The sequence below is a fragment of the Mixophyes fleayi genome, chromosome 2 (assembly GCF_038048845.1).
Source record: "Mixophyes fleayi isolate aMixFle1 chromosome 2, aMixFle1.hap1, whole genome shotgun sequence".
Lineage (NCBI taxonomy): Eukaryota > Metazoa > Chordata > Amphibia > Anura > Limnodynastidae > Mixophyes > Mixophyes fleayi.
This window is the reverse complement of record NC_134403.1, coordinates 188,869,148-189,012,422: the sequence shown is the minus strand read 5'-3', so window position 1 is coordinate 189,012,422 and position 143,275 is coordinate 188,869,148. Positions and strand designations below refer to the sequence as shown.

General features: G+C 41.3%; 2 protein-coding genes, 2 long non-coding RNA genes and 1 other non-coding gene across 8 annotated transcripts; 1 reads left to right on the top strand and 4 right to left on the bottom strand.

The window, feature by feature from the left end:
• Window positions 1-30,145: 30,145 nt before the first annotated feature.
• TAF15 (TATA-box binding protein associated factor 15) lies at window positions 30,146-60,945 on the bottom strand. Of its 3 annotated transcripts, none has more exons than XM_075195141.1 (16): window positions 60,795-60,945; window positions 58,373-58,415; window positions 56,386-56,437; window positions 52,810-52,903; window positions 52,534-52,633; window positions 43,368-43,564; window positions 43,101-43,218; window positions 37,147-37,181; window positions 34,568-34,600; window positions 34,376-34,482; window positions 33,397-33,526; window positions 33,105-33,203; window positions 32,509-32,611; window positions 32,119-32,204; window positions 31,244-31,337; window positions 30,146-30,441 (listed from the first exon to the last, which is right to left on the bottom strand). In XM_075195141.1, the coding sequence occupies exons 1-16, from the start codon at window positions 60,802-60,804 to the stop codon at window positions 30,402-30,404; spliced, it is 1,341 nt and encodes a 446-aa protein (XP_075051242.1). In that variant the 5' UTR covers window positions 60,805-60,945; the 3' UTR covers window positions 30,146-30,401. The 3 variants fall into 3 exon arrangements, with proteins under 3 accessions (XP_075051242.1, XP_075051244.1, XP_075051243.1); XM_075195143.1 differs by having other exon boundaries at window positions 37,147-37,178; XM_075195142.1 differs by having other exon boundaries at window positions 32,509-32,604; window positions 33,101-33,203; window positions 60,795-60,944.
• Window positions 60,946-67,745: 6,800 nt separating this feature from the next.
• On the top strand, window positions 67,746-72,199 carry RHBDD2 (rhomboid domain containing 2). Of its 2 annotated transcripts, XM_075195139.1 has the most exons (4): window positions 67,746-67,972; window positions 68,297-68,698; window positions 69,832-69,982; window positions 71,193-72,199. In XM_075195139.1, exons 1-4 carry the CDS (start codon window positions 67,780-67,782, stop codon window positions 71,497-71,499), a joined length of 1,053 nt encoding a protein of 350 aa, XP_075051240.1. In that variant the 5' UTR covers window positions 67,746-67,779; the 3' UTR covers window positions 71,500-72,199. The 2 variants fall into 2 exon arrangements, with proteins under 2 accessions (XP_075051240.1, XP_075051241.1); XM_075195140.1 differs by lacking the exon at window positions 68,297-68,698 and having other exon boundaries at window positions 69,820-69,982.
• Window positions 72,200-72,411: 212 nt separating this feature from the next.
• Window positions 72,412-79,975, bottom strand: LOC142138452 (uncharacterized). The gene is made up of 4 exons (XR_012688040.1): window positions 78,993-79,975; window positions 77,919-78,166; window positions 77,731-77,843; window positions 72,412-73,292 (listed from the first exon to the last, which is right to left on the bottom strand). It is a non-coding gene; the product is annotated as an uncharacterized LOC142138452 (long non-coding RNA).
• On the bottom strand, window positions 79,772-79,986 carry LOC142142048 (small nucleolar RNA U3). The gene has a single exon (XR_012688993.1). It is a non-coding gene; the product is annotated as a small nucleolar RNA U3 (small nucleolar RNA).
• Window positions 79,987-86,237: 6,251 nt separating this feature from the next.
• Window positions 86,238-91,711, bottom strand: LOC142140270 (uncharacterized). The gene is made up of 3 exons (XR_012688366.1): window positions 91,579-91,711; window positions 86,500-86,567; window positions 86,238-86,321 (listed from the first exon to the last, which is right to left on the bottom strand). It is a non-coding gene; the product is annotated as an uncharacterized LOC142140270 (long non-coding RNA).
• Window positions 91,712-143,275: the final 51,564 nt, after the last annotated feature.

The following is a 143,275-nucleotide window of genomic DNA, read 5'->3' as shown; positions in this document are numbered from 1 at the left end:
ACTTATTATTTTCCATATTTCATGTACCTATACATTTTCCAAACGGGTCCCAACATTCCAGGATCCATACAAGAATCCAGTACCAGGTTGTGAAAGCTGCAATAACAGGTAGGTGAGAATAACACCATTTTAATACACAATGGTGGGAATTCAATTGCCTGTGATGTGGAGCACGGACATTGAGCAGCACACATAGCGGGCAATTACAGTAGAAATCTCTGCCACAAAGTGTCTCACAGACGTTCCGGAGACACTTTGCGGCTACTTGAATTCCCCCCATAATGTCACATGTAAAGAGGCGCAGCCACAGCCCATGTTGACTACTCCCCCTTTTATTGCGCCACCGCTACGTAGTGGTGCACATCCCTTCTCCTGCTATGTGTGGAGGGGGGATCCCAGAAAGTTGCTGTACCGGGGCCTGAAATTCCTCTTGGCTTCCCTGGCCACGCCCTCCACACCAGGATCTCTCCACTGGGAGCTGCCAGAAGGGAGTTCCTAAAAGTTGGCAAGTATGTTTTATACAAGGCGGAAATATTAAAGTTTTTAACGTAAGTCAGTATCGATATCCTTAATATTAATAGTAAACAGGATAACCTGGGTGTGACCGCTGTTGGGAGGTACATAAACAAAAGTCTAACAAAAATGTGAAAACAATACATAAATAAATATTGCATATATGGAGTTTAATTAGGTATGTGAAAACAAACATGGGTAAGAATTATGGAAAATGTAAACATTTCTATTTCTCTCCCATAAAGCCCACTTATAAATAAAGTTTTCTCTGTGTTGAAGGTGAATTGCTTATTCACTGTATATTTATTTGTCAAATGAGTTGGTTTCATAATCAGCCAAACTCTTATCTGAGTTTCTGATATAAATAACTGGATCATCATCACCATTTATTTAGCGCCACTAATTCCGCAGTGCTGTACAGAGAACACAGTGCTGCCCTTTGAAATGATTAAATTACTTCTACCTACTAATTACCCTATATAATTAAACAAAGAAAACAAACAGTCTAAATAAGGTAGGAGAATGTGCTTTCATTTGTGTTTATACAGAAAATAAGAAATGATGAATTTTGCATTTAAACATCATTTTAGAATTTGTAGAAATTAAATAAACCTCTTCTAATATGTGACAAGATTTGATGTTTTATAATAAATATTCACTGTAACATGCTTATAGGAATATACAAGACAAGTGCAAGAATTAATTTCACGGTGCATTAGCAATTAGGAGTGTTAAGAATTATTTGTTTGCACTGCCAAAGTAAAATCGATACAATGCTGCCACCCAATGGTCAACATGATAACATTCTGAATCTTTGTCACTTGAAAGCAAAAAGAATGAGAACCTATGCTTTGCGCAGTGTGATGAAGGGGGGGGGGGGGGGGGAGGAAAGCAGCATGGCACAGTGTGATGAAGTGGGGGAAGGAAGCAGCATGGCAAAGTGTGATGAAGTGGGGGAAGGAAGCAGCATGGCACAGAGTGATAAAGTGGAGGAAGGAAGCAGCATGGCACAGAGTGATGAAGGGGGGGGGGGGGGGGGGGTGGCATGGTCAGTGTGATGAAGGGGGGCCAGGTGAAGGGAGGAAAGCAGCATGGAGGGTGCAGTGTGAAGTTGAAGGGGCACAATAATGTGTGTGTGTTGGCACAGGGGGCTTGTGGCAATGTAATGTGAGTGTGATGGCACAGGAGGCTTGTGGCAATGTAGTGTGTGTGATGGCACAAGGGGATTGTGAAAATGTAGTGTGTGATGGCACAGGGGCCTTGTGGCAATGTAGTGTGTGTGTGTGATGGCACAGCGGGCTTTTGGCAATGTAGTGTAGTGTATGCATGTGTGATGGCACAGGGGGCTTGTATCAATGTAGTGTGTAGTATGGAAAAGGGGGCTTGTGGCAATGTAGTGTGTGTGATGGCACAGGGGGCTTGTATCAATGTAGTGTGTGCTATGGAATATGGGTCTTGTGGCAATGTAGTGTGTGTGTGTGTGTGTGTGTGAGGTAGGTGGTGGCTAATTAATGGGGGCTATTTTGTTTATGGGGTGATGGTGGGGTAATTTAATTTAATCGTGGGGACTATTTATTTAAGATGGGGTGGTTTGGGGACTATTAATTGAATGTGGGTGTGAGTTTGGGAAGAATGAGGTCTATCATCATCATCAACATTTATTTATATAGTGCCAGCAGATTCCGTAGCACTTTACAATTGGGAACAAACATTCATAAGACAATATTGGGTAATACATACAGACAGAGAGGTAATAGAACCCTGCTCGCAAGCTTGCAATCTATAGGACAAACTGAACATGAATTATTTAATGGCAGTGATGGTTGCTAGAAATAGGTATATTTATTAAATGTAAATACTATTAATTTATTGCTGGGTCTGTCTGGAGGGACGAAAATAGGTTTGTTTATTAAATGAGAATACTATTACTTTAATGTTGGGGCTGGAGGAAGGTCTAATTATTAATTGTGGGTGCTATTGATTTAATGCCAGGGCTGGTTGGAATTTTCTAAATGTACCCTTTTTTTCAAATAGGACCTCCAACATTCCAGGATCCAGACAATCCGCAATTGAAGACACCAGCAGCCACAGGGTGGTGAAAGTGACATGAACAGGTAGGAGAAAGCAGGACAGTCTGTCAAATGTTCTAATTTTAGTGGGACAATCCCGATTTTTGGTGACTGTTCTGCCCAATCTAAGGGGCAGGCCAAGACTGTATTCTTTATATACACACTGCATTCTTTTTATACTACACTATGGTGCTAGCTGTCTTTCACGGGCTTTCCACACCCCCTCTAGTGGTTTGGTTAGACATGTCTAGTGGTTGACCACACCCCCTCTAGTGGGCATCTTCCATTGTATTGCCCCTGTGGGCCCTTCAGGTACAGGTTCAGACAGGATAAGCAGGTTTAGCCGAGAAGCTAAAAACCAGGCACAACATGATGACTTCAGGTACAGGTTCAGATAGGAGGAACGTCAGGCAAGCCAGGGTCAAAAGCTAGAAGATCCACAAACAATACTAGGGAGAGAACAGAAGCAAGGTCAAACGTAGCCAGAGTCTGGGTCACAAGACGAGGTGCAGGACGATGGAATAAGAAGTCAGATACCAAGGAATAAACAGGACCAGAACACAGAAGTTTCTCTGAAACCAGCAGCAAAGACAAAAGAACGACAAAAGAACTGCACCAGTCTTTTGGAACAGGCAGTCTTATAAAGACCAGACACAGGTGATTAACAGAGGAGTGAGATTAACTCCTGCAAGTAAGGAAAAAATGTCCGGTAATAACAGCAGCACATCTAGTAACACGCAGGTACTGCAGGCCTGATTCAGAATAAGGACAGAGTCCTAACAAAAACTACTAAAATACCTCAAATATGTACCTCACCCTAACTAATAAACACAAAAATCCTTTCTCCTCAAATATATAGTGGAGCGGTTCCCAAACTGTGCACCGCATCTCCCTGGGGTGCCGCAGCAATCTCACAGGGGTGCTGAGTAAGCAAGGAAACTACTTGTAGTTATCTTGGCTTAGTGGTGCCATAATTGAAAAAAATATGAGAGCTTAAAGGTGCCTCGAACTGAGAACATTTGGGATCCACTGATATAGAATATGAGCTGATATAAGTCTTCAGTAGCTCCCTGACTGATTAAAAATGTAATCACAACTTAATTAATCAGAGTTATTGTAAACCAAACAATTCACTGCATACATGTAGTGTTATAAAATCCAAGCCAATCTGACGCATGAATTCTTTAACAATACAAAGACAGGACATTATTTAATGGAACTTAATATGTCAAACAGTCACAATACTTTTTGAATATAAATTGTGATAAATTGACATATATAAATTAAAATGAACCACTATAATAATCTACCGTCGAAGGCTAAAAGTTATGGACAATTCATCAATGGAAGGCTATCAAAGAACTGAAAATTTCTAAAATCATTACAGCACTATTTAAACTTTATTCTTTCTTGCCTAATGATATCGCAGCAAGAGACGTGCTGGTATGCTAATCTGGTTTACAAGTTCTCTGTTGTTATCCAAAAACAGTTCTAGTAATGGATTCTATAAATGTTATAACTGTTTTCTGGAACACAGTATTCTGAAACCAAATTAATAACTTTACAATTATAAAATCATTAGGGAGTCAAAAGAGGAAAAGGACAGTTGGTGTAGGGGTAGTGGGGATGGGGTAGAGGCAGAGTAATGGAAAAGGGTGAGGATTTCATCTTAGAATGACCTTAATATGTTCAAATACTGTGGACAGCTAGGGCATTGGAAAACACATGTCCAAATAGATTGACAACCAAATATCCCTTCCCTGTACAACAACATTTTCAACCTCTATGACTTTCCTGAATCTAGTGACAGAGGTTTTTGACCTCTAGTCCTTCTTCTGCTAATCACCTATGAAGAGATTTACTGCACAAACTAGACTGTACCATTTTCTTTTCCATGGTTGGATTTATTTAGATGTACCTTTGTCTAGTGAACAGAAGGTACTGGTTGTTATGTTAGTCCAACCTGTTCCAGTTGAACAACAGTCAAGGGCGTGGCCTGAACGCCATTTGAAGTGGTCGCAGCTCATCTTGGCTTCAGAAACTTCCAGCCTGTTAAAGCTGTTTAGAGGGTTCCCCCTCCCCAGAACCATCCTAAAACACCAGCGGAGCTGCGATAAACCCATCAGGAGGGGAACGGTGGAAATTCGGCTGACCGTCTGGCCTAAATATTTTCTCACCAGACTCGGGCCTTGCAACCTCTGTGCTCATGTGCCGTGGGTCTGCGATTCACCTGCAACATCTCCTGGGACCCAGCTCTGTGGTATCCACATTCCTACATGCTGCTGTGGAAGAGGAAACCATTATATCTGTTGGGTGAGGCAGGTGCCGCAGCTGGTTAACATCTCGGCGCAGAATCGTCCATCTTTGGCCCCATGAGGAGTGGCTGGTTGCAGGCCTATTGTAGCTTATTAACCTGGAGAAGACTGGTTCCCATCCAGGTGGATGGTGAAACACTAGCAAACCTGGCCCGATCACTGAAAGACATATTCAGTTCAATGTTTATGGAGGACGGATCCCCAGTCTTGAGAGAGCATTCAAACCAGCCATAACTTTCTACTGAAGGGCACATTGACTATTCCAGCTAAACCACTTGATGATAGGTTTTTCCTCCTCTGGCAACACCAAGGGATCTACTCAGACTACCTCCAGCGAGGCCACGGCAAAATTATACTGTAGCTGGAGAGCTAACTACATGGGGCAAGTGATTGCATTACTCTATCCTACCTGCAGAAGGGGGGACCGAATCTCTTCCCACCTAGAATTGATATTTAAGCAACAAGTTAGAGATCTCCTATATGGTCCACTTTCTACATACACAAAGTCTCAAGGTGTCGCAAACACTAAGATGTTAATACTAAATATAGAAATAACCGCACCAAGTTTGTTAATAAAGTTGGCTATTACCATAAGAGTACCATATCTGACTGTGAAATGGGAGACCCACCCATGTTCTTGTGAACACATCACTAACATATCTTGCATTGTTCCTAATGTGACACTGGCTGTTTAGTTTCTCTCTACGTTAAACGCTAACGTTCCCAGAACCATTTTCTAAAACACCTAAACTCTTTGGCCTCACTTCTACGCTTCTTTGGCCCTGACACCACTATGGTGCCCAAAAGACACAAGGCCACTAAGTCGGCATCTACAGTTCAGTTTTACAAGTCGCAGTCCTCCCCTTCTGTGAGGGTTGTGCCTAAACATAAAAGCCCAGAAGATCCTGGTCCCAGAATCTCTTTGCTTCTCATGGCCCAGTCTTCATCTTCCTCACTTCTGACATAAATGGACCCAGACGGCCCAATTACCATCAAAACTATGCAACTAATGTTTGACTCATTTAAGGCCAAGCTGTTCTCTGAAATGCGCTCCTCTATACAAGAAGTCAAGGTACAAGTGACTGAATTAGGTAGGAGAACCTCTCACATTGAAGACAAGATGAAGGAGCTTATGGCGTCCCACAATGATCTCATCTCTTCACATAGGAAACTAGAGGCCCACGTTCAAGCTATGTCCAACAAGCTTGCGGATGTAGAAGATCGCTCCCAGCAAAATAATCTCAAGATACAGGGCATCCCTGAGTCTCTCTCTAATTCGGAGCTTCCCGACTTGCCATTGAACTTTTTAAAAAACTACTTTCTGAGGCCTGTGATCAGAACCTGCTACATGACCACATTCACAGACTACCAAGACCAAGATCGGGATTGAAGACAGCGCCTCGAGACACTTATGCGGGTCCACTTCTATGATGTCAAAGAAAGGAACCTACGAGCAGCTAGAACACCGGCGGCTGAAGAGGCTCTTCAAAATCTGCAACTTTTTCCAGATAATTCTCTGGCCACTGTGGCCAAACGGCGCTCCTTTCAATCCATTACCAAAGCACTGACCATCGGATCCAATATTGTTGGGGCTTCGTGGTGAAGCTTATTGTCCAGCATAACAACTCTATTCATGTGAATGCTTCAGTTGAAGATTGTATGCAACTTCTGCAATCCTGGGACATTCAAATATCAGCTACCTGGGCCCCGAGGTCACGAGTCCATAGGAATTGATAGCGTGTGGATGGAGATTAATAGATGAAAAACAGTCAACTGAAATACAGAAAGAATAATGCAGTTGTATCCAGGGCCACCATCAGGGGGGTACAAGGAGTACAGCAGTATGGGGCTCAACAGCAGAGTGGGTTTAGATGGAACCAGGGATGGGGGGGGGAAGTGACTGTAGAGAATAAGGGGGAAAGCAAATGTTGGATAGAGAATAATTTAAAAATGAAGGTGGGGTGAGAGAAGGTAGGAGGGGGGCCCTGTCTGTTACATTTGTACTGGGCCCCGCAATTTCTGGTGGAAGCCCTGGTTGTACCACATTGGTTTAGGCCACAATGTGCAACCAATTAAGATACTGTTGAATCCTCACAAACTACTACCAAAGGTCCCTCAGTATCCTTTGTCTGCCAGATTTCAGGAAGGTATTAGGCCTGTTATACAGCAACTTTTGGGACAAGGTATCAATATTCCTTCGGTATCGCCTTGTAACACCCTTATTCTTCCTTTAAAGAAACCAGGTAAAGATAATTATTTTCTTGTACAATACTTTAGAGCTGTTAATGTTAGGAACCCCTCCAGCCGATACAGCACAACCCGGTGTCTGCTCTGCCAATCTGGTGTTCACTGGAGCCCCTAGTGGTGGGGACAGACTTGGCCTCAGACTAACAGAGGGTCGTGAAGTGCGTACCGGCTGGGAAGAACCCAGGCTAGGGTCAAGGGCCGGCAGCAGACAGCGAATCTAATAGGCAAGCCAAGGTCAGAGGTCACAGGCACAGTAGCAAGGTCTAAGATACAGGCAAGAAAGGTCAGGGTCACGAGCAAACAGGCAGGGTCCAAATCCAAGCAAGGGGTCATACACTGGAAATCCAACAGAGTGTCCAAGGGACAGGGACAGGGACAAGGACAGGAACTAGGATCAAGCAGGTCAGCAGGACTGTGGCAGAAAATCTATAACCGGCAGTGAGGCTGCAGACCTCAAATACTGGTAGCCACCAATCAGAGCCTAGCTCTGCAAATGCCCACAGTAGGCACCAATCAATTGACCAAGCCCCCTTAGTTAATCAGCCAACAGGCTGCCTATTTGCGCGCATGCGCCCGGCTTGCAGCACTGCCGGGATGCAGCGCTACACAGGAAACGGAAATGATGTCCCGGTCGTCAAGGTGACGGCCGGGACGCCAGGGGGAGCCAGAAGCTAGCCGCGGCGGCTGTGAGTACCGCCGCGGCTCGTAACAGTTAACAAAGCTGTGTTACCTGCTTGTCATGTTATTTCAAACCCAGCAATTACTCTATCATGTAGAGCACTTAAATCTGCTTATTTCATGGTGGTTGACCTGTGCTCTGCTTTCTTTCTATACTTTTTCACTCGAACAGCCAATTCCTGTTTGCATTCCCTTACCAGTGGTGCCAGTATACATGGACCAGAGTGCGACAAGACTACATAAAAATATGACATTCTTTTCCAGCAGGTTCTGCCCTTTTTCACCATCTAGATGATTTATTATTAGTCTCATCATCTTTGAAAGCTAATTCTTTACATCTCTTTTCCTCTCTTGCTCAGAAGGGACACAAGGCCTATAGGAAAATAATCCAGCTCTGTTTATCTATAGTTTACAATTTAGGACATGATATTTCAGCAGGGAAATGCTCCCTCTACTCTTGAAAGAACAAAAGCCATCCTAAAGGTACCAAGGCCTACCACTATCTCCCATAAGAGAATATTTTTGGGTATGGCCATGTATTGGCGCCAGTGGATCCTGGGTTATGATTCGGGCTTTGACTCATATGAACACACAAGATGCTCTCTCCTGGGACATAAAAGCATCAGGATCTTTCACAACCACCAAACATTCAAAGTTTTTTGAACCTGGTCTGGGGTCTCCAGACTACCATAAACATTTCACACTTTACTGTCTTCAAAAAGAAGATAATTAATTAAGTTTACTTATACACTTCCATGCAGGGCCTAGGGTTGATATAATACACCAGAAGCTGGTATAAAGGAGAAGTCAGCACTTTGTTACCTGTGATGTCACAGTCAAGTACCACACTTGGCATGGAAGCAAACACCACCCATTTGCATACTACACTCTACTTCTCAATTCAGTTTTGCAGCTTGTAAGACAAACTTACCACTGATGCTATTGTTGTGGAATACTAAGCACCTTTTGTTATATTTACAACTAACTGAAAGTTATTCCCATATGGTAGTTGCTCTTATGTTTAAAACAACATCACAGCACCTATCTCATGTCAGACTTAGGTGAGCCATAAATTCAAAAAATATCTTTATGTTGCTCAACTTCTAGATGCATTAATAGAGCCTCCTAGTGTTGCGATCAGTGAATGAAATGCACACCTAAAAACACATGCTGATGTCTCCAACAGAAAAGCCTTTGCTGACTTCACCACCAAAATTGCAGCACTGTCTCATAGCATACAAAGATAATCCCCAATTTTCTGGAACAACCATTTTGCCACATCAGAGGACCTTGCTAAACTCCTGAGTTTGAAACAACTAAACTGAGGTCTTTAGGTTGTATATTGCAGCAGTATCAGACTGGGGCATGAAGGGCCTACCTGGGTACTGCAATGCTAGGGGCCTACCAGTGGGGGTGTGGCCAGCCATCATAGAGGTGAGACCAGACACTAGAGGGGTCAACCCACAGAGGACAGCTGGCACCATAATGTAGTATATAAAGAATGCAGTGTATATACACCAAAAATCGGGATCATCCCACTAGAACCAGCCTTGGATAACCTGTGGCACTCCAGGTGTTGTAAAATTAGAAGCCCCAGCATGCTTTGCCAATATATAGCAGCTTATTGCTGAAAGGGTATGCTGGGACTTGTAGTTTCACAACACCTGGAGTGACACAGGTTAGCCAAGCCTGCACTAGACTCAGAACATTTGAAAGACTGTCCTACAAGTTCTTGTCACTTTTACCACCTGTGGCTGCTGGTTTCTTTAGTTGCAGCTTGTCTGGATCCTGGAATGTTGGGGGCCCTATTTGGAAAACATATTGGGTACATTTAAAAAATTCCAACCAGCCCCGGCGTTAAATCAATAGCACCCACAATTAATACTTAGCCATTCCTCAAGCCCCAACATTAAAGTAATAGTATTACCATTTAATAAACCTATTTCCCTCCCTCCGGATAGCCCCTGCAATAAATTAATCACATTTTAAATAATTCATATTTACATTTAATAAATAGACCTCATGCCCCACACTGCCCCACATAAAATTAATGGCCCTCAAACCACCCCATCTTAAATTAATAGTTCCCACTATAAAATTTAATTGCCCCACCTTCACCCTACAAACAAAATAGAATCGATTATTTAGCCACAACCTACCACACCCACGTTACATTGCCACAAGCCCACTGTGCCATCACACACACATTACTGTGCCCCTTCACCACCATGCTGTGCCACCTTATGATCACACTGTGCCCTCCATGCTGCTTTTGCCCACTTCATCACCCTGTGCCATGCTGCTTTTTCTCCCCATCACCCTGTGCCATGCTGCTTTGGCTCCCCTTCACATTCTGCCATGCTGCTCTGGCCCCCCTTCACACACTGCCATCCTGTCTTTGCCCATTTTCACTCTCTGCCATGCCCACCCTTCACTCTGCTCCCCCCCTTGCTTCTGTTCTTTCACTTACCTTTTCTATCGGCTTCTTTTATTCCCGACTCCTCTCTGCGGCGCTCCTCACCGAAGGTCGGGCATGATGACGACTGCAGGACTTGGTGCTTAAATTTATACATCTCAATTCAATAATTTACAGGTGTGGCCAAATCGTTTTGCCCATATAGTGTATATTAGATGCACCCCTTGCTTAACAGCTATCAAACCATTCTTTTCTTCAAATGATTTACCAAATTTGTCTCCAAAAGTATCTTTTGTGATTTCAGTTTGAACAGTTCACAGCACTTGGTCGAAAAAGTTTCTGGCTAATCTAGGTACCATATCGCATAGCTCAAGCATGGACCTTTGCAATGAGTTTGTTTTTTTAAAAAATCATCAAAGTTTTTATTGAGATTTTCTTTTTAAAAAAAAAAGGGGGGTTAAGAGGGGTACAGAAAGAAAAAAAGGTGAAGGGGGATAGTCTATAGGGAATTCTGAGTGGGAAGTGCTCAAGATCTACCCACCGTGTTTAAGGAAAGATAGGAGTGACCAGTCTCCTATTTGTGTTAGAATACTGGTTTGTTGGTATTTTACCAAGTAAAGAATTAAGCCTTCTCTAGTTTTCCGAAATGTCAAACAGTTGTATGCTATATGTAGAATTTTTTGTTTTCAAATATACTGTATGTATGCATTATTTTGTGTAGTTTGTTCTTGAGTTGTTTAGGGATAATATTTGGGATAGTTCGAAATATATACATTAGTTTCGTCAAGAGCATTATTTTGAATGGCACTATGCGGCCAAACCAGGAGACCACATGGTTAATGCAGGATTTAGCGAAAAGAGTAAATTGGGAGATTGGTGGTAGGTGGTTAACCTCAAATATATTGTGAATGGATGGTGAAATTTATATAGCCAAAGAGATTAGAGAATCAGTTTTCCATGTATTATTGAATTTCTTTTGGAGTTTAGATAAACTAGTTTTAACAATGCTGATAGAGCTTCAAATTTGGTGGTGTTTAATTTGCAAAAGGAGGCTTGACTATAGTGATCTAACATATCATGTAGGGCTGACAATGAGGTCTCCAGGTTGGTTACAAATAATAACACCTCATTAGCAGAAAAGCACAGCTTATGTGACACTTCGTTGAATGTGATACCTAAAAATCTGACAGAGTATCTAATTTATTGGGCTAAGGGTTCAATTGACATTACAAAGATAAGTGGAAAGAGTGGGCAGCCTTAGTAACATTTGAAATGGCTCTGAAAGGAAGCAGTTACTAAAAACGCAAGCAACAGGTCCCTTATATAGAGCCAAGATTGATTTCAATATATCCTCTCCAAGCCAAATCTCTTTCATATAGTTTCAGTGGAGCTTGTCAAAGGCTTTATCTGTGTCAAGAGAGAGCAGTAGTACCTCAGTTTGCATTATAGCAAACAATTCAACCCTGTGTGAAATTTAGGCACTTGTCTACCTGACACAATCCCACCTGTTCTGATGTATTATTTGGGGGATAATAGGGCTCCACCGGCTGGCAAATAGCTTAGCAAAAATGTTATTATCAGTATTTAGTAGAACAATTGGCCTAGATTTTTTGCAGGGACTGATGTAAGTGACAATTATTTTCTGTACAGCACTGCGGAATTAGTGGTACTATATAAATAAATAAATAATTATGAAGATTAGCCCATAATCTGAGTGTCATAGAGACTGAACCTACCGCTATTCCAGATTTGTGGAATATGCCACTTTTTTTAAACAGTTTTCCATTTTCCTACCCATAGGATCTTTTAAAGGACCTCAAGCATCTAATGGGACAGGGTTCTTGATAAAAGGCTTGCTATAGCTGAATTCATTTTGGGCACAAGATTATATTTATCTCTTTCAGGATGAGAATGTATCTAAATAGTTAAGTATAAAAAAATTCTGGTTTACGTGATGGTCTTGAAAAAGAGCATCTTGAGAGACAACAGGGACATACATATCATCCATACCTAGGCTTGAAGGATAAATGGACAGTTATCTATGTTAAAGTTGGGAACCTCTTTATTTTCTCCCGAATCACCAACAGATATAGATTCGAACTCTACTAGAGAGCTAAACAATCCACAAGTAGACTGGAACGCTATGTTCTCAACATCCTCATCCACGTCTATCCCTATGCCTTTTTGTCCCATGTCCTTGAGCCAATTACTTCAATTGACATCATTATCTGGGTGAAAATATAACCTATTTCTCTTTCATCCACTCTAGGTGACACTGCAACCATGGGGTTGTATGAGGCGAGCATAAAGTTGGCATTTAACTAGTTAATTGATTAATGTAACTTGTGACAGAACTCGTCCCATTATTGTATGCTGCTCTGCAGCCATTTTTATTGCAATTAATTATTTTTATTTTATTTTCTTATTTATAACAGCTTATAACATAAGATGTCTGTGCAGCAATGCACATATATTATGCTGGGTATATGAACGGACTAGTCCCATCACCGGACCCCGCCCCTGCCTCTAACAGAGCAAGAACATCTCTGACAGTTTATAGGAGAGTGACAGTGGCTTAGCAAAGTCTTGCTGTCATTCACACTTGAAGACTGACACTGCCATCAGACAGAGCGCCGCGACTTAGCGATGCGGGCCGCTATCTTGGAGAAGGTGAAAAATTCACAGGATTATACAAAGTCCCCTGCTGGAGTTGAGGGGGGGACTTGGATCCAAAAAAATATCTGCACAAAATAGGAACATGGCGGTAAAAGGCTGTTTGCAAGCTTAATATCAGAAGCCAGTGCAAACAGCCATCATTATCAGGAGAGTTATGAAGGAGAAAACCCAGGAAAAATCGTCCATGAGTGTGGAACAGCATTGCCGATTGAGGATGCGGACCTGGGACCTGCTGGTTTTACATGTTCTCCTGCTGTCCGGAACCTTCCCAGGGTGTCCTTCCCTATTCGGGTTCAAGCTTCTTTAGGCCAGAATTAGAGAATATCATCTGTCAAGCCACGGGAGGTAAGACCACCTTTCTCCCGGTGAATGTTCCAAAACCTCAGGTCCCAAGGATTGGGTCAGTTCGCCAGCCCTTTCTGGGTAGTTCGTCTGCCAGGGGCCACTCTCAGAGGGAGAAATCCTCTTACTCAACAAGACATCCAGGGACTAAGATCTTGGATAAGCCTGCAGCCTAACGGGACCTCCACCGTCTTGCAGCTGCGGGGGTAGATGGACACCTGCTGTTGTTCAGTGACCAATGACCAGGGTCCTCCCAGGATCGGCGAATACTGGGGATCATGCAAAGAGGTTACATGATCGATCCTTTGGGTCGGGCACCTCTTCGCTTCTTTGCCACCTCTCTTCCATGCAATCCTGTGAAATGATCTACGATGCTTCAATCTGTCGCTTTGCTTCCTTCAGCAGGTGTCATCTGCCGGGTTCCCATAGGGCAATGGGGCAGGGAGTTCTACTCCAGCATTTTTCTGGTTCCCAAGTCAGGAGGTTCATTCCGTCCCATACTCAATATCAAGGTTCTCGACCTACACCTCCGGGTGGTCAAATTCCGCATGGAATTGCTTCGCTCTGTGAACAGAGTGGAGTCACTAGAGTTCTTGGCTTCCATCGATATTCATGGTGCCTACCACCCCATTCCCATCTGAGGGCCATAAGCCCCTTCTCAGGCTTGCAGTGGGAAACTTGCATTATCAGTTCCGTAAGCTTCCTTTTGGCCTCTCAACAGTGCCAAGGGTCTTTAAAAAAATCATGGCTATCATGGCTGCTCAGCTGTTCTCTTTGGGAGGGTGAGTATTGTCCCTTACCTAGACAACTTACTCATAAAGGCACTTTCAGATCAACTTCTGAGACAGCATCTGTCCCTCACCATCAGGGTACTGGAACAACATGGGTGGATTATCAATCTTCCAAAATCCCAATTGAGTCCCTGTCAGCGAATGATTTTCCTTGGTCTTATACTAGATACTAGGCATGAAAGATCTTTTATCCCAGAGGGCAAGGTGCACTCCCTCCAGAACACAGTGAGCAGGGTTCTGACCATCCATTGTCTTCCATGCTCCTTTGCATGTGGCTTCTGAGGCAAAACACTGCCTTACGAGAGGTTCCATTCCCACACTTTCCAGTAGGATGTCAAAAGCAAATGGGTCAGGCTCCCCTCTCCACTTGGAACCCCAGATGATCCAGTTATCACCAGAGGCAACTCTCTCTTCATTGGTGGTGGTTTCGACAGGATCACTTGATGATGGACAGCTTGTTAGCCACTTTGGTCATGGCCAGCATCTAGGGTGGGAGAACCGTGGTCCTTCACCATCGCCTTCAGTCGTTTGAAGAGTCCTCTCTACCGATAAATGTTTAGGAGTTAAAGGCCATGTTGCTGGCCCTTCAGGAGGCTCAGTCACTCTCCGAGGTCTCCAGTTCGCCTCCAGTCAGATAATGCCACAACCATGGCTTATGTAAACTGACAGGGTGGGACCAGGAGTGCCAGAGCGATGCAAGTGGCTGCTCAGATATGAACTTGGGCGGAACAGTTCGTCCCAACGATATTGAGATTTTTCATTCCCGACTACCTCAGCAGATATGCACTATTGCCTCAAGAGGGGTCTCTCTATCCGGAGATATTTCAGTCACTGGCCAAAGTGGGGTCCAACATAAACCTCATGGCATCTCGGCATAATTGTCAGGTGACCAGGGTCTGCTTGAGGACCTGGGATCCCTTGGAGGTTGCAGTGGACATCATGACCATACGGTGGGAGTTCCAGATAAGAGAACTGTTCTCTCCCAATGATCCCTTATGATCAAGCGGGAGAACGTCCAGTGATATTTGGTGGCTCCCGATTGGCTCTGTCGGGTCTGGTACGCAGATATCCTACACATGGCAGGAGGTCCGGGGTATCATCTGTCTCTTCGTGATGACCTTTTCTCGCTGGGTCTGTTACGGCACCAGGACCTGCCTCGACTGGCTTTAACAGTGTGTCTGTTGAGGCCAGTCTCTGGAGGTCCAAGGGGTTCTCCTCCAGAGTAGGACACCTTGTTGCATGCCAGGAAACCAGTTTGTGCCCGCATTTACCACTGGGTGTGGCATACTTACATCAGGTGGTGCGAGTGTTGGGTATGCCACACTTCTACATTTAGACTTTCCTGTTTCCTCACTTTTCTAAAGAACAGCTTAGGGCGGATCTTGACTTTGTTCCCAGGAAGTTCAGGTGTCTGGTTTGTTTGTTTTTTCGAAGATAGCTGACATGCCTGAGGTGGGGACTTTCCTGCAAGCAGCCCTGCATATCCAGTGCTTCAGAGACCTCCTTTTGAACCGTTGAGTTCTGCTTAGTTGCAGATTCTCACATGGAAGTTGACGTTTCTTCTGGCCATAGCTTCAGCGAGCTGGGTATCAGAGCTTGGGGCCCTTTCCTGACACTCAACCTACCTCATATTACACAATGATAGGGCTGTGTTATGTACAGTTCCATTTTTTCAGCCAATGGAGGATTTGGATTCTCACCTGAATCAGGAAATAGTGGTCCCAGTCTACCTGGAGGCAGCTGCCTCTTCGGGTCTTGACTCCATGGCATCCTTTAAAGTGGTTCCTGCTCTCCATATTTATGTTGGACAGACTGACTCCTTGTTTGATGCCCATAAATGGGGCTGACCAACTACAAAGCAGAACATCGCCAGGTGGATCACATTCACTATTAAGCAGGCCTATGAGAGTTCCAAACGGCTTGTGCCTTGTCATATTGCTGCCCATTCCACCCACTCTGTGGTGGCTTATTGGGCTGCACGTAACAGTGTCTCAGCGGTTCAACTCTGCTGGCGGCTACCTGGTTCTCTGTCCACACTTTTATTAAGTATTTTCAATTAAATGTCTTTGCTGCAGTGTTTTGCATGCCAGGCAATCAGAGCGATCCCTCCCTTAAGGGGCTGCTTTATAACATCCTCATGGTAGCAAGGTCCATTAGAGTGTATGGAAGAGAAAAGAAGATTTTGGTACTTATGTCAAATTTCTTTCTCTGGATCCATCTGGGGGACACTGCTTCCATGGGGTTGTATGAGGGCGATCAGAGGTGGCACTTAAATAGTTAACTAAAGGAACTGTTGCTGACTCCTCCCCTCTGCTAACATTGCCAGCCTCAGTATAATACAAACAAGCCCCAAGGAAGGGAACAAACAAGCAACATCCAGCAGAAGAGCAAAAGGGTGGGAACGCAGTGTAACCCAGATAGATCCACTGAAAAAGATTTGACATCGGTACCAAAATCTTCTTTTTTCAGCCATCCAATCTTTAGGGACACTGCTACCATGGGGACTTTCTAAAGTAGCCTCTAAGTGAGGGAATGCCCAGAAACCCTTGCGCTAAAAACATTGCAGCCAAAGGTAGTATCCAAGGAAGCAAAATATTGAAATGATAAAGCTGGTCAAGGTGTGAACCGAGGACCAGGTAGCAGCTCTGCACAGTTGATCAGCCAAACCACTGCGATAAGCAGCCCAAGAAGCCTCCACCGAGCATGTAGAGTGAGCAGTGAGTTTCTCCGCTACTGGTCTACTAGACCGCACATAGGACTGTCTAATCATAGATATAATCCAGCGGGAAATAGTCCGTTTGGATGCCGACCAGCCCCTTTTATGAGAGTCGTATAGAACAAAAAGAGTGTCAGTTTTGCGATAAGCCGAGGTCCTGTTAACGTAAATACTTAAGGCCCATCCAACAAGGGTGATAAGGAAGCCCCTGAGGAACCATCCCGAAATGCAGGAACAAAAATTTCTTGATTTATGTGGAAAGCTGATATAACCTTTGGTAAGAAAGAAGGCAGTGTTCTCAAGACCACCCTATCCTCATGGAAAATAGGGTAGGGGGCCCTACAAGATATAACCCCAAGTACTGACATTCTGCAAGCAGAAGCTATTGCCAGCAAAAATATAACCTTACACGTCAAAAATTGTAACTCCGCCAAATCTAGTGGCTCAAATGGTGGTTTTAGAAGAGCCTCTAAAACTAAATTGAGGTCCCAAGGGGCTAAAGGCGGAACATGAGAAGGCTGAACATGCAACACTTCCTGAATGAAAAGTCTGAACTTCCGGAAAAATGGCTAAACCTTAGATTTAGGATAGGCCGAAATGTACCATCCTGCTTTGGGATCAGGAACATATTTGAGTAAAACCACTGGCCTTTCTGCAACTCCGAAACCTTGCAAATAACCCCTGCTGAAAGAAGTGAATCAACAGCTTGAAGCAAAGTCTGTCATTTCAGAAGGTCGCGAAGCAGAGGAGTTGTGAAGAAACAAAGAGGAGTCGCGTCCAAGAGATCTATTATGTGTCCTCTGGATACGATCCACAAGATCCAGCTATCTCGGATAGAAATCGCCCACTGGTCTCTGAAGATTTGCAGACAGCCCCCTACTTACTCAGCCTCGAGGAGAGGGATCTTCTCGTCGTTTTGCTGAGGCTTTGTCTGGCACCTTGGAGGCTGGACTCCTCCTAGGGAAGGATCCTCTACCTCTTTGTGACTGACCTTGTGATGAAAAAGGTCCACCTCTAACTGAGGACTGACCTCTCCTTAACTGGTTGCCCCGAAAGTATTGCCAAAAGAAACTAAATCTAGGTGGTCTAACCTTAGGAGCATTCACGAGAAGGAAATTACTCTTACCTCCAGTGGATTGGGAAATCATAGTATCCAGTTCTGAACCAAATAAGACTGATCCGGAGTATGGCAAGGCCTCGAGATTTTTTTTTGTATTCCGCGTCTGCATCCCATGAGCGGAGCCACAGGGTCCTCCTAGCCATAGTCGTAGCAGAAATAGAAGGAGACTGAAGCTGCATTTTGGGCCGCTTCGTAAAGATAGCCTGAGGTTTCCTTCAAGTGAAGGGCCAAAAGGAAGAAAGGTATGAATCCTGTAAACCTGCTGCTAATTGATCAGCCCAGGTTTCCTTAGCCCTGTCTACCCATGCAGAAGAGAACATGGGTCTAAATGAAGAACCTGCAGCGTCAAATGCACTTTCATGGAAACTTTCAATTTTCCTACATATGGGGTCCTGTAGGACCGCCGAGTTGGGATCTTGTAACGGGATATGATGGGCTAGTCTAGCCACAGGTGTATCCACCTTGGGAAATTGTTCCCAGCGCAACACATCCTGTTCCTGCAACAGATAAAGGTTAAGAAAGGAAAAGTACATTTTCGGTCCGGAGTCTTCAAGACGGACTCCACAATCTCTGGTAGTTCAGAAGAGGGAAACCACACGGTCTTTGGCTTCTTTTGTTTAAAACCATGAACTGAACCTCTTTGTACCTCTGGTTCCACAAAATCCAAGACCTGACGTACCGCTAGCACTAGGTCTTGAACACCTTGGTTTCTGGTATTGTTCTCCCAGTCGCCCCACTGTATAAGGTCAGAATCATCTAGGAGTTCCCCCTCTTCCTCAGAGTATCCTTCAAAGGCAGATGCCAATAACAATGGTTGGTTCTGGGAGGTAGCAACTAAGGAGAAATTAAAAAGGGATTTAAAGAGTCCAGCATTTTCCAAAAGAGGAAGACCAAGCCAGTTCCCCTTGATTAGCCGGAGATGGAGTAACAGTCTGGGATGCCGCCGCCGCCACCCCCCCATCCATAGGCTTCTGTAACGGAAGTAACTACTACTTCAACAGAGGTAGACGGAGTGGCACCTGCTGCGGAATGAACAGGGGTTGCCTGTACTTCCACTTGACGGATAAGTTGAGTAATGAGGTAGATTGTGCTAGTGAAGATACCCACGCCGGCCCCTCTGCTGACCACAGGGATGGTCCCTGCACCTGCCCATTCCAGGCCCTGGCTTGACATGTTGAGAGCGCCTCCTGGTCTGTCTGCCCCACCTGGAGTTTCACAGGGCATTTGTAACATGTATATAATTTGACTTTGTCAAAATGTCAGAAAAGAAAAAATCTGCCAGACAAGGGAATAAACTAACTGTAGCATTCACTTCACATTTCTTCAAGATATGCCAGTTGGTTGGTATGACAAGAACAGCAGAAATGAAAGGGAGAAGAAGTCTGCAACAGGCCCGTTCTTTCTCCTCATAGAGCCTCATGTAGTTCCATTGATTGGCGGGAAAGTTTCGCTCCCAGATATCATATAGCAGGAGAAGGAACATATCTTGTCCCCCATCTAACAAGGCTCACTGGGGAAACTTGCTAGCCGCCATGCGGTACACACCTTTCACGACATCCACCTGCGGCTTGGCACATCATAGCTCAGCTAATCCGCAGTCTGACCTAGTCATGCACTACAATGGACCTGGTTACAATGGATCCAAGTTCCCCCTCGCCTAAGCAGGGAACTTGGCATCTCCCAACATGTCCTAAAACTCGTACACTGCGCGCTCTGCCTGTCGGCAGCGCTGATCTCTGAATTATTTAGTGATAAAGCTATTGCTACTATTACTCTAGTAGCAAACCTGTCAGCTTGTCTATTGTAGATCGTGGAGATCTTAATCCGTATCTCGACGGACCACTAACAGATAATAGTGCTGCCCGCGGCACCTATTATTTACTCATACATTCAAAACTCTTGTACAAAGAGAAACTAGAAAAAAAATAAAAAAAATAAATACTAACTAATGTGTTTAAGCACCGCAGCTAAATTAAAAAAAAGACCAACTCCTTGGGCACTTAAATGAAACGGAGGCTGGCAGGGCTTGCAGAGGGGAGGAGTCAGGTTCAGTTAGTTAACTATTTAAGTGCCAACTCCAATCGCCCTCATACAACCCAATGGTAGCAGTGTCCCCCAAACTGGATGACTGAGAAAAGGATTTTTATACGTATGACAAATCCGTTTATGTGATTCCATCTGGGGACACGGTGTTCTCTCCCTTTGGCTGTTTGGTCTTTGGTTGTTTTGACTCCCCTTCCTTGGAGCTTTATAATTACACTGAAGAGCTATAGGGGGACGCAGAAGAGAGGAGTTCTGTCAGCAAGTTACATTAAAAAATTTAACTAGTTAAGTGTCAACTCCATGCTCCCCTCATACAACACCATGGTAGCAGTGTCACCCAGATAGAATCAGATAAACCGGTTCATCTTACGTATAAAAATTCTTTTAAACTGCTCAGGTTGAGAATACCTAATTTCACATACTGTACTAAAAAATCCTATATAGTAAGCCATCACATGCTCCACACACATGCTGAATACTTAACTTTGCTGGTTTCCTTCCCTTGCAGAGGCTCTACATTAGAACAGCAAAACAACAACAACAAAAATTTTTTTTTGTAGAAAACACCCCTACTAGTGGTTGCCTGGGGGAGAGCTCCTGATCCATGTGTGCAGGTGAGCAGCTTCAATTTGCAGTCATTTTCTGCAATGAGCAGCTAGTAATAAATTTCATCCTATAATAACCGTACAGCCTGCAGGTAGCTCCAGGCATCCTGATGCAAACAGATCTAAGCAGTGTTGTGCTTGTCCAGTGTGATACCCCAGTCAAACCCAGGAGTGTCCAGAATGTATATTAAAGAAAATGCTATGTGTGGTATTGCCATGGCTCATATACATTGTTAAATGACTTGTGTTGCTTTAAGATTTACAGGGCAATAGCCATTATGTGTAGCTAGTGAGTGCTGATATTAGAGCTGGACAATGCTGCGGACTTTCCTTTACGAAAAAAATGTGAGGGACTTCAGGTGAACTGTGACCAGGGTTGCCAACTCAGAAATGAAAAACAAGCACAAAACAATTCTAAAATGCCCCAAAAAGCCCAAACTTACAAGGTCAGGGGTTTCATTATTAAATATTTCAACTGTGTCTTTGCCATGTAAATGAACAAAGAAGCCAGGTTCAAATAGGACTTTGCTTGTGAGATACAATGAACCTGTGTCCAGTCACCTATGTATTACCACTGTACCACTCAAATGAGAAAAGAGGATTTATGTACTTACGTTAAATACGTTTCTCTGATTCAGTCTGGGGGACACTGCTTACCATGGGGTTGTGGAGGGGAGCTTGGGAGTTGGCACCTAACTAATTAACTTTAGTACTGCTGACAAACCCCTCCCCTCTACAATCCCCCTGTCCAGTTAGTTTTAACAAGCCCAAGGATAAAAAGGGCAGTCACACAAGAGCACACAGAAGAACAACAGAAGGGAGGGATCGCAGTGTCCCCCAGACGGAATCAGAGAAATGGATTTAACGTAAGTACATAAATCCTCTCTCTCTTTCATCCGGTCTGGGGAACACTGCTTACCATGGGGACGATCTAAAGCAGCCCCCTAAGGGTGGGACTACTCTGAAAATCCCGCTCGTAAAGCACTACGAGCGAAATCTGCATCAGCTGATGCAAAGACATTAAACTGATAAAATTTTATAAAGGTGTGGACAGAGGACCAGGTGGCTGCCCTGCAAAGCTGGTCTGCAGAAGCTCCATTCCTTGCTGCCTACGAAGCCCCTACCGATCTGGTGGAATGGGCCGTAAGTCTCTCCGGCACAGAACGGTTAGCCTTTATATAAGCTTGCCTGTTGGTAGACATAATCCATCTAGCAATGGATTGTTTTGAGGCTGGCCAGCCTCTCTTATTAGCGTCAAAGGACAAACAGAGTCAGTCAGATATATAAAGCTCCAGGTCCAGATGGCATACACCCAAGGGTCCTTATGGAGTTAAACTCGGAAATAGCTAGACCGCTATTCTTAATTTTCAGAGATTCAATCTCATCAGGCTCAGTACCAAGGGATTGGCGAATAGCAGATGTGGTGCCGTTGTTTAAAAAGGGGACGAGATCACAACCAGCGAATTATAGACCTGTAAGCCTGACATAAATAGTGGGGAAACTACTGGAAGGTATTTTAAGGGACAGTATTCAGGATTACTTGGTACGCAATAAAATTATTAGTGGGAATCAACATGGATTTGTGAGGGATAGGTCATGTCAAACTAATCTAATTAGTTTCTACGAGGAAGTTAGTGGGAACTTAGACCAGGGCAGGACAGTAGATGTGGTCTACTTAGATTTTGCAAAGGCCTTTGATACAGTGCCACACAAGAGGTTGGTTTACAAAATAAGGGAACTGGGTCTAGAAATCAAAATTTGTACTTGGATCGAAAACTGGTTAGAGAATAGGGAACAGAGAGTTGTGATAAATGGAACTTTTTTTTTAATTGGTCAAAGGTCTTAAGTGGAGTACCTCAAGGTTCCGTGCTGGGACCACTACTTTTTAATATATTTATTAATGACCTTGGTGATGGTTTAGAGAGTAAAGTTTCTATTTTTGCAGATGACACTAAACTCTGTAAGGTAATAAAATCAGAGCAAGATGTAGCTTCTCTACAGAGGGACTTAAATAAACTGGAGGATTGGGCGGCTAAATGGAATATGAGGTTTAACACAGATAAATGTAAGGTTATGCATTCAGGGATCAAAAACAAGAACGCAATCTATAAATTAAATGGAATTAATTTGGGAGAATTTATAACGGAAAAGGATTTGGGAGTGCTCGTAGACAGCAGACTTAGCAATATTGCTCAATGTCAAGCAGCAGCTGCAAGGGCAAACAAAGTATTGGCATGCATAAAAAGGGGCATAGATGCAAGGGAAGACAGTGTAATTTTGCCACTGTATAAATCGTTGGTAAGACCTCATCTTGAATATGCAGTACAGTTCTGGGCACCACTCTATAAAAAAGATAATTTGGAACTAGAAAAGGTTCAGAGAAGGGCGACAAAATTGATAAATGGTATGGAGTCATTAAGTTATGAGGAAAGGTTAGCCAGTTTAGGCATGTTTACTTTAGAAAAGAGGCGTCTAAGGGGAGATATGATTACTATGTACAAATACATTAGGGGTCAATACAGAGAGCTTTCATGGGAACTTTTTACCCCAAGGACCATACACAGGACACGTGGTCATCCCCTAAGGTTAGAGGAGAGGAAATTTCACAACCAGCAAAGGAAGGGGTTCTTTACAGTAAGGGCAGTCAAGATATGGAATTCATTGCCAGGGAAGGTTGTGATGGCAGATTCAATAGATATGTTTAAGAAAGGGTTAGACAAATTTTTAGCGGAAAGGTGTATCCAGGGATACGACCGTTAATTTAAAATAAAGGATAGTAGTGGATATAGGGTAAAAATTGGATTGCAATATTGAGTCTGGGGGGATTTTCAAAATTGAAACAGATGGGCGGTTGCCTACTCTGGATTAATTTCAAATATAAGTGCAGGATCGCAGGAGATCCAAAATAGGTTGAACTTGATGGACTGGTGTCTTTTTTCAACCTCATCAACTATGTTACTATGTCTAATCTGGGAAGTTCTTTTATCATAAATGCGGAGAGCCCTAACCACATCTAACTTTTCCATCGATTGCTGATCCGCATGAAAAGTGGATGAGAAAACCGGAACTACCATTTCCTGGTTTAGATGAAAAGCCGAAACTACCTTTGGAACAAAAGGAAGGGTTCTTAACACCGCTCTGTCCTCGTGGAAAACCAAATAAGGTTCCCGACAGGACAGGGCTCCTAATTCAGAAACTCTACGAGCAGAAGCGATAGCCAAAAGGAAGAGGACCTTCCAGGTCAACCACTTTAAATCTGCCCTGCTCAATGGCTCGAAGGGAGGCCCCTTGAGCATGTCCAGAACCAAGTTGAGATCCCATGGAGCCATAGGAGGGACATAAGGAGGCTGTATATGCAGAACTCCCTGGAAAAAAGTCCTAATATCTGGCAAATCAGCTAATTTTGTATGAAAAAATACTGAAAGAGCTGAAACCTGAACCTTTAGGGAGCCTAATCTAAGGCCTGCTTCTAGGCCATCCTGAAGGAAAGCTAACAAGCGAGGGAGACGAAAGGAGGACGAGTGGCACGTCCTATTTTCGCACCAGCTAATGTAGGCCTTCCAAATCCGGTGATAGATGCGAGATGAAACTGGCTTCCTAGCTCGCATCATTGTTTGTATTACACTGGAAGAAAAACCTCTAGCCCTCCAGAGGCTGGCTTCAACAGCCATGCCGTTAAATTGAGCTGAGGTAAATTCTGGTGATGGCATGGACCTTGAAGAAGAAGGTTGTCTCGATACGGAAGGCGGAATCCTGGACCTTCCGCCATAGATATTATTTCTGCGAACCACACATGCCGTGGTCAGAAGGGAGCTACTAGAATTACTGGCAGAGAGCCCTGCCATACTCGTCTGAGGACGCGAGGAAGCATGGGGATCGGAGGAAACAAGTATCCCATCCTGAATTCCCATGACATCGTCATGACGTCCACTGCCACCGCTAAAGGATCTCTTATCCTTGCGCAGAACCTGTGAACCTTCCTGTTGTGTCTGGAGGCCATGAGGTCTGTCTGGAAGACCCCACCTGTGGACCAGAGATTGGAAGACTTCCGGGTGTAGTGACCACTCCCCTGGCATCATTTGGTTTCGACTTAGATAGTCCGCCTCCCAGTTTTCTATTCCTGGAATGAAAACTGCTGATATTGCCAGGACATATAGCTCTGCCCAAACCAATATTTGGGCTGCGATATCCATCGCTGCTGCGCTCCTGGTTCCTCCTTGTCTGTTGACATATGCCACGGCCGTGGCATTGTTGGACTGGATTCTGACCGGGTGGCCCTGAAGAAGGGACTGTGCTCCCCGGAGGGCCAAAAGAATGGCCTTCAATTCCAATACATTTATTGGGAGAGCAGACTCCTGAACCGACCACCGTCCCTGGAGCCGGAGGTGCAGGATTACCGCCCTCCAACCTTTCAAGCTGGCATCTGTCGTGGCGATAATCCACGACCATGGTGCGAAAGATCTGCCCACATTCAAGTGATCCTGGCACAGCCACCACTGAAGAGATATTCTCACCCTCTGAGATAGAGAGATCTTTTGAAGTTCCAGGTGTAGGTGTGATCCTGACCACTTCGACAATAGGTCCCACTGGAAACATCGAGAATGGGCTCGACCGAAGGGAATGGTCTCGAAGGAGGCCACAATCTTTCCGAGTAGCCTCATGCACAAGTGCATTGAGGGTTTGGGGGAAGACAGAACCTGAGTAGTTACCTTTTGAATAGAGGTGACCTTCTCTACTGGGAGAAATATTCTTTGCTTGCTGGTGTCCATAATGAGTCCCAGGAACACCATGTGCTGACACGGAACCAACTGGGACTTCCTTGAATTTATCAGCCATCCGTGGCCCCTTAGGACCGCCTGGGTGAGGGATAGGTGATAGCCTAGGCAACTCTCTGTGGAAGCCTTGATGAGTAGGTCGTCCAAATAAGGAACGACCTGAACTCCCTGCAGGTGAAGACATGCTGCCATTACCGACATAATCTTTGTGAAAACCCTTGGCGCTGTTGAGAGGCCAAAGGGGAGGGCCCGAAACTGATAATGACCTGATCCCACAGAAAATCTGAGAAGGGATTGATGGTGGATCCAAATGGGAATGTGGAGATATGCGTCCTTTATATCTATGGACGCTATGAACTGATCTTTCTCTAGGCCGTTTATTACAGACCGTAGAGATTCCATCCGAAATTTGTCCACCCTTAAGTGAACATTGAGGCCCTTTAGGTTGAGGATGGGATGAAAGGAGCCGTCCGGCTTCGAGACTAGGAACAGGTTGGAATAAAAACCTCTTCCCTTCTGGCAATCTGGAACCCTGCAGATGACCTTCTGAACCAGAAGAGAAGCTACACAATCCTGTATAGCCTGTCTTCTTAATGGATCTCGGGGAATGGGAGTCTGGAAGTAACGGCGTGGAGCCGGTCCCAGAAGGTCTATTTTGTACCCTTCTGAAATAATCCCCCGAATCCAAGGGTCTTGGGAAGACGCTGCCCACTGTTCGTAAAACAGAGACAGACGTCCCCACACTGGCGCCCCCTGCAATACAGGGTGGTCGTCAGGACGCAGGCTTCTCCTGGGTCTTAGGGGCCTGGCGCTTAGATGCAAACAAGGACCTCCCCCTGGTAGAGGAGCCTCGGGAATAGGATTGCCTGCCTCTAAAGGACTGTCCCCTATGGGAAGAAGCCCCACGAAAGGGCTGACAAAAAGAGCTGCCCCTCGGGGCGCGGCTCCTGTTAGCATATACTGGCAAGGAAGTGCTTTTGCCCCCCATTGCCTGAGAAATAAGGGTATCTAATTCCGGGCCGAACAAACCTGCTGCCGAAAAAGGAATAGTTTCAACGGACCTTTTTGATTCCGCATCACCTTCCCAGGATTTCAGCCAAAGCGTCCTCCTAGCTGAAATGAAGGCCGCCTGAATGGAAGAGGAAACCGCCGCTGAGTTCTGGGCCGCCTCATAGATACCCCGAAGTCTCCTTTAAGTGCAAGGCTAGGGGAAGGAATTCGGAGTCCTGTAAGGCCTCTGCCAGCTGGTCTGCCCATGCCTCCATGGCTCTAGCCACCCAGGCTGAGGCAAATGTGGGTCTGAAGGCGGAACCCGCAGCTGCAAATATGGATTTGAGCTGGGATTCAACCTTGCGGTCATTGGCGTCCGGAAGGGACGCTGAACCAGGGGCTGGAAGTAAAGTATGTTTTGCCAAGCGAGCAATAGGGATACCCACCTTGGGAATACTTTCCCAGCAAACCACTTCTTCCTGTAAGGGATACAGGGAAGAGAACCTCTTGGGAATAGAAAATCTTTTATCAGGTTGTTTCCAAGCCCCTTCAGCAATATCTCTAAGTTCTGCGGAAGGGGGAAAACAGCTGGCCTTCCTCTTGGCCTTTTTAAAGAGACTTCTGTCTCTGGGAGTAATATCTTCCGGCTCTGGGAGATCCAACGCCTGTCTGACCGCTAAAACCAAATCGTTAACAAATTGGCCTTTAGAAATTTCTCCCTGCTCTGAGGAATGACCCTGGTCAGTATCCGAATAAATTTCCCCTTCTTCCTCAGACTCCTCCTCAGAGTCTGAGAGGACCAAGAGGGGATTAACAGATCTAGGTCTCTTTCTTTTAGCAGGCAGGGTGTTAGAGGAGTCAAGCAACTGGGGTAAATGTCACTAGGTGTTTAGGCTGGGGCAAAACCAGGAGCTATTACCCAGGACTAATACGCCTAGAATGGCATTCATCCTAAAGCATTACCCATACCTGACACTCCTAAACTAAGACCCAGAGCTAACGCCTATCACTGAGCAGAAGCCATCACACAGCAATTAGGCTTCTAGACTGGGATGCAACCGGAAAAGGTGCACCTGTAATCAGGGAGCTGGGCAAGGAGCGCCCTTGTCCTCTGCAGAGATCTCACTCTCTGTTACAGTGATAATCCCAGCAGTATGGAAATGACAGCATAGGACAAATAACCCGGACATAAACACCTGGATGAGGTGTCTTTCCAGGGACAGCTGGTACAGTGCACACAGCTCCTGTGCTAGACTTGGATGATTTACTTGTCGTAGTTTTGTGCTGTCGTGTGGAACATATGGCTGTGCGCTGATTGGCCAGTTTGGCTGATAGAACGGTGCAACATTCCAAAGGGGTAGTGTTTCCTGGAGAAGCCGTCACAAAATTGTAAGAGGTATTCTGGATACCCGAGCTCGTTACATGTGTTTGCAAAGCCCAAACAACTTGGGAAAGAAACAAGCCCATTTCCGCTTGTTATAAGCGGAATTGGCAACTATGACCTCCCAGAAGGCTGTTGAGAGCTGATGACTGGGAAGGAAAGTTCTGGATCTATGAAGTAGATATTATGTTTGACCTCAGGTGACAGGCTAAGAGATAAGAAACCAAAGCCGAGTCTTTCCTTGCAGGGAGGGATAGCATCAATAAGTCAAGTGCTGACCATCTCTGACACAGGAAGGCTGAGATAAAGGGATTCACTGCCGACGCCCATATAAGGGACTTTAGAGGAAGATATATAGTGAGGTCTGTAAACCACTTGCCACAGATTTCAGCCCCTTGCTACACTCCCCACTGACAGATTTAGTGTACTACAGATTCACTGACTTTGTAAAGTGTGGATTATTCCCAGTGACAAGATATATCAGCCCTTTCTTCACACCTACCTGCAGCATCCCTGTATGTATAGTAATAAGGAGCACACATTTGACTATATAAAATCAGCCCTGCCTCCAGGACACAGGAGACTTCAAGTCTAGGAAACCTGTTCAGTGATAACTTATACTCGGCCACTATTTTACTATAGAAATAGCCTCTGGCTTTCATTTCAGAGACTCATTTAAACCAACAAGACATAAGAATCTAGAAAACTGTCAGTTTCTCAGGCTAATTATTGCAAAGAAAGTCTCCTGTTAAGTCTGCAGAACCTAAATCTCTTCAGAAAAGAAAACATCCAGACAGATAGTTAGAACATTTAATTGTCAGATGATTCTTGCTGCGCAAGGACTGAATTGTTCAAAATCTACAAATCTTAAATTGCATGTTTTTGGTGATCAATAGAACGCTCCCTCAAAAAAATCAAGCAAAAAGAAACTTTGCGATATTAAAAGCACTTTGTTTGTGTGGCACATCTAACAGGAACCCAATCCAAAGTATAAAGAATTTAAGTCCACCACCTCAATTATTCATAACTGGCTACAACATTAAGTTACTGTAAATTAAGAACAGCTCGTCAAGTGCACCACCGTTACAGAGAGGTATTAAACCATTTGATGGGGTATAACGGTCCAAGGTAATATTTACTGCGCAATAATTTTCCTGTGAGCACAGGTCATGGTTGCCTTGATAAACCTGTCTATATTGTGTTTATGAATCTGAATGCAATTTACATGCATACACAAATGTGATAATTGTACCAGTTAATGTTATACAATTATTCATGCTAAAGTATCTGGGTTCTTTTGATCGAAACATCTGTAATGTGAATTTTTATCAAATGATAGTTTAACAATAATATCTTATTAAGTATTTGTTATGTTATCTGAAAGTTCTCTAAGCTGACATCTGGGGCCTTCCCCCAGAATAAAGTGAAGTTCCTTGATAATACTGTTGTCACTTTTGTGCCGTGGATAACCCTCCTTACCTCTCTGATGTCACCAGAATACAAAGAATTGAACCCGTGAAGATCGCCGTGGCTTGCTAAGGTGCAGCTTACACTATCCTACATCACACTGCACCCAACAGGATAGCACACCAGTATGTTAAGGAAAATTTAGCATCTAATCACCAAGATAACATGTCATTGCACCACTACTAACAGCTATTACAGTCATTGGCCAGATGCTTCCCCAGCCCATTAAGTGACCGCAGAGTAACAGGTCAGGAAGTTGAAGTTCCTTCACATTCTATGCACACCACCAACAGCAATCACACTGTATATACCGTTGCACTACTTGCAGTGAGTGTTAAGTTAAAGTTAAAGAAATGAACAACTCGGGTTCTGGTAAATACCACTGAGTTTCCAGACCAGACGGGTAATCACAGTGGATTGGTGATTGTGGCTGGTTCCGCCTGACTGCTTATCAGAGTCATGACACACCTTGACAGTTTTTGAAAATGACAAGTTATATTTGAACAATTCAGTGCACAAAGTGTAGTATATTATAGGCAATGATGTACATATAGTTTGATAGGGTTGTATAGCATTTTAGCTGTGGTGCTACACAGTACCTGGTTATCAGACTGTCTAAAGCCAAATCTATTCATAAATATTTGTAAGTATTTTTTTGAAACAAACAAGTGGATGTTTGGGTTTTAAACCATGACGCATGCTTGTGAGTGGAGCATTGATTCAAAGGACTAGCATGTAAATAGCATTAGAGGTGCTTAATTACAAGGTTAATTTACAGTTCTATGGATAGAACGATCTTTTAACAAAGAAAAAAAAAAGTCTACGCTGGATGATGTCATTACTTTATAGGACTAGTCAAATGTTTTGACTTTTGCGTTCAGTATTTCGCCACTAGAATAATTGCACTGTGCTTTATCAGGTTCTATTGTAACATGACAGCATTTCAAGTTACTCAACAAAATGATCTGGGGAACAAAGATTCAGAAAAAATAAAACAAGTAAAAAGAAGGTTTTTTTTTATTGTATTACAAAAACACTTTTGGCAATATTCCATACTTCCATTTCCATCAGTCAAATTCAATAGGGGCAAAATTGAGTGAATTTGTGAATTTTCAGTTAGCTAAAATGAAAAACAAATATCCTCACATTTTTGGGACAGATCAAAACAAAAAGATAAATCAAGTAAGAATTCTGTAACTTAATTCTAAGCACACTGAGGCCCACATGTAAAGCAGAAGACAAGAGATGAATTTCAGGTTAGTAAGGCCTGTTGCGCTGATCATTTCTAAAGTCGTTCCTGGCATTTGGGAGGCAAAAAAAAAACAAAATTAGATATTTACTGTAAAAAAAGTGCATGCAAAGAATACCCAAGAACAGTTGATAAAATATGGCTTCAAGTTAAGCTTATACTATAATGTATAGTTAACTAAATATTCACCAGTCCACATGTTATGGACACTGGAGAGTTTTACTGGCAAAATGAACAGTTCTCATTACTAACCAGGGAGCCTTCTGGAGTCAGTCATGCAAGCAGACCCTGCTAAAGCCACACCCTATTTATCGCTGAACCAGTAAAGGGTAGCGGGAATGCAGTTTTGTTTTTTAAGAAAAATTCTGACATAGCGCTGCAAAGTTATAACAGAGAAATGTATGTATTAGCAATTAAGCGTCTTTTAGTGAGTAGATAAACCCTGTTTAACTTGCAACGGGGCTACAGGTATGTTAGGATATTTATAAATGGTACACACTGCTACTGGGCTCAATACAATAATCCATATCACCAAACAACTTCAAAGCCTTTATGACAATCCACTAAAAATCATTTAGATGTATTGGTAAATGTGGCTGAAGGATGATCTACCAATAGCCAGTGTGCATCTTCTGACCGCAGTATGAGTCACAGTAATGCTTGTAGGAACCCTGTTTCTCTGCCAGTGCTCAGAAATGTCGGATCTTGTCCAATTTGGCCAAACACAGAACTGAGAAAGCAGACTGACTCATACATGGCTGGCCTAAGTGTTACTGGGTAATTACTCTTACAAATTTCTAAAATAGGTTTTGAAGTAAAAAAAAGGTAACAGATATTGGAGAATGCTCACCTGCCACCCATCTTTCCTCCATAACCACCTCTGTCGCCACCCCTTCCACGTCCTCTAAATCCTCTGTCGCCCCCATATCCACCTCTTCCACGATCTGTAAAGGAGGAACAGTAGTAGTCAGATCTGGACAATGCCCTGGATATTTTATGCATGAGGCCTTGTCAACACTTTTATAGACAAAAATGCTTTAAAAAAAATTAATACAAAAAAACTCATCCATATGGAAAATGGAACAGCAGAAAGTCTAGGCAGTCACTTATGTCTTTAAAAGCAAGATGTCAGTGTTGTGCAGGACCAGCAAAAGTGTGTGTAAGGGGAGGGGGGGGGGGGGTCGCATACCTATCCCTGTTGAGTGTATGTGGTGATTGGTATTGCCCCACCCCAAGCCCTTTGTCCCCCTCCTCATGGTTCTCTCTATCCTCTCCTAACATGTCCATGTTATTTATAGTAGATGAGTTTGTGTCCCCCAGTACTGCAGTTCTCTCTTCTGTAACCTCTCACTCCACTTCCCACTCAGGTTCTCTCCTCTACCCCACGCGTCAGTTTTCTATCCCCTGCAGTTGTTCGTTTACTTTCATTATGTCTGCGATGCTTAAAGGGTGGAGCTGCAGCTCTACATTTTTATTTTGTATTTATAACAGTTCTGTGAAATAACTAATACAGGTGATGGCCTTAGGGCCAAACCAAGCCATTATTCCCCAGAGAGCTTCTAGAGCACAGGGCCATGTGTATACCCCCTAAAAAGCTAGTACTGGTGTTGTGGACCAAAGTATGTTCAATTGAACATTTCAATCTTCCTAAATGGTTCTCATTTACATACTGGGCAGTCTCTAGGCTTATGGCAGACAACAATAAAAAATGGATGACAAACAGACCCCCACTCTGTCTGGAATCTTCTGGCCTGGGTTCACTGCACTGGTTACAGGAATCTCTTCTGGCAAAGTTTACATTTCCACAGGACCTGTTAAAAAACCAAGAGTTTAAACTTCAAGCGAGAATTGACACTATATATATATATATATATGAACAAATAAAGGATATATCTGGCGCTGATCACCACAGCGTAGCTAACTTCCAATATTAAAATGGAAAATATATAAATATATAATATATGACAATTGAGTCCCGTATCTACAATATATATATATACACAATATATACACAATATATACACATATATATATACATACACATATACACACACACATACACATACATACACACACACACACACACACGTTTATTAAAAAAAACAAGAGACTTACGAATTTGGGCAGACCCAGTCTCCACCTTGTGGTCCACCACTGCCCCCTCTGAAAGAGCCACGGCTCCCACCAAAGCCGCCGCCGCCACCACCACCTCTATGACCTAGGAACAAAAATATTCGTATAACCAGTTACAGTTGATTTCAGAACAGACGCAAATAAAATGCATGTAAAAAAAAAAAAAAAAAAAAAAAAGAGGCACCAATAAAACATGCTCAAAAATAGAAATACACTTCAGAAAATGATTAGGAAGATCAGTTACACAGATATGTTAAAAATAAATGTAATAAAATGTGTAAGTGTATAATCACTTCAACAACATGCTGCTCAGTAACAATGTCCCTTTACAAACCAGGTAAACGTTTCATGTATGAGACAAAAAACAAAAGAAAAAAAAACAACAAAACATACAGATGGTCAGTGATCTTACACATAGGTGTAAGTCAACAGAATAAAAAATGAGCCAGTTTGTTTTTTTTACAACTGCCTGACAATGAAAACATCTATTCATGTTGAAGCAGAAAATACAGATTTAGACAGTAATAGAAAATTTGTTGGATAAACAAATTGATTTCAAGACCCTATCATATACTTACCACCACTGCCACGTCTTGGCGCGACATTACCTCCCTTCATGAATTCAGGCCTCCGAGTAGCAAAGGAGACTTTGATAATATTACCCATAAATTCTTTTCCTACAAACACAAAAGGTTCGATCATTTGTAATAAATCACAGAGTGGGCATGTATTATAATCCAGCTGGATATGTGCATACATTCATTTCCATCAAGCAATACAGAATGCAACTTTGTTTGTCAAGCAGAATGAAAAGCAGATTAAAAATACTTCAGAAATCCCCTTTATTTCCTCCAAGTGGGTAGATCTTACCATCAAACCATGTAATGGCTGCTTTGGCAGAAGGAGGATCATCAAAGGACACTGTAGCTTCGCCTTTAGATTTGCCAGTTTCTTTGTCTGTGTAAATATTTATCATTGGTTTGGCAGTCTTCTTGTTAATCTGCAAGACCATTTAATGAAGTGAAAAATTCACAAATAAAAGAAAATATGAACTGTATGACTTAAAAGTGACTACTGAAATTACATTTTACTTCTGAACAAATATCTGCAGAGGAATGATACTGCTGGACGTCTTGAGATGAAACTGCACATGTAAAAGGGCTGAAAACAGAAATGAGTACAGTGCTGCCTGACTAGTTAGCACACAGTAACATGTTGAACATCACTATTAGAACATGTCTTGCTGACCTCTTCCTATGACAGAAACAAGCGGTTTAAGTAATCTGAAACCACATGGCACGCGATAGGAGGTCTTATTATAAAGACCACTTACCACCGCGAATAGAGCAAAGATGAAAGAACAGAAAAATGTGACATTTTTGTACAGTGCAATAAGTATTTTTCACTGCAGAGGGTGCACGTTGTTTAGCCATTTTTTAACATACTACAAATGCCATTTATTTCCCACCACACACTGTAAAATTAAGATCCCCCTTTTAAATCTACCACACTGACATGGGACCCCCCCACTCTTTTGTTAGTTGCAGTATGGGGTCTAGTAAGAAAAACAGATTTGTGACATATGCTTACAAACTAAACTACTCCTACTGTAAATGTTACTAACACGCGCCTCTTTACACCATGAGAGTGCAGTTTCTGATTGGTTGATTGAAACCCACCTTCACTCAACCAGTTTCAAATGCTGTATGACATTGCTTTGCCATTTTTGTACTTAACCGGCAAAACATCTGGATAAATGGCAAAGGCTCAAGCTAGAGGGAAAAGGCCCATTAGAAAGACTTCACAGTAGGTGGTAGTGGAGCTTTAATAATTAGATTTTCTTTTTTACCTTTATTATACCGATCTGCTTGAAATAGTCTCCCACTTGGTCTGAATTTACATCCTCTCCAAGACCTTGCACAAATATGGTGTTATTGTCAGAATTGTCCTGATCATCTATTAAAAAAAAATACATTAGTTACTTCCAGAAGAGATAAAGCAGGATCCATTTACCTCTGATAAGTAGGCAAAACATCCTTACCGTGGTCGGGTTTGCTATCATAGTCTCTAGGTCCTGAAAAAGGACAAAACAAAATATTGGAAAGACTGAGTGTAAAGCAATAGTACCATATGTTAAGCTCAAATATAGGAAGAGGAAAAGCGCAAAAAAACATGCACATGTAAAATTAAAAGCAAAGTTCATCTGAAAACAAGCCAAAAGAAGTCCCCATTGTAGCTAAAAATCACCTGTATTTTTTTTTCTTACCAGTAACCATAAAAAAGTATTTGTGCACGTCATCTTTTAAATGTATTTTATTATGAAAAAACAAAACCCAAACACACTTAAAACTTTTTTTATTGAGCTTGAAAAAAACAAACAAACATAAAATTCTGATTACATGCATGCAAAACCCCCCAAACTATCCCTTTTACCAACATAGAAATACTTTAGCTTACCAGAATGCCAGTGTTTTCTAGATAATTTATTGAAACATGGATAACAGACTAAGAGGTAGATTTACTAAGCGCTTTGCTGTTTAAAATTCCAATTTTATTAAAGACAAAGCCTATCAGGATTATAAAGAGCCCCTTTTGCATAATTAATTTTGCAGAAGTGAATATCTTTCTAGGTGTTAACAGAAAATATGGACAAACACTGGACCAGTGGCACAATGGTTAGCACTGCTACCGTGCTGTGCTATGGCCATGTGTTCAGACAAAAGTAGTATCTGTGTGGCCCTTCTACATTCTTTATGTTCGTGTGCGTTTCCTCCCACAAGCCAAAAACATACTGTTAGGTCAACTGGATTCAAACACAAATTGCCCTAGATTTTGAGTGGGGGTACAGAATCTAGACTTTCACTAGGGCAGGAGCTGATCTAAATGTTCTCCATAAGGCACTGTGTAACAGGCCAGTGCTACATAAAATATTCTTAATTTGTATAATCAACTAAACATTTAACCATACCTGCCTGCCTTCCTCCCATGGGCAAAATATTAATCTATTTAAAGTCTATTTTACTGTCAGTGATGACACTGAACATCTCAAAAAGCTAAAAAAATTAAAAAAAAATATTCAGACAAATTTTAACTACATTTTTAATCAATTGCCGCTAACGTGCAAAAATGGTAATGACAAATTAAGTACAAAATCCCACTGTCCAGCAATTCTAGTTAGTGGACAAATTTCACCGCCTGACGCCCCCCAAAAGAAAAAAAAAAATATTCAATTTACTCAACCATTATAGGCAAAGACAGAATAGCAGTTTGTTTCCCAGAGCACTATTCTTCAGATACTTTCATTTATTTGTTTTGCGCTGGATAACAGCAAGCTGAATTTGCAAATACCAAAAAAATGCATATGAGAAACCACCAATTAGGACTCATTTTTCCACCTGTGCACTTTTTCAGCATCTCCTTAGTTGTGCTCAGATACAGTTCTTTTTACTTTAAAAAAAAAATAAAATGTATAGACGAGTTATTTTTCAATGTAGGGGCAAAATAGAATGCTGTTAGATAGAAAAGTCAAATGTGTACTAAATGAGTGTTGTTGGTGTTTACAGATGAGAAATGCATGCAAATGTTCACTGTATAGTCTACGGAGGCTGACTAAACTACAACAGATTTTTGATCCATACAAAAGCACTGTCCGTACACAAACCCTTTCGCAATCACTGATCAGATCTTGAATGCATGGAGAGGTCAGCACTTAAGAGTTTGTGTACTGAAAATTGTGTCTAATAATTTTTGAAAGGAGTCTGAAGCCACTAGATTACAAAAGCATGCACAATGTGTATATAACTTAGGATGCTGCAAATAGGGCTTCCAATTAGGTTTTGTATGGGCCCCAAAAAGACGACTGATCACAACCTACACCTTATGGGTGTTTCCACCAGACGTCGATTGAAAGGTAGATCGGATTGAGAAATGACATCTGATTACATGCAGTAGTTCTCCAACTATGCTCTGTTGGATTTGGACATTGAGCACAAGTGTTGGAGTGCAGGATCTTTTGGTTTTGGCCATAAAAGTGTGGTCAAAGAGGCAATAATGCAATGCATATGGGCACCTTTAAAGAAATGATAATTTTATTAAACTTTTTCTCTATTGTACTATGTGCTCAAGGTGTGAGTCACAAGGCCAATATGAAAATGGGGCACACACCAAAATATAATAGAGTATGATCACACAGAAAAAGACATTTCCCTAGTTACTTTTTCATGTAGTCTAGAATGTAACAATCCAGGTACTTTATAATAAAACAGGACCAACAAGTGTAAGGATAAGTTTATCACAGACAGTGAGCACAGCGATGCCTGCAGGGACATTCAACACCAGTCATTTAATAAAGTAAACACTTGTAAAAACAAAAAAAAACAAACAAAAAAAAACAACCCTATTTGATAACCATGAGCGACACATCTGCAATATCATACATTGCTTGCAGTAAATCTTCATAATCCTTACCCTGGAAGTAGTTAAAACATTGACACTGGCCCTTGAGATGTATCTTTGCACACAGATGTAATAGAGCATGTGTTACTGGCCTGAAACAAGCTGTGGAGTCCTGTTCAATGCGACAGGATTTTCATGGAAACGATATAGATTCTGGGCACTTACCACCAAAATTTTTGGAGCCACCTCGGTCGCCACTGCTGCGGAGGAAAAAGCGGAGACATGATTTTTTTTGCCCCCCTAGGGCTGTTGAACTCAGAAAAGCCAAGCAGGTGTCAAGACCAGTGTAGCTCCCCTTTAATTAACCACATGTATGGCAAGTGCCAAACTTTTATATTTTTTTTAAATGATGCACATCTAATCTTTACCCTCTTTCTTTCTTTCAAGGGCCTGCTCAGTCAAAATTACATTTTGTCAATGCCCCTCTCACCACATTAAGCAAAACCATGGATTTCCTATGCCAGATACTATAACAGCGCTGGATGCATCTTTCATTCAACCCATTGTCAATGTGTTGAGAGGATCTGATGCTACACTGGAAGGGGCAAATTGTCCCTAACCAGAGGTATCCCAGACATGGGATGCCAACAGTTCTGCCATTTGGGGGGAGAGGGTGCACTGACTAAGATTTAAACTTCAATAAACATTTACACACTAAATTGTATTAACAAGGTTGCCCATACACGGGGAGATCTGACACTTAGACCTTATTGCCCAGGACCATATCCAATGTGAATATAAATGTTTGGCCAAATAAGACATCTGGCCATTCAACACTCAGACAGATCCCATGAGGCACAAGTAGTGCAGGACACTACCGCAATAGATTGTAGTAATTTCCAACTAGTCCTGATCAACAACCGACAGATCAGACATTGATATGGAGTTATGCGCCTACATACGCTGTAATTTACTGCTAGCTAGGTCTCAAATTTGAATTGCGCCGTGTATGGACACCTTTAGTAATTTTATTTTTCTGCACAAACTGAACAGTTCTCTCACCAAGTTATCATATCCTCCAACAGTCAAACTCTCAAAAAATTATACTAAAAAAAAAAAAAAAAAAAAAAAAAAGTATAAAAATCCGTAGTCATCCTTGTTAGCAAAAATACTAACAAGCCCAGAAACTGTTTTAATTTAATAAAGATTGAGATACACACTTAGGACAATTATTTAAAGCTGCATTCCATAAAAAACGTTTATTACATAAATCACTTTAGTTTACCGTAAGATACATAATGCAAATCTGTTTTCCTTACCTTATTTGCAGCAAGCTGTTAAGCTAATGGTTACAGTTTGCCAGGTGCCATGATAAACAATGACATGTAGTAAACAGATGTTGGAACACCCTTGGTAGCATACTCGTTCACAGCCTAATACCCAGGGCAACTATCTTTCTCTGCCTTTTAGTACATGGAGCGACTATCTCTCCTTGGGAATGAGCTTGTGTGCTAAAATGTGAATTCATGCCACATAACTGTGCAACAATATAACTCTCCCAACACAGATTTGGAAAAAGGAAGACTGAAAAACATGAGCATATGGAATTGCAGCTTTAAACACACAGTTGCCTTCTATGATCCAAACAGTCTCACATAAAATAACTTACCAGCATACTACAATCTAATACAGATCCTATGGATTCAGAAATAAGTGTGCTTAAAAATGTAACTGTTCAACTTTACATAAACTTAAATAGAAGTCTCATTTTAATTAACCATCCCCTTCTGACAACTGAAGAAATTGAAAAGAGGGCCAGATTCAGACTAGGCTACAAGATCTGTCCGAGAGGCCTCTTGCCATATCATCAATAAGTTTCTGGCCCACAACGTTCAAAGTCCCAATGGATAACTACTGGCCCAGGGACGTTAAACATTGGTATTCAGTATTTGATAATGTGGCAAGACGCTTGGCAGACAGAGGCTGCCAACACCAAAATCAACTTCTCTGTCCAATTCCATCAGTAACCTAACAGCAGAGGAAGACTGTGCGGGACCCCAGAATTCCAGTAAGTGGGGCTAAGGTGAAATTACCCTTTAAACTTTTAAAGAGAATAATTAAATACTCTGCAGAATTCACAAATTTTTTTTTTATCTTTGACAGTAATTCATTAAAAAAAAGGTATTAATATAAAGAACACCAAGCAAAAACCACAAAGTTTTATGAACTCAAAATAGCTATCAACTATGCTTTTAAAGGTTAGGTTTAATATAAAAATTACAGTTTAAATTTACACTTCGCATCCTCTTAATCGTTCTGACTTTGATCTACAAAGTTACCCCCTTCAACTAGCAGAGCTGTGGGGTTCATAGGTCAGCTCCTTCAGTTGCATGATCCTCGAGCTCATATTTTGAATAAAACTGGTTGTGACATAGGTTGCAAACCAGATTGATTGAACATGCTGCATCAATGACCATTTTCAGTAGTTTACACTTAAATCCTAGGCTATGTGCAACTGGGATAGCAGTCTATCCTGAACTGTGGTGGTTCTGCAATTATAATAGTTGAAGAGCAATTGTTATACTTTTTTTCTAACCTTTATTTGTCTTTTGCTATGCTAGAGCAAACATTCTTGGTAGCAGTGCTGGACAGCCATGCTCTAACAATGACAGAGTTAAAGTGTGCAGAACTTAGTAATCTATAATTATAGAATGGCTGCACTACATGTCAACTCCTTATGAAAGGATCAGAACAAAGTATAGAAATTTCATTCCATATATAGAGGTGCAACTGACACCAGAATCTTCCTGCACTAGTGTCTCACATCACTACTTTGCTGTTTGGGACCAGCTTCTTCCTTCACCTGCTCCTTCTGTGAAGAGTCCGAAGATATCAGGGCAAAATAATATCTTAGCACATTCCAATAGAAGATAAAGTACTTTAATTTTTTAGTGCCTCTCAGTAATGTCCAGACCAAAGAAAAAAAAAAAATCTGTGTGCCTTCTCCTCACTTAGACCTAAATATAAAATTTGTATTACATAACAGAGAGGCCACCAAAAGAATGATTTCATGCCCCAATATCCGATTGGCTAGTCAAACATACCTTCAAAATGCTGCTACATCTGTCCCCTTAAATTAGTTATGTTCAAATTTTAGGTGAACTGGTGTATGTTTCAACAAACATTTAATGGGAACTTCAACAAAAGTTCAGGTAATCAAACAGTTCCCCAGAAAGCAGATATATATTATTTCACAAAAAAAAGTATGGAAAATTTCCCAAAGAGTCACTTTTGTATGTGAGGGGATTTTATATTTTATCTTTCAGTTTCTTTTTGGAAGCATACAAGCATGTGTAGGCTGCATGATAGTCTTCTGGTTCATGGTCATCTGGACCACAGGAATTATTAAAGGTAAAAATGTAATGAGAGCACAGGTATGCCTGAAACCTGAAGTGAGACAATATACGAACAGCCTGCATTTTTAGCAAAGTTGGCATAAACTTTATGGAATAGCATGCATGTACATATAAAGTAATTAATGGTCCACAAAGATCACAACAATTTTTTAGCACAAACTTACGGGTCACCTGGAATGTCCCTACGAGACTTGACATAAAACAGGCTACAACTGATGACTTGCAGAGGATGATTACCATCATCTAATCCCACAGTCCTCAAACACCTCAAAGAATCACTACAAATGTAATAAGGTTCGTAAAATCTACTATTCACAAGCATACAAGATTCAAGCATATCAGAACTGAAGAAATTTGAGGCAAAGATTTAATTGCGAGTGTGGGAAGGGATGGTTGTTATATTACCTTGCACATAGTAGGTTCCTATGAGAAATCCAATAGAAGGACACTGCACATTGGGGAATTGGGGATGTTACAGATGACATGTCCAGGTTATACAGAAATGTCATAGTGACAACTGGTGAGCCTTTACCTGTAGCCCCAGCTCTATGTCTCTCAATCACATTCTGTGATTGAGGGACATAGCAGAGAATAATGAAAGGGAGTGGCCAGCTTCCGCATCACGACCTCCACTGCACAACAGGGCAACCATGCAGCACATCCAGAGGAGATGGGGGAGTCCAGTGTGTTTCGCACCACGTGTTCTCCCTCCTCCTTCAGGCTCCAGACTAAAGCCATATGGTGAGGTCTGAGTGGTAAGTCAGTTGGTCTGAGGGCAGGTAGAGGCATTTTATGACAACGGGATGTACGAGTGGCATGTGGGGGCATTTCGGGATTATAAGTATTATATGGGGGAGGTGGTCATTTGAAGCAGTTTATTAATTACAGAAATATAGGCCAATATGTGGCCCCTTTGAAGGTTGGAGGGCTGCACATGCTGCCCTGGAAGTGTTTCAGGTTACCCATCACTAGTCTCGCTCAAGCCTCCTCCTGCGATAGGTACAATTAAGTAATGACCATTTTTCAGGTTAATAGAGCAACTTTAAGCTGCTCAACACACAGAAAAGTCCAAGTAGAAGTCTAGCCTGTATAATGGATACTACAGAGTGTGACTAATATAAAAGTTCTACATTAACTAAACAGAGTAGATGCTATGGTCTCTCTTGAACCAGTAGTCAAAATCACTTGTAAATATTAAGCACGCTCTGGTCCTCTTTGTTCTTTAATGTATTGGCAATATCATTCCCCATCAAGTGTAAACCAAGAAAAGCATAATAAATGACTAAACATAGCTAGGGCTGCTCCATTAGTGTTAGTACAGCACAACTCACTTCTCTGTCCAAATAATGATTCTAATAATTTTCAACAGATTCATAGAAGAGAATTGCTGTACAATTAAAAGGGGAAGGAAGACCTTTAACCTGCATGCTATAACCACTGAAGATGTACTGAACTTTTGTAGGAGACATCCGGGTAAAGCGCTCAGGACTTTACCTCTGAGTGTATAAACTGGATTACTTGCGCAGTAGAGTAAGTGCTGTTCTCCAAGTCATAGGGAGTTATTCTCCAATGTGACAAACAAAATGATTTTAATTTTAATCTTTTATATAAATATATATATTAAAATAAGAAAGTATAAATATATTAAAAACCTTTGATAGTATTATTCTAACAAAAGAAAAAACCTGTTGTCAGAATGTACAATATGAATAGGTGTAAGAAGTTAATTGTCGTCCAAGCAGAAATTCCACTATTAAGAAAAATGTTTTGCTCACTGATCGCAGCTAAATTATAACATTTACGTGTGTGCGTGCGTGTGTGTTAATATAGTTCCACAATTAAAAAAATGAGAACAGAAAACGTTCGAGGGTATTTGATGTTCTTAGATGAAATTGCTTTTGTCAAGTTATATGTTTGTAAAATGACTAAACATTGTGTGCTTTAGGAATTAAAAAGATATGCAATATAGCTTGCATACAGAACATTTTTTTTATATGTCAGAAGCTACATACTTCACACTTTAATACACTGGGGAAAAAATTTTACTTTTTATATTGTTAAAAATTGACAATTAAATATCAATTGCACTGATTTAAACAATCTTTTTGAGGAGCACATGCCGATGTTCATTAATACTAGAATGTCCTAGCTTAAGAAAAACACTAACAGATTATAAATATTTAAAGGCAATAAAATTTAAACTGGAAACTAAAATACAACCAGTTTTTTTTTTTTTTATTTATTTTTTTTACATTTTATAGTTCCCTTTCAGTAACATTAGAGGATATTGCCCACCATTTGGTGGAAAAGTATTAGGTTCACAAAGATCATGGAACAAGGGTGTCAAACAAAAGCCATATCATCACTATTAAAACCAAATGCATAATGCAGATTTGTACCAGCTACACTAAAACATGTAATATAGAATTTACCACTAATCACACTATTGCCACCCCCTCATTGGATAACACTCTAGTTATGCTACCTCTTACTGTCAAATCCTTGGTCACCACTCAGAACCGTCAAGTTGAGTGCAACAAGTCAAAATTATAACTGCTGAAAGAGCACACAACAATCTAAAATGTGCGACAACTAGGAGCCACATATCTCCATAAAATCATTAAATTCTTTGAGCTGTTCAAGATTGCTTAAATTATTTAAAACCTCTACATTATCATCAAATTAACCTATTAAGGCATTAGAGGTAATCACATTTCAATGAAAATATGAGAACACCATGATGTTAAAATAAGACCGACTCACCTCATGCCACCTTGCCTATCTGTGTCATAGCCACCTCGGCCTCTGCTACCTCCAAAACTCTGGGATCCACTAAAACCTCTATCACCACCATACTTGCCCGAATCCCGTCGACCATCATCTGTATAGAGGAATAGTAAAAGTTAGAGAATTATATCCCAAGTTAAAGTTGGCCAAGTCATTCTTAAAACACCTTAAAATAAAAACTTAAATTGTGAAATTCTGATTTAATGTTACCTACTACTAAATAAATGAGTGCTTGCACATTACCTTGAGGGGAGTGACTATAACCCTCTTTCCGTGAGGAGTAGGACTGCTGCTGTCCTCCAGATCCTGAATATTCAGATGATCCTAGAAGCGGTTGTTGCCCTGATCGTGGCTTCTGTCCGTATTCTTGCTGGTCAGAGGAATCAAGAGGTGGCTGATATGACTGGCCACTGTTATGCGATGGACCTCTGCTGCTGTATCTGGAAATGGAAAGGTTTTTTTATAGTAAAGATATGCAAAACTGAAACAGTATCAAAAGTTCTCCATTAATTAAACAGGTAAAAAGCTAAATAAAAGTTTATGTTTTGATTGCTGTTTTACTGAAATGATGACTTGTTTTATGTTTCATTAGGAAATTATACTGTATCTAGAGAAGAGTACTGCACACTTCTACAAAACATCATTGCTTGCCCTAGAAAGCACAGGGTAAAAATTTCAAAATGGATGTTAAATTAGAATAACCCATCACTTACACACTTACGAACAAATGCTTTTTGCATGGAGCTTTAAAATAAGGGGATTTCGTTCTGATAATATTCAGAATGAAAAATAGTAGTAAGGGTGGGAGTTGTTTCTAAATTAGTTGCATGCCAAAGTATTTTTATAAAAACAGAACATTTAAAATGATAAACTGTAAGAGGGGAAAGTGGAGTTAAGAGGGCCAAGCAGTTCATTTCATGCTTGGGTATCGGTGGTTTGTATATCTGTTACATTACTTTAGTAATATTAAAAAAATTATAACGAATAGGCAATAAAAATTATTTTGCGCATTTAATGTAGAGTATGAAACTGTTGACAACTTAGAAGTGCGCATCTTAAAGAGAACATGTCACTTAACATTGCTACTAGCAGTGTTTAGTTGACCAGAGTCCTTGCCACTATATCCTTGTAAATGCAAGGCCACATCCTCCATATATAGAGAACATGTCACGGATGTAGATAGGGAATTGCAAGATGATCTGGGTAACACCCAGGCAGTAAAGGCCTGTCTAAAAAGTAACCCTAATATTACAAAAACAAAACATCTAATCTACTTCCAGAATAGAGCAAACAAATACAGGTAGTTGAAGATAAAATATTCACTCTCCTGTGTTAAGGGTTTTCCAAGGAAAATCAGCCACTCATGAGCAATGCTTTGAAACATGTAGGCAGGACTACTGGGTGCCTGCCTACAGGAATCTGACCATTCACTACAGCAAGATTAATGAAGACAAGGTGGGTGATAGGGTGCTCTGGCTAGCTGAAGAACAATGAGGGGCTCCTAGAGTGCTGTAAACACAATACTTGTAAGACCTGCTGGAAGCAAAGACCTCATTAGGCACATCATGTTACATGTGCTGGATTCGACTGGTCCACTCATTAGGCAGGCCATGCTACATTATTTACGCAGGACCTGATCAGTTCCATAATGGGCGTGAATTTGCATGAGAGGCCATCTAGATACTCAAGCTGCTGCTGGTCTATGTGGTCAATAGTTTTAGAGGAAAAATGGGATTTTTATACTTACGTAAAATCCGTTTCTCCTAGTCCACTGGGGGACATGGGGGTATAGAGTAGGGACAGGGCGAACTGGCACTTTAATCTTCTGTTTAACTAAGACCCAGCTCCTCCCCCTCTATACCCCACCTTCTGTCCAGCCTCAGTTTATGTTTAACCAAGCCCACAGAAAGCAGAGATAGAGAGAAACAGGAAGAGAATAAAATTAGCAAACAACAACATTCTTTTACCAACAAGACTACATGTCAAACTGTAGGAGAAACTAGAGCGTTAAGGGTGGGTGCCCGGTGTCCCCCAATGGACTAAGAGAAACGGATTTTACGTAAGTATAAAAATCACATTTTCTCTGTCTTCCTTTGGGGGACACCGGGGACATCCCAAAGCTGCCCTACGGGAGGGAACGCTCAGAAGAAATGGCACAAAACACCTTTCTTCTAAAACTTGCATTCTTGGATGCAAACACATTAAACTTGTAAAAGTTAGTGAATGTGTAAGGCGGCCACGTGATAGTCTGTACACACAGCTGTTCTCTGGAAGCACCATAGCGGGCCACCCAGGAAGCACTTACAGACCCTGTAGAGTGCTTGCATAGATTATCTGGGACAGGCTCTCCAGCCTTACTATAAGCTTGACGAATAACAGCCGTAATCCACCTAGCAATAATTACTTTAGAAGCTAGCCATCCTCTTTTGCGAGCATGATAGAGACTCAAAAGATCATCAGTCTTGCGCATCTTCTGAGACCTCTGCACATAAATTCGAAAAACTCGAACATTGAGAAAACCAATAGAAATATCATTAAACTGAATACATAAAATCATTCAGGACCGGAATGACAATGTGTTGATTTAGATAAAAACCAGACACAACCTAAGGAAAGAGGTCTTGTTTTGAAGAACTGCCATGTTTTTATGAAAAACAAGAAGAGGAGACTTGTAAGATAAAGCAGCAAGCTCTGAAAACTGTGCGTGCCGTAGAAATGGGCAAAACTGTTTTCTAGGAAAGAAATTTGAATTCCACTGTATGCAAAGGTTCAAAAAGGCGGATGCCGTAAAGCATTCAACACCAAATTCAAATCCCATGGTGGTACCGGAAGAACATATGCAGGTTGTACATGAAGAACGCCATAAATGAAAATGTGCACATAAGGAATGACAGTAAGTTTTCCTTGAAAGAAGACAGAAAAAGCCGACACCTGACCTTAAAAAGAACTAAGGCGCAAACCTGCATCCAATCCCTCCTGCAAGAACCTAAGTAACCTGGCCAAGCAAAAACAAGAAGTAGGAAATCCCTTCTTTTTACACCAGTCAATACGTTTTCCAGACTCGATGAGAAATCTTTGCAGAGGCTGGTTTCCGAGCATAAAGTATGGTTTGCACCACAAGTTCGGAAACACTTTAGCGCTTAGGATCATAGCTTCAACAGTTTCAACTTTCTTTACCTTTCTTAACACCCTTGAAGCATGGCTACCGGTGGAAAAAGGTACACTAAGCAATACCTCCAAGGGACAGACATGGCATCTACTGCAACAGCCATAGGATCTCTTGCACGGGAGCAGAAGAGGAGAACCTTGTGGTTCATCCGAGATGCCACCATGTTGATATTCGGGTGACCCCACCATTCCAACTGACAAAACACCTTAGGATGAAGGGACAATTTCCGCATGGCCAAGGGACTTTTGGTACCGCTCTGATGATTGAGGTATGCAACTGATGTGGCATGGTCGGACAATCTTCACTAGCCTTCCCTGCAGCAAGTGTTGTGCGCTTATAAGAGCATGAAGACTGCTCACAGTTCAAAGACATTGATTGGAAGCTTGGATTCCTTTTGAGTACAAAAACCCTGAAACCGAGCATGAAGACATAAGGCCTCTAATGTCGAAGGCTGGCATCCTTTTTTATTAAAGTCCAATTTTAAATAAATTGCGTCCCCTGGTTAGAATCTGTTTATGTAACCACCAAAGAAGCAACTAACTGGTCTGCGAAGACAGGTGAAATACCTGGGCCGCCAGATTCAGATGGTATTTGTTGCATTGCAACAGAAGATCCAACTGGGACTGCCGTGCATGAAACTGAGCAAACTGGACCGCCTAGAAAGTCTATACCATGTTGCCAAAACCGCTTATGGCGAAATGTACCGAAGGCTACCTTGCCGCCAAACAAGATCTTATCCTGTTCTACAAGGCTAGAATCCTGTCTTGGTTGGCAAGAACACCCGTTTTGACGGATGTGAAATAAAAATACTCCAAAAAGTCCAAGTTGCTCCCATCTCAGCAAAAGATCTTTTTAAGTTGAGAATCCAACCGTGAAACTGTAGAGTCTGGATTACTACTTGGATATGTCGCCTACAGCACTTTTGGAGACCGTCATTAAAAGAAGATCGTCCAGACAAGGGATGATTGTAATCCTCTTGGACTTTAGCAGAGCAGCCACGACCAGCATGATGTCTGTGAAGATACGTGGGGTCGTGGCCAGACCAAAAGGGAAGAGCCTGAAATTGTTAGTGCTGTGACCGAACCGCAAACCTCAAAAGGAACTGATTACCCCTCTAGATAGGTACATGAATATAGGCATTTTTGATGTCTAGAATCCCCATGAATTTTCCTTGTTCCATGCCGTGAATGACCGAGCTCAAAGACTCGATCTTGAACCTGGGCACTGTGACATGGATGTTGAAAGATTTTCAGAGTCAGAATTGGTCTGAATAAACCCTTTGGTTTTAGTACGAGAAAAAGGTTGTAATAAAAACCCAAACCTCTTCGATAATCTTGCACCGGAATCATCACTCCGGAATAAAGGAGGGATAGAATTGTTTCTCTTAAAACCAGTCGCTTTCGTGGACAAGTGGGAAGCCCTATGGCAAAAACTGTCTGGAAGAAAGACCGAGCAGATCAATCTTGTATCCTCAATCCACTACACCCAAGCATCAGACATCAGTAGTAGACTGCAACCAGTGATCCCTGAACAAGAAAAGACAAGCTCACACCACTTGCGACAGCGGAGGAGCAAAATGTCCGTCATGCAGACTGCTTGTTTGCAGGTTTCGCTGCTGGACGTCAAGCAGACTAGGCCTGGCGCCCACGCAGCAAACCACCCCTAGTAGCGGATGACTGGCCTGTAGAAGATTGGCCTGAGGAATATTAACCCGGAAACCTTCCTGAGGACTGAAAGGACTGGAATTTGGATAATCTGTTTGGGAGCATTAACTGGGAGAAAAGTGCCCTTTCCATCTGTAGCTTGACTGATAATGGAATCAAGCTGAGGTCCAAACAAAAGACCCCCAGAAAACGGTATGGTCTCAAGAACCTTTTCAGACTCCCCAGCAGCCTTCAAGGACTTAAGGCAGAGAATACGACGAGTTGATACTGCAGAGGCAGAAATACGTGCACCAATCAGTCCCGCGTATGTAGCTGCCTCTCGTAAATAATCTATCGCCCTCTGAATTTGCTCCACTAATGGAAGCAGTTCAGAGGAAGGCCTGCCTGCCAACAAACATTGAAAACGGTGTTTTGACCAGCGTTCTACTGCTTTGTTAATCCACGCAGATGCCAAAGCAGGCCTGAAAGAGGCACATGCTGCCACGAAAATTAACTTAATGACTTCCTTAACCTAATGGTCTGTACCATCCCTAAGAGTGGCTATGTTAGGACAATGAATATTAGTTACCTTGGCTAACCTTGTAACTGCAGCATCCACACGTGGAAGCGTCTACCATTTAGCAAAAAAACTTTAAGAGGAAAAGGATAAACCGACTGCAGTCACCGAAATACATGGAACTTGCTATCTGGGGAAGTCCAAGGCTCTGACAACAAATCTTCCAATAAGGAAGAAGCCAGGAAAAAGAAATAAAAAAATTTTTTTTCGTGCAAAAAGAGGAGCCTGTGCAACATGACGAACCTCTTACTCATTACAGATTTCATTTTTTCTTTTTTTGCAACTTTTTATTGTATTTTATTTACCACTTTGTGCACCTATTATCTGGTATATATTTCCTCTTTTTTTTATATGGAGTTCATAATAAACCCTCCTGGTTACTAATAGAGAGCCTACTGTTGTTGCTTTTACTATATTACCCATTCTAGCTATTTCTACATTATCATTGCTATTCATAGCGCCGTGGGTCATCATTATGTTTTTAGGAACGTGAAGTACCTGACACACAACTTGTATTAATTCCTCCACTCTGGCGAATCGAATGAATCTCCTCCACAACCGAAGGAGCATCCATGTCAGAATTCACCGCTAAATTACCTTCATTCTGGGAACTAGTGTCAAATCTGGCCTATTTTCCTGAAGTTGTGGCGCCATCCTCCTACGCTTATGCGAGGAAGACGGTGCCGCAGATTGTAACATCCTCTCTAAGAGGAAGAAACCTAAACCAAACCCTGGACAGAGGATACAATTCCCTGTACCCAAGCAGGCTGTACAGACTCTGCCAGGGAGAAACAGTCAAACCTTGACTTAGCGAACTAGAACCCATGTCAGTTGCTACAGTGCAAGCAGAATCAGAAGATGGAGCGACCACAGTCTGTGACAGCACCAACTGAGCAAGTTCAGCCACTGTATTGGAGAGAGATCGAACCCAGGCATGTGTTGCCGTATGTAAAGCAGCAGCTGCATTACACGGTCTGCTCTTTGAAAGCCAGCAGGCTGCGCGTCTGACCTGATGGTAACTTAACGTGACAGACAGCCCAGGTGAAACTCAACATGGATGTAACACCAGCTTTACCACGCATGGGTTTTCCCCTTCTGACATGTTAACAGATGGGACAAAACACAAACAAAACAGTGTAATAAACAGTGTATCAAAACACAATATAAATAACAAGCAGCCCACAAAACTTAACAGAAAGTGAACCTGCAATACAACCAATAAAGCCCCACAGAGTAAAGGTAATAAACTTTTGAAAATAATCCCCAAACCTTTCTATCAGGATTCAGGACAGAAAAGGGGAGCTATAAAATGGCTGTTTATTCTAGTGTCTGCACACATAATAGTGAGAGACCACCATGGAGGAAGTGTAAGAGATTCCCCCAGGGCCAAGCACTGAATTGGTAACATTTAATAATTCAGTGCCTAGCAGAGCTCACTATGTTAGTGACCCTTGCCTGACCCTGTCTCCTGAGCTTAAAAAAAAAAAAAAAAAAAAGATTCTTTTTCATAGAATGACTGCTCCTAGTAAGAAGCAGCCTGCTCAGGGACACAATGCTATTTTCTACCCCTCGCTCTCAGCACTGTGCTGGGAGAGGGTTTCACTTACCTTCTGCCACCCCTCCTTACGCAGTGTCTGCAGTCTATCCGACCATTAGATCATGAGGACGGACAAGGCCTGCGGTGACCGTGCCCAGCTCCTAGGAGGGTATGAAAACGTTGGGAGAGGGAGGCTGGCAACAGAGGCACCTCTCACAGCACCTCCGGATCCCCCCTCCCCCCCTCCATACAGCACTTGCCGCACGCTGCATACTGTAGATTCCTGCCATAAAATAATAAAAGTATCAGAAGAGGGCTGCTGAGCAGCCTAGACACAGCCCTTTTGCCGGGCACTTAAACTAGACTGAGGCTGGACAGGAGGTGGGGTATAGAGGGGGTGGAGCTAGGGCTTAGTTAAACAGAAGTTTAAAGTGCCAGTTCACCCTGTCCCTACTCTATACCCCAATGTTCCCCCAAAGGAAGACAGAGAAACTGTACTGTGCGCTTTTCCTCCCAAGAGCCAAATGTACATTGATTACTTCAATACAGTGCCATTGAGGAATGAGTGAGGACCCCCTTTGGTACTACCTGCATATGTCCAGCATCGTAAATGCTGCTGGGGATGCAGCAATACCCATCCTCTTCTCAACCAAGGGTGTCTACTTGGCATCTGCTAAGAGTCAAGTATCAAGAAACGGGGTGCTACTTGACAGACATTTTTATTGATAACTTGTTTTTCACGGTTTAATGTACTTTTTAATCCTTGGCCCAGCCTAAGTATATACACCAGAGCATCGGTGTATTATGTGTATTTCATGTTAGGTACATTTTGCCCTTGCTATTACCTGCAATATTGTATGTATTAGAAATAGAAAGAATATTGCCATATTGTGTGAAACAGGACAGCAGAAGTCATTTTGCTTGTGTTCCCTAAAGTAATTACCATTTGTCTCATATGCCCATTGTTATGAGGTGTGTATACCTGGTTTGTAATCAAAAAAAGGTCTGGGTAATTTGACAAAGCTAGCTGGCAGCCCACTTTAGTTGGCTAGGTTAACAGGTAATCTGAGAAGTAATTAGGTTAGAACTTCTAGATGACATGCAATGTGCCTCCACAGTAATACACTGGCTTCCCAATACATTGGGAAATGTATTAACATGTATCAATATAAATGTTATTGTATCAAAATGTATCACACTCAGATTGTTTAATGTGACAGATACAATGTGTCAAATGTCTTGTTGTTTCACACAAGTGTGAAGGGTCATTCCTTGATGTTATATTGTTACCTCTTTGTTTAGTGTATTCAGCCAAATAGCTAATTGAGTTAAGCCATTCCATTGAATAATCAAAGCAAGAGACAGTATTTCTAACTGTTAAAGTATCCACTGATAAACCCCTGCTGAATGGGAGAAGACAGACATGTGACCCTACTCCTTGTGCATACAGCCAAGAATATAGGGAGAGCAGAATGCCGAGAGGTATTCTAGCTTGGAAAATCCTGGTGTACAAGATATCCGTGAAAAGGACTCTGGGCCCAGCATTGTGGTGCCGCTGGAGGAAACCCTACCATGACAGGGTCTCTGTGAGCCAGTAACCCAGACTGGGCGACACCCTAACGGTCTAGGTAGTGATAATATTGAAAGACAGATTATTACTTTGAAGCGCTGACTGCAAGAGGCTGCTGGAGGATACATGCTACCATTTTCCCTGTATCTTGTGAACGTCTTGTGGTGCTGTGCCGTCGTAATAAAGCCTTATTTTGGATATACTCTGGTCTCCCCGAGTGAGTTGAATCCCAGAGGGCAACTGCCATCCCAGCTAAGGGTGGTATCCTCACACCAAGTAAGCCAACACAGGGGGACAACAGAGGATATCACTTCAAGATATTGGAAAAAGGAGGATAAGCAGGGGTGTTATAGAGGAGTCTTTCCTTCTAGAGCCTCGACTCACAGGATTGGGATATAAACCACCAACTGTGTTCCTCTTCTAGAGGAAAAAGATAATTGCTAAAATGTCAATGCTACTTACCCAAGGGGACTATTTAACGAGCAGTAAAAGGATCTTTCTTCGCTATTTCATATTTAACAAAGGGTTAACGCCAGAGAAATCAGATGTTTCCAGCCTTAGCATATTTATTGGAGCTTACCAATGTCCTCATAGACCTCTGTGTGGACAGCAGTATTGGGCAGTTTATTAAGTGGCGTAAAGTAAAGTTTGTTGCAGCAAAGCAAGTCAATCTCAGGATGGTCTTACTAGTCTAACATGGGATCCAGCTGAAACATCTCTGGATTTATTGGATCTCTCCACTATGGTTTAAGCGCTATATGCATAAGCCAACACTAGCAGCACATGTGCATAGCACTCTTTCGCCCAGAGCAGCTCTGGCATGGTAGATAGTTGGGCGGTACAACATTCTGTATTGCTGCGTTTTTTTAATTTTATAACTTTTATATTTAGAAAGTGAAATAAAATTTCTTACCCTCCTCTAGATGATTCGGAACTCTGCTGTACATAGCCTCCATAAGATTGCTGGCTTTCATAGGGTGCTTGGCTCTGTCCATGAGGAGATTGCCCATAGCCTAAAACATTTTATGCTATAACAATCAGTATAATTTTATTTCTGCCATTATATGAAAGTTTGCTTTAGTTAATTTATTTTAAAAAACGGGTATAAAAAGATTGATATTGTAATTCCGGATATGGATCATTTTTGTTACAAACATACTTCAAATGAAAATAGGAAATGAAGACATACCTTCTGACTGACTCTGGCCATAGCCAGAACTGTAACTGCCATAGTTTTGACCATAGGCCGATGACTCTGGTGTCTGTCCACAGACAGAATAGTCCTAAAAACAAGTTAAGAATTCATTGACATTCAACTGCAACTCGCAAAACAAAAAAATGGCAATGTAGATAGATCCAAACTGATGTAAAGATGACTTTTTACATGGACACGGTTATAAAGTTGACATAAAATATACAGTGCTATATTTTATAGCCAAATCTATCATACATCGGACCTATATCACCTCAGTTATCAGATAGCAAAACTTGCAGTGGGACAGTTCGAAAGGTAAACACTAGCACCTGTGTGCATTGCTTCCCCTAACCAAACCATTCTGACATTTGCCCTGCGATTGTACTTTTCCAGAGCAGGGACTGCTTTTGTAGTGACCAGACTATATGATGCTGGACTATATCGCATCAATACCAGAATTTCCTTTATTTTAATGAGGGGTGTTAGGGAGTGTGCTTAAATTATTCAATCAAAATTTATATAACAGGTATTTGTCTATTTCTGACTTAACATCTTACCTTTTAAGGGATGAATAGACATCTTATGGACCAACTGTCTATTACACAGACAACAAGAATGGCAAAGTTGTTGTCCAGAGATGCAATTCATTATCTCTAAGACAGCTTTTCAGTGCAATACTAGTAATCGCTAAAAGGGGTACCACTCCTGCACTGACCAGCCTGGGATCTGGCTATAATATGCCATATGAGTGAGTAGGAGCCCAGGCTGGTTAAAATTTGTAGTGGTAGGGTCTACATTTAAATGTATGAACGCCTTTTATATAACCAGCACTAGCTATCCTGGACAGATTAAAAGCGGAATCAGCAATGCGGCGTCCCACCACTTCCATCATGATAACCAACTTCCAGACTAGGCTGCACATTGCTGGTGCAGTAAATTATTAGTTCTGCTCTGAACAGCAACAAGAGTCTGGTTAGTGAATGGGACTTTCAGAATGGCAGCTTTTCCAGCATGCAGTTCTACCATAATGGACAAGGAAACCATAAGACACTTGTCCATTAAAATATAAGTTAAAAAAATAAAAGACATCCACAACTTATACATTTAAAATCAACAAAATACATACAATGCACTTGCTGGTGAACAAAACAAAATCTTATGTTCTTGATTCAATGACTTATGCTTGTTACCATCCCAAGTAATGTAAACAGAGGCAATCTGAGGTTCTTCCGTTATTGTAAAACTACAAACTCCAGTGTGGCCAAATTGCTGAGGCTTTTAGTTTCAGCAAAAGCTAGCTACGTTTCGTCAAATCAAAAGCTAGGCAAATACATTTTGAGTAGTACAACTCTGTCATTCTTCAAAATGAGGATAGGCGAACTGCAAGATAGGGCAGGATACTCTTTGTATACCAAAGTAAAACCCATTTTCCAAGTAAGGAATTTGATATCTACTGTCTCAAGAAGCTCAAAGGGTGTGTATACTGCAATGCAGTAAGAACCAAATTACAATCCCATTGGTCGTTGGGAGGTACGTAAAGTGGCTGAATGTGTAGAACAGCTTGTAGATAGTCTAAGTTTCAGGAATGAGAGAATTTCTTTTGAAAGGACCTGGACCTTCAAAGAAGAGAACCTCAGACCATCCACTAGACCAGTGTTTCTTAACACGAGTCCTCACACCTCCCCAACAGCTCATGTTTTCTGGATTTCTTCTTTCTAGTCATGCACTAGTGAGTTAATCTATTTTGCTGGGTCAGTAATTATCCCACCTGCTTCCACAGGCAGAAATCCTCAAAACAGGAGCTGTTGGGGAGGTGTAAGGACTGTAGTTAACCCTACTCTAGACAATCCTGTAAAAATAACAAAATCTGAGCCAAATTAAAAGAAAGTGTGAACCTCTCTTTTCACACCATGAAATATATGCCTTCCACACCCTATAGTAATTCTTCAATGAAACTGACTTTACTCGTGGTCTGGATAACTTCCTCATAAACCTTTTACCCTACGGATCATGGTTTTAGGAGCCATGCCACTAAAGCCAGCTGAGCTACATCTTGCTGGTAAAATGGGCATTGGCTTAATAAATCTTTACTTAGAAGATTCCACAGTGGATCGTCTGTCATTCCTAAAATGTCTGTGTACCAAGACCTTCACAGCTTCGAGGAATACTGGAACCCGCTCTTTATTTTTTAGGACTCACGGTAGCATGGCAATCAGAGCAAAGACAATTCAGTTGAAAGTTCTGCGGAATCATCACAGCATCCATCAAATACACTTTCGGAACCCTGGTTCTCTCACAATATCTGTCCACCTTGTGATTAAGCCGTGATGCCATCATATCGCTCCACTATCTGATTGAACACATCTTTGTGGAGGGACCCCATTTTTGGATGGCATGCAGACACAGAAAGTCAGTCTCCCAATTTTTCACTCTTGGAACAAACACTGTTTAAGTGTATCTCCTATGGTACTTTGGGGGGGGGGGGGGGGGATTGAATGTTCGTTGGTACAAGAGATGCAGAAGGGGGAGGAGCTTCAAGCTCAGTGTAACATTGCAAACTTAGTGCCTGCTCTTGCATGAGGATGCTATACCCCAAAGACAGCAGTATGAGCATGGATGAAAGTGAAAGTGTTTTTTCTTCATTTTAGTAATAGGGTCTCTAAACAAATCCACAAACATGATATATTGTGTAAGAGCTGGAGATTTATTGTTGATGTGCAAGATGTGAGCACCTTTGTTAAACTCAAGATAGGATAACACAGGGCTCAACAAACCCCAGACACCAGGTCACCATAGGCCCTCACTCCTGCTTGCACTGCACTCTCAGGAGAAGACTCTGCGAAGGCAGCAGCAGAGAGCTATGTAAAGAACTCTGCTTTTACCAACACAGGCTTCTAACTGCCCCCCTAGAATGCCATGCACATACAAAATGTATCCTTGTTCAGAGGGGACCAGACCAATTCCTCTGCTCAAGCAGATGTGAGAGACAGGTGGACTCGGAGGGGAATGGAAATTACACTCAGAGTAAATGTGGAAGTACAGTGCAGCAGTGAGTGAGGGTGGGGGTGGGGGGGGGGGGGTTGAGGTTTAATTAATGTGCGACTAATAATAAAGGGTAAGGTCAATTCTCAGGCTTTTATGATGGAGGACTGGTATTCATAATGATGCAGGAAGGAGGGTATAATTATGACTGACGATATACGAGGTAATCATGATTGAATGAATGGGTGATAGTGGTAGGATGGAGGGGACATGTTGATTGGGTCACAGTGAGAAGAGGGAGATGGCAAAGGGACACAGGGTTTGAAAAGTGAGATGGAGCACACAGAATGGACTTTGGTGGGAACAGAGATGAAGGGGCTTGATGTGCAGATATATAGGGATAGAAAACACTTCTAGTGTGGGGACTGAAGGGTGTAATGTCTGTAAAATGTTAGCTGTGCGCAAAGAGGGTGTGTATGATCCGCTAGTTATTAGTGGAAACCATATTCATTTTTTATTTTATTTTTTTAAACTTAGCACCTACACTATTAGGCTGGTTCCTAAATTTAAAAACATTTGATTACCAACCTGTGCAGGTTGTCCAGCAATATGACCACCACGATTTCCGTATCCAGAATAACTAGAAAAAACAATAAGTCCATAATGTGGAAAACTTAACAGCATTCAATTTGTTTGCATTATAACAAGATGTACAAATCAGATGTTTTTCTGCTCTTGCAATTTCAGTAGTTTCTTTTTTGAAACAAAAAACGGTTCCATGATTCTTACAGTGTCTTAGTTTTGCATATTTTTTATTATTTATTTTCTTTTTTTTAGTATGTTCTTTACATTTAGATTTTTTTTTTTAAACTTAAACATTTTCAAACATATAAAACAGGAAAAACCTAACCACAAAAAAAGGGTATTCCGTCTTACTGAGACCAATTTATTGCCTTTTATATGCTCACCTGTAACTTCTAATATACTTTCTTTTTAGCCATGGATTTACATTAGTGAGTTATTTACATTGCCCTATGTTCTTTGCATTGGATACAACAGCAATGAGAGTGCAGTTTAGAGTCTTCTTTCAGGGCAAACAATATAAGCTGCCTGATCATATGAAGACAAGGCTAAAAAAAAAACAAAAAACAATGCACTTATAGTGCAACAGGGAATGTTCCAAACAGCCTAACCAATTATAACCATCATCATCAGGTATTTACATAGCACCACTAATTCCGCAGCGCTGTACAGAGAACTGACTTACATCAGCCCCATGAGAGCGAGACACACACACACACACACACACACACTAGGGTCAATTTCGATACATGCCAATCTACTAGTATGTTTTTGTACGGCAAACCAAAGTCCCTTTAAAATGATAAAATTTCATATAAAGAATTTGCAAAAGGCAACAGTTCACAAAAGAATACTACATTTTCTACACATGTGAGAAGGACCATGACTTTCCCATGTCAGCACCAGTTACCATAGAAACAGACGAATCCCCCAACATAGTTGTATATATTGCCCCACAACTAAACCATAATGTCTTGCATGGTCACAGTTATGTATAGACTTAAGCTGGGTACACACTACAGAAATTTCGACCAACTTTTTATGCCGAGCGATTTTACATGCGATCGATGTTCCGATCTCTCGGTCCATGGAGTGCATACACACTAGCCTTGTTTAGGATGATAAAGGAAAGAGCGGACGTCCCTTTAGCGATTTTTTACAGCCATGTTGTCGTGAGCAATGACTAATTTCGTACTCACTGTTGTGGATCGGTCTGAAGTTTATACACACTACACAGCGGAAACGAGATTGGAACGAAAATATTAAATGGTACGACCTACCAAATGAGGCGATAATCGTCCATTTGGGCAGACTTTCGACCATCGTGTCACTGCACACACTGACCCGACTTTTGAATGAGCGGTCGTATGTCGGCTGTTTGAGCGGATTATTGGACGAAAACAGTGTAGTGTATACCCAGCTTTAGATCAGAGCTTTTTTTTGTTTTTTACACAAGTGGATTTGAACACACTAATGTAATCATCATACAGATCACACGATAAACGACCATTTGGAAAGAGTGCAAGTGCCACAATCATGTCTTATTGTGCAAAAACACATTGCATCTGTTGATTTGGTTTAATAAATTTCCAAAAGATCACAATCAACGATGATACGTTGTCAGGCAAATGTAGAAATGTGTATGCACTCACTACCAGCAGTGTAGGCAGATATCAATAGAGTGTACAGAGTCACGATCTTTTCAGCAAATAGATCAGATATGCATCCATCATAACTTTGTGTAGGTGTGTACATATGAATCTGCATGATCATCAGGACTTTCAGTCGTTGGTAAAATAGTTTCAGAAATTTTAAAAGATTGCATTAGCTTCACAGTACTACTGAAGTAACAAATGTAAATATGACCTGCTCTACTTTCCACTGTCCATGTGTTTCACGTTATCAAACAAGCCTGATGACACATACACCCCCAACCCAAACAAAAAAAACAAAAAAACTTTAGAACTAATAAATGGTATAAAAAAAAAAATACCTTTCTTGATGTTGTCCTCCATAACCTCCATAATTACCAGGGTCTATAATAAACAGTAAAAAATAAAAATTAATTTAAGTAAACTGAGAATGTATAACGTTTTAAATCTTTAAGAAAAACATTATTAGTAAGAAAACTTGTGTGCAAAGAATTAGTGGAAAAAATAGTAGTTTTAAAATGTAAAAAATGACTTTTTTTTAGAAATATCATTCACTTTGTTCCTGTTCTGTAACAAGACCTATCACATAAAATAAAAAACTATTTACGAAAAATGTGGCAAAACATTTTTTTTTTTCACGGCAATGTCACAGTTGCCCTGAATTTGCTTTATAAATGCACACAAATACATACGTTATAAAGTGTTTACATTACTTTTTCAATATAGATCCTATATTGTTCACCATACTTGGCATCTAAAAAGGTTACTTAAGCCACTTTAAAAGGAGTAGTAAAAACAAAACAAAAACAAATGTGATTATGGAGTAGGCTGTATGGCCTACCTAAAATTAATCAGATCCAACATTATGGAGGCTCCATTTCAACAGGGATCCCAACAGCTGGGGGTAGGTGCTCCAGAAGAGATTTACATTATTTTGGGCAAGCCAAAATTGTGGGGGTTTTTTCTTTTTTTTTAAGGACACAAAAAGGTGGAGCAAGTGTCGTAAATCAAGAGGTTTAATTTAAATTACAATACATTTCTTTAGTCCAGAAAATGTGGGGCTCACTTTAATTTTAAAGGGAATCTAGCTCTAGAATTTGATTTACTATTTGTCAAATACTATTGTAGGACTCTACATAGTTTCTGTGATGGTGCCAAGGGTGCTTGCAGAGCACACATTTAGTATAAAGTGTTTTGGTTTCCCTCTTCCATAATCCCTCCTTTATCTCCTCCTAGTACCCTTCAATCAATAGGAAATAAATGCATATGCCAGGTTCAAATTAAACCAGTTATCAAGTGATGGTAGCTCTCATTGCACAGCTTTGTAGTACAGGGTCATAACCTGCTGTGCAATTGCAGTGGTCTCATACATACTACAGTGAAACCCTGGTCCTGGCACCTCAACATTTCAGGGACATTGGAGCATGGATCTGGTAACTAACAGCACAGGATATCATAGCACTGTACTATAATGTTGTGCATAAGAGCTCATATAGACAGGAATTAGTTTTAAAGGTTCCCAGCATATGCATTGTCACAGAGGGAGGGTACAAATAACAGGGATTCGTTTTTAGCTGCCATAACCAACCAGGATTTCTTTTAACTATGCTTACTAGTTGTAGAATACGTGAAGGACTGGCTACACGGCTAAGGTTAACATTAATACTAAAGGGGTCTCACAAACCAGGCTTTCAATGGCAGTCTACAGCTTCAGCAACATTCCCTGGAAATGTTTGATTATGTTCCCAATCACTTAAACGAACATGCAGTAGGCCATATTTCCTTAAAGAAGCAAACATTCAAAGACATGTCAGCTATAGGTCAATTAAGTGATTAACCAATTGCTTATATGTATGGAGATCAAACCGTTTTCCCATGGCCTTTTCAGCTTTCAAACATAATTTAAGAATAAAAATATTTTACATATTAAAATAGGATTGCTCTCCTGGACAAGATCTTCTGTTTAGACAACAACAGTCATGTAACATGTCTGTGGACTTCCCCATGGAGCCACTATTACTACCTGCAATTGCCACTGCAATTGCCACACTGTGGTCTTACGGTTTCATTGGCACAACTAGACCATGTAATGGATTCTGCTATCCAAATTGTAGGTGGCCTCAAACAAATGAATGTGGAAATGATGAGTGCTGATATGCTCTGAATTCTCAGAAATCATCAGCACTCATGTCATCAGGAATGTGGCATTGATCAATAAGTGTTTGAGGGCCTCATTTGTTAGTTTACATAAATTATAATTAAGGGATACTACACCTATTTTATCATAAAGATATCATCATGCCTGAAGAAAGGAGCATCTGAACCAACTGTATCATCAAAATGGTTAAGCGGTAGATCAAATGCTATTGTAGCTCAATACAACTTCATAGATATCCAATTCTAAATATAAAAACATTATAAATATCATAATAGTAGCTCATAATAAGGCAACCTCCTTCACGCGAGTCTCTACTTGCAGCCAGAGGTATGTATGTATGTACAATGTTATTAGACAGCCAGACCCATGTGATATGTACGTGCAGCAATGCCCAGGTTGGGCGAAGTGACTGGTAAACATACTGTTCTCCCCGTTCCCCACAGGGATGGCAGCCATTACTGAGCTGTGTAAGCTAGGTCTGGCAGCACGTCACCCTCTCCTTATCCTGCTGCGTCACCGGCCTCGCTGATCAGTAGGCCCCAGACCTACAGTGGGGGGGAAGGCGCCCGCTGTCTCACACGACAAGCCGGACACTGGCATCCTACCTGAGGACATGATGGCGGCGGCAGGGAGGACACTCGGGACCACAGGGAAACTATCACCACGCTTAAGGTCCAGACGTCACACTGGGCACGAGGGGAACGTACTAACGGCGCGAAAGGGTGCTTACGTCACCACGCGGGAGAGGGTCAGCGCTCTCACGCACGGGACGTCAGGAAGGAAACAAGTGACGTCAGTGCGTAAGACGTTGCTCATTACCCTGTCCTGTGACTGTCCTGTTGTATGAGTGTGTGGAGAGCTTGGACCGAGGCTGGATACCAGAAGCTGCCACTCCTTCATAGAGACACTCGTACCAAACACGACACTATCACACTGCACTTTAAATAGCTTTAATAAATCAGTTTATGATTTTTTATGGTTGCATATGCACATGTGAGCAGAGTTTCTATGCCATACTTTTCTGCTCCCTTTTGGTTGCAAATCTGCTCCTGAGCTGTGAATGGTCTGTTAAAAAATACAATATACGTTGTGCAAATCCCTGTGCAGTCCCATAAAAAAGTTAAGGAACGTAAAGCAAAATAAAGGAGTAACTTTATACCTTGGCAAAACCATGTTGCTTTGGGGGGGGGTCAATTCAAAATGGGACGGATTTATAGCATACTTGCCAACTCTCCCTGAATGCCCGGGAGACTTCCGGGAGAGCTGGCAATTCTCCCGGATCAAGTGGGCAGATTTGAAGCCTCCATGATGCGATTCAACGGGAATCACATTATTTTGGCCCGCCCCCCCATGTTAAAATGATGCATTTGTGGCATTACATCATGGGGCGGGGCCAAATTATGTGATTTGCGGAGCTCTGCCCCCTCACGCCCACCTCTACTTCGAGACTCCAGGAGGCCAGTCTTTAAAGGTTGGCAACTATGATTTATAGTTGGGATAGGGTATGTCCTAGATCAACTTTAAATTTCAGTGGAAACATAGAGCATACTTGCCAACTCTCCCGGAATGTCCAGGAGACTCACGAAATTTGGGTCGGACTACCGGGAGAGCTGGCAAATCTCCCGCTACGGGCACCCCAAAATGACGCGATTAGCGGTGAATCTCGTCATTTTTGCCCCGCCCCTACGACAAAGCAGCATTTTAGTTGTGGGGGCAGGGCCGAAATGATGCATTAGGCCGCACTCCACCCTCCAGTCACGCCCCTCTCCCGGAAAGAGTTATGAGAAAGTAGGCAAGTATGACATAGAGCTATCAAGTATTTGTGTGCTACATGAAAAAGCCGCCAGTATTTCCCCTATGTGCACAATAATAAACTAATTTGCAACCCTTGCATTGTAACATGGTTTTGTCCAAGAGCAAATTTACATGACACTTTCAGGCCTTTTGGGTTGCAGATTACCCATTACCCAAACTGTTAGTTTTCACCTGGTTATACTTTTCCTAGTTAAAGCATTTTGATCACCAGACCATTGTTTGCGCTCTGTGTTATGTACAAGCTTTACTGGGAATAACATTTGTTAGTGCACCCAAATTGTTGTTATATTTTTCTGGACAGATACAGTTTTCTTTTGGTAGTATACCACAATGAATATATTTTTTTCTAAGGAGAGAAGAAGGATTTACAGTTTCTTAGCGTACTTAGTACAACTTTAAAAAATTACCACCAAAATAAAGGATCATTTTAAGTTTATTGGTCAAAATAAAGAACCCATACTCACCATTGTTTTCTTACATGAATTGGGGGAGGGGGGGCTTGAGCATGTAAGGACACATGCCCAAAGTGTCTTGGAACCACTGCTAGTTGTTTACTAAAACATAACATAAAGATGCAGGGTACGTAATGGCAAACTGAAAAAGAGGTGTTAAAGAATATAACACTAAAAAATTGGCAGATGTCGCAGAGCTCTCCACCCTTTTGACTCAAGCTGCAATGTGAAATGCAGCCTCAGTTCGTCTCCTAAGGCACGGTGGTATGAGGCCTCTTCTGGTCCCTTGCTGTGTCTAGCAGAGATAATAACTTTAGCCAGCTAATTCTCCAGAGTAAAGAGCAGACTTAGCAATAGATGTAGGTGGGAGCTGTTGCTCGGTGACAATCCTGTTATCCTAGAACAAAGCAAGTTTGCAGGTCGTATAGATTCTGGCAAATTTGTATGTTGGTTGTGGAAAAGCTTTCCCTCCAGCATAAGGGGGTGTGCGGGCTACCACATACCTTGTGGTTACTCTAAGAAACTATCTTTTATAAATCAGATGATCTCTAGTAATATTTTACAAAAGTATGAACAAAGGACTTGCTTTGAAAGGTATGCCCTATGCCACTACCTTAGTAGTAGCTGAACCCCTCAGTGAGTGACCCCTGAAAGGGTTAGTATCGATACCAGCTCTCCTCAAAGTTACAACAATCCATCCTTAAATAGTGGAGGACCCCCCTTCAGATTACAGTAGAGATAGTCTAACAAGCAAGACACCACGTGCAGACTGGATTCTGTAGCATATTGGATCACATCCAATTCCACAATGGGCTGACTGAAAGGATGTTTTAGTGTGCCCTTTCATGATAACACATGGTATCATCCTGGAGCCTACATTAATCAAGGTCTGTAACATGAATGGGAACAGTTCTACACCACAACGCAAATGCTAATGCTAACAGAGAGGCTAATTGGTGTGATAGCTGATAAACATTAGAAACAATATTCACAGGGCCCAAAAAGATCAAGAAAGGATCAATGTACATGTGTTGTCCATGTCTTGAGGGGTAGCTCATGTGAAGCAGTTGAAGAATATCACTTATTCTCTGTTGTTGGGAACAACTATTGAAAGCGCACTTCCATATGATTAAGTTACATAAGCTGCCAACCCTGACTCGTATGTAGTGGCTAAGAAGTTAAGGGCTATATGTAGAAGGGATAAGATGTGAATAGTGTTAGTTTGAGATCGCTAATGGTCAAATTCTCCAATTATAGTGCAATATCTAGTCCTAGTATGGGGTATCAAGGAAGTTAAAGTCTTCGTGGGTGATGTTAATGCAAAATCAGTCAGCAACCAAGTAATGTTGCCATCCACATACAGTGAGGCAGGGTCTCTGACAAATGCAGAGTGCCCTGGATGCAGTCCTTGGAGAACTACGGGCAGCATGGTGGCTCAGTACTTAGCACCTCTGCCTCACAGCACTGGCGTCATGAGTTCTATTCCTGACCATGGCCTTATCTGTGTAGAGTTTGTATGTTCTCCCCGTGTTTGCACTTCTCAGAGCGCTATGTTGAGAGGCTTACTGCCTAACCAGCCTGTTAGGTGTCAAGCCTGCAGACGAACAAAGGGATAGGCATAGTGCACAAATAAAAGGGAAACATATGCATAAAAATGTTAGAAAACTATGCCTCAAACACAGTTAATACAATGGAGGTGCTCCAGAAATCCAGAATCTCAGTGTGAAAATTCACTGTCTTCTAAAAAGGGACTGAGAACCATGGTGGTAAAAAAGATTTGGAAATATTCTGATTTACTTGCTGGCCCAAAGATGGTGAGATATTCAGGATGTATATAGTATAAATGAGTCCCTTCTGGATAGCGGAGTGTAGCCAGAGTATTTCAAACAAAGTTGGGTCTCCAAAGACCTTATTGGGAGAAATGTGGAGAAATGATCTAATTTGGAGATATTCATAAAAGTTTGGGAAAGTCCTAGGGATATATTTACTAAACTGCAGGTTTGAAAAAGTGGAGATGTTGCCTATAGCAACCAATCAGATTCTAGCTGTCATTTTGTAGAATGTACTAAATAAATAACTAGAATCTGATTGGTTGCTATAGGCAACATCTCCACTTTTTCAAACCGGCAGTTTTGTAAATATATCCCCAATGTTTGTTGGAGGTGAGAGAAGCATTGAAATATGCCCAGTCCCGTAAGATCTACCACAAATTTAATTTCTGCTTCAGACCATCTCTAGATGTTACCTGTGGGAAACTTGGATTGTTACATAACAGGATTAGGGGAGAAACTGAGTCAGAGAGAATATTTAATAATACATACAGTCACATATTTTCATAAATAACTTGAGGGGAGAAGGTGGAGTTCCTGAGGTCTATTTATTCTGACAAGGTGCCAGAGGAGAGCTAAAGACACTAAGGGAGGGTATTCAATTGGTTGCGTTACTGTTAAAAGTAACGCGGCCTGCACATTATTACCGTTATTACGGTAGTTCTAACGCCAGCTTTTTACAGAAAGCCGGGATAAAACTACCGTAATAACGGTAATAGTTGTAGCGCGGCAGTACTTCGGGGGGAATTGAATTCCCCCCTAAGCCCAGGTAGGGCAGCGCACTGATACTGGTCAGCATTGCTGCCTTACAGTGCTGGGTAATGGGTTTCATTCTGACTAGGGCCCTATCTGTGTGGAGTTTGTATGTTCTCATGTTTACGAGAGTTTCCTCCAGGTGCTCCGGTTTCCTCCCACACTCCAAAGATATACTGCTTGACTAATTGGCTCCTGATGAAATTAATCCTAGTGTGTGTGGTAGGGAATATATTTTGTAAGCACCATGGGGGCAGGGGGTGATGTGAAAAAGTAAAAATTCTTTGTAAAGTGCTTTGTAATATGTAGGTGTTATACAAATAACTGTTAATAAATACTAATAAATGACGTAGTGAGACTTAATAGCTAGCTAGGAAACTTCATGTTGCTCTACAACTATATTCAATTTTACTCCCACATTCTTAAGTATATAAGTTAAAATCTTTTTTTTAAATGACAACATCTTGATTGATTCATAATGAGAAATTCAATCTCCCCACCGACACAACGCAGCGTTACACATATTACTGTCAATACAGTAATTTTTTGCCGCAAGCAAAAGGCTGGCGTTGAAATTACTGTACTAAAGGTAATTATATGCACTATTGCCATAAGGGGCATATTCAATTGTTGGCGTTACTGCCTAAAGTAACGCGGTGTGCGCACTATTACCGTCATTACAGTAATAGTGTGCGTAAATACCGTTATTACGGTACCTTTCACGCTGGATTTCAGCTCGCGGCTCAGGGAGCTGCGAGCTGAAATCCGGCTTATAACGGTATAACGGTAATACTTTTTCTGCAGCGGAAAACGCCAACAATTCAATATGCCCCTAATAGTGCTCAGGCCGCGCTACTTTTGACAGTGACGCAGACATTTGAATATTCCCCATAATAATAAGGTCAGTTGTTGATTCCCTCCCCATTGTGCCAGCATCAATACCGAATGCCGAGTGTTCCCTGTTGAACCGCCGAGCATCATGCTCTCCTTTTTTTCAGCAAGAATAACAACAATGGATGCCAAGAATTGTAGTCTTCACTGTGCACCGCCTATAGTGGGCAGTAGCCTGGCTTGCGCTCCAGAGTCTTCTACTCAGAGTTCACATCAGAATTGTTCGAGCTATCAGAAGCACAATATTTAGGGGGTGGGGGGGTGTATTTGCATGCCCCAACCCTCCCTCTACCGGTCACATACGCCTTTGCACTCTTCTATTGCCACATAAGCCTAAGCCTTCCCTGGCATCCTCAACCCTGCCTGATGAGGTGTCCAGCTCCCACCATTGTGTATGTGGCAAAGAAGTCTGCAGACAGCGGGTGATTGCCACTGATGAGGTCATTGGTGCGCTGGACAAATATCCTACATCATGGAGCTACAGCGTGTACTGCTGCTGTTTAGTGAAGTGCACCACTTTGACCTCTCCTCCACCTGACATCACAGCAGGGTTAGAGCTGATCAAGTGCCCTGTGGAGGAGAGGAGACCCACGCTGGGACACCCCCTCTCCCACACCACCTCAGTCCCAGTCCAGCCAGACCTGGGGGGGAACAAATTAGATAAATGGCCGTGGTCCCTCAGGGTAGATCAGACACTGCCATGGGACCGCTCCCCCCATTGTCTTTAGCCCTGAAGAGTCACCCAATCCTCCCCTATCCATAAATATAAATGAATGTGAAAGGCCTCTATTCTTCATATTGAAAGCGCTCCTGTGGTGTGGGCTGAGGTTGGGATAAGGGTAGTTTGGTGGTGATAAAATTATTCGGCAGATGATAGAGATATACATGGAGGGAGCCACCCCCTAAAAATGAACCTAGCCTGCACACCCTAAGAAAAGCTCCTGAAAAAAATATACAGTAGCAGTGTAACAATAAAGTGCCCTACGACTCCAAAACCAAACACATAGATAAAACAATTTTGTAAGGGTAAAGAAACCTTTAATATCCGAAAGTGCATGAAATCATCACAAACATTTAAGCCACTGTGGTACTAATTGCAGGTTATATAAAAAAAAACAAAAGAAAAAAACAGACTAACCAAGAAATATTATTTCTGAACTGTTTTTCATGGGGGAGCACCAGGGACAGGCTGGACTGGGAGGCAGGGGGGCATCTGTCCCCCCAGGCCGGTCCCATTGTGGACTACCTTGGGCTCGGTCACTGGGACACCTGCATTTTTTTCCCTTTAAAATGGGATGCTGAGTCCAGTCTTGCACCCCAGGCTGAAGTTTGCCTCCCTCCCCTTGAGAGCACTGTAATGGATGAGATATTGACGGTTTGAACTGCAACGCCCCTTAGTGGACAGCAATAGGTGACATATCTCTGTGTTCACATCTACGTTCCATAGTATATTTTTAATTAATTTTTTGCTATGCATTAAGCAAGATATACAACCATACAGTCCCAATTTTGGCCCCAAATAATAATAGGTTTAAGCTTTGTGCAGTGTATAATAACTTGCCTTCCTGATCATATGCATCAATCTGATATCCCTCAAGCTACATGTTAATGTTTATCAATGCACTTTTCTGCGTCTTTTTATGCCATCTTTAGTGGTAAATTTAATATTTCTATAGTAGGTGATTATGGCACGATTCACCTGTCTATAAGTAGCAGATTAACATTTTATGTACTGAAATGCTTTGCCGGAAAGTCGGAAAGAGACGTCGAACGCACATGGAACGCACATGGAACGCATATGGAACGCGGAAGCATACATTTAGGTTACAGGTAGTCTGGTCTCATAAACAATGGAGGAGGATCGAAAAGTTAATAGATCGTGGTGGAAAGTTCTTCTCTTCTGGTTGCCAGAATTAAAACTAACCCCCGGCTCTGCTCTTACATTATTATTGTCCTTGGCGTTATCTGGACCGGCAGTAACAAGGGGGGCAGATGTTGAAAGTAAACTTGATTTGGAGGCCGAAGTGCTGGAAAGCTTGTCAGGTATGGTTCTTCGTGTCAGCTATGATGATCAGTGCCCGATATGGAGATTAATGTAAGATATTGTTAGTAATAGAACAATATAAGGTATGGATATTCGCGTCATATATGGGGAAGGGCCGTGTCTGGTTTGGGGTTTATGTTTCAAGTATAGAGCAGTGCGAGGCATGGTGGTAATATGATATGATTGGCAAGTCTTTTTAACAGCATGGCAGGGATTGGCTAACGAAAATTGCATTCTAGTAGTTTACAGCATGACTAGGTACAGAGAACAGTGCCAATATTTGTAGCTCAATGATAGTAAACAATATTAAAATGTGTTTCCAGTCCACAGATTGATCACATATATTTATTTCAATGAGGATCTACCAACCCTGGTGTGCAGTTGCCTGATCATTTGGTATTTTGGCGGAGGTTTTGAAGAGAACGTTGGCACAGTGAAGTTCTGCTTCCTTACACCCCTATTTGCTGTAGGTAATGGCCTTATATATTTAGCTATCATTGCCACAGGCATCCCCCTGCAAGTGGATGGAAGAGTTCAAGGATTTACAGCAGTTGCTTTTTCTATGATCAGCGTCTTTACCATGTGTACCAGTCTGAGGCGCTTGATTTTCTGTGGGTGCATGGTGCCCACAAAGGTGATACCTCTGTTGTTTCTGGTGCTTGCACTTTTTATACCTCATGCTCCTCTCCTCAGCAATGTGTGTGGTGTCCTGATTGGTGTTATTTGTATCCTTTTTATAAGTACTTGATACTAAGGTTATTTGTCTTTTTATACATAGTGATAGCAGCACAAATGTGCTGTAACCATCCTACTTAACATTTGTTTTCATTAGTCTAATTTTTTTTGTGCTGACAAAATCTAACTGGTCTCTGCTGGGAATGGCACAGAGTTATTATCTCAGTACTGTGTATCTATTCTCCTCTACATAACCTTCCTGGGGATTTCAGTATCAACTTCATCCATGGCCTTATTATCCAATAATTTGACTGGGCCCTATTTATGCGTGCAAAGTTAATTCAGGGGGAGGTATTAACTAAAATCAATTGTAAAGTATTTGAAAATAGTTGTTTTCAAGAGTAAAAAGAAAACATGAAAGAAAAATGTAGTAAGGATTCATAATGTATTCCCATGGTAAAGGCTGATGATAATGGGGGGGGAATTCAATTGGCCGCATTATAAGTAAAAGTAACTCGTCCTGCGCATTATTACTGTTATTACGGTAATAATGCGCTTTATTACTGTTATTATGGTAGTTTCAACGCCGGCTTTTTGCTCACAGCTCCCTGAGTTGCGAGCAGAAAGCCGGGTTTAAACTACCATAATAACGGTAATAGTTTTAATGCCGCAGAAATTCGGGGGGAATTGAATTCCCCCCAATGAGTCATCCTTGGGCGCTTGAAACTAAGCAAATAGGAGTGACAAGGATTAGCCTGGCCTGGATGGATAATGGGCATTTCAAGCGTATTGAACAGTTTATCAGGCCCTGACTTTATCTAACCTCTCTCACCACTTAGGGGACCATGAAGTCTAAAACACCTTTATATAAGCGAACTGTTAATTACATTCAAAAATATATATTTATGTACAGTGCAAATAGCAATAAATGATCAGAACTGAAGATATTATATACAAGTTCTGAATGTTTTGGCTATATGTATTCCAGTACACTACAGGGTTCTTGTGTTTAAAAGATAATTCCACTTTTAGAATGTTTATAAAATTGACTCGCCTCTGTTTATTAGGTGATAACATTATTTTGAATACAATAAAAACAAGTTAATGTTAAACAAGAGTGCATGCCTGAGTTGTGATGTAAGAGCTGTATATACAGTTTTGGCTCCTTTAGCTTTGAACACAGATGGTTTGGGTGGCTGCTTTTTCCTGGATCCCTCAGAATCCTTGCTGTGTCGAATAGATGAAACGTTACCATTCAGAGTATTGAAGCGCATCCCGCTGTTGAAGTACATCCCTGCATCTTTGGCTGAGAGAAATGCTTCCCAAACCAGAAAGTAAGTGATCTTGGTGTACAGACGTCATCATTGATATGAAACTAACATTTATGTATCACTGTTTGGTAGAATGCACAGAACAATAATATAAGCTATCTTGGTTTTGTAAAATAGTCTGTGTTTTATGTAAAGTCTGTGACCTGCAAGACACTGGATGTATTAATTTGTTTTGTTATTTTATAAAGACACGTTTGACAGGAACCCCACATCACTGTTAGGGGATTCTGCTCCTTCCACTATTTAATTCTCAATACGTGACTGAGTCCATTTGTTTAGGTATCGCTCCCCACACAATGCCACAGCACCATTTGGGCCTACCCCTTACTAACCTAATCACACAAGTGGACAGGTCCCATATCAGCTCACTCATGTCGTGAAACATTGAATTATTAGCACTTCTGCTCAATAAAGTTTACTGTCTGCATTTTGTTAATGAACTTTCCAAATGCTGTCCTCTCAGAACCCAGCTTCCTTAGTACAGTGTCAGAATTTATTGAAGATTGCATAATGGCGAGAACAATGTGAGGAATATAATAAATTGAGGAAAAAATTGCTCAGGTCCAGCTTTTTAAAGGCTATACCAGTGGTTCCCAAACTGTGCGCATAGGCTCCCTGGGGTGCCATGGGGACCTCACAGGGGTGCCTCAGCCAGGGCCAGTGGTAAGCAAGGTGGGGGACTACTTGGTAATTATTTTGGCATAGGGGTGCCTTGAAAAATTTTTGGAGACACTAAGGGTGGCTTGAATGGAAAAAGTTTGGAATCCACTGGGCTATACCCTTTGACCTACACATGATCTACACATGCAGATGATTGTCATCGGCAGACTTGATTTATCACCCTGACAGATCAGTTTCAATCCAACAGTTTTATATTGATCTATTATCTGTTTCCATACACAATGAAATAGACCATTTGGTAAAAATGTAATAAATTAGCCTACCTAGTGTGTGAGTGTGACCAGTGTAAATTATTTTACAGTAAAACTCCAGGGGATAAATTTATCAAGCTAAAGGTTTGAAGAAGTGGAGATGTTGCCTGTAGCAACCAATCAGATTCTAGCTGTCATTTTGTAGAGTGTGCTAAATAAATGATAACTAGAATCTGATTGGTTGTTATAGGCAACATCTCCACTTTTTCAAACCCGCAGCTTGATAAATTCACCCCTAGGAAGCCTGTACATACTGAGTTTTATTTATTTCTGTCTTCAAGGATAAACCCACCCCCTGGATCTTACCCCACCCAGCAGTATTATACTCCGCCCCAAGACTTCCAGGACACCTACTCTCCATATCACCACTTGAAGCCAGCAGGAACGTGGCCTCCTGCTGATGTCTCCACCTATCCAATAGGAGCTGCTCCTGGAGTACATCACCATGACAATCATGTATGCTCAGGAGGACATGCACACAGTCACAATGATAATGGATTTTCTCCAAATAACTTTGAAGCCAGTTTGAAAAACAGCTTTGGAATCTCTCCTGCTCAATCAGAATTACTGCAAGTACAGACACAGTGAAATTATTGTCTTGCTTAGAGGTTGCAGAGTTTACCTGGGACAATGCGGTGATCTGTCATTGCTACATTCCTCTGTGTGTACAGATTTTAATATGGGATCAAGATGGTGGTCGTTTTTATGTGCCTTGCCCATTTCTGCCTAGTTTTTCCTGAAATGCAAACTTATAATTATCATTAATAATAGCCTGGTATCTTCTGATACTCTGGCCTCACTGTTGGCATTCTAACCAATATTACCTTCAATGGAATTATTTTACCAGAGGTAGTAATCAGAGTATTTGTCCATTGTATTTCTGTTATGTGCACAATATACAAAACAAAAGTGCCTGAACAATTGCGGTTTAGTCAGGTATTGTGTAGAATGACATGGTATAATAGTTAACTAGTTCCTGTGAGAAACCTTTATTTTTTTTTTAAGAACATTAAAGGGGTGTGATAACAGCTGAGCTTTGCATGACCCATTATTAAAGACACTGCTAATCGCACATTATTTTAGCACCGATTGACCTTGTATTTGTATTTACTTACTTGTCTCCTGACACCAAATATTTTCTCCAGTTCTCAGTGGATTACTTTTGTTTACTTGTGATGACTGTGTAAAAAATATTTTTTTAAGCTACATTTTAATGAAAAAAATCTTATTTTCAAAATGTGTATTTTGTACTATTCTTTATGTAGAATTAAAAAGTAAAAAATATGAACTTTATCATGGAAGATTTGTAATTTACTATGATTGGGTAACCTGTCTCCAGTGCATTTTTCGGAAAATACAAAGCAATTGGTTGAAATTTTTTTTTAACAAAGTAGCCTATGTTGTTTTATGCAGCACATCACTGTGGAATGTGATATTTTATCACTGAGGTTTCCAACACTTACCGACACAGTGAGCAGCCATTTTGTAAGGTGAATTCAGTGCAGGAATGCAGCCTATTGATTCATTAGAAACTAGTGACATCATTATTTTTGATTTTATTGAAATTATTCACATCATTAAGGCATTTCATATCCAGTATTCCAAAGGTTCCTAGTGAATAGTGTATGTAGCTGACAAGTACACTTTAAACCGCAAGTGATCTCATTTATCGCCTTAGCTACGGGATAAGCAAAATCATGGACAATAGGAAAAACATGTAATATATTTATGTACTGGTAACAATGCATCACATTTAGTATCAATAAAGTAATTCTATATTTAGAGTTTGCAACACTAATGTCAATATTTATTCACATAACTACCAGTTTATTTGCCTGGTTGCTTACACTCCAGTCAGACAGGGCAAAACACAACTCTGCACATCTCTAAAGACAATATAAAGAGTGTGGTGTATACACTGGAACAATTATAGAATGGAAATTGTAGTAGTGACTTTTATAGTAAAACACTTGTGCTCTCTGTTGCACCAGTGTCGCTAATTCTTACTGAGTGCACTCGGCACATTATTCCCATTAATCATCTCTGCTTAAGAACCAAGGTTGGTATTGAGAGTTTTTTTGGGGGTCCTTTCAGCTTAAAGTTGCTTGTTACAGCATCTAGCATTGGAAATGAAAACAGCCTATATTCCAGAATTGTTACTCACATCACGAATACTAGTATAACATTAGGTAAATATGCTGGATTATTATTAGTGTACAACATATGTGGAACTAATGTATGTATGATTTGATCCAGTCTACGGCTGGCCCAATGCTAGGGTAGCTGAGACAGGTACTGCTGTTCATCGGGTAAGTTGAAATGCCTTGAAGGTAAGCTGTGCTGTCCGTGTTCATGCACACCAAAGCATTCCCTGTGCCAATCTGTAAAACAAGAAAATGAAAAATGATCTTGGTTAAATCTATCTATCTAACTACCTATCCAACTATCTATTATTCACAAAGGCTTTAAAAGTGTTCAAATACTGGCCTGGATAACTTGTGGCTCTCCACGTGCTGTCACACTACAAGTCCCAGCATACCCTGCTACCTTTTGGCAGTCTATCGGCTAGTCAAGCATCATAATCATCATCATCATTTATTTATATAGCGCCAACATATTCTGTAGCGCTTTACAATTGGGAACAAACACAGTAAACTAATAAACAAACTGGGCATGATGAATCTTGTAGTTTCACGACACCTGGAGAGTCACATGTTGTCCAGGCCTGCAGTAGTATATAGCAATACAATTGTAAAAAGTAACAATGCAGAGAAATTTGAATTTACTAAGAGACAAAACTTTGTCTTTTTTGTGCTGCTAATTTATCATGCCCAGCCTCAGCTGGGCAATGAGTGACATGTGTCACTTGGTCTGTTTTAAAATGACTGGGGCAACACGGTGGCTTAGGCTAGGTACACACTGGAGACATACGACTGGAAGTCAGGTTAGTGTGTATAGTGACACGATGGTCGAAACTCGTTCCAAAGTGTCGATTGTCTGCTCATTTGGTTGTCCGTACTGTTTAATATTTTCTGACCGCTCATGTAGTGTGTATGCACTAATGATCACAATCTCCATAGAGTTTACAGAGTCGTGCTCTTTTCAGCCAATTGTAGTTATGAATGTCTAAATGACTAAATGTAGAGAGTGCTGTAGAAGGAATAATTCATTTGTTTGTTCTGAGACAGAATGTTTTGTTTCAGAGTCACAGAATCTAACAAAATTCTTTAGGACATGTGGATAACTATAACAAGGCGGTTTTAATCAGTGTGACAAGAATGAATGAATATTGTGAAGACTAGAGGACCAGATGTAGAGCTCAGATCTGAAGGTCAATCGTGTCCGTGTGTGTACATGAATTGCCAGACTGATCGGACTTTCAGTCGTAGGTACATCGTTTGAGATAACACATCGGTCGGAAAATTCTTCAGTGTGTGCCTAGCTTTAGTGGCTAACACTTCTGCCTCACAGCCCTGGGGCCATGAATTAAATTCCCAACCTATCTGTCTGGAGTTTGTATGTTCTCCCTGTGTTTGTATGGGTTTCCTCCCACACTCCATAACTAACATACTAGTATGTTAATTGGCTGCTATTAAATTGACCTGTGTGTGTGTATGTTAGGGAATTTAGACTGTATGCTCCAATGGGGCAGAGACAGCGCTGCGGAATTAGTGGCGCTATATAAATAGCAGATGATTATGACTATAATCGCCCCCAAATAAATCTCTACAACCATTAAGATTTATTTTAAGAGCTGACACTCTGTTTCAGCTATGGTAGCTTTTGAGGCCTAGAGAAACGTTTTCCATTAAAATAGTACAATACAGGAGATATGCTAGAAACTATTGGCCTAAAGTAACAGAGGAAGAGTTAATCTGATCTGTTACTTGATGACATTGATTCTATGTAGGGGTTGGGTGAATATCTGTCCCAAATTATGGACTCCTAGATCGGTGTTCATCTATCCTGTGACCTGTATCCGACTCTGTTAGCTGTCTGCCATTCTGACGCTGCATCACTGACCATTGTTCCTCTTTTGTATCTGGATTGTCTTGCACCTGGATATATTGTTGATGCATGCCGCCATGCTGGTGTTATATTCCAGCATAGAGGACTGTTCAATATAGCTATATTGGGATAAAATCACCCTCCAATGTTAAGACATCTTCTGTAGGTGAGTCCTTAGCCTGTAGAACAACAAGCGAACTCGGTATCAGAATTAAAAGCTTCCTGAGTCTCAATTTTCAAAGTATGCTTATTAACCTGTGTAGCATCAAGTAAACTGGTTTGTTTGTTTCTTAATTGATTATTTAGTTTTTTTTTGTTAAAGCATTGGAACTTTTATTTTTTTCAAATTTTTTTTTGCATTTTACTTTTTTAGATGACCTTTAAATATTTTTCATGCTCTAAAGTAGTGAACCTTTCAGTTATATGGGAATATGTATGCTCTAGTTAATAATGTGCAAAATAAAATGCTGTAAGTATTTGGGTACATTTTTGCTGTACAGTTGGTTAGCAATGGGAAACATAATTGGTACCAAAAACCTGATCTTAAATAGTAAATAAACTCCCTTTTGGTTGTAATTACATAATTTAATAATAATTTAATATGTAACAGCTCAATAAACATTCTGTATACATGATATTAGCATTTCACAGCTATTTAGAATAATAAATTCAAGGTAACAATTTGCTTAGTTGTAATCAGAGCCTATGATATATTGATCCATATATATTTGCAAAATATACTACATTTGCTATACTTTTAGGGGGCACATGAAAGAGCAAGGACATGAGATCAGATATAATTATCAAGATATAAATAATATGACAGGACAGTTGCAAAAACTGACTTTTGCTGCAGACATTTACTTTAATTTGGAATGTGTATTGGGGGGGTGCAACAGACTAACATTTAACTAGGCAGCTGTGAGTGTAGCAGTAAATTGTATCCTGCTTGTCACAGATGCAGAAGTCACCCGTGTAGGACGGCAAGTTTTAGCTGTGGGGGGAAAAGCCCCAGAAAGTTGCAGACCTGGATTTGTGGAAAAATCAGCCTAGGTGGAGTTTCAGTGGAGTAACAACTGCTGCTTGTTTCATCATTTTATCACATTGTTCTTGCTTGTTTAAGGAAATAGCAAGTTACTGCAACTGGTATGTAATAAGAAAATTGGCACTGCACTCTACTGTCACATGAATCACCCAATATCCAGAATACATAGTGTTTGCAAACACATCGGTATCGGAGGAAGGCATCATCCTTCGTCAGAGTCTTTATGTGAATTATTTTACTGCCTATATGGCATTGATAAGCTTTCATACTATTTTGCATCAGCTGGGAGCCTATATGTTTACATGTACAGTGTCTGACAGCATAAACACATCAATTACCCTTTTAATCAATGTTAATGGTGATGATGATGGTGATGATGTGCATGGGATTTGGTGGTGGATGGAGCTCAAATCTACTGTCCAAGTCGTATAATTGGATGAACGAAAGTATATTGGTTAATATTGTTTCATTGTGCGATTGCATTCAGTATGCCACGCTACACATGGCATAACGCAATCGCACAGTAAAATACGCACGCACACAATCGCACTACAACATTTAGTTATTTATATAATTCATATTCATATTGGTTCCGTTACACAGTAATTTATGAGCAGATAGTATTTAGTTTATTATCAGTTTATATATTATGATTATATGTACACCTCAGTGTTATTTAAGGTTCAGGTTATAGGAAATGTGTCATGTCTGATATCATTCTAATCCCCAATTCATCAGCAGCTGTCCGGTTCCATCGCCGAAGAGATCGCATATTGCATACTCTAGTTATTGATGTTAGGCAATATTTTGTCAGATTGATATCAGACTGTAAAATGCTAATGAACTAATTGTAACTGGAGCACATCCCCTGGAGAGATGACCCCCACCTTTGGATTCCTTAGTCTGAACTAGCCTATGACCTGTTTACCCTGGACCCACCCGAAGTCTGGACCTATAGAAGCAAGCCACGTGTTTTATATTGTTCACTCTGTAACACTGAATGTATATATAATCATAGCTGTGCTCCCAGTTTTCAGTCTACTCTGACCACAGTATTCTAAACAGATATACTGTTCACTGGGACCCGTGGAAGCGCATGCAAAGCGCAGCGGTATGTATGTATCTTTTGGTATTGGCTGTACTGTATTATAATATAATCATGTATTGAACTGTTAAACTTTGCATCTGCTAAAATAAATCACTTTGTGCGTTAGAAACACAATACAATCGCTTGGGCAATGCTTATTTGGAAACGATAAAATTACTTTACTACTACGAAGTTTGGTGATCAAGCAACTCACCAAATGTGACCTGGGGTGTATAGTGGCCGAAGCAGCCATTGCCAATGTCATCTGCAGACCTGGGAGGCAGTCAAACCATAGGGCACACCTGGCCAACCTGTGGCTCTCCAGGTGTTGTAACGTTGCATGCTGGGGCTTGTAGTTTCGCAACACCTGGATAGCCACAGGTTGGCTAGACTTGCCATAGGGTATTCCTCTCTCACCTGGCAGAGATCCAGCTTACATTTTAGGATCTCTTAGTACATAACTTGCTATGGATTATTGGGATGTATATAGTAGATTAGTTTAAGTTATTTCATACGGAAGAGGTAAAACATGGTTACAAGGAAGGATTTATCCACAAATATGGAAATTTGGAAACCTAGGCTCTGTGACCAGCCCTGATATGTTTTATTTCCTGTTGTTTTATTGACAACAGAATGATATACCGGAAATTAGCTTGCAGCTAAAATCACCACTGTTTACCTTTTTAAGCAGGTCAAGAGGAAGGGAGGGTTTGAGGTATATTAATCCATTCAATGATTCACTGAGGCAGCTCAGGCCAGAGGTCACAGTGCCAACCAAGCTCAATAACCCACCTGTGGGATAAACGCAAACAATGTTAATAAAGATAGATTAGATCACACAGTTTAAAGAAAGGCTGTATTATTTACCAGTTGACATGTTCCAAGTTGAGGCACTACACACACTTCCCATTTCTGGTTCCTCCATATTCTGTGAAAGGCAGATGGGCATAAGGGATGAGGTGAACCAGACTGGCATTGAGAGGCGAATTAAGGCAATGTTGTTGACTACAGGTGCAGCTGTGAAGTTGGGGTGTTGGATGATCTTGGCTACATTTCTAGTGCTGCTCCGAGAAGGATTGCCAGCTTCCAGGGTTACAGTAAGCAAGGAAAGATTCCTAAGAAAAGACACATTATATGTACCGTCACACCTTATTGTTTCTGACCCATATTATCTATAAACTGAACACACATCAAAGGAATGTGCATCAGCAGCTATTTATATAGCACCACTAATGAGAGAGAGATATATAAATTTGTTAGCAGCCAATTATGTTTTTTATTTTTTTGGAGTGTGGGAGGAAACCGGAGCACCTGGAGAAAACCCACGCAAACACAGGGAGAACATACAAACTCCCATGGTCGAGAATTGAACTCATGACCCCAGTGCTGTAAGGCAGAAGTGCTAACCACTTAGCCACCGTGCTGCTAATGACATCCAATACTGATTATGGCTCTCTTTTTTGATGTGTTTATGTTTTGATTTTGGTTTTTATATACTGTAATTGAGAAGGATCTCAAATGCTACATAGCGGAGACAAAACTAAACTCCCAGAAGCGTCTGCCAATGTAATCTCATAGGGGAGAAAAATCCTTTCATACACTCTAATTAGATTAATCATGTCCTAATGTATACCAATACATTTTACATTGCATTCAGAGTGACTGCTCCCCACTTTAATTTACCTTGTCCACAGTAGCAATGTATCAAGAATACACTATTTATTATTAGTAAGTGAATATAATAAATTAGATTTTTTTTTTTTTTTTCACGTAAATGTGTAAATATAAAGGGATAAATTATAAATAACCTTATCTGGTTCCATACCAAGCATGGATGTCAGAAAATCTGAGTTAATCCCTATACTGTAATCTATTGTACATAGGTCCCTTGTTCAGTATAGGTGAATATCAAGCATTTTTTTCTAGCAGATTTGTACTCACCTATTTTTAACACAGTCAGCTGAGCTCAGTACCCAGAAACCAGTTACTAAGCTTCCTGTGCATAGAGCTATCCGGTTTTCTTGCAGAATAACTTGCCAGGGCCAAGCCTGGTCTCCATTCAAAAACCCTGGACATGGTGTCACATCTGCAAAGTGAAAATAAGCAAGTGAAATATATATATATATATTTATTACCAAGCTGTTTAAAAAAATATTTTGAAGATATAGCAAAAATGATGCTTGAATAAGTGTTATTTCTGCAGCATGTTATATATAAAAATGATCCATCAGAATATTATTTTACAACTCTAGAAACACTAGACTGGGCCAAAGGGAGGACATTATGTAGTCAAAGTAACTGTAAAAGTGGGTAAGGTGTGATAGACACGAGTGTACATTTTGTGACAAATGGGGCTCTGGTATGTGGAAAAATTTTGGAACATTGCAGGATTACTTTGTTAATGTGTTTTCTGCAATTAAGGGTAATGTGCAGCCCATTTGTAGATGGAAGTATTACACATAGTGGGTCACAAATATATAAAATAAATATCAGTTTCCCATCAATAAGCTATGATATGGTGTTAGTAGTAACTATTTTGTATCTACATTTCCAAACCTAAAATCAAAATCAAACAATATGCTCTAAAGTTGTAGTTCATGTATGTGTAACATGCTCTATGTGTTTCCATGTATGTTATTTTATACAACATGATATGTAAGGTTTTATTTCCAACTTCAAAATTATTTTCTACTCCTCTGATTTTTACCAAACTAAAAAAAACCACTCAGCTTGTGTTCGCTTCCTCCTACTCTTCCGAAAAAGAGAGGAACGGTCATCAAAAGCAAATAGCAACTGCAATAAAGCAGCACTATAAGCTCACTTCGCGCTCAGAAGAAAACACTGAAGCTCTTCATCGTGGTTGGTGAGTCTGTACACTTTAGAGCACATTTCCGCAGTTATAAACTATAGAAATGATCCCTGAAAGTATAGTCTTAACAATTTACACCTCGTAAGAAAGACCAGACTATACACGTCCCTCTTTAATAGAGGGGAGACGAATTTAAGAATGTATTCTAACCTTGAGAACAATAATGGTAACATACAGACTACTAATAAGGCAATAACTCTAATTTAATGTTTGAAAAAATACTAAATTACTGAAGATTTAACGTGCTAACAAAATTATTTTTCATAATTTACATAAACCACGCCCCTCGGCCAATCAGAAAACAGTTTTCATTCCTCTGCTGTGGAAGTCATTGCTGGGTAATCGTCATGTTATTCTCGTCACAGTCAGAAAGATCACATCAGCAGAGGGCAACAGGAGATAGGGAACATGGAAATTATAGGAACTGAAAATAAACCCGTTACTCTGTGTAGCGTTATATGTTCTCTTTGTTTTTAGTGTGCTTTTATCTTAGACTCTCAATTTAATTGCATCCGTTGCCTGTATACATAATACAGTTGAAATTGCTCCCTGGGTTTGTAATGTTTGCGGATTTCATGAACTCAGAGATGCAAGTAGTATAGACCAGAGCTTGGTAGAAGCTGTATGGGTTATGGAACGTCAACTTGATGTATGTCTTACAGGGAATGTTAAGGTTTGCACCTGAAGAGTCACAGGTTCCTATTAAGCCTGGCTTACACTAACATATATTTTGTACTATGTGATGAATTTTCATATACATGATTTAGGTACAATATATTGCACAATACAATTTAAAATACAGATACAATAGTACTCACTTACAAAGTGAATAGTGCCAAAGGGTATTGCAAAAACTGCTGGTGGTGCCATCCACCTATATTTCCGTCAGGTGAGGAACACTACAGCGCTGGGCCATGTAGCAAGATTTGGGATGCAGTCCGCCCTCCTGTGGCCTCCTTGTGTTCTTCTAAGCATGTGTGTGGCCTATGCATGCGCAGTGACGCTCCATCTGGGTTTCACTGCATAGGCCAGGCCTGGCCAACCTGTCTCTCCAGGTATTGTGAAAGCTGGGGCTTGCTCTGATAGCAGAAAGCCAGTCGATAGCTTGCAGGGTATGCTGGGAATTGTAGTTTTACAATACCTGGAGAGCCACAGGTTGATAGGTTCTTAGATGACTATGGATGCGGGTAGTGGTGGAATTATAGCTATTGATGGGTGTGTCCCCTGCTCAATTTCGGGGTCTCATAGGCACTACTCCCCCAGCAAGGTGGTAGTTCCACCTCTAGTTTCCTCCAAAGCTCATGATTTACAAATAAAGATTATGGAGCTGAATTGGAGTAATTCGGCAATGAGGAAATTGCTGAGTCGCTTCTCGGTCTTTTGGCTAAGATCAAGTGCAGTTGTGGCAGAGCTGCACTTGGTCCTCTGGCCAGGGGCTGGGTAGGCAGCTTATGAAAGCCTGGGACAAATGTGCCTCCGGAGTGGCGACCCGGGGGTGCCATAAATCACTGGTCAAGGGACCTTAAAACACGTGATTATGTTGGCACCCATGCACTTTTGACCACTTTCTTTTTGAGCATCGCTATATTCTTTGCCCTGGCCTTATGGCTGGGCGAGAACATTTTTATAACCAGCCTAGCCAATAGGCTGGGGCCGTATCAACTCGGCACTATTTATTTTTTCTTCACATCTGTCACCTTCACTTTTATGTACACAGTTTCCGTTTTTTTTGGGTGCAGGTAGGCCCTTTTGGGCTCCTGTCACCAGAAAAAATAGGGGGTTGTTGTGCAGCCCTGAGGCTCCAGCCCACCTGAACACCCACATAGGTCCTTCCTTTCGGGGGTGGACTAGATGTCGAGCCCTGGGTGAAGCTTCAGTGGATCCCAGGGGCTAAAGGGGCCCCCCTAGCCTTGCGGCGAAGGGGGTCAGAAGACCCTTGCCCCCTAAGGGACATTTTGGTTCCAGGGGTCGGAGACCAGGGCCCTTTCTTTTTAAAGGAAGGGCCAAGTACTGCATCACTTTGTGCACTTTTTTATTGGTTTTGCACCTTTTTTGGGCACTTTGGGTTTCGAAAGCACGTTCCCAGGCTTTCAATAAAAAAATAAAACAATGAGGAAATTGCTGAGTAGGTACCTAGTTTTTGCCAAGCAGAGCAAAAACAAGACTATTAAAATGAGAGATACAAGTGGAGAGAGCAGTTTTAGGTGCATCCGTGGCTGAACAATGGGCTGTTTCCACTCTGCAAAACTTGAATTTTTCACCAGCTTAGAGCTGTCAGAGGTTTGGTTTTATCCTAAACTTTTATTGATCACATTTAGTGCATTACAGCAGGGATGTGCATTTTTGCATGCACTTTACACAATGTAAAAGAAATCTTCAAAAACACAAAAGTGAAACATGTAATAAAGACTGTGGTAATGTCCCCTAACTCTCATGATTAATTGAAAAAATCAATGTGGCTCACCCAAGCAGTATTTAGGATTAAAACATAAGTTTTATTTATCGAAAGAGAGGTTCTGAAGCTGTAGGAGGATTTTGATGTGATGTTTACACTTTTGCACACTGAGTAATTAAGGAGAGCAAAGCATAAAAAAATGAGTAACTTTGCACCTGGGCAAAACCATGTTGCATTGAACGGGGAGGTAAATTTAAAATGCGGGGACAGATTTATAGTTAGACTAGGGCATGTCGTAGATCTACTTTATATATCAACTTTCAGTGTAAAAATAAAGCTATCAAGTATTTGTGTGCTAGATGAAAAAACAGCCAGTATTTCACTTATGTGCAGAATAATAAACTAATTTGTACCCCTTGCATTGTAACATGGTTTGTCCCAGAGAACATTTTCATCTTTTTTTTGCATTTCTTTCCTTTATGACTCAGTGTGTCTTCAGACTTTTTTCACCTCACTGTACACAAAAGAGTAGGTGTACACCATTATGTGCGCTGGACAGACAATCTAGAGACCTGTGCACCAATCACCTGTGCAAGACCAACATGTTTTGTGCTTTGCATCCAGCCCAAATAGCAAATTAGATCTACTGTATTCATTTTTATTTCTCAGGATTTTTATGAAAGCCCCCAAAAAATATTTTACTTAAAATTAATAAAACATATCTTCTCCAAGCACAGTTGGTATGGACATAGCTAGACTATATACACACTGAAATTTTTGCCATTTGGTTGTGTGGCCAAGTGAACAGAACTTGTGGGCACTCATGTTAACCGCACATATGAGCCATCAGCAGTCAGTATTTTGAGGCCTACACATATCCCAATTGTCTGTGCATTACGAGTATTTCATTAGTAAAATTAATGGTTTCTAGATCAGATCACATGGTTATTTATTATTGTGGTTTGCCAATGCCCAGACACTATGAGATCACATCTGATTTTTTGTCTATCCTAATTGACATGACATCAATCTCAATAAGATATTGATTGTGCTTGCTAGTACTTCTGGGCCCACATATGCTGCGATTTGCGGCCAAATTTGTGAATAATTGCCAACTTGTCCAACCAAAGCCGCTGTAGTTAACAAAGCAAGATGTAAGAGAATATTTTGGGTACACCTTTATCCATTGATCATTCCTTACAATGTAAAAAAATTCTCAAGTCTGTCATATATTACTATATGGGAAATTTCACAGTGAGACAATGTTCTACTCCCAGTTTTCGTACCCCCATTTATTTACCAAAGGCAGTAACCTAAGCTTTTTTTTATAGTTTATTGAATTCTGCAATTATCTCATGTTGAAGAGTGTTGGTTTTCTTTTCTTGTACAAATATATACGATACTGTCCCATTACATTCTGTTACTTATTTATCCTCATTCCTGCTTGTTGTGTCCTGAAATACATAGGTCTTAGTTACTAGTCACCCTCATGTATTTGCAGGGTTAGGTGTCTATTTCTTGCTTAAAATCTTGCAATAGTGAGTCCTTGACTATACCAAGTATCACAGTGGGCTGCTATAAAATACATAGCCACACTAGAAATGTCTGATTTGATTTATTTTCAACATGTTTTTGTATGTTTGTCTATATTTCTCTCCCTTTACTGCTAGAAAGAGTTGAGCTTACTATTTGTGTTCTTGGAGGCTACGGACAGATGCTACCCTGATTTTTAACTCTCAATTGGTAATGAAGTTGCCGCAAGCATACCTCCCAATATTTATTCAGGTAAAATAAGCCCAATCCCCGATCTGTGCAAACCAAGTCCTCAAAAAACTCTTCAACCCACCCTACTATGCCCATTTTTTGGTGATGCCTTCCACACTTTCCCATAAAATCTCTCATCTTTCAGGGGTGACACTGCAAGCAGGATGGCATATGCACAAGGAGATAGATAGGCTGTTTTAATTGAGGTTGGCTGTGATATCACAGTCAAGTACCCACTACTCTGAGGATTAGTGTGGGCCATTTCAAAGGAGGGAGGGGCACTTCCCAGGACGACCCCAGAGCTAGCACTAGTCCTGAACCTGATGTACATAAATGTTAACACAACTATTGTGATTAATAACTGGGAGAACCTTTCAGTTTATTCCAGGACCAGACAATGCTGTCCTCTTTCACCTCTTCTTCATGTTTGTTGTATAGAGCACTTAGCTTTGTGAATCAGACATACTCCAAACAATCTGAGGGATGACTGCTGTGGGACTGGACAGACATGGGTGATGTCACTTTCTTCTGTGATGCCCAGCGTTCAGTGACAGCTCCTGTGCAAGGGGACACTGAAGTCCTTGCATGTCTGGACAGTTGCTATCAGTGCTGCCATCAGAAATTAGGAAAAAAAAAACGCAGATGGCCCTGTGACCCAGCCCAAGGTAGTCCACTATGGGACCGGCCTAGTGGGGCAGATACCACCCTGCCCCACAGCCCAACCAGCCCCTGTGTACGGGGCACATTTTTATAGTTAATTTTTCCCAACTGTATATGGTATTAGCATTTTACTTTGCTGTTAATGTAAGATTTTGCTCATCGGTTAAAAGGTCCACTTTAATATGCTAAGTAGATATGTTGACACTCATAACTAGACACTAATGGGACATCGTGACCTTGCCCCCCGATCAACCACTGGAAAGGGCAGATGACTACACCTACCACCTCAACCTCTGTATATCCAGCAATTCTTAGTTCCCTCTTTATTTTAGTTTTCAATTATTACTTTTTTAACCATGGAAAACAGGTAGCATGACTCAATTTTCATTTTTAATAAACAGTCTTTGAATTAGCTAGCCTTATTTAGGAAAGACCTGTAGCTTGATGCATCCTTCCAATCATAGTAACAAGTCCCTGGGTTGGTTCAGACAGGGTTGGTTACTTTATTAGAGGCCAAAATATGGAATATATTCCGGCATATGGAAATGATAAAAGTACTTGATATTAGGCAACAAAATAAAATTACTTACCAGATGTTGGTTGCTGCAGCCTCTCTGCTTCTTCCGGCAGCTGGAACATCAGTGTGAAGTCCATCACCTGACAGGGAGAGGATCACATGATCGCAGGGGCAGAGCAACCATTCCCCTGCGATTACATTCAGCTGCCTGGCTGTCACTGTGATAGCTAGGCTGATGGCAGCAGCGGGAATGCCGGGGACTGGAGGACACTGGGCCCCCTGGTAAGTCTGTGCCACCGGGCGCCCTGCTGAGCCTGGGCTCAATACAACAGTACCCCCTGTACCCCCCTTATGGCGGCCCTGGTCGCTATCACTGAACGCTGGTCAGCAGAGAAGAAAGTGACAACATCCATGTAGAACAAACACTTGGCCTGGCCAGGAACTTAAACGTAGGTACTGTGTGCCCAGTAAAACATTTTGTAGCGTTCTGTACTATATGGCCCATTTGCTATGTTTCTCCTTACACACTATGTCAACTTAAGCGAATAATTCAGCGCCCAAGTGAATTTTAATCAGGGCATTTCTGTTGACATGTTTATCAGTTCCCAAAGGTCTTCTCCACAGATGGGATGTTGTTTATATTTATTCATTTTGCAAGACTTTGATTAATGTAATAAATAAAGTACTGTGCAAGAATCTGGTAGTTCATTGTGAGGCAGAGGGGACGGATTACGTCCCTGAACAATTCCTGTTCAATGTTTAAAAAGGATCAGTTCATATATATTTACAAAAAAACAAAATATATGATGTACATAATGGCAGAATTATCCTCCTCATTGAAGATCTGGCAAGAGAGTCGTTGCTCATATTTATGTGTTTGTTTAGGAATAAAACAGAGCATTACCTCCTACCGCCACACTCTGCACATCTATCCATACAGTGACATTTCCCTTGCTTGCATTGTAACTTCTCAGGACTTGAGTCACATTATCAGCTTTTATTTTAGCCAATGTGGCACTGTCATTACAAAACAGCAACTGGAAATGCGCGACGACTGGATCAGGGCTGAAATAATAAACATAAAATATGTACATTATATACACAAATTAAACTACATCCAAATAAACAAGAATATTGCTAACATGTGGTAATGCATGCATCCAACATGGCTTCTTCATTCACTGTTACTCATGCACCTGGAAACCTTATAACATTGCAGGTTGATACATAATGTAAATTTTACCTTAGTGAAAATATTGATGCATTTCTATAGTTCGCTTTTAATAGACTATTATTAAACGTTTTAGTCAGCTGAAAGAAATATGAGAAAATAGATTAAAACTGAGAAAGTATTACTTTGTTCATATACAGTATGTGGAAACAATATTTGTTCATAAAGTGAAAGGTGACCAGTGAAGTCCATTAAAGTATAAACAAATACCATAGAAAAAAACTAAATGCAGAGATAATCAGATTGGCAAAGCCGTTATGACGGTATTCGGAGAATGGGGGAATGGTAGCAGGGTGATTTAAGAGTGAATGGCTGGAGAAATTAGCGTAAGGACTTATATACAGGTAAGGCAAATGAGATGAGTATTCACATGCAAATTTGTAGCTTTTCTTAAAAAAATACAAAATCCACATACACAAACAAAAAATGTGCATGCAAAACAAACTGAATGAAAATGAAATATTGTTTTACTGTCCATTGAAAATAGTAAGACTTGTTTAATAACCTGCCACAACTTGTACAAATATGCATTAACCCGTTAGTTTTCATTAGTCTATCTTGCAGAAATCTGGCTGGTTCAAATAAAGTCTTAAAACATATTATTTTGTATAATGTATATATATATAAATATATATATATATATATATATATATATATATATATATATATATATATATATATATATATAATGTATGTGAAGGTATCTCCATATACTTGTGATGTGTCAGGTTGACAAGGCATGCATTTTATTTTTCCTTATAACTCCATTAGATCAGTTACTTAACTTATCTCCTTAATAAGTGCAACATCATTAATTTACTCCATATTTTAATTTGTTTGAGATAAATGGATATGCATGGTCTTTTATAAAAGTTTTTTTAAAATCTCAACAGGCTCTCAACAGACTCTCAACAGTTATCCCCTATTGCCAGCACATATCAAATCATTGTAACCCAGATCCTAACTGACAAGACCTGATTCAGGATTCCTCTTGTTTTTGCTGCACTCATCTGCCATCAGGGGTTGTTGTAGGGACATCACTCATGACATCACTCTATGACATCACTTCATGACAGCACAAGATTTCCCTTTTCAATACAAATGCAGCATGTGTTCGGGGTCACACATTACAAAAGCATTCAGTGAAAGGAGTGAAAAGTGCTAGAGATACAGTAAGCATAAATTCTAGGTTCTTAATCTATGAAATGTCATCCAAACTATAAGTGATCACACTTGTTTGGGTGGGTCATCTTAATTCTCTGTTTGCAAACCTATACTTTATTAATTAAAATAATTATTAATCATAATATTTATATAAATTTGCATCAAGTGCCCCAATGTGCACGTGCAGTCAGAAGCCAGGGGGCTCGGACTCTTTCAGCATTGGCACCATTAGACTGGGCTATGACATATAAGGGTCTATTTACACAAAAGAGAAAAGACCTAAATATGTCTAAAATGGTAGTTTTCGCTAGATTTAGGGCTTTTCCCTATTTAAGAGGCCCTCCCTGCCAGTGATGGCTTTCACCGGCGATGGGCGAGTCTGTCACAGTCTTTGCTTGAGGAAGCCTATGTAACATGGACAGTGTCAGTACTTGTACTGCCATTGTCTTCATATCTCAGGATGGCGATAACCGGGATTACTGTAAGGAAATGCTTTATTAGTATAATATAGATAGAAAATCTTTAATATGACCAAATATTGATAAATAGGGGCCCTTATCTTTAGATCTCCCTCCCCAACTTACTTCCAGGGCTTCATCACTGTAGTATAGCACTGCCTCCAATTTGGACTACGCTCCAAGAGTTTGGAAGTCATCTCCCTGAGAAGCAGATTGGCAGCATTTGCGGCCATAGCTCACTGAGCTCCTGGTTCATTAGAATGATAGCCTTAGAACGGATGCCTTTTAAGTTTGTTAAATTTGTGTTAAATCTGTGTCAGGAATTGATGGCTTCTGCAGAACCAGACATGACAAGTACCTAGTTTGTATTGTCAAAGTTCTACCCACTTTTTAAAAATGGTACCTTTTTATTGTTCGATCATTGATTCATTTTGTAGTGTTCTGCTTTTCATTGTATAATTAGGAGCAGGATAGTCCTTGCAGCAAGCACTATAATTCTGCTTCAGTGCAGCACTGTATAAGTATTCTAAGCTTGTATGCTTGTAAAGCACCTGCTCTGTATCAGATGGCCAGGTTTATTTCTCTAGGCTGATCTCTTATTCTGTCATAAAGATTATGTCATATGAAAATTGTAATCCCCTATACATTTCCAAACTACGTGCACAAAAGATTTCGGTTTTACTATTCAGCAAGTTTCCAAGAACCCATATTCAGTACATGAAATTATAATTATGTGTAATCTATTTGGCATATATATTCTCTTAGAACACTGCCTTTTGTCAACAACAAATTTTACTATGAATTTATGAAAATGGAGGTTTATCATTAATTATAAAGTCACTCGCTTCTTTGCCCTGGCCTTCTGGCTGGGCCGGAAACTCTTTACTATGCCTGGCTGAGGTCATTTATTTATTTTTCTCCATGTTTGTCACTGTCAAATGTGTGTTTTTTTTCATGAATGGCGGGTGCGGCTGCTCTTATGGGTTCGCCAATCCCTAATATTTAGGGGAGAATGTGTGGCCTTCTAGTTCCTTCCTCCGTGGACCCCTGAGATCCTCCTCTTCCATGAGGGGGGCAGGGGCGTAGGAATGAAAATTTTCATGGGGGGGGCACTACTCTATATATATGAACTACTATAGGGACTGGACCCCTTTTTTCTTGCATTTGGTATCTTATTTTACAACAGTTGTAACAGTGACTGTAGATATACAAAGACTCCCAATCCTATGTTAATCCTATGTTAAATTTTGTCAGTGTTTCAGGGGTTGGTCAAAAATGTATTTATACATTATTAAATAAATATTATTATTAATATTGATTGTCAATTAGTACAATAGCTGTTAGAAAGATAAATCAATTCAATTATAAATCTTAAAATGTATTTTTTTTCATAGTCATTAACCTAGTTTTTATTTAGATTTCGTTGACAGTCTAATCACATTTGATTGGAAGTATATTTAAATCTATAGGCACTGCCTCACTGGTTATGGTATGTGCTATACATTTAAATTGCTACATCTCATGTTTGTTACTGGACGCACCACACGAAATTCAGGGTAAAAGTAAAATGAATAGTTGTTCATCATCAATACAGGTTGTTTATGAATGCAACACCTAAATTGTTTTAAGTAAACTAATCAATCAATCTGTATTAAATCTATACAAAGGCAATCTATAGTAAAGAACATTTGGTAGTTATACTAAGACAATCTATCATTTTAAAAAGTTTCACAAGTTTAGAACAGATACCATGACTTTAGAAATTAGCATGAAGGCTTTTGATGGGGTAAAACACAGTCTTTGCCCACCCAACAGAAACTGAACCCTCTGTCCCCCCTGGTTCCTACACCCCTGGAGGGGGGCAGACATTTTTGAGCCCTGGGTTTAGCGTTGGCTGATCCCAGGGAAAAGGGACCCCCCCAGCCTTGGGACAAATGGGGGACTGAAAACTCTATCCCCCAAAGGGACTTTTTGGTCATAGGGGTCGGGGATAGAGGGGCCCTTGCTCTTTTGAGGATTTTCGCATCCAATTTGTGCACTTTTTTGCATTTTTCACATTTATTTAGTGCACGGTTTGAGAGCCCTGTCCCGGGCTTTCAATGATAAAAAAATGAGGCATTTATATATTTATATTAATGGTTAAACAAAGCAATAATATGGATATAGGAAAAAAAATTCGCGGGGAGAGGGCTGAACTGTAATCTATTTACAATTTCAATAAATACTGAAAAAATTACTCCTAATAAAACTGACATAAACTTAGCAAAAAAGAAAAATATCTTATAAGAACTGGCAGAGATAACTGTAGTCTGCAGCTCCAATATGAAGGAGTATGTACTTTGGAAATTAATCTACACAATTGTAAAATTGTTATTAAACTTCTGCTGTGGCACAGTGTCCCTTTTATGTCCATATATTTAAAGGAAGATTAAACTGAAATGGAAGAAGCATTACTTGCATGCACACCAGGGAGTAAATGTATGAAGCTCCGATTTCTGCAGCCACCCGAAATCAGCAACTGTGCAGGGGAAATGTAAAGTGGCAATGGCCTGTAAAGGCAAACTTGCCTTTACAAGCCATGGCCGCTTTAAATTTCCCCTGCAAAGTCATCGATTTCCGGCGACTTGTAGAAATCGGAGCTTCATACATTTACTCCCTGGTGTCTTGATAGCCTATTGGAATGCAATAGGTGGAACAATAGCATCAAATAATTGGTAAGAAAGATGGATAGCTCTCAGTCACCAGCAAGAGTACATGTGAAACTGCGTAAAGATGGCGCTACACAGGCAGACCTGGCTGTTTCATCCAAGCACCAAGTGGTTGGATCTATTTCCAAACTGGCCAGATTCCATGGGGCATATTATTCAGAGATAATGACCATACATATGGTCAAATTGAGGTGATCATCTGATCTCATTTTCCATCAGTCCCGAACGATATCTGTTCGATCCTAGTCAGATATTTTTTTGGATCAGCTGTCATTTTAGACCCATACAGAGACTAATTTGATTCCTATCAGGTCTGAAACATTTCTGGTGGTACTGGGAGTCATTTATATATATATATTGTTATCATTCTGGCTGGAAGACAATGACAGACTGTATGTTTGATCATCAGCTGATATCACTGGTATTCTGGTCATTTGGTGGTCAGGCTAATGAAATTGAATTAAACATTTGTGGCCAGCTTAAGGCTCAAAGCTAGGTATTTGGGACAGTGTGAATATTATTTATTAGTATTCTACCACATAATACTGTGGTGTGTATACAGTGGTATGCCATACCGCCACTTCTCCGTCTGCCTTCATTGTAAAACTATCAAATTCCATTCACATACATTTTTCATACAGCTACTTCTAAATTTCCATATATCCCTTCTAGATCTCCACTTTGACCAATGTGTGTATGTGTGTGTCAAACTCTATACATTTTTGTTCATGGTGAATAAGCAGCTGAAATGTTAAACTTACCATAGCTTGTAGACGTTGACCAGCTGTCTGGAAGGCAACAGATGATGTGTCGTTGTATTGAGGTAGGTAAGTTTCATTGAACAGTTTGAAGGAACCCACAAACATTTTGCATTGCTCAATGGTAGCAGCTTGGTCAGTTGAACTTGCTGAATATTGTGTACTAGCCATCAATGCATTAACTGACTCCTGCGTGAAGTTCATGGTATTTCGGAAGCCATTTAAAATGACTGGAAACTCTGTCAGAATAAATAATGATTAATGCAAATGCAAAGGATGCAGCTTTACATTACCTGCTGCTAATATTGGGCCCAGTGGATTCCCTCTTTTGATTTGTCTTGTTTTGAATAAAGGTTCAATAATTTCCAGATCAAGCAAGAATAATCTCCAAAGTGGATTTCCTGTTTCCATATGGTATTATATAATTTTGTAACATGATTTGACTAATATCCATAATTAACTGATTAACCAGCTGCTCCTCTTTTAAATCAGCAGTTACAATTTTTCAACTGTCACTGTGGTGATATTGCTCCTGAGCACACCCAATAGAGGTCTTGTATTCAGATGTTTACAAGCTGTCTAGGCCTGACTATTTGAGGAGGTATTGGGATAATTTAAACCTGGTTGACACAATACTACTGAGTACAAAGAATTTTTTTTTTTGCGTTGCAAGGGAAGGGCAAAGCCATACTTCACAAGCTGGCACACCCCAAATTCACCCAATCCTCCCATAGCACACTAATGACAGCCAACAATTGGGACTCTCCAAAAAAATTCAGGGCCATTGGAAGATATGTAAATTATATAGGCAAAATTTAAATTTTATCCAGATGAGGGCCTGAAACTAAGTTTACATTCTGTGCAGAAGTGGATGCACGAGCACTAAAGAGATGTACATTGAATTTACATTGATAAATTATACCCGCTGAGCAATTTGCACAATCTTTGCGGTTTTATTTTGTCCAAAATGAAGCAAAGGCAAACTTTTTTAATTTTCAGAACACATATGATAGCATCATAATAGCAATGGCAATCCCTAAACCTGGCTCCCAATATTGCCCTCTCTATACAGTTGGACAGTTGCTCCTGCGTCAATTGCCTTCTCCAATCAAGTCTCCTTTTCACCTCTAATCTCGAATTCACATCTCTACTAACTGTATTTATCCAAGTCTTATTTCCACCTCTAAATTCTTATTTTTTTCACATAATATTTGCTGGCATGTAGCTTACAGTATATGCAGCATATACATACAGGGGTGCCAAAAAAAGGGTGGGGGCAATCAAAGTTCTGGGGCCCTTGGTCTGCCTGTGAAGAGAGAGGAGTCACCAACCTGGTGTGATCCCACTCCCTTTGGTGGGTATGGAAGAGGCTCCAAGAACTTGCTGTACCAGAGACCGTAATTTCTCTTGCCAGCCCTGTATGCCTGATATATGCTTAGGTTTGTAGGTATTACAATAGATTACAATCCTTTATGTAGGATTGTAATATATTGTACCCTATTAATATATCCTACTTACCCAAGAAGATCCTAGCACACAAGACCAAACCAGCTATTGCCATAAGAAAAATGAATCCACTCAGATAATGGATGCAGCAGGAACAGCAGCCAGCACAGCAGCCACAGGACACCCTTCTGGACTGAAACAGTATAAGAGGATAATGAAATGTGTCCACACAAATTGTTATTATTTTTATTGTTGTTACTGTTATCATTAGTATCAGGGGGGTACAGGGATTACAACAGTATGGAGCCCCTCCAAACCTGGGCTCAAACAGCAGCAGTTGTAGGTAGCAGTTGCTCCTGAGATGTAATGGGTGGAGAGAGGCCTCCGCGCTGAATTAAGGGATACAGCAGTGGGCCCTGGTTGTAGACAGAATGTCCATCTCTACTCCCAACATGGTGGGGCCCCATGCTGCTGCCATTTCATCATCATCACCATCACCATTTATTTATATAGCGCCACTGATTCCGCAGAACTGAACAGAGAACTCACTCACATCAGTCCCTGTCCCATTGGAGCTTACAGTCTAAATTCCCTAACATCCACACACAGAGACAAAGATAGAGAGAGTGACTAGGGTCAATTTTGATAGCAGCCAATTAACCTATAAGTATGTTTCTTGAGTGTGGGAGGAAACCAGAGCACCCGGAGGAAACCCACGCAAACACGGGAGAACATACAAACTCCACACAGATAAGGCCATGGTCGGGAATTGAACTCATGACCCCAGTGCTGTGAGGCAGAAGTGCTAACCACTAAGCCACCGTGCTGCCATTTGCCATTTGCTCCAGCCCCAACTCCCCAGGTGCATATCTTCCCAGGAGAGGTGCCTGGCTCCTGGACAGAGAGTCACGACAAGGCAGAAAGGTTCCCTGCAGCATCTCTGATGTCATGTAATTAATTATGTCACAACACTTTCAATGGAGAGGAGGCAAAACGAGCCAGCAAGAAGAAGCAGAGAGATAAGTAAACTATTGATAGATACTGGGACAGGGGGTGGAACGAGGGTGATGGGAAATTTTGTGTAGAGGATAACTTAAAAATGGGAGTGGGGCAAGGAGGGGGGCCCTTGTTGTTACATTTGTGCTGGGCCCCGCAATTTCTGGTGGCAGCCCTGATTACTATTATACATTAATTGTCATTGTTCCACTTATGTCAGCAATATGGCTACATACAGAGGTGGAACTAGCGAGCTGTGGGCCCCTGTGCAGGGAGGTGGGGAGGAGGAAACCAGGGCCCCAAACCCTCTGCATCTGCCATGCAGCAGGCCCCATTATCTCCATGGGCCCGGGCACCTGCCGCACCAATGGTAGTTCTGCCTCTGGTTACATACATACTGGCATTTGCAATACATTTCAACTTAAAAAGCATATGCAGTAAACATTAAACAATAAACAGCATTATGTTTATGTACATGTTTATTATAAGTGTAGATGTGCTTTCAATCTGCATTATTTTAAACTTGTCTTTTTCAAGCCAAATGAGGGTAAAACTCATACAGTATATAAACACTTCTTAACCAAATCTTACTGCATTACAATATGCTTCCATTGACAGCACGTGTATTGAAATGGAATAAGAAGTAGGTAGCGCACTTGCTTAAAAAGGAATTTGCCATTGGATATATAATACCAGTGTGGACTTAGGGTAGCCTGGAAAGGGAGAGGAACTTGCGTTCCACAGCGGAGCATAGGGTGGTGGTGCGAGAAAAATTGGCAGAGTAAGGGACAATAAGAGACAAGAGTGGGTATGTGGCCAGCTCAGGAGAGAATATTGACGGGCATCCCATTTTGTTTGTAGTCATTCGGTTGGATATATGTAATGAGGCAATATAATTTAAGGAGGATGTTGGCGAGTTGGGAAAGGCTCACTTCAGCCCCACATTCCGGGCGGCTGCTTAAACAGATTGATGACAACCTCCAAAGAATGGGTTGGTCTCAGTTTGAGTAAGGTCACAGAGTAAGATCAGAAGTTGCATTTGGCGTTGTATTACACTGTCATTTATAAATACTGGACCCATCAAGGTGAACAGGGACAGAAACTGGGACTTGACTTTAAGCAACCGTAACTGTGCCGGTTTGGACAGAGCCAGATAAGGGGGGGCCTATTAGATCATCTGATGGTAGGTGATCTGCCTTCATAAGCATGATGGTGTCCACATCTGACGTGCTGTGGGGACCTCTATCAAGCAGTAACAACCTGCACAGGCTCAGTGCATTGACAGTAGCTGCACAGAGTGCAGGGAATGAAGGTGGCTCACCAAGTGACATCATTGAGCGAGGAGCTTGAGTGTGAAAGCACAGCCGAGGGTCCGTCTAACTGCTGTTACCTATCTAATAATGATATTCCAGTTAAGTTGTTTTCTGTGATGGACATTAGTTTACTTCCAAGCTATTTTAAGCTTTTCTTTTTTTTTTAAGAAGTAATTGAAGCATGAATCGTGTTAGTTTCATCAGATACAGTACATGCTTCAGGCCAAAAGTACCTCTTCTGTAGTTTATAATTTGGTGCTTATTGAGCTGAAAGTGGTGTATTAGGAGGAGCAATGAGGGTTGACTTCTATTATCCTTTTTTTTTTTTTTCTTCAAAACCTCATTAAGTCCTTAAGTCCTGTTTGTACTCTGCTGCTCCTTTCCCCAAATTTAAAATACATTTTAATGGCAGTTTTCATGTTGCTAAGCTTGTGGTTTGGATTGTAAAAACATACTGCAACAGGGGTGACAATTTTAAGACACGGTAATTTGTTAATTTGACTTCTTCTAGTTTGACCAGTGATAAGACTTCCATTTGGACATTTTATTAGGTACACCATGTTGAAACACATATAGGCAGAACTGCATTAAGAGGGGGACACAGGGTTCCTCTCTCTCACTGAACCCCTCTCCCCCACCAGTTGGATCATCTGTTAGTGGTGAACTGCATTGTCAGCATGATTGTGTCTGCAGTTGACATGCTGCGGACACCTCTGGCAAGCAGTGAGAACCTGAACAGGCTGCACAGAATGCAGGGAAAGAGAGGGATGATGCCGAGTGACACCATTGAGTGAGGAGAAAGACTTTTTTTTTTTTTTAAAACTCTTTATTTTTGACAACAATACAAATATTGCAAAATAATTGGGAAACAGGGAAGGGAGGGGGAGAAAATAAAAAGAAAAACACTTTCAAGAGTATACAATATGGTACAAAGTCTGAGAGTACAGGCAAATTTATCCTTTGCTGCGATCTTAATTGTACACTTTCTTTCCCTCAGTTCTCTAGAATCTCTTTTTGTTGTTGTTTTATTTTTATTTTATTTTTTGGTTAAAATATAGAAGGGGGAGAGAGGAGGAGAAAGAGAGAGAAAAAGAATGAAAAAGAGGGGAGGGAGAGAAGAAAAGGTAGAAAGATTCAATGGATTCCCCTAAAGGGGAGCGACCCGCGCAACCCACCTACAGGAGGCATCGTATCTCATAGGAGAAGCTAGTGAATAGGATAAGGAAAGAATTGGTGTCCACCTTCGTGGTGAACTGGAGGTAAGTTAGTAACAAAGAAAGACCAAATCTAGAGGGGGCGATGAAACAGGGGATTAAAAGAACGAAATGAGGAGGAGAGATAAGTTACTGGATGGCAGGCATAGGGGACTGGTGAAAGGAGTACCATGGATCCCAGGTTTTGTGAAAATTGCTGACTTTATCATGTAGAAGGCTTGTGATGTATTCCATCGAGGCTATGTACCATACTTGGGAGGTTATGCTTTGGAGGTTTGGAAGGCAGGATGACTTCCAATTCTTAGCTATTTGGAGGCGTGTTGCGGCACATATACTTTGTGCCAGCTTGTTGCTGAACTTATTAAGTGATTTGTCTCGAGAGCATAGTAGCATAACCAATGGGTCCGGGGAAACCACAACCTTCAGAATTTTAGAGATAAAGTCGGAAACCTGCGCCCATAGATTGGATGTAAAAGGGCAAGTCCACCAAATGTGATAAAACGATCCCACCCCGCCACATGATCTCCAGCATAAGTCTGACGTACCTGGGTAAATTTTGTGAAGTCTTGTAGGAACCAGGTACCATCTTGTGTAGACCTTAAATGTGTTTTCTTTGATCAACGTGTTAATGGATATCTTGGAGATCCTGGTTCTGAGCCGGGACCATCCCTCCTGATCCAGAGTTTTGCCAATGTCCCGTTCCCAAGCGGACTCGAAGAGTTCGATAGGACTGCTTTCTGGCTTTAGGTATATATGATATATCAGGGATATCAGTCCCTGAGCTCCAACTCGGTTGGTACAGCATCTCTCATAGGGCGTGGGGCTATGTAGTTTGGGCGATCTGCAATTTGACTGTATAAAGCTTTTTATTTGAATGTAAGCAAAAAAACAAGGACGACGGGAGTTTAGACTTTTCTCTCAGATCCGAGAAGGATTGGGGGGCATATGTCGCTGAAATATGGGTAAATTGAGTAATCCCCGCTTTTTGCCAGGATGGTGCATAGGATTTGGTGTTCCCGGGAGGGAAATCTGGATTGTGCCAGAGTGACGTGAGAGGAGAGGGATATGAGGTGAGTTTCCATCTCCTGTGTAGTTTATCCCATAGATCAAGTGTAAACTGTAAGGTGGGATGAGAATAGGAGAAAGCCTTTTTAATGATAAGCAAACAGTGATGCAGCCCAAAGGCCCTTTAGTGTTTTTGTCTAGCTCTTGTAGAAGTGAAGGTGGTTTGAGTGTAAAAATAGCACTCGTTTAAACAATGAGCAATCAGGGGGAACATGTCTTCTGTTATTCTGCCTCTGTGTGCAAATATTGCATTTATTAAAAATTGGATGACAACAGGACATGACTATTTATCTTCACACATTGGTAGGATGAAATCCTCAGTCATAACGTGTCTTGTGATAGATCTCTTTGGGGCGATAAACAAATCTCATCATAGGAGTGAGTCATGTGTTTAGGGTATATATGCAAATCACAAAATATGTATTTATCTGATAGGACTAAAACCTTTTTCGTCTCTTTAAGACATATTTATGGATATACAGAGAAGCAATAAATATCCATAGTGTGTTTACAGTGTCCGATCCATCATCAACATTTATTTATATAGCGCCAGCAGATTCCGTAGCGCTTTAACCCACTGGCTACCCAATGAGGTATCTGGTAGCCAGTGGATTGGGCACTGTAAACGTGGCCTTTGGATTTTGCATTATTTGGCATAAGCAGCCCGTGTGGCCAATTGGTTGCCTGGTATGCGCTTCCCCTTAAGGATAAAAATGCAAGCATTTTTAAAAAAGAAATATATATATTCTCTCAACTGCTTTGTGTCACATTGTCACTCACCAGACTGTGAGTGCTTCTTCCCGTGTGTTTAGGAACCGTGGCCGTCCACCATCCTGAGGGTCTGCGCATGTGCAGCCCTTTCAATACCTTAAGTACCTGTTCCTTTTAGTTAATTGGCTGATCAGGCAACACTCCCTATTTAAAGCACCTGCTGTCTATACCTCGTTGCCTGATCTTGGAGTCTCATTCCCCATGAGCCTCTGAAGGTGTTCCTGTGTTTCCTCGTGTATTCAGCCTAGCTGATTCCTGTGGTTTCCAGACCACTTCTACCCTCCTGTGGTTTCCAGACCGCTTCAACTCTCCTGTGGTTTCCAGACCACTTCAAACTCTCCTGTGTTTCATCGTGACTGCACTAGCTGATTCCTATCCGCTTCCTCCGTGCACTACAGTTATCAGCTCACTTCAAACTCTCCTGTGTTTCATCGTGACTGCACCAGCTGATTCCTGTCCGCTGCCTCCGTGCACTACAGTTACCAGTTCACTTCAACTCTCCTGTGTTTCATCGTGACTGTACTAGCTGATTCCTATCCGCTGCCTCCGTGCACTACAGTTACCAGTTCACTTCAACTCTCCTGTGTTTCATCGTGACTGTACTAGCTGATTCCTATCCGCTGCCTCCGTGCACTACAGTTACCAGTTCACTTCAACTCTCCTGTGTTTCATCGTGACTGTACTAGCTGATTCCTATCCGCTGCCTCCGTGCACTACAGTTACCAGCTTACTTCAACTCTCCCGTGTTTCATCGAGACTGCACCAGCTGATTCCTATCCGCTGCCTCCGTGCTCAACAGTTCCAGCTCACCTCAACTCTCCCGTGTTTCATCGTGACTGCACCTGCTGATTCCTATCCGCTACCTCAGTGTATCTGCAGTGTCCTGCTTATCGCTACCCTCCAGTACTCCTCGTGTCTGTAGCCAGCTGATCCGCTCTCCGTGCTTCTACAGTGTTCCTGCCTGTGTCAACTCGCCTGTCTGCATTGGATCAACGCTCCGCTGCTGTCTTCTCTGCCATACCACTTCTACTCTTGAGTGATCTCCAGGTGTCCAGTTCTATATACTACTGCTTCCTGAGTATTGTTTCCATCGTTGCTGGTCTACCTACCTGTGCGCTGCACCTACTTGGTTACCGCTTCCATTTGCCTGGGACTTCGTATCCTGCCGGCCTTCTGCCGCTCAGGTATCTCTGCACTCCTTTCTGACAGCCTGCTCTTCTGAACCACGGTATGCATATTTATCATTGACTGTGCTCGTGTATTGCATACCTTGCTGGACTGAGTTGTTCTTCTCTGGAGTTGCCTATCCACTGAGACTTTTGCCATCATTTGACTGTGTTACCTCGTAGTCTGGATAGGTCCTGTGACTTTGTATATTTGTGCAGTGCTGCTCAGTTATTATTACTTTGTGCATATCATCGTGGGATCAAGTTCAGTGTGCCCGTGTATACTCTGCATTACATTTATCTCCCCGTGCTCCTCCTCACATATATATTTCAGTGGTACAACTTGCTAGAGGCAGACCACTGATTTCTGTTTCCTGTGTCACCTGTTTCCAGTATCCTTCCACATAGCAGTGGTACAACTTGCTAACGCAGACCACTGAATTCCCGGATACCTCCACCTGGATTCCATTCCCTCACCTAGACAGCGGTACAACTTGCTATAAGCAGACCGCTGACTCTCATCACCTCCTCGTTACTGCTGGACAATCCTCCTCACTATAGCAGTGGTACAACTTGCTACCCGCAGACCACTGACTACCCTTACGTTTCCTTTGTCCATTCAGTTCCTCGTGTACTATTATCTATATATTACCAGTGCTGCTAGTCATAGACTTTCCACGAGCATTCTCTACCATCTGCTGTCTCCTGTTCCGTGATCACCCCGCTACCAGAGTACCATATTACCATCTATACTGCTCTGGTAAGTCCGTCATCTGGTGATCCCTGGGTAAAGACTCCTAGTGCCAGTGACAGTATGATCAGGCCATGACAGACCCAGATTCGGAACCGACAGCTAAAGAGATGCTGCAGCATCTGGTTACCGATGTGGAGCAACAGGATGCTCGCCAACAGCGGTTACTACAATGTTACCAGGCGTTAGCCTCCCAAGGAACATCTGGACAGAATATTACAGCTAATGTTGAAGCTCCTGTGCTTTCCTCCGTTTCCCCAGTGCCATCCCAGGTGTCTACGGCTTCCACGCTGCACCTGCCTACTCCGTCAAAGTATGATGGAGACCCCAAAACTTGTAGGGGTTTTCTCAACCAATGCTCAGTTCATTTTGAGCTCCAACCTCAAAATTTCTCTACTCATCGTTCCAGAGTGGCCTATCTTATTTCATTGTTTTCTGGACAAGCTCTGGCATGGGCTTCCCCTCTGTGGGAGAGGAACGATCCAGTATTACAGGATAGTGCCAAATTTATTTCTATGTTCCGAAGTGTATTCGATGAACCAGGTCGTGTAATCTCCGCTGCTTCCAGCATTCTCCGTTTACGTCAGGGTTCTCGTACAGTAGGCCAGTACGTCATTCAATTCAGAATATTAGCCTCTGAACTTCAGTGGAACACTGAAGCGTTAATTGCCGCCTTCTGGCAGGGGCTCTCCGATAAAATTAAAGATGCACTGACTACCCAAGAGCTACCTACGTCATTAGAAGATTTAATTTCCCTCTGCCATCGTGTAGACATGAGGTTTCGTGAAAGGGAGTCTGAAAAAACAACTTCAGTTAAAGCATCTCTTCGCTCAACCTCTCAACTGCATCCAGTTTCATCTCCTGTGATTCCCATGGAGATAGGACGTTCCAAATTAACTTCTGAGGAGAGTAACCGAAGAGTAAAGAATAGACTTTGTATCTATTGTGCTGATTCCACACATATGCTCAATTCATGCCCTAAGAAATCGGGAAATGCCAGGCCCTAACTAGTTCTGGAGAGGTGAAGTTAGGGTCCCTGGAGTCCTCTCCATGTTCTACGAAATTAAAAGTCTGCGCTTTTGATGTTACGATTTCTGTTGCTACCAAATCCTTTGAGTCTCAAGCACTTATTGATTCTGGAGCAGCGGGAAATTTAATTTCTAAATCCCTAGTGAATCAATGGTCCCTACCAGTGATTACTCTGAAGACACCGATTACTGTGACTGCTATCGACGGATCACGTCTTATCAATGGTCTCATCACCCAGAGTACGTCTCCAGTAACGCTTCAGATTGGTGTTCTACACCAAGAAGAAATTTCGTTTTTAATTCTTCCTGTTACTACAAGTCCGATTGTTTTAGGCCTTCCATGGCTTCAATGTCATTCTCCCCAGATTGACTGGCGCACTCCTCAAGTTACGTCTTGGGGAGCTGAATGTCATCATCGTTGTCTCTCCCGAGTCATTCCTCTTAAAATACAGCAATCTTCCATTTCACCTTCCTCACCGGGACTTCCTCCTCAGTATGCTTCATTTGCCGATGTTTTTGATAAAACTCAGTCTGAACGTCTTCCTCCTCATCGTTCATGGGATTGTCCGATCGATCTTCTACCTGGCAAGACTCTTCCCAGGGGTCGTGTGTATCCACTTTCGTTACCTGAAACTCAAGCTACATCTGAATACATCCAAGAGAATCTCCAGCGAGGATTAATTTGACCTTCCACTTCTCCCGCTGGAGCCGGGTTCTTCTTTGTAAAAAAGAAGGATGGATCACTACGCCCCTGCATAGATTTTCGTGGACTTAACGCTATTACTATTAAAAATCGATATCCCATTCCTCTGATTACTGAGTTATTTGACCGCATTAAGGGAGCTCGGATCTTTACCAAGTTGGATCTTCGTGGTGCCTATAATTTAATTAGAATCCGGTCCGGTGACGAATGGAAGACAGCTTTCAACACCAGAGATGGGCATTATGAATATTTAGTAATGCCTTTCGGGTTATGTAATGCCCCCGCTGTTTTCCAGGGCTTCATTAATGAGATCTTTCGGGACTTGTTATATGTATGTGTCGTTGTCTACCTGGACGACATATTGATTTTTTCACAGGACCTGCCGTCTTATCACCAACATGTGGCAGAAGTTCTTTCCAGACTCCGGAAAAATTCATTATTCTGCAAACTAGAAAAATGTTCATTCGAGTTGCCCCAGATTCCATTTTTGGGTTATATTGTCTCCGGAGTTGGCCTGCAAAAGGATCCAGAAAAGGTGAATGCTGTGTTACATTGGCCTCAGTGGCATTCAGCGTTTTTTAGGTTTTGCCAATTACTATAGACGCTTCATTCAACACTTCTCTTCAATTGCATCTCCTATCGTGGCCCTGACTCGTAAAGGGGCCAATACTAAGCAATGGTCATCTGAGGCTCTCCAAGCCTTTCAATTTCTTAAAGAGTCCTTCTCCTCTGCTCCCATTCTTCGACAGCCTGATGTGACGCTTCCCTTCTTCCTAGAAGTAGATGCCTCTAATGTTGGCTTAGGAGCCATTCTCTCCCAAAGATCGGAGCAACAAAAATTCCATCCTTGTGCCTTTTACTCTCGGGGTCTCCGGCCTGCGGAGAGGAATTACACCATCGGGGACAAGGAGTTGCTGGCTATTAAAGTAGCATTAGAGGAGTGGAGATACTTGTTGGAGGGAGCTCGTCATCCTGTGACAATTTTCACGGATCATAAGAACTTGTCATATCTACAGTCTGCCCAATGCTTGAATCCTCGTCAAGCAAGATAGTGTCTCTTTTCTTTTCTCGTTTTGAATTAATCATTACCTTCAAACCAGCTGCAAAGAACAAGAAAGCTGACGCTCTATCCCGAGCCTTTGTGACGTCCTCTGACGTTGAAGAGGTTTCCAACCACTCTATATTAGACCCCAAATGTATTTCGCTGGCTGCTTCTTCCACTAAAGTGCTACCATTTGGGAAGACCCTCGTGCCTCCTACTCTTAGGAGGAAAATCCTTTTGTGGTTCCACTCTTCTCGTTTTTCTGGACACGCTGATGAGCGCAAGACCTTTGAGATTCTCTCTCGAAGTTACTGGTGGCCTTCTATGAGGAGAGACGTCAAAGAGTTTGTAGCCGCTTGTGAATTGTGTTCTCAGTTTAAGACCTCCCGCAGAACTCCAGCGGGTTTGCTTCAACCACTACCCATTTTGTCCAAGCCCTGGACCCATATTAGTATGGACTTTGTTACTGATCTTCCTCCTAGTAAAAACTGTAATACTATTTGGGTAGTGGTGGACAGATTTTTGAAGATGGCGCATTTCGTCCCTTTGTCTGGTTTGCCTTCCTCTTCTACTCTGGCTGAGCATTTCGTCAAAGAAATCTTTCGTATTCACGGATGTCCTTCTGAGATTGTGTCAGATAGAGGAGTACAATTCGTTTCCAGATTCTAGCGGGCCCTTTGTAAGACCTTGGGCATACGATTAGCACTCTCATCTTCCTACCATCCTCAATCAAACGGACAAACTGAAAGGGTCAATCAAGATCTTGAGACCTTTATAAGGATGTTCTCATCAGCCAATCAAGACAACTGGGTAGAATTGCTTCCTTGGGCTGAATTCGCTCATAACAACATGTACCATGAGTCATCTTCCAAAACTCCATTCCTTGTGGTTTACGGTCACCATCCGTCTTTTCCGGAATTTCCTGCCCTCCCTCCCACCCAAGTTCCTGCTGTAGAGACTGTTTGTCAGACCTTCAAAAATATTTGGTCTCAGGTCAAAACCTGTTTAAAGAAGACATCTGCCAAATATAAGTCTTTTGCAGATAAAAAGAGGCGGGCTATTCCACCACTGAAAATTGGAGATCGTGTCTGGTTATCCACCAAAAATATTCGTTTGAAGGCCCCATCTATGAAATTCGCTCCTCGTTTTATTGGTCCGTATAGGATCATTCAAGTGATAAATCCAGTTTGTTTCAAACTTCTACTTCCTAAGAATCTTCGTATTTCCAACGCCCTCCATGTGTCCTTGCTCAAACCTCTCATCATCAACCGTTTCTCGATCCCTCCTTCAGCACCTCGGCCAGTTCAAGTTCATCAGGAGGAAGACTTTGAGATTACTCATATATTGGACGCAAAAATTTTGCGAGGAGTTCTTCGTTTCCTCGTTCATTGGAAGGGCTTTGGTCCTGAGGAGCGTTCATGGATCAAAGCTGAAGATCTCAACGCTCCAGCTCTTCTTAAGAAGTTTTATTCCAAATATCCGGACAAGCCCGGTTCCAGGTGTTCTGTGCCCACCTTTAAAAGGGGGGGTACTGTCACTCACCAGACTGTGAGTGCTTCTTCCCGTGTGTTTAGGAACCGTGGCCGTCCACCATCCTGAGGGTCTGCGCATGTGCAGCCCTTTCAATACCTTCAGTACCTGTTCCTTTTAGTTAATTGGCTGATCAGGCAACACTCCCTATTTAAAGCACCTGCTGTCTATACCTCGTTGCCTGATCTTGGAGTCTCATTCCCCATGAGCCTCTGAAGGTGTTCCTTTGTTTCCTCGTGTATTCAGCCTAGCTGATTCCTGTGGTTTCCAGACCACTTCTACCCTCCCGTGGTTTCCAGACCGCTTCAACTCTCCTGTGGTTTCTAGACCACTTCAAACTCTCCTGTGTTTCATCGTGACTGCACCAGCTGATTCCTATCCGCTGCCTCCGTGCACTACAGTTACCAGTTCACTTCAACTCTCCTGTGTTTCATCGTGACTGTACTAGCTGATTCCTATCCGCTGCCTCCGTGCACGACAGTTACCAGTTCACTTCAACTCTCCTGTGTTTTATCGTGACTGTACTAGCTGATTCCTATCCGCTGCCTCCGTACACTACAGTTACCAGCTTACTTCAACTCTCCCATGTTTCATCGAGACTGCACCAGCTGATTCCTATCCGCTGCCTCCGTGCTCAACAGTTCCAGCTCACCTCAACTCTCCCGTGTTTTATCGTGACTGCACCTGCTGATTCCTATCCGCTACCTCAGTGTATCTGCAGTGTCCTGCTTATCGCTACCCTCCAGTACTCCTCGTGTCTGTAGCCAGCTGATCCGCTCTCCGTGCTTCTACAGTGTTCCTGCCTGTGTCAACTCGCCTGTCTGCATTGGATCAACGCTCCGCTGCTGTCTTCTCTGCCATACCACTTCTACTCTTGAGTGATCTCCAGGTGTCCAGTTCTATATACTACTGCTTCCTGAGTATTGTTTCCATCGTTGCTGGTCTACCTACCTGTGCGCTGCACCTACTTGGTTACCGCTTCCATTTGCCTGGGACTTCGTATCCTGCCGGCCTTCTGCCGCTCAGGTATCTCTGCACTCCTTTCTGACAGCCTGCTCTTCTGAACCACGGTATGCATATTTATCATTGACTGTGCTCGTGTATTGCATACCTTGCTGGACTGAGTTGTTCTTCTCTGGAGTTGCCTATCCACTGAGACTTTTGCCATCATTTGACTGTGTTACCTCGTAGTCTGGATAGGTCCTGTGACTTTGTATATTTGTGCAGTGCTGCTCAGTTATTATTACTTAGTGCATATCATCGTGGGATCAAGTTCAGTGTGCCCGTGTATACTCTGCATTACATTTATCTCCCCGTGCTCCTCCTCACATATATATTTCAGTGGTACAACTTGCTAGAGGCAGACCACTGATTTCTGTTTCCTGTGTCACCTGTTTCCAGTATCCTTCCACATAGCAGTGGTACAACTTGCTAACGCAGACCACTGACTTCCCGGATACCTCCACCTGGATTCCATTCCCTCACCTAGACAGCGGTACAACTTGCTATAAGCAGACCGCTGACTCTCATCACCTCCTCGTTACTGCTGGACAATCCTCCTCACTATAGCAGTGGTACAACTTGCTGCCCGCAGACCACTGACTACCCTCACGTTTCCTTTGTCCATTCAGTTCCTCGTGTACTATTATCTATATATTACCAGTGCTGCTAGTCATAGACTTTCCACGAGCATTCTCTACCATCTGCTGTCTCCTGTTCCGTGATCACCCCGCTTCCAGAGTACCATATTACCATCTATACTGCTCTGGTAAGTCCGTCATCTGGTGATCCCTGGGTAAAGACTCCTAGTGCCCGTGACACACATCTATTGTTGATGGAGTGATTATAGATTGATTGCGGGACAGAGGGGCTGGTTTTGTGAACTAGTTCTATTTCTACTTTTGACAGCAGCCTGCATGGATTTAGGTATTTGACTGCTAAATTAAAGCACCACTTCTCCACCGATCTCATATCTCTTTGTTATGTTTCTATGTATGATTTGGTTTTTGTATAATTTTGCAGACTATCCGGCACAGCAGTTGTGTGGTGCCTTCTAAGTAAACAATGATGGTGATGATGATGATGATTATCATGATTCACTCACAATAAATAAATACAGCCCTTTATGGTACAGAATGCCAATCCCTTGGATTTGTGTCCAGAGGATGCACAAATGGGAGACATGTAAACTGTCTAGTCATGGGCAAACAGAAAAAGGTAACACTTAATCTGAATGCTGCCATGTTGCATATATTTTTGCATATTTATTTTATGATTATGGTGAATATTAACAGGTTTAGAAAATAAGCCACCATCATGAAAAACTCAAAAAAGACACAATATACATTATCACTTAACTGTATCTGTAGCATTTCATAAATTTAATCACCTTCTTCTGCAATAACTGCTGATCTCCATAATTTTCAACTGCTTCTGACATTAAAGCCATCAGTCCGCAGATTTCTAAGCACACCAGTGTTTTAGCCGATCAGAAATTCTTTACACCTAAAGATGGAAAAGATTGTCTTGAAATCAATCAGGAATTGAAAAATATTAGGCAATTTATTACTTGTCTAACCAGAAAGTGTGATATTTCTAAATAGCGACCAATAAAATCTGCTCCTATCATCTTACGATGCTAGTCCTTAGTCAGTCAGCAGGGTACAGGAGATAAACAATCTTTATTAATGTCAAGAACAACATTATAATGATGATAATATTGTCCTTTGGGTATGTTGGGATGGTCCATCTAGAGTATATGTGGCCAAAAGTTCGATGGTGATCTTCCGGTAGATGATGGCAATCTACAGGTAAGTCGCAGACTACACACTGTGGATCGGGGGAAATTTTGCACTTCTTGTTTTGTTTTGGGGTTTTTTGCTTATGTCACAGAAGTGTGGTTCCAGAAATTTGGCGCAGTGTGCAAGCCAATCAAAAGTGCCTTGGAGATTTGAGGTCAGAATCGAGTAAGAACGGAGGCTGTTTGTCTCCATATGGAGAGGAGTTCATTAATTGATTTTTGGCATATTTTGCATTTATGTATGTGTGTGTATAAAATAAAAAATAAATATGTTAGCTGTGTATTTCACTAGGTATGCGTATCTCATATTATATTTAAATATATAAATTGACTGCATTTACATGTATATTTTATTAAATATGTGCTAGCTAGCTTTAATATATGCATTAGCTGCATGTTTAAACATATGTATTAGCTGTGCACTAATCTATCAGAGAAGCCTTGTTAATAGCATGTTAACTTTGCAACAGTTGTGCTTGTACCATTTATTATTATTAAATATAGATACTAAATTGGACCTTTTTGCTGCCACATAGTTTGCTAGTGGAATCCTTTATTTTTCATTTCATTTTTAACGTTAGCACTTTGCTGCAGGAGCGTAACTAGAAATGTCTGAGCCCCATTGCAAAACTCTGATGGAATCTTATACGCACCATCATAAAGGCATACTGCCACAATGTCTGCTCCATCCTCAGTCAGTATCCAGTAAGGTACTAATTGCATTCTGGTATATTAGTCTGAGTTATATATTTTCATATATTCCTCATTGTATATCATATTATATACCTGCCTGGGTAAATACACAATGAAGTCGCATTAAGTTTAAACTTTAGGCACATTGTTCAGGACAGACCCCCCTGTGCTGCTCAGCCGTATAGTAGTCACATGGGGTCTGATTCATTAAGGATCTTAACTGAAGAAACTTCTTATTTCAGTCTCCTGGACAAAACCATGTTACAATGCATGGGGTGCAAATTAGTATTCTGTTTTGCACATAAGTTAAATACTGACTGTTTTTTCATGTAGCACACAAATACTTGATAGCTTATTTGTACACTGAAATTTAAAGTTGATATTTGTGTGCTACATGAAAAAACAGTCAGTATTTAACTTATGTGCAAAACAGAATGCTAATTTGCACCCCTTGCATTGTAACATGGTTTTGTCCAGGAGACTGAAATAAGAAGTTTCTTCAGTTAAGATCCTTAATGAATCAGGCCCATGGACTACTATGGCTATAGTTACACCCTTGCCTTGCTGGTTAGGTGGATTAAACAGCTTACCATTTCAGTATATATGGCTATCCGAATATGCTATGGCATACACAAATCCACAGCACTCATGTCACCAAAATATTCTGCTGTCAAAAATGAGTTATAATATGTGGACCCCAGTGGTGTTTCAGTTCCTTAAGAATGGATTTGCTGCGCAGACCTGTCAAAATTCTATGAAGAACATATGGAACAATGGAACGGGTGATGATGACAAGAAATTGGAAAAACGCTGTCTGCTTATGCTCTGGTGTATGTTAGGTAATCATAAGTCAAGTATCCTTGAAGATAGAGAGCTGTATTGCTGAGACAGAATACGTCTTTAAACTAAATTAATATAATGTACTTCTACAGGCTACGACTGGTCCAACAGGTATTAGTGTAATACCCGTCGACCCCATAGTCTGATGGATACCCTGTGGCTCGCTCTCTACAGTGAGGGGTCCCTGGTCTGGGCTATAGGGACCAGTACTGGCATGGCCTACTGCTGCCACTGGGATCAGTTCCCTGCACTGATTGACACATCTGCCTGTCTATCCTAAGACCCACCCTAAGGTCTCTGTATTAAATGTGGGGGTTAGTAATTTAATGACAGTGGGGGGAAGAAGACCTGTGTAATAAATGTGGTTGTTATTGATTAAATGCCTGTCTGGTTCGGGAGGGGGGGGGGGGGGGCTTTAGCTTGTTACTTTGTTTTCCTGTAGGTGAATAGTATCTACAGTATCTCTATTCCAAACAGGGTTCGATCATTACAGAATCTGGACAAACAGCAGCTTATTACACCAGCAGTAGCAGTGGGTAATGAAAGCTGCAAGGACAAATAGGAGATAACAGTTAGGTCTACCAGTTGTCCTGATTCTGATGAGGCAGTCCCATATACTCAGGGACGCTTCTCTTTCAATCTGTGCCTGCCAGCAAAACTTACCGGGCTGTGCTGTCTCGTGGAGAGGAGTGAGAGTGCTGCACTGCACTACACAGCAGCAGCTCACACTAAGGGCCTGATTTTGAGTTAGCAGCAAAGCAAAGAAAAGGAGCAACTTTGCACCTGGACAAACCATGTTACAATGCAAGGGGTACAAATTGACTTATTTTTGTGCACGCAAGGGAAATACTGGCTGTTGTTTCATGTAGCACACAAATACTTGATAGCTTTATTTTTACATGGAAATTAGAGTTGATCTATGACATGCGGTATTCCAACTATAAATCTGTCCTACATTTTAAATTTACCTCCCCCTCCAATGCAACATGCTTTTGCCCAGCTTTTGCAATGAAGTGCAAAGTGAAAAAAATTCTGTCCCTACATTTCTGCTACCCTAGACGTAGGCTTATGTGACGTTTCCACAAACTCATGTCAACCACAGGAATTATTCTTGCTATGTAAAATCTTTAGTACATATCACTGTTGTATGGGAGGGTAAGGGTTAAAAAGCAGTTAAAGTTGTGTCAATAGGCAAGAAGTTGAGAGGGCTTAAGAGAGTAGGTAGTTATATATTTGAGTTAATGTGAGGTCACTTCCTCTTGGCTCTGTGAATTTCCCACCCACCCACACCTTATTATGTTTAAGATGTGTTATGATATGTCAGGTCCTATCGGTGGCACAAGGGACGGTCGTTAAGCACTCTCATTCAAAGTGAGGCTTTAGCTGAAACATCACCCTTGCTGGAGTTCCCTGGCTCCACGCTTTCAGTTGGGTTTCAGTACTGAGCCAGGGAGAGAGTGGATTCTTTGTGACCTCATAGCACCAATGCTTTATTTGTTGTTTGGCTGGAGCTGATGGTTTGCTCGTGCCACCATTGCAGAGATAATTAAAGCTGTGACCTCTTTTGCCAAATATGTCTCCTGGTATTTATTTTATTATACGAGTTAAAGTTGGTTTTGAGTCATGTGCAGAGGGGAGTACATCAACTAATAGGTGGTTTAATAGCCGTTGTACTGTCTCTCTTCTCATTTTAAGTAGTTAGTCTGGTCTAGATGGGAAGATTCCAGGCATCTGTAATCCTATTTCACACACCACCCCTGATGCTTGTTTATGGAAATGAAATTTCAACACAAATTATTCATCTTTTAATGTAGTTTGAGACAGTACATTTTGTTCCTTGCTCAGCAGCAGTTATATAACTATTTTTTGTTATCTTTCCAGCTGTTACACTACTAAAGATACATGAGAAATGGTGAAAAGAATTTTATATTATTTATTATTATTATATTTCTGTACAGGCCCTTCCTTCATTGCATCTGTATAAAATTAATCAGCCTTAATTGAGCCCATAGTTAGACGTTTATCTTATGTATATAACAAGTGTTAATATTCCAATTTGTAAATTGTCTTCATTATGGCAATGAAGTGCAAAGTGAAAAAAATTCTGTCCCTACATTTCTGCTACCCTAGACGTAGGCTTATGTGACGTTTCCACAAACTCATGTCAACCACAGGAAGTATTCTTGCTATGTAAAATCTTTAATACATATCACTGTTTTAGATGAAATGGAATGTCAATTAAGCACCCAAGGAGGGATTTAACTACATGTTGAGATGTCCGAGTCGGAGTTACATGCATGTGTATATGGGTTGGACATAGGGAGTAATTAGGACTTAGAGATTGAGTTCTCCTCAGGTCCCCTCAAGTTTACTGTGACAGTCCCCTTGAGTGCTGCTGTCTAGGACTTGCTGTCTGACTTGTTCAAGTTCAAGCTATTCAAGATAGTCTTGACCTTGCCGTTAGTCAAATGGAGACAGAGTACTGATCTACACCAATAAGTGGTATTGCGCTGTATGCCATAACCTGAGATCTGAGATGGATCTGTGAGCTGAGTGGAGACTGAAAGTACTAGCAGGCAGGCAGAAACTGATTGTGCTCCAAGATCAACATTGTTGGGTTGACTTGAGAGACATAACAGGGACAGGTTGCCAGAGTAAAATGACAAGAGCCCAGGTAACTGTGAATTGTGTTGTTCATAAAACAGAAAAAGACCAAGGGCCTGATTCATTAAGGAACTTAAATTAAGAAGTTTCTTATTTAAGTCTCCTGGACAAAACCATGTTACAATGCAAGAGGTGAAAATTAGTTTTCTGCTTTGCATATAAGTTAAATACTGTTAGGCTGCTGGCCTGATCACCAAACCACAGAACTATATGACGGAGGTTTTCACCTTTAGCAGCCGCCTTTCCCTTAGAACTTGATGCGCTCACCGGTACTCAGATGCGTCCAAGACTTAGCTCCAGATGTAGTGTGGGTTGGTAATGCAGGACCACAGCAGCAGGCCAGGAGACTGGTAGAAAGCAGCGGGAGGTCAAAACGATAGCCAAGGTCAAGGGTCACAGGCAAGCAGGGTAGTCAATTAACACGTCAGAGGTCGGGGTCACAGGCTAGGTAGCAGGGTCCAAGGTACAGGCCAAAAGGGTCAGGGTCACGAGCAAACAGGCAGAGCCCAAAATCCAAGCAGGGGTCATACACAGGAAATCCAACAGAGTATCCACAGGACAGGAAATAGCAAACAGGAGCGGGTCAGCATGACTGGGTCAGACACGTTATAACCGGCAGGGAGGCTAAGCCCTCCCTGCCTTAAATGCCTGGATCCACCAATCAGGGGTTCATCCCTGAATCACACATAGGCCAGATATAATTATACATAAATCAGCCCACAGGCTGAAACTATTTGCGCACGCGCGCGCCCGGCCTCCTAAATTGCCGGGACGCGGCGCTACACAAGAAGCGTCCGACCGTTGCCTTAACAACGATCGGGTCCTGCCCGGAAGTGACGTCCCGGTCGTCAAGGTGACGGCTGGGACGCTAGAGGGCACTGGAAGCGAGCCACGGCGCTGTGAGTACCGCCGCGGCTCGTAACAAATACTGACTGTTTTTTCATGTAGCACACAAATACTTGATAGCTTATTTGTACACTGAAATTTAAAGTTGATATTTGTGTGCTACATGAAAAAATCAGTTATTATTTAACTTATGTGCAAAACAGAAAACTAATTTTCACCCCTTGCATTGTAACATGGTTTTGTCCAGGAGACTTAAATAAGAAACTTCTTAATTTAAGTTCCTTAATGAATCAGGCCCCAGGTGACAAAGTCAAGAGGGAGAGGGAGCTCTGAAATAAATATGTGAACCACTGTCTATGTTATTTATTATCTGTAACTAACTGAAGTGCAAGAGGAGTAAACAAAGGAGAGTGATTTAAAAAAAAAAAAAAAATGGTATTGTGCCCATTCTTTTAACAACAAGTACAATAGTACAGTACCACCTGTGTTATCACAACTAATGAACTAGTTACTAAACGTGCATGTTTAGGGACCCATATACACTTTAAAGCCCACAGAGCAGGCCTAGACAACTTGTGACTCTCCGGGCATTGTGAAACTACAAGTCCCAGTATACTATGCCAATTATCGCAGGCAAAGTATGATGGGGCTTGTAGATTCACAACACCTGGAGAGTCACAGGTTGTTCAAGCATCCGTAGAGCATGAAAGATCAGAAAAGGGGAAATCCAATTTGGTTCTTGTTGTTATGAATGTCAGAACTATCTCTAATGCCACTTTCATACTGCCGCCCCTGCAATATCCCGGGTTTTTGAAGCCGGGTTTTTGCAGGGGCTCGGAGCGTCCCAGCTCAGAAACACCATTCATACTGCACCTTGGACCCGGGAATTTCCCGGGTTGACCCCATTCATACTGCACAAGTCTGTGCCCTGGCAATTTGTGAGAGTCATCACCAGAGCAGTTTTCATTGGCTGAAAGCTGTAATATGAAGAATCTCTCTCTCTCTCTCTCTCCTATCTCTCTCCTCTCTCTCTCTCCTCTCTCTCTCCTCTCTCTCTCTCTCTTCCCCCCCCCCGGGTTGCACCATTCATAGTGCAGGCAACCCAGGAATTACCCCTCGATAAATCCCGGGTTTTTAGACCCGGGATTTTTCACTTGTACCATTCATACTGCACCAACACCCGGGTCGTTTGAGCTCCACCCAGGAAAAACCCGGGATTTTGGTGCAGTATGAATGGGGTATAAAAGGGCAATTGCACAGTTCTGCAGGTTAATTATTTTTTTTTAACAACCACTCTCACCTTTTCTACCCAATCCTTACTTTTCAGAGTGTATAAAAATTATTTTGTTTTAATAAAATAAACCCAATAAAGTATCATAAGTGCATATTAATTACTAGTAACCAGCATTGGACTGGCCCACCGGGATACCGTGGAGATCCCTGGTGGACCACAATGGCCCTGCCCCCTTTCCATAGGGGGCGGAGCCTGAATTCGATCACCAGGGCCCCCACAGAGGAAGACTTGTAGGAGCAGACTGTGCTGCTTAGTAATGCAGAGGAGTTTCCTGCTCATGCAGGTACTATTTTTGTAAAAAAAAATGATACTTTAAAAAAAAAAAAAAGTTCCCCAGCGGGTGGCACATTCGTGCACATCCGCAATTTTTGGGGTGGGGAGGGGGCTATGGGGTAGGAAGTGAGCTGACAGATGTCAGCAGCTCCCAGTCCCCGGACAGTGACATGATCACACTCTGTCCCAACAGCCGGCAGAGCAAAAAGGAGGAGGAGGAGCTCTAACACAGCACAGCTTAGGTAAGTATGTTGTGTCAGGGGTTCTTATGTTGTGTCTGAGACTTAGGCTGTGTCACGGGGGGGCTTCGTCTGTGTCTGGGGGGGACTTCGTCTGTGTCTGGGGGGGACTTAGGCTGTGTCTTGGGGGGACTTAGGCTGTGTCAGGGGGGACTTAGGGTATGCCAGGGGAGACAGGCTGTGTCTGGGGGCTTAGGCTGTGTCTGCAGGGGTTATGCTGTGTCTGTGGGGACTTAGGCTGTGTCGGGGGGTTATGCTGTGTTTGGGGGGTCTTATGTTTTGTCTGGGGGTCTTATGTTGTGTCTGAGGGGGACTTATGCTGTATCTGGAGGGTTAGGCTGTATCTGTGGGGGACTTAGACTGTGTCTGGGGGTACTTAGGCTGTGTCTGGGGGGGATTTAGGCTGTGTCCTGGGGGGGTTATGCTGTGTCTTGGGGGGACTACAAATTAAGAGGTGCTCAAAAACACACACACACACACACACACACACACACACACACACACACACGCACACACATATATATATATATATATATATATATATATATATATATATATATTTATTTATTTACTGAGGGTGGAGATTCCTGCTGTAATTGCCGGCAATGTGCACAGTGAAAATTCCAACCAGCCCCAGCATTACATCAAAATTAATACTTAGACCTTCCTCCAGACCCAATATTAAGGTAGTAGTATTCCCATTTAATAAATAAACCTATTTCCGTCCCTCCAGCCCCAGCAATAAATTAATAGTATTTACGTATAATAAATATACCTATTTCCCGCAACTGTCACTGCCATTAAATAATTCATATTCACATTTAAAAAATAGACCTCATGCTCCTCAAACTCAGCCCCGCATTCAATTAATAGTGCTCAAGCCATCCCATCTTAAATTAATAGTCACTTTAAAATTAAATTGCCCCACCATCACCCCACAAACAAAATAGCACCCATTAGTTAGCCACACCTACCACACACACATTACATTGCCACAAGCCCGCTGTGCCATCACACACACATTACTGTGCCTCCTTATGATCACACTGCACCTTGAATGCTGCTTTTGCTCCCCCCTTCTCCTTGCCCCCCTTTATCACACTGAGCCATGCTGCTTTTGCTCCCCCCCCTTCTCCGGGCACCCCTTCATCACCCTGTGCCATGCTGCTTTGGCCCCCCTTCACATTCTGCCATGCTGCTTTGGTCCCCCTTCACACTCTGCCATGCTGCTTTGGCCCCCCTTCATATGCTATGCTACTTTGGTCCCCCTTCACACTCTGCCATGCTGCTTTGACCCCCTTCACACTCTGCCATGCTACCTGTGCTCCCCCTTCACACTCTGCCATGCTGTCATTGCCCCTTTTCACTCTCTGCCATGTTGTCTTTGCCCTTTTTCACTCTCTGCCATGCTGTCTTTGCCCATTTTCACTCTCTGCTATGCTGCCTTTGCCCCTTTTCACTCTCTGCCATGCTGCCTTTGCCCCTTCTAACTCTCTGCCATGCTGCCCAGGGGCGAACACAGGATTTTTAAGGGGGGGTTTTCTCCCCCCCGAAAAAAAATTATGCGAGAGAGAGCTGCTGTGCATGCAGCCGCACATGCGCAGCAGCTCCATTTTGGCTATGCTGTACTGTACAGCAGCCGCGGCGCTGTCAAAGAAGCATCCGCGGCAGTGCTGTATTGTAGTACAATACATGCTGTACAGTACAGGGCAATGTTTAGTGCCCATTCGTTCGCAGAGGGGAGGGGTTTCTGGAGAACCAGAAACCCCCCCCTGCGTTCGCCCCTGCTGCCTTTGCCCCTTCTCACTCTCTGCCATGCTGCCTTTGCCCCTTCTCACTCTCTGCCTTGCTGACTTTGCCCCTTCACTCACTGCCATGCTGTCTGTGATCCCTCTTCTCACTCTCTGCCATGCTGCCTTTACTCCCCCTTGCTTTCGTTCTTTCACTTACCTTTTCTATCGCCTTCTTTCTTCTCTTCTTCTGTCTTCTTGCCGACTCCTCTCTGCGCCGCTCATCACTGAACGTCGGGCGTAATGACATCACGCCCGACACTCAGTGTGAACGGAGCACAGAGGAGTCGGGGAGCGCCACGGTCACGTGAGTATTTTATTTACTTTTAAAGTTACCCGCTCCCCCCACCAATGAAGAGGGGAGCGATCCCCCCCCCTCCAGACTGTACATTGTGTTGCTCCCCTGTATATGTATATGTTCTCTTTATTCCTGCTGTCGCCTGATCTGCCACACTCCCCCCTCCCTGCTGCTAATCTCCCCATCTGCTAAAACCCCTTCCCCCCTCCCTGCTACCTTTCACCCCATGCTGTCACTGGCCCCGCCAACACATTGCTACTCCGTCCTGCCATACATCTCTGCTGCTGTACCTCACCTGCCACCATTCTCCACTACCAGACAATGCACTGCTCTCCCTGCACAACTGTCATAGCTGCACTGGAGACATCAGAAAAGGGAAGATAGAAGGGAGAGCAAAAGAAAGAAGGAATAGATTGCATTAAATTTGACATAGGTAAGTGCATGTATATTATTTTTTCATATTGCTATTATTATAAACATATTTAAATTTTTTAGGATTCTGGTGCAAAATATTTTAAATATAGATAATATATAAAGTGGCATATAAAAGTTTTTTTTTCCTTTTGGTACTAATTATACAGACGCCACTGTATCTTGCCGGTGCTGTGCTGCTTCTTCCACTTGAGACACTGTTTTCAAATCTTCTGCTGCTTGGGTGATGCAATGACTTATTCACCTACATCAGGCCGGCTGCGGGGGATATGAAAAAAGCAGTTGAAGCGGAAGAAGGGGCACAGCGCTGAACAGCTACAGTGGTGTCCCTATAAATAAAGAGAACCACGCTCCCTCTAGTGGCTGGCCACACCCATCCTGCACAAAAAAATATTTTATGGCACCCTATATATAATTCCATTCCTCTGGTGGACCCTTCATACCCCATACTGACACATCTAGTAACCAGGAGTACCAAACTGCCATAAAAAGATTTGTTACAGCTTTGATTTTTTTTTCATGGTTAGGTCATTATTTCTCCCATCATAGATAATCAATCTTGGTATAGAAATGTGCTTGCAATATGTAGAAATTGAATCTTTAGGTGAACCAATAAGTGCCGGACTAGGGGCCTGATTCATTAAGGATCTCAAATGAAGAGGATACTCATTTCAGTCTCCTGGACAAAACCATGTTACAATGGAAGGGGTGCAAATAAGTGTTCTGTTTTGCACATAAGTTAAATACTGCCTGTTTTTTCATGTAACACACAAATATCAACTTTAAATTTCAGTGCACAAATAAGCTATCAAGTATTTGTGTGTTACATGAAAAAACAGGCAGTATTTAACTTATGTGCAAAACAGAACACTTATTTGCACCCCTTCCATTGTAACATGGTTTTGTCCAGGAGACTGAAATGAGTATCCTCTTCATTTGAGATCCTTAATGAATCAGGCCCTAGATTATTATTTTGATTCTAAGCTGCCTTTAAGTGGACACATGATTGTAACCTGTAGACAATCCTTGCCTCATGGATTAGGAACAAATTCAGCTAGAGGTTCAAGTTCCAATGCAAGAGGTGCAAATGCAATTAATTTTTGTTTTTCTGCATGCGGGTATAATACAGTCTGCTTTTGCACACATTTTTACACTGTGATTTAGACTTGAGCAACAGTAAGCACATCCCCCTTCCAACTCTGAATCTGTCTGCACATCTTGAATTTGCTCAACTTGGGTTTGTTCAGTTGCAAAATAGTATATGTTGGTATTAATAAACTATTCCTAGTGCACTGTGCCTAAAAATTGCCCCATCATTTCCCACACTGCCCACAGAGCTTCACTACTCTTTATATGGGTAAGTACATAGTGATCACAGTGTCCATATGGGAAAACTTTGGGTGACCATGTGTGTATGTTACAGTTACGGCATAGTATTAAGTATGAAATAGTAATTTATTTATTTTTTTTCTGGTGTTTGAAACTTTCTGGATAATCAGATTCGGAATAAAATATGCTATATCTGTAGAAATTATATTTTGTATGAAGACAGAAGTCCTGTAAATAAAATATAGAGCAGGTTCAAACACATTTTACAAATCCAGCAAGAATGTAATAATAAATTCTGTCTTGTCAATGTGACATATTATATTAAATGGATGGGAGGTGCCATAACTAATGAAAAGTATTATAGGACACGGCAATGAATTTTGCAGTCGTGCCACTATATCTTGTTTGTGACTGAATAGGATACAGAATATACTGTGTGAACAGGGTTTGCCTAGTGCTTCATTTGGGCATCAAACATTTTGTATCTACTGTAGAAGTTCCAATTATGCAAATCAAGCCTTAAAAACATTGTTAGGATCCATAAATCTTGCATATTTGGGAACATCCATCAGTTGTATATTGGTCAATACATTTACTTTTACAAATGAGAGAACAATCCCCCAATATATTTTCCTGGTTCCAGCTTCCAACTATAACCATAGACCAGGATTTGGCTTGTATAGGATCCATACTGTAATAGCAGAATTTGATAATACAATATGAGATATACATAATAAAGTTTTATTTTTATTGAAAGCGGTTGCCCACTTTTGGACAACCCCATTGAAGAAGGCTTGAGGAAAAAAGATTCTAAGGACCAATCAAAGTCTTCCATGTACAACAAATATGGGAAACCCCCGTTACCTAAAACTGGGAGTTGGATCGTGACACAGCCTGCTCATTTTCCCTGCTTAAAATACAAATACTATAAGTTGTCCATAGCTCTTTTACATAGCTTTATGGAAGCTAATTTAAACAAGATCTACTGAAGAGGTATGGACAGATCCTGCAGATTGTGAACAACAACACAATTTGGCTTTTGTTCAGTGGGGTGATTTGCAGAGGGGGGATGTTATATTAAGAAAGGATTTCCAAAACGTGCAAAAAACAATCATTTCTAGATATAGGACAAGGCTGCTGCCATAGCTGAACGATACATGTGCAGACCTTACACTGTAGTATTGCCAAGCACATATTCTACATTCTTACAATAACTGATCAATGAGTGACACTGTTCTGTGTTTGTCTGTAGATATTATCTAAGCAAAATCACAGCTCCCTTTATTTCTGTAAATGTAAACATGCTTAAATATTAAGGAACATTCATAGGAAAATAAAGTGAAATAAACACTATATATAAGGAAAGGCTATTACCCTTAATCCCTTAATTAATTAATGTCCATATTAAATTTCCCATTCAGGAGAAGTATTTGTATCACTGAGAAAAACATTTTTTTTTTCCCATTTACCCGAAAGAATGTTATATATTTTTGGATAAACAGGGTTTTCTTTTGGTAGAGTAATGAAGCAAATACATAAAGGGGAAAAACATTTCCATGATTTGGTTATTTTCTCACAAGCTCTGCAGAAGTTATAGATCCAGAAACAAAGGTCCAGAGTTCAATTTTAAAAGGTTTTTCGCTGTTTTCAATAATATCTTCCGTAACAGCCTTCGTTTGTAAACGTTTTGGTGGAAAAATGAAGAGGAAGGGCCAGGAGTGGAGATAAAATTAGGCGTATGTGGTTGGTGGTTCCACATGCCATTCATACACAATGCACCAGTGTCAGGAGATGAGAACATATTTAACTGTTATTTCCATTTTTTAGGTTTTGTGTACTATTTATTTATGTTTTTTTTATTACCTTTTTCACCATGGGTGCAGGTCTCTCTGGCACATATGACAGTGATCAATTATTAGCAGGCATGTCAAATAGGATTAGCATTTAATCACAATAAATATATTTTTGCTAAGGTCCCCTTTAGACCTAGATTGTGCCCATCCTTCCCTAATATTACTTACTATCTCTGGAGGCAGCTCTTGGTGGCATACACTAATGTCATCGGGTTTGCCTAGCAATTTTAATGCAGAAGTTCTGCTTCTCCATTGGTGACACAGCAGTCGTAATGAACATTGTCTTTTACTGCCCAGGACTAAAATCAAACAGTCACCAAATGCACTACTGGTACCAGCAGGGGACACTGACAGTTTCAAATAAATCAACTTGAGATTTTCTGTTTTTAGAACCGGAAAACACGAAGTGGGCAAGACCATGTTTTCCACACTGTTATATGTTTATAATATTGGTTCACGTTTAGGTAATGTGGGAATGTATAGCTGTCTTAATTGCTTTTCTAAGTTGTAATTACTTCTGAGATTTTTCTGTAAATTAAGACACGGCCAGTCCTGAGCCATTTTTAACCTATACTATATTCCTTTTAATATTGTATACATTTTTAATTATCTACTAAACGTCAGTGTGATTGATATATGCATCGTCAAGTTCTCCAGACCACAAAACCCCAACACATTCAATATTTTAAATAATTTCCATTTTGCAGCTGATCAGTGCAAGTAAGTACGTTACGTGTGGTACTGTCTAGTTCTGACTTTTGTGCACCATTATCATTATATGATTATTGAACTTAGTGATAATGTTTGTGTTTTAAATAATCCTTTCAATAAAGTTGAAGTCCATACTGCGTATATTAATGTATAGCAATGATTTTATTTAAGATGTAGAATAGGAGTAATTGAATTGTACAATTTGTCATTACTGATAACTATGGACAAACCTCTAAAATCTGGGGTAGAAATGACAGACGGTTGGCAACTGTATTGTCACTCACCGGACCGTGAGTGCCTCTGTGCTGGTGCGTGACTCACTAGCCTTCCTGCCGGCACCTATCCTGAACCGCGGCCGTCCGCCATCCTGATGGTCTGCGCATGCGCAGCTCCCAAGAACTCTTGTGACTGTTGCTTTTAATCCAAATTGGTTGATCAGCAACTCCCTATTTAAAGCACTTGTGTGCATTACCTCATTGCCTGATCTTGGAGTCTCATTCCCTGTGAGTCTCTGAAGGTGTCTCCTGTGTTCTACTAGTGTCTTCAGTTTCCTGCTGATTCCTGATCTACTCATCGCTGGTTTCCATACCCGCTACTATCTCCTGTGTACTACTAGTGTCTTCAGTTCCTGTGGATTCCCTGTGCTACTCATCGCTGGTTTCCATACCTGCTACAGTCTCCTATTTCCTGCCTGTGTCCTCAGCTGGACTCTGATTACCGGATCTACTCACCTGTGGTTTCTACACTCGTCTCTGCCGTCCAGCGTCTCTGCAGTTCCTGCATCTCCCTGTGGACAGACTGTTCTACTGAATAGCGGTATGCCTATCTGTTATTGACTTTCTACGTTTACTCTGCATATCCGCTAGGACAAGTTTCCATGCTCAACAGCGGTATCCATACCCGCTATAGACTGTTATTGTTATGCTGCATACCTGTTTGGAATTACGGTATTACTCAGTCGTTATATGCATAACTGTGATTGACTTTCCATTATTGGCCTGCATATCTGTGCTGAGCAAGTCTCTACCAAGCATCACCACACATACCGTTATATAGACTTTGTTGGATACGCTGCATACCTATTGGGATCAAGTTCCTCTGTGCTTTCAGTGTCTGCATCCTATTATCTTTGTATGCTTCCACTCATCAACACTTGTACACATCCTCACCTATTAAGCAGTGGTACAACTTGCTATACGCAGACCACTGACTTCCCCCCTACCTACCTGCACCTGGACAAGTCTTCTCACTATAAGCAGTGGTACAACTTGCTATACGCAGACCACTGACTTCCCCGCTATCTAACTACCTGCACCTGGACAAGTCTTCTCACCATAAGCAGTGGTACAACTTGCTATACGCAGACCACTGACTTCCCCGCTACCTACCTGCACCTGGACAAGTCTCTTCACCATAAGCAGTGGTACAACTTGCTGTACACAGACCACTGACTTCCCTGCTACCTCCCTGCATCTACTCACGTCCATCCTGATCTCCATGTTCAAATCTACCTTTCCACTATATCAGCTAGTCGCTGATTCATTGACCAAAGATTGCTGCAAGTCACTGACTTTCCTATTATTTATTGGCATTCTCTCTCCATCTGCTGTGATATTTGTTCCGCTAGTCACCCCGCTACCAGAGGACCGTTGTGTGAACTTCACGACTCTGGTAAGCCCAGTCATCTGGTGAAATCCTGGGCAAGACTCCTAGTGCCCGTGACATGTATATTGTATACACACACACATTTGCATCATGTAGCTTTAATTGCTAGCCGATTGTTCAAATGGCATGCAAACTGCTGAAAACATAGCAATCCCTGATTCCTTTGGTAGTTGTATAGCCTGCTTTTCTGGAGATTACTGAAATGGAGGGTGTGTTGCTTTTAGTCGCAGGTTGGCTAGGACTTTTTTGGGTGTTTCCTGGCTCAATGTAAAATGGTAATTTTGATTTTCGGACAGAGGCCAAAGCTATATCATTTTATTTCCTTTTAACTTAACTGTTTTTTTCTGATGAATGTGGTTTACCTATGGCTATCCAAGTTGTACAATATGTACTGCCTGGGATGTGAAAAGGTAAATCAAGCTAATAGTTGAATTGAGGATAAAGACAACAACAACGCTTTTACATTGGAAATATGACCTGCCTAGCTGCAACTGCTCACATATTAGTTCAGCTTGAATAGAGTACATTATATCCTCTGCTAGGGAACACAGGCCATTGTTCCTGATGGTATCTTGTACACAAGCAGGTGGATGATTGTTTGTTTAATGGGTGGTGTTATATTAACAATTGTCAACAGCAAACAGCTTACTGGATAATACAAAGGATAATGTGCTACCTGGTACTGCATTACCAAATAGGTCATTTTCCGTTATATAATAAGGCTTTCACATGACAGTCCTACATGAGTCTGTTATCCACAATTATATTACAAATTATAAAGAATGCACATAATTATCCAATATTAGGTATAGCATAATATATTGCAGCCAAATTAAAAATGGTTAAAAATATACTGTATGTAAAAAATGGGGCTGTACAGTCATAGATTTCTTTTCCTGATATTTTGCACATTTCTGTTAAGAATCAAAAATGAGGTCTACTTACTTATGCTATACATAAGTTATGTTAGTAAGTTTCATTTGGTAAAACCTGTCCTAAGACTAGTTTGCTAGCATTCCATAGGTATGATGGGAATGCTGGCAGCTTAAATACATAGCTGGTTATTCCATCTTTAGCTTTTGCATTTAAGGCTAAACTGTTCATATGCTTATTATTTGAAATACTGCTAGAATGTTACATTAGTGAACTAAAATATTATTATTACTATTATTATTATTGTTACTATCATTATGTCTAAAATATGTAATTTGTCTGACGATTGTGCATTCACATTAAATCTGAATATATCATATACAAAGTATAATATATTTTGCTGCTGACAATTGGCAAATAATCTGATTTCACACAAGACCACGGATGTCCTGTGGGAATTTCCTTTTGTTGTCTGTATATACTACATGGCCAAAAGTATGTGGACATCTGAAAAGTCAGAGTTTCAATTCATCCCAAGGTGTTTGATGGGGTTGAGATTGGGGCTCTGTGCACTCAAGTTCTTCCACATCAAATTGCAAAAAAATATTTTTTTATGGACATTACTTATCATGGGGGCATTATCATGCAGAAACAGGAAAGGGCCTTCTCAAAACTGTTGCCACAAAGTTGGAAGCACAAAATTCTGTAGAATGTCATTGTACACTGTAACATTCCCAAACCTTAATTCCTCCTCCACCAAACTTTACAGTTGGCAGTACACATTCGTGTAGGAAGTGTTCTCCTAGCATCCGCCAAACCCAGTCGTTCTTCAGACTGCCAGAGGTTAAGTGTCATTCGTCATTCCAGAGAATGTATTTCCATTGCTCCAAAGCTCAGTTTTGGTGTGCTTTGCACCACCCCAGATGATGTTTGTCATTGCGCATGGTGATCTGAGGTTTGTGTGACTGCTTGGCCATGGAATCCCAATCCATGAAGCTCCTGACAAACATTTCCTGTGCTAACAATGCTTCTAGAGGCAGTTTGGAATTTCCTAGGGAGGGTTGCAACCAAGGATAGACTTTTCTTGCGCTACACACTTCAGCACTTGGCAATCCGTTCTGTAAGCATGTTTGGCATAGCACTTCACAGCTGAGCTGTTGTTGCTCCTAAACTTTCCACTTAACAATAATAGCACTTACAGTGGACCAGGGCAGCTCTAACAGGGTTAGAAATTTGATGAACTGACTTGTTGGAAAGGTGGCATCCTATGATAGTGCCACGTTGAAAGTTACTTCAACACTCTACTGCTAATGTTTGACTATAGAGATTGCATGGCTGTATGCACCTGTTAGCTATGGGAGCTGCTGAAATGACCAAACTCCTAATTAAAAGGGGTGTCCACATAAATTTGGCCATGTAGTGTATTTAAAACACTATTGCAATACAATGCACTGTTTTACAGTGGCTGTAATGCATGTCTAAGAAATATGTATCAATTTGATCCTAACACTTGGAGATTAGTGTGATTCAGAATATTTGCAGACTTTGTCCAAGTGGCGTGCCTCAATTAATTTCACCTGCTGGTGTGCTATGGGATTTTCCTTTTGATCTCTCAGTCCATGTCAGACACTTCTTTAACAGGTGTCCTTGAAAAGTGATTTAAAATATTCGGAACTATATTTAGTCAAAGATAGAAAGATGTACAGAGTAACAAAAGATAGGTGGGAAAACAATTTTATACCAGTATTTCTGAGCTTTGGCATACTTCCATTAAAACTGAGAAAATAGCAGAATGGTAAGTGTATTAGTATATCAGTGCCAAAGAGGTAAATTTTAAGAGAAACATATGTTTTAGGGGACAATTTAATAGTTGAGCCTCAATTTTAAACTTCAGTCACCAAAAGAGGGACAGCTTGGAGAAAAGGGAAGGGTGACTTACTTGGGTGAAAATGGGGGACTGTACTTTTATGAGAAGGACCGTTGGGAGGTATTGTACAGTGTTTTAGTTTAACCTAGGTACTAGTTAAGTATAAGCACAGTTTTCTATTTGTAGTATTTGTAGATTGTTTCCACTACCATCAATTGCTATATAAGAAAATGATCCTCCTCTATAGCCATTAAGATATAGCAATATTAGGATATTTTCTGCATTGTTCCACTTTGGCCAAATTGTATAAATGACACCTAACAACATTACATATAGAAAAACTGGGTATGTCGCACTCCAGAACTGCCTATATAGAGCCCTGATTCTCCAACCATACCCTCATTTACATACAGATCTTCCAATAGATTGTTAAGATCAACTTCTTATTCAGAATGGAACTTGAGTGTCCCACAAGAAACCAGTTGATGGGTATGGTATTAGGTGCCATAATATTTTTTGCGCTTTTTCTCTTTGCACATAATTCACACCAGACATCACCCCTCTCTTCTGCCCTCACATCAACCAATGTCTTCTGCTTTGCCCCCTGCAGTTGTCTCGAATCAGAGCAAAAACACACAGCATATATGGCACCTGGAGCCCACAATTGGTGACAATATTTGACCATAAAATGCTAGAAACAGCCTTTAAGGAAACTCCAAGAATACTTATGGACATGTTCCTTTGAAATCAACACAATTGCTTTAAAAACCAAAAATTCTTTACCATAATGTTATAGCAGCTTTTGCCTGTCACTGCAATCTACCACCTTATTTATGAATTAAACTTTGATTATAAATATGTCGTTGCATTAGCAGCTTCCCCACCACTCCCCTTTTGTACGAATTAAAACAAAATTGCGACCTATGTCGGAGTTCCATTTATAATTTTGTTGCAAATAGAAATAGCTATAAGGATTTTTTTTTGGTCTGGATCTCCCCTACTTTCATATATTATAGTTTAAAATTATATTATATATATCCCTCCACCCAACAAGAAAATTATCTTAACTAAAGAGTTAATAGAAGCATTATTACGGCAGTGCAAGTACTGTTGTGATATTCAATAACCAGGTTCTCCCATGAATGGTTCAGACTATTCAGAGCAAATGCCGGTCATACTTACACAGTATTGCTGGAGACAATGGTCAGGGCCTGATTTTAACATTTTGAAGGTACTAAATGCAGTTAACCCAGTGACCCAGCCCAATATGGGACTGGCCTGGGGCAGGAGATGCCGAGCCCCTGACAATGGTGGTATCACTGGCAGTAATCCCATTAGCTTGTTGGGTGAATAAAAAAAATGCCCTTTCACATTTTGCTAAATATATCCCTACATTTCTGTACGCTTGTACTTCTGTTGTTTATCTATGCACATCCGTCTCTGATGCCTCCAGTTTGATTAATCTCCGCCAGCCCTGACCTTTAGCTTCACCTGACCTTGGTTTTGCCTCATGATTTTATACCTTGTTGTCAGATCTGACATTTGACCTTACTTTCCTCCTCCATTTGTCAATACCCTTACCCTAAGTGATGAACACCAATAACTCTGTGCAGAAGTCCTGGGGAGAAGGGCAACATAGTATCGGTGAAGAGCACCTGTAGCTTTCTTGTTGGTGTTCATATAAAGGGTTCTAAGTACGCTGACATTAGATGATGGCTATGAAATTGAAAATAATGTGTTTAACGAGTACTGAATGCAAACAAAAATGTTGCATTTATGTGAATTTCATATAAAAAAAACCAGTTCAAAATAAATTGGATGGCAGATTTATTAAAAACCATGTGACCTTGTTTTATTTATTTGCTTCTTTGCTGTGGTACTATTTCATTCTTCACATTTTTTATAAATGTTGCTCTTTGTCTTCATATGACTATCAATAGATTTACTAACCAGATACATTGTTATGGAGGTCGGGCTCTCAATAATTATATGCTGAGATTTAAGATTGAACCCCTAGACTTGGAGAAGATATCAAACAGCCTATTCATTGCCGCATATATGCAGGATATTTAAATCCGTATTAACCACTTTTCTGCAGTACTCACCTGAATTTTTGCTCCCAAAATGTCCTGTACTGAATGCAGTATGGTCTCTTCCCAGCAAGCACAACCCTCCATCTAGCCTGAGCTCTGGCTTCTGCTGCTGCTTCAGGAAATGATGCTCAAAAAGCACAGCACATCAATAATAATAGCCATCATCATAGCAATATATATAGAAACACCTGCTCAAATAATGACCTTTATTTGTTGGATATTTCCAGGCTGTATTGTAGTCAGTTGACATACACTGCAAAATATTTATTTAGACGTCTCATATGTACTTCCTTTTACTGTTATTTAGTGGCACAGGGGAGCCTGTTTACATGATTTATTTAGCTATCTTTCATATGTAAATGTTCAGAAAGACATTTACAGCCTATTCATCTTGTGTTTCATTGAATCCATGGGTGACAGGACATATATTTAGAATTTCAAAAATTAGATTTTTCTTTTCCATTACTTAAGGTTAACATTCCGGGGGTTATCAATCTCAGTGGATAATGATTTCTGTCAAAAGCTCAATGAGCATATATTTTGTGTTTATATATAAATATTATTGAAAATAAATTGCCCCCCTATGAAAATTCATAATCATTTTTGCCCCTCTACAACGAAAAGATGGTTTATTAAAACTTCCATTGGGCCTCCTGTTATATTAACATTGCCCTGCAGTGTAACAGTGATGTGGTTGCTAATCTCACCTATAGAAAGTAGCGTGTTGTCAGGGCTGCCATCAGAAATGGTTAGGCCCAGTACAAATGAAACAGACCCCCCCCCCCCCCTTCAACAAAAAAAATCCATCCCATCCCAGCCCCTTTGTTTTGTCCAAGGACACATTTTTCTTCTCTTAAGCAGTCACCACTGTTCCCTCTAAGCTGCACATCTTCTGCAAATTAGTGTGTTAATTGCCCCTTACATGTCCCAAAGACCTCCCTGCATGTCCCAAAGACCTCCCCACCTGCCCCTTACATGCCCCACAGATCTCCAAACGTTTCCCACAGACTTCTCCAAATGCCCTTTACATAGCTACCAGACTCCACTGGCCAGCTCCTCAAACTTCTCCCCATGCATCCCTACCAGTGATTGATGCCATTTTCAAATGCTTGCTTCACTATTTTTCTTATATTGGTCCTTACTAAGTTCTATAGATGTCACAAGATTCAATTACTAATTTGACATATAAATAAAAATATTTTTACTCAATGCTTATCATCAGAAGAATTTATTCAAATTAAGGGCAAAGTTAATGATTGCTTTTAAAAATAAATTTGTAGTCTGAGAGATCTTCAGATTATCCCCATGTTAACAGTTATTGTCACGTTAGCTAAAAAAAATCTTTCTTGGGCAGGTGGACTTCTCATACATCTCCAACAGTACTGGAATTGAAGATGGAATTGTTAAATACCCTCTATTTTGATAGACGCGCTACCTTCTCTTTTATTTGGAGAAGGGGATTAAGAATTTTCATGCCAAGTGGGGTGTGTGTATAGAAATACTGGATAGTCATGCACAATCTTACATTATGCCGGTATTTGAGGGCACTAAATGGTCATTACTGAGACGGCTGTGATGTTATAAATCCAGAGGCAGAAAGTATGCTATGTTATAGTATGCTAATATGTTATGTTATAATCATCATCACCATTTATTTATATAGCGCCACTAATTCCGCAGCGCTGTACAGAGAACTCACTCACATCAGTCCCTGCCCCATTGGGGCTTACAGGCTAAATTCCCTAACATACACACACACTGTCTAGGGTCAATTTGTTAGCAGCCAATTAACCTACCAGTATGTTTTTGGAGTGTGGGAGGAAACCGGAGAACCTGGAGGAAACCCACGCAAACACGGGGATATACCAATTGTACACCTCCGCTTAAAAGAGGATTTTGGAGGCTTTGCTTCCCTATACTCTCTTACCCCTCTCCAGGCGCGGGCTGGAGAGGGGTAAGAGAGTATAGGATCCTCCGTTCCTCCTTCTCTCCCCTGTGTCTCTTTGTCTGCCTACCCCACCCCTTAGATTGTACGCTCCTTTGAGCAGGGTCACCCTCTCCTCCTGTCTTCACCACTTTTAACTCTGCTCTCCAGCTACCTTTCCCTCCTCCTCTTGGACTCTCTTCCCCCCCCCCCCCCTGTGCCCTCTCATTTCCTCCTCTCCCCCCTGGGGGTCTCCCTGTCATCCGTGCCTTCCTTCTTGGGCTCCGTCGTATGCAGACCTTCCCCTCCCCCCTCCCCCACCCCTAGCTGTGCTTTGAGCTCTCAGAGTTATTGTGCTTATTGTTTACTGTACTGTGCTGTGCTGTCTCTCCTCGTATTGTAATTTCGTTTGTCCCTGTACGGCGCTACGGACACTTAGTAGTGCCCTATAAATAAAAATTAATAATAATAATAATAATGGAAGCCCGGGGGGCAGACAGGCGGCCGCATCACATGACAGGGCCGCATCAATGACGCGGCCGCATCCCCAGTCATGTGATGCGGCTGCCTGTGCGCTGATGCGGTCGCATCTGATATCATCAGATGCGGCCGCGGGGGGAAATCATGTATTTTGCATCGGGGGGGCGGCCGGCCGGCCTACCCCCCGGCCCTAATAGCCGTCTGACCCAGCGGCCCAGCCTGCCCCTGCCCCTCTCCCCCCTCTGCTCCTCTTCTCCTAATCTATTTTACTCTCACGGGGTCTCACGTTGCGTTACACACAATCTTTAAGAATAGAAATGTAATACGGTTTATTGAATGTTGATTGGATGCATTTGATTTGTGCTTGAACTTCTGTTGTCATAATCCACAACTCACCCCTTCTCCTCTTCCCTCTCTTGCAACCTTTCACACACTTATCTTATCCTCGCTCATGTTTGCCTCGCCCTTTCACCCCTATCCCCCCTACTTCATCCCCTCCCCCCTCTATTTCTAGCTACTTCTTTCACCTTTAAAATTGTTAAAATTCGAACTCGTACAGTGTATATTTTACAGCATAACTGTATGGTTAAGTGTAATATGTAATATCTGTACAATAAAAAGTTTTTGAAAAAAAACCTGAATTTGTTGTGCTGCAGTATAAACTTTTTGGCTTCCCGTTGGAATTGCTACCAGTTTTTCATGTGTGCAGCCACCATAGACAAATCAGTTGAGTTTCAGGATGTTATTGATTTTGCTGGAGCCTCTGCAAGTGCTTACCCTCTCTAATACCATAATCATCAGCAGCAGCAGCAGCAACAGCAGCATTTATTTATATAGCGCCAGCAAATTTCGAAGGGCTTTAAATTTGGGAACAAACATTAATAAAACAACACTGAGTAAAACATACAGACAGAGAGGTAAGAGGTCCCTGCTCGCAAGCTTACAATCTATGGGACAATGGTAGTTTGAAACACAAGGGCATGTGCTACATCATATTGCACATTGGACCAGATAGAAAGGTTAAAAGTATTGAGTGGGCTGTGTGATCAGTCACACAGCAATGTTGGTCAGAGGGTTGTTGTTTTGTGTTAGCGGTGTAGAGGGTGGTAATAGGGTAACATAGGGAGATTAAGATGGTGGTTGAGGAATATTATAAACTTGTCTGAAGAGGTGGGTTATCAGAGAAAGCTTGAAAACTTGAAGGTTTGAAGACTAGAGGAAAGTCTTACTGTACAAGGGAGGGAATTCCACAAAGTGGGTACAGCCCGAAAAAAGTCCTGTAACCGGGAATGGGAGGATGTGATGAGAGTGGAAGAGAAACACAGATCTTGTGCAGAACGGAGATGTCGAGTTGGGAGATATTTTGAGACAAGTGAGGAGATGTATGTCGGTGCAATTTTGTTGACAGCCTTTATTGCCAGAGCAGCAATAGTACTAAGAACAGCGAACAGATAGTTATTACCCAGATAACTTGCAGCTCAAATGAGGCTAGAAAATACATTTATTCCTTTATGCATTTCTGCTTTACTGTACTGTACAGACCTCTTGTGTGTAGATCAGGGCCTACTTTCTCTCCTATCTTCTACTGAAAAGTGAGAGATAGCTAATGCATTTTGCCAACATTTACTAGGGCTAGTAAAAATTAGCTGGATGGATGGGAAAGGGTAACTGGACACCTTCTGATATGAATGTTTTTAATTACATTTATCAATATGGCAAAAAAGGTTCCTGTTGAAATTATTTTAAATCACATATCTAACAGTATAAGAGGAAAGAAATGTACAAATAAGGAGATTGGAAGGACATCTATAGTTTAGTGACATAGTCCTAGGTAATCATGCCAAGTAGAAAACTGTAAAAACATTCAGGAAGGAGAAGAGATCTGTTCTAAAGTAAGGTGGAGGCCCCTCAGCTCATTAGTTGCAGTTATTACTGTGAATCTGTGTCATTTCACCTACATTAGGGAGTAGACTCTTTTTCTCCTACCTACTGCAGCATGCAATATGCTATGTAAAGAGACAAAGCAAAGGGCAAAGTAATGGAAGGGGAACAATACATAGAAACATAGAAAGTATAATAAAACATCAGGCATAGTGAATATTTTGAGTAAAGCAATTTAACATGTGAACAAACAGAGCTTCCACTTCGGGAATTATCATTACCTTCCCCAAAGAAAATTAAACTTAATTAATCTCCTATTTACATTCAAACAAAGACATTAGCCAATTACTTAACACTGTCCACATAGCTACATTTATAGCACGAACTTTCATGAAGTGGGAGGAATTTGCCTAACCAGATTGGCAGCATATCACTAGGAAGTGCCAGGCCCAGTGAAAGAGAGCACATTAGTCATACTTGCCAACTCTCCCGGAATGTACGGGAGACTCCCGCATTTCGTGAGAGTCTCACAGACTCCCGGGAGAGTGTGGCAATCTCCCGCGTCTGGAGAATTCTGCCCACTTCCTAGTGAAGTGGGCAGAATTAGGTCCAAAATCGCGGCGTTTGGCCCCCTGCTGTCAAATGATGCGTTTGCGTCATTACATCATGGGGGCGGGGCCAAAATTAAGCGAATTTTGGAGCCCCCCCCCTCACGCCCACCTCCCCTCGACAGGCTCCCAGAAGCCAACTTAAGTAAGTTGGCAACTATGACTTTAGTCCCACGTTGTGATCACTCAAATTGCGCATGGTGGAGTGGAAGAGAGGAGGAGAGGGGAGATGGAGTTCACAGTAGTTTGATAAGCTCCAATCACTGGTGTGAGCAGAGCTGCTGTTAGTATTGGCGGACGTACTATCAGTGCGGGCAGAGAGGTTTTCCCCAAGGTGATTAAAGAACATGGAAGGTAATCAGTGTCATCACGGGTGGTGGGCCTCCTACTGAGTCTGGGCCCCTTTGTGGCGCCGTGCCCCTTACATCAGTACACCCTGAACCCCATGTGATAGTGGCACTGTGTGTTGTATCTGGCAATTTTGAATTCAAACTCGGGTGAGTTTGCAAAATCGCAGATTCATACTTTTGACGATTAGTATAGCTAGAGAGGCAAAAAATCTATTTCTGGCATGCATTAAGATTATTATATAAGCTCCATTATTCCGTTTATGTACACAGTGATAATGCCAGCGAGTGCTTTGCTGTACAGTTTGCAAATAAACAGCAACATTAAAAGCATAAACTGATTTGATATCAACTCTGTTACCAACTAAAACAACTTTGCAAATTTAGAAATAATCGGTCTGATACATTAAGGCACGCAAAATGAAGGTATTGTGGTCGATAACAGAAAATACACTGCAGTATATGTCCAAAACATATTTGGAATATAAAGTCCCCCCACAAAAAAAAATTAAATTAATGACACCTGAATAATATAGTCATTAATGACAAAACATTTTTTCCGCCCCATAAAATACATTTATTAGGATGTTATGATTGTCTACAGTGCATAAATTTAATTTTTACAGTTGCTCCTGATTGCAAACACGTTCTAGCTTCCATATACGACTGTCATCACTAGTATTTGGCACATACACCCAGGGGCTGGCTGGGCTTGGGGGGCTTGGGGGGCTTTTGGCCATGGGGCCATCTGCTTTCCGGGCCGATCCCATAGTGGGGCTGGGTCACTGGGCTACCTGCATTTTTCCTTCCTTTAAAATGTTGCCAATACGCTTCTGAGCCAAGTCTCACCCCCCAGCCGGCCCCTGCTTACACCAGACCTGTAGCTGCCGAGATTGCCGAAGTGTGCATCAGATGCTGCTGCATGCGTTTGAGCATGGCACTCCCTTACTGTACACTGACTCTGAGAAAGAAGATAATTAATCCTCCTATTTTAACCCCATTATATGTATGTCTTTAATAAAGGTTTGAGTCTATGTTCTCTCTCCCCACACTTCAGACACCTTCACATACCTTAAACTTTATTGATAAAGTCATCATCCTCCGTAACGACTGCATACCGTAGTGCATGGTGTATGATATAGGGCAGGCTTTCTGAAATCTGGTCCTCAGGGTTACTAATAATGCATGTTTTCATAATCTCCTAGCTGGAGCACAGAGGTGTATAAGAATTACTGACACATGGTAAAAGAGCCATAGGTCGTATTAAATATTTTACCTTCACTTTCTAGTGGTTCCTGAGAACTGGATATTTGACCAACCACACAAGAAAATCCCTTTTTCTGCATGTCAGAGCAATTCTTACTATCTATTGATTGTTTTATATAGAGATTACCAAGTGATTCTAACTTTTGACAATAAAAAAAAAAACAGGTGAAAGTATGTTTACATTTGGCAACATCTATTCTTTTGTTTTCTTCTGTTTAATAGTACCTATACCTTTTGAAACAAATTAGGACTATACTATAATAATAAATATCAAGAAATAAGAATCATTCTCTAAAAGACTTTAGTTCCATGATTGTACATTTCCTTCCTGGATGTACAATTTATTGTAAGTGAAAACTTTAGCATAAGATACAAGAGTAGTGTCTGCATGTGTGTACTCTAACTGCAGTCTTATCATATGACCACTCTCTTCAAAGAGCAACAGAACATACATAGAAGGGATGGACTGTGTATAGACAACAATATCAAGAAAGAGGATCAGTTTAGAAAATGATTAATACACAGTAAGACATACATCCCAGAAACCAAGAGAAAATAAAACATAAAAAATGAGCTGTAGTTACACTTTTGAGCAATAGGTGGAGATGTAACATCTTTCCATTATTTACTTTCCAGGTGGTGATAGACTCAACAATATATATTATCTATTCTCTGCAACAAAAATAAAATTAAAGTTTTCATATCCTTCTGTAGGGAAGACATTTGAAAGTTAGGCTGGGTACACATTAATACATTACAGGTTTTTCACCTGATTATTGGGCCAAACACAAGATAAACGACCATTCAGCCCGATATCGGATTAGTGTGTACGCTGCAATGATTATCATTCCAAAGCACATTATATTGCTTGATTTGATTTTATAATTGGACTAAAAATCTCAGTAAACAATCTAACAATGTCGTTCCAATTCTGCAGTGTGTATGCACTCACGACTAGATCTCCAAAGAGTTTACAGAGTCATCTGTTATGACAGATGAAGAGCAGAGATCTGAAGGTAAATCTTGTAAGTGTGTACACATGAATCGGTATGCTGATCGGGACTTTCAGTCAGTGGTAAAATCATTAACGATATCGCATCGGGAGAAATTTTCTGTAGTGTGTTCCCAGCTTTAGTAATGGAGGTGTTTTACAAGAGATCTGAATACATCTGTATTGCACAATACAATTAGTTATACCTGCTTAACCACTTTTATAATCCAATTGTCCTTCCAAAACATATTGTCTATTAATCTATACAATATTGAGCCACATAGATATTTCACAACAGCTTATTTTAATCCTATTAACATGCATGATGACAAAATTAGAATCAAGGGGACATGAAGATAAAAAGTGTTAGAACAAATTATACTTGGTCAGTCAAGAGAGGTATCTGCGGTAACAACATTCAGGTAAACAAGATGACTGTGAGACTGTTGTAGTTAATAGAATAGTTTGTTGTTCCGTGCTAATGAAATGCAGTCTGCAAACTACATTTAAGATCAATGAGAGACTGTAGACCAGAGTTTCTTTGGGACTCAAATTATATATATGAAACAGCTTAGTATTTCCCCAATAATTTACTATATTGTATTACTTGATTGTTTTCTACAAGTATATTGTTAAAATATCATGAATAGTCAACCAGGGACTTGAAAAAAATGCATGGTTAGTCATTAATTTGTTAGAAGACATAGATACACAGAGGGTCATGAGGACCCAGCCTAAATGATTTGATTATATTGATAAAAGTGCACTAGACAACTGCATGAACATTTTAGCTATGACACATTTATTGCACACATACACATCAGGTTTACAAACTGTTCAGCATGTTTCAGTAGTCTTGTTCTTAAATTACAATATTTTGATTCCAAAAGTACATTTGATTATTTACATTTGTTTATTTTTCTGTTTTATAATTCACATTCATTTTGCTTCTTGACTCACAGTGAATGAGACTGAATGTAAATGTCGGGTGAAATATATTTGAAATGTGGAAAGCCACAAAAAAAAGGGTAAAGTGGAACAGATTTTAGTGAATACATTATTTTCAGGGCACCTTTAGAAAATATTATGACAGATTAATATACATTTAGCCTAAAGATAGCATGAATTACGCTGTAGTCAAGCAAGTGACCAAATGCATTCAAGTGCAGACTTATTGTGGTATGGAGCCAGTGACATTCATGAGGCTAGAATTCTAGTTATCAGGTACTGATTTGTAGTGAAATAATGTTACATTTTTATGAATATTAGTTCAGTCCACAAAATGACTGTCTTCAGTGTTTATTTGTGACAGGTGCTCATTTTTTCAGTATATTTTTATATTTTTCAGTATTGACAAATAAGTGACTTTTGTATATATATGAAAATGGGATGCATTTTATGTTATGTTATGCTTCATGTAATTTGTAAGTGTTTTTAATGTCTTTGTTGGTATATTAAAGTTGATTTTCAGATCCATGAAAGAGAGTATAGATCCGATCTTGTTGGGCAATGACAATTCAACTACCTTTTAAAGTGAGGGGACGGGGGATGGGGGGTGGGACCAGGTGGTAATCAGGGCCGGATTAAGGGAAGGGAGGCCCCCGGGCTAAGGATACTGTGAGGGCCCCCCCCCCCATGAGGCCCATTCCGCTGTGAACTTACCTCCTTTCGTTGTTCCACTCTCTGTAGCAATTATGTGGCGCACAGTAATCTCCTTACTGAGAAGATCTTGTGAGAGTGAGACTATGAGTCATAGTCTCACTATCACGAGATCTCCTCGGTAAGGAGATTACTGTGCGCCGCGTAAGTCGTACAGTGACAGCAGGCAGCTAACAGCATAACATTTGCTGTTAGCTGCCTGCCATTTTCCTTGAACAGGTGACAGTCGGAGCTGGGGGCGGGGACGCCACCGACCCGATGAATGCCTGTGGGCCCCCCAGCTGCCCGAGGCCCTGGGCTGCAGCCCCTTTAGCCCTATTGTTAATCCGGCTCTGGTGGTAATTATAATAAGGAAAATGCCACATCAACATTTTTATCAGGGGTTTATCAATACCTAGATTTCTTATACTTACTATTCAATAAGTAGCTGTGAAAACCTAGATGGATCACATCTAGGAAATTGGAAAACATTTATGATCATTTTGGTTCCAATTTTGTTATTTATATTATTCTGCTAAATTACTTATCTATTAATGTATCTTTGTTACTGTCACTTACATCTTATTATCTGTATACTCAGCGTGCTGTACATTATTATTTGTTTATTTATATGCTCCAATAAAAAATATTTTTAAAATGAAATAGAGCATAGACTGATCCTAAAAGAGTTGTGATAGAAAACCAGTTATTTCCCCCTGAATTTATGGTACAACTCATTGAAAGTCTTGGGGCCTGATTCATTAAGGATCTTAACTTAAGAAACTTTTTATTTAAGTCTCCTGGACAAAACCATGTTACAATGCAAGGGGTGCAAATTAGTGTTCTGTTTTGCACATAAAGTTAAATACTGACTGTTTTTTCATGTAGCACACAAATACTTGATAGCTTATTTGTACACTGAAATTTAAAGTTGATATTTGTGTGCTACATGAAAAAAGAAACAGTCAGTATTTAACTTATGTGCAAAACAGAATACTAATTTGCACCCAATGCATTGTAACATGGTTTTGTCCAGGAGACTTAAATAAGACGTTTCTTAAGTTAAGATCCTTAATGAATCAGGCCCCTAGGGTATAATAACTAAACTGTGGGTTTGAAAAACTGGAAATGTTGTCTATAGCAACCTATCAGATTCTAGCTATCATTTTGCAGAATGCACTAAATAAATGAAAGCTAGAATCTGATTGTTTGCTATAGGCAACATCTCCACTTTTTCAAACACACAGTTTAGTAAATATATCCTTTGGTTTTTAACTGATTTATCATAATGCTGTGTTAGGAGAATAATGTGGAGATATGGTTTTGAAGTAAGCTTATTCCAAAGATTTTACATAGTGGGATACCATTGATTTTGTTAATATTATTGTTGGTTGCTGTCTATTTTTTATCTGATCTATACTTGATACCATGAGTTATTAATTTTGTAAATCAACTTATACCCCATTCACACTGCCTAAAAGACCCCGGTTTTTGCCAGGGCGAGCCCTTGATGACCTGTGTCTAGGCTCAGTGTGAATGGGTCCAGGGACATCTACCCGGGTCGGCTGACCCGGGAATTATACCTGGGCCTCTTGGAGGGTTATTCCCGAGTTGGACCCGGGTAGCCACCAGTGTGAATGATGAGGCCCGGATCTCACCGAACACCATTGAAAAGTAAAAAAAAAAGAAGAAACTCATCATCACAAGAGGAGCCAATCAGAGGTCCTCTTGTGATGTTACTAGGGAGACCCGGGCAGACCCCTGTTCATGATGAACACAGTCTACCTAGGAATTTGCTAGGGTGGGAGGCTCTGTCCCCCTGCAATATCCTGGGATCATATACCCAGGATATTGCAGGGGCGGCAATCTGAAAGGGGTATTATTTCTTTTAATTAGGTGGGTCATGTCTGGCTATAATTTGGCTGGGCTGCGCCACCTTTATTCTGGAATAGATAGGCCCAAACTTTCTGCGGTTGTAGGTCTTGCCAGTATTTAACATTTGAATCTAGATTATTTTACTATATATGGATTGTATATATCAGTGCTGTGTCAGGAACATTAATACGTAGGGTTTGGAATAAGTAGCGAAAGCATAGAAACATTAATTTTTCCATTTATTTTTCTGATCCAAGAGATGTATAAATATGACCATTTCAACAAATATTTTGTTACACAGTTTATAAATTCAGCATTATTTGGTTCATAGATGTGCTTTTATCCATTGATTAGATGGATTTGTAAATGTTTCATTCTGGATTGTTTCCCTTTGAAGTCATTAAATTCCAGGAGACTTTTGCCATGTGCCAGGAAGTTTATGCAGAGAGCTACAGATTTCTGATTGCTAATCTTGTAGCCAGATTATGAGCTGTAGATGAACAGTTCCTGGATTAAATTATAAAGTGTGGTTATTGGATTGGTAAGGGTGAGCACTATGTCATCGACAAATAATATTTTGTAGAAAACAGCTCCAATAATTACTATATTAGATATTAGAATTCATTCTGCAGCATGGGGTTTGATAGTGAGGGCAAAAATCTGTTGTGAGATAGAGCACCACTGTCTGTACCATTTTAATAATAAAAGGGTGAAGATGTTGGACTATTAGTTGTAACTACTTTGGATGAATTATTGTGTAATAAATTGAAAGCTTTAAAGAATTTACTTTTGAAAACAATATTTTGTAGAGTTTGTAGCACAAAGGATCGTGATATCATTTTGAAAGTCTGTTCTGCACTCAAGACAGGGAATAAAGAAGCTGTTATATGGTTATTGAGGTTGTTTATTAGGTTAATCGTTATTGCTATCCAAAGCTTGTCTTTGTGGAACAATTTGGGAATAAATTTACAAAAGGTTGGTTTATTAAATACAACTTTTAAGATGGATTTTCCAGCAGTTTCAAAACCAACGGATTTACTAAAGGCCAAAGAAACCGCCTGAAAATCACAGTTCAACAAAGAGCCACATTACACGTCGCCATCCCAATTTTTAACATGATAAGATAGCAAACTGTCGGATATATTAAACTGGGGTTTTTACCAGAAAAACAGGCAGAAAAAAGTTGTAGTTGTGAGAAGTGAGATTGCTCAAACTGCATGTTTTGAACTATCGTGCCATTTAGAACAGAAGATGACGCATCTTTGACTTTTGAATTATGAGGGCAATCAGTATTTATTGATTAAGGGGGTAAAATGAAATTATAATTAACTATTGGGGCTAATTTAATATTTCATTATATTATTATAATTTTGCCCCTAAATATAATTAAAAATTAAATTTCCCCCCTTAATCAATAAATAATGATTGCGCCATAATTCACGGTGCCTCTTCTTAACTCTACTTAAACAGGATGCAGTTTGAGCTATCTAGACTATCAGAAGCTGGTATAAAAAACATGACTTTTATCTGGAGATTTTGACTAAACCAATGGCAATTTTGACTATATGAGCGATGGTTTAGGTTTTTTGAACATTTAAGCCTCAAACCACCCGATAGTAAATGTGGCGATTTGGAGCACTAAACCAAAGCAATGTGTAGTGGTTTACAACCGCCTAAAAAAATCTAGTAAATCTAATCCTTGGTCTGGGTCAAAGTTAGTAGTAGAGGATTAATAATAGTTTTACCAGACTTTGGAATGACTACTATTTTGACTTCGGAAGAAATTTTCTGTAGTATGTACCCAGCCTAACCCATCGTAGTTTTTAAATGTAGAATTCAATGGTCCTGCAATATGATGTAGATTATTTTTACTACGGATTTTAAGCATGTTAAGCTCTAGGTTCTTTCAATTTGTTAACTTTACTATAAAAATTTTCGATTGAGCCAGCATTATGTTTTTTTTTTTGTTTTCTCTGAGTATGGCATTCAGTTCTCTAACTTTTTTGATCTGTTTCTTGTAAAATTTGTCTTTTTATGGTCCTTATCCAATTTATTTATCTGTTTTGTTCAGGTGTGTATCTTGTAAGTTGTTATTTTTTGCAATAGGAAGCATAGCTAATGATCTTTTGCCTCATATACTTCAAATATAGTAACCATGGGGACGTCGGAGCTGGAGCTATTGTGAAGTAGTGCTTAAGGAACTAGATATAGTCGCAATGAATAGAGTATTTTCAAGAGGGTTTGATAAAGCAAGTGGCCTTTTTGGGCAATTAGGAAGTTGATGGTGACTAACTTGTGAGTGGTCTGACCAGGTAATAGGATTTATATGAGAGTCTATAATAAATTAGTATGTCTGACAGTCTGTGAAGACCTTATTCCTCTTTGAGGCTCTGTTAATTTTCAAACTCTAACAAAAAAACCTCTGATGGCTGCACTCAAGAATGACTGTAAATTGAAGCAGCAGCCAACATTGATTGGTACAGTGGCGGATCGCCCCCCCCCCCCCCCCCCCCTTCACCAGGGGCTTGCTGCCGACAGCTGCACACTGTGCAGGTCCGTTCAGCAGTGACAGTGGCTGCTCTGATTGTGTTTTAAACACAATCAGAGCAGCGGGTCAGCACACTGCCACTGCTGAACGAACCTGCACATACTGTGCAGCCGCCGGCAGCCTTAGACATCAGAAAGGGGGCGGGGCCTAAATTGCCCCTCCTAAAATCGCCCCGGGTAGGACAAATGTCTAGATCCGCCCATGGATTGGTAAGAACGCTCAGGTTTAAGAGAGGAAAGGTGTCAGGATCTGCCTGCAAGCCCCTTGCAGTACATACTGCTTTGCTTGGCAGCTCCTGCCTTTTGACTTTATTAGTGTGTATTTGCAGCAGTACCTCTGATCACCAGAGGTGCTGCTATCTTGCTTTTCATCTTTACATTAGGGTTAACACTTTCTCCAATTATCCCATGCACCTGGGTGTGGTTTCTTTTCCCTTATATATACCTGTTCCTCCCAGCAGTCATTGCTGGTTATTGTTGTCATCCTGATGTCATATCCTGTGGTTACACCATGTGATTCTTCCTCCTGCATTGTTCCTGTGATTCTACTGCATTAGGATCTCATCATTCATTCTGCTGATTTGTTTCATATGTGAACCTGGGACTTACCTGTGCATTTCCCTATATCTGCTGCCTGGAATCTTCCCTCACCTTCCATTTACCTGCATCTGCTGAATATCTGGTATTTCTGCAAACTTATGATTTCATCACCTGTTTATATTTGCCAGCAATAAACATCGTTTGTTCTTCACCTATTCATGGCTCTTTAGCTGTATTTCTACGTTGTATCGTGACAAAAGGCAGCCCAGCATTCCTATCAATCATAGCTCTAGCAGCCTCTTCTCTTAATTCCCAGCAACCATTAGGGACTTGATGAGAAAAAAATATATATATTTTTGCTGGTGGCAATAGGTCTATTTATTAAATGTGAATACTGTCCTTAACCTAGCTTGAGAACACTGACCATCATCTTATGTGGAGACTTGTGTGGGGCAGTTAACATTATGTGGGGACTGGTGTGGGTAAGTTAATGCTATGTGGTGGTGGGGCGTCAGCTGCTGGCTGCTACTGCATCATGTCAGTGGTCAGTGCACCCCGTAGAGGCACCGTGGGGAGCACTAAATTCACTGGATAAGTCACAGTATGTCACTTATTCAGAGTGTTAGGTGTCCCCTAACCATTGGCACCCTACACAACTGATTAGGTTTGCCTAATGGTTGCGCCGACCCTGGAAGGAGGTAATGTTATGTGGGACTGGTGTGAGGGTAGCACGGTGGCTTAGTGGTTAGCATTTCTGCTTCACAGCACTGGGGTCATAAGTTCAATTCCCGACCATGGCCTTATATGTGTGGAGTTTGTATTTTCTCCCTGTGTTTGTGTGGGTTTCCTCCGAGTTCCTCCCACACTCCAAAAAACACATACTAGTAGGTTAATTTGCTGCTATCAAAATTGACCCTAGTCTCTCTCTCTCTCTGTCTGTGTGTATGTTAGGGAATTTAGACTGTAAGCTCCTATGAGGCAGGAACTGATGTGAATAAGTTCTCTGTACAGCACTGCGGAATCAGTGGCGCTATATAAATAAATGGTGATGATGATGATGAGGGTTAATATTACATGGTATGCCATTGGAGGAACAAACAGTGGCTGAACATGTAGGACCCCCTGAAGAAACGTGCGCACGTCTAGTAACAGAAATAAACAAAGCTAAAACCAGGACCTTAAGGGACACCAGACGCAAACCCTTATCCAGACCAACCTGAAGGAACTCCAACATTCTAGCCAGCAAAAAGTAAAACGTCAATACGTTTTGCTTCTCACACCAACCAATGTAGATACAATGTACATTCCAGATACAATGATAATAGCTGGACGACGTTGGTTTCCTGGCCTTGACCATGGTCTGAATGACCTTATCCGAGAGCCCATGTCTCCGGAAAATCAAGACCTCAATCTCCAGGCTGTCAAAGCCAACCGTGCCAGGTCCTGATGGAAGAACGGGCCCTGGCTTAGAAGATCCTCCATAAGAGTGAAGCGCCGAGGCGGATCCACGGACATGGTGATAAGATCTCTGTACCAAGCCCTTCTCGGCCAGTTGGGTGCCAAAAGAATCACTGGAACCTTTTTGCACCTTACCTTTTTCAATACCCGGGGTAACATTGGAATTGGAGGGAATAAATACACCAACCTGAAGTTCCAGGGAACTGTCATAATGTCTACCAGAAAAGCCTGAGGATCCTGTGTCCTGGCACAATACTTGTCCACCTTGTGCTGCAACCGAGAGGCCATCATGTCGACCTCCAGCTGACTCCACCGGTGAACTATCTGAGCAAACACCTCCGGGTGAAGGGACCACTCTCCTGGATGGAGGCCATGCCGACTCAAGTAGTTGGCTTCCCAGTTGTCCACCCCCGTCGGTTCCTCCTTGAAGATTGATGTATGCCACAACTCTGGTATTGTCCAACTGAATCCAGATCATCCGGTGTCGTAGATAAGACTGCACTTGAAGCAGTGCTTCGAAAATTACCCTCAGCACCAGGACATATGGGCAACATTGCTGC

Bases quoted from the DNA above. Each gene is read 5' to 3' on its own strand.
- TAF15 (XM_075195141.1), bottom strand. The intron at 56,438-58,372 runs GTATTTTTTTTT...TGTTTTTTCTAG, and splicing joins GGAGGACAACATCAAGAAAG to TTATTCTGGATACGGAAATC. The intron at 34,483-34,567 runs GTAAGGATGTTT...TTTTTTTAATAG, and splicing joins TGATAGCAAACCCGACCACG to ATGATCAGGACAATTCTGAC.
- RHBDD2 (XM_075195139.1), top strand. From the start codon at position 67,780: ATGGAGGAGGATCGAAAAGTTAATAGATCGTGGTGGAAAGTTCTTCTC. The intron at 68,699-69,831 runs GTATCCTTTTTA...CTTTGAACACAG, and splicing joins TGTCCTGATTGGTGTTATTT to ATGGTTTGGGTGGCTGCTTT. The intron at 69,983-71,192 runs GTAAGTGATCTT...TCTGTCTTCAAG, and splicing joins AATGCTTCCCAAACCAGAAA to GATAAACCCACCCCCTGGAT.